The following is a 144179-nucleotide window of genomic DNA, read 5'->3' as shown; positions in this document are numbered from 1 at the left end:
ACAGCTCATTTAATAAGATAATGAAGATGTTCCTTTATTGATCCCCCTTGGGTAATGCACAGGTAACACAGCAGTACAGAGGGAAATAAGTAGCAAAGAATAAAATAACAATTTGAATAAAAGTTTACTAAAAACTATTTGAATAGAAAAATTAACATATTATATACAATAACTGTCCTTGTGTGTACGTGACGTGTGCAATAAATAATAAATGTAAAATAAATGTGACTGTGCAAATCTGCAATGTGCAGAGTTCCTGAGATAATAAATAACAGACTTTAAGTGACAGTGAAGTGCACGGTTGAATCCTTAATAAGTGGGGAAAGGAAGTGTTGGGAGCTGTGGTGGTATTGTTGTGTAGTCTGATCACAGATGGTATGAAAGAGCCCCCCGAGCACTTTGAGGCACGTGGTTGGATGAGACTGTGGCTGAACATGCTACTGAGTTGCCTCAGCTCTACGTAGAGAGGGTGATAGGGATTGTCCATTATAGCTTGCGGCTTTCCTCTCATCTTCCTCTCCGTCACTGCTTCCACATTGTCCAGTTTCATCCCCACCACAGAAATGGCTGTCCTCACCAGTTTGTTCAGCTTGATTGCACCACTGCTACCGATGGCACCTCCCCAGCACACCACTGCAAAGAATATGACACTGGCTACCACAGACTGGTAGAACATTCGTAGTAACATTGCGTGTGCACACATTGAAAGACCTGAGCCTCCTCAGAAAGAGCAGCCTGCCCTGGCCCTTCCTGTGGAGGGCCTCCATGTTCTCTGACCAGTCGTTTATTGTTCAGATGGACCTAGAGGAACCTATAGGTGTCCACCATCGCCACCTCCTCCTCATTTGTGGAACCTGCCACATCATCCTACACAGTTCTCAATTATGTCCCTGTATTGCTCCTCTTTATTGTCTGTGATACATCCAAAAATGGAGGAGCTGTAGGAGAACTTCTGCAAGTGGCATGTCCTCAGCTAGAATTCACCAAAATCCTTCTGTATGGGATGATTACTAGATTGAGCAAGAATACACGTTACATTGAACACATGTCACTGTTCTTGATTTAAAAATCATGTTCTACTTCTGGTAGCACCATTTCACCATGGACCTAATAGATCTAATCCACAACTGAATGCAACAAGTTGAGGCACATTATCTGTGAAAATATACAGTAGCACATGAACCAACCGGTTACCTGAACAGTATGTTTCCCTGCCTGTCATCTATTGTAGCCCCCAGGAATCCTTGTGTAACATTGATACATGTCTGTTATAAAACTTGTACAACACCTGTATTTTTCAGTTTCTTCTGTCTCCACCTCTGATTATAATAGCAGAACCCCGATTTGAATTCCACACTACGCTCCCGGACAGTTTGGAGGGTGTGTGCGTGAGTGCTTCTCCTGTTTCCCACTCTTGTCTGTTAATGAATACTGGTGGAATGAGAAGCTCTAATGGAATTACACTTTAATGATGTTTGCTGTTTTTACGATGGTAATTAATTAGATCAGTGTTATCTCCTTCTCCCAAAAATGTTTCCACATGAAAACCATAAGCAGTGAACAGTGTGGCCCCAGGCCCCCCAGCACATCATAAACAGCGGTAATGGCGTACTCCCTGGATGAACTCTCTCCCTAAATGAAGGCAGAGCAGACACAGAGTTTTCTCAACTGCTGGAGAGGTACACAGACCAATTATCGGATGTTTCCATATGCATTTTAATTTAAATTCTCTACTCAGACCTCCAGACTCAGTATGTTTATTGCATTCTAAAGCACCCTCTTGAGTTTGAGTACTGCACACAAATCTATATACAAATGAGATCATAGCAAGCTTTAACGTAACTTCATGTTGTACATTATCAACTACCAAAACATTGTATGAAAAACAGGTATTGATAGCAATAAAAAAGGAACTGATTGTCGTTTTAGTGGAGATTTGCAGTTAAAAAGAAAGACAGATGACAGGCAAATAGGATTTGTGAGGCTGGGCCTCAGGATAGAAATCATTCCATTCAACTTGACCAAAATTCTCAGTGACACATATTATTTCAGATTATTTTAATCAACAGGCCATGTCCTTGAAGCCTTTTTGACAGAAAATGCAACTTTCTTAAAATGATCATAACTACAGATTTTCAGAATTTTGTAAGTAAAAAAAAAAAATATCTAATATCTGTTACAGTAAGTTATCAAAAACAAAGCTGCTTAATCACAGATCACCATTTTGTTTTTAGCCTTGCCAGTGGCATGGCTCAAGAGATAGCCATATTTGTATTCGTTGGTACATCCAATTTGGTCCAGACTGAAATATTTCTGATGGGTGGATTGCCATTAAATTTTGTACGGACTGGTTCCCAAGGGGATAAACCCTGAGGATTTGAATCATTCCTGTCTTTCTCCAGGGGCCGAATTTTAGTTTGCCCATTACTATTGTTTATGATGAAGTGCCTGCAAAAATAATGACATTTCTATACTCAGCTGTATTTTGTGTTTGGTTCTAGTACACATTTTATCTGTTATCATCATATTAGCATGGTCTCTCTGAGCAGGTTAGGATGAGGACAGTATTTAGCTTCAAGTACTACAGTGCTTAAGTGCAGTCACACAGAATGGGTGTAGTCTCTGTTTGCCAATGTGAGAGTATAATATTTGAAAGTACAGTATGTTTATATAGCATACATGATCGACATCTTCCAGGGTTATGACCGTCACTGGTGTCAAGTTTATTGGATTTTGCGATACCATTATCACCATCATAAATGTTTTAACATATTAGGGTATTATGCTTCACTGTGGCTGTGATAGCAAACAGTGTAAGGGCTAAACACATACTCATATAATTGAAGTTACAATACCAAAGTACTGTTTTCCTCGTGACTGCAGACTTCGGTGACATTTTTTAATTAACCAATGCTATCTGGTCGGCTATTATTTGATGTGCACTTGTGAATATGTGCTTTACATGTAACTGTATGTCTTACCTGTGTGTAAAGCAAGCTGCCTTAGTTGTATTACATTGTTTATATCAAATCGTACTCCAAAACACATGTGGCATATGCCTCATTTTAAATTCCTATTTGAAGTCATAAACACACATATTGTTTTTAAATCATTTTGTTTCTTAAGATATGCTTCATACATTGGCAACAGAGAGAAAAGAGGTTGAATCATATTTCAATTGAGTATCACATTATATTTTTTTCATGCCATTATATAAAACCATTGCCACAAAAACAAAAACAACACAATGCATCACATTATGTTATTTTTGAAGCTTTGAAGTTTATGAACTTCCATTTGTTATGCAACCCTGTGTTGTAAAATGATGAATAAATTACCTTGTACCTTGTATTTCATAAGCTCATTATAGTATATTTGCATGTAATTTTTTACATTACTATGTGCAGAGTAATGGGAAACCTTAGCTACCAGGTAAATATAGTATTGAAAAGCCTTATTTCCCCAAATGATGTAAAGTTGAACTTACCTGTAGTGCCAGCTGAGGTGGCTCGGGCATCTGTACTGGATGCCCCATGGACGGCCTTCCTCTGGAGGTGTTCCTGGCATGTACCGCCGGGAGGAGACCCCGAGGAAGACCCAGGACACGCTGGAGTGACTATGTCACTAGGCTGGCCTGGGAACGCCTTGGGATCCTCCGGAAGAGCTGGAGGAAGTGTCCATGGAGAGGAAAGACTGGGTGTCCCTGCTCAGACAGCTGCCCCCACGACCCGGCCCTGGATAAGCAGAAGAAAATGGATGGATGGATGGATGGACTATTTTCAAACAGTCTGTAGATTGGTCATAGGGGTTAGGCTCTATGTCACCATGTATCCTTTAGTTACCGTCCTTTGGTTGTGATGGAGGGAGGCAGGGGCAGGACAGCTGTTACCACTCTCCAGGAGGTGCAAAGATGAGGTGAAGCATTCCTAGAGTGATCTGGTCCCCCTTTCAGAGAGATGGGCATGGATGAAAGTGTCATGCATCAGAGACTGGGAATGGGCAGAATATTTTCTAGGGGATAAACTACCTATGTACTCACTGTCTGTTTCAGAAAGATGGGAAGTCATGTAACTGTTATCTCTGTCTCTCAGTGAAGGTTCATGAGCTGACTTAATTTCCATGGTCTTGGGGTCAGTAATGAATGTTTCACATATTCTAAGTGGAGAGGAAGTTAACCATCCATACAGGGAGGAGTATGAAATGGAGTAACCAGAATCACATAGGCTGAAGGACAGGGGTGGGGACAGATGTTCTGACCTAAACCTTAACAACTCCTCCTTGTGTGACCAGAGATCTAATGCTGCTTATTGCAGGTCATCTAAAAAGCACATGGCTTTCTTATTAGCTACCTGAACTTCATGGAGGAGACTAGAACTATGTTCTACCTCCTGGTCCAGGGTTGCTTTGCTCTGAACAACAAGGTTGGTTTGCCTGTGGAAGATCAGAAGCAAATACCTTAACACTGGGCCTCTGGATTCCATCTGCACATTTCACCTGTCCTTAAGTTAGGACTCGTTATATCACTCACTGAAATTCAATCGGTCAATGACTTCTGGGCAGCCAGGTTTTTTACATTCTGTGCCAAGGAAGAAATAAACCGTTCTACACAGGGAATATCCATTGTTAAGGCAGTTGTCTAAACAACAATCAGTATGGTTGGCAAAGGTGTTGCTTTGACAGCCACTCTTTAGTATAGCTTGGGGAGTACTCAGCCTAACCAAACAGTGTGCTGGCCTACACTATATTGGGTAGGTTCCTGTGGAGGGGTAGCCACGGCACAATTTGGTGGCTATTGTGGGCATACGGATTGGGGCCAGTAAAGGTAAACACAGGTTTACAAGTGTAATTTTGCCTACCAAACTATCAACATGCTCTAACCGGAATGAAGGATAGTAACAGTCAGAGGACTGTCTCTTAAAATTGACTCATGCTGAAACGTGTGGTGGCAACAGCTAAGTACAAAGTATGGTGGATCTATCTCCAGCTCTTTTCTCACTCAGGCTGAAATCCAAGGCAGTAACATCCAGGTATAAAACGTCAATATTTTACAGGGCTGTTGGCACACTGTGATTAAATAGATGAGCACCTATATTATCACTAAAGCCTGACAGCTGTACTAGAATTCATTGAATATGGGTATTCATATGCTGAACATAATCGCTTATGATATCTTCAGAGCACTTTCAACTTAAAACAAGAGCAACAGCAAAGGTCTCAAAGTGGTGCAACTGATTGTAAGTACAAATCAACGTCACCTGCAGTAGACTAGTACGATTATGTGTAAAGACTTTTGGCTAAAGAGTTCAAGATGTGTATTCAAATTTTAGCACTGGCCAAATTATGCTTAAATTAACATTACACCATTATGAGTGATTGCCAACAGTACACTGCCTCACAAGTGGCACCATCTATACTATGGTTTTATGCAATATTACATGTGGGTTAAATTTAGCTATCAATAATTATCAGTTATTACCAGGGATAATTAATTAATTATGATAAATAATAACATCCTATTATAATTAGACCGCTCAGTAGCACCAATCTTGAAAAAGGGAAATCATAGCCAATTCAATAATTCAGTCTCATAAAAGGCACTAAGCTGTCAATTTGTAACTCTGGTGGATAATTGGTGGACTTAATAAATACAACCAAAATTACTGTACCTGCTAGTAATGGTCAAAGGATTTCATAGTCCTTGAGTCTCTTGTACAACATTAAATAGACAGCGTGCAGGTTCAAAGTCTTTTTTTAAGGCAACATGAAAACAAATGTACTATACAAGTGGCTCTCTCTTCGTCCCAAGTTTGTTAAGGGGAGACCACATCCACTTCTGTATGAAAACCTCAACAGAATATAACATCTACAGAAGCTTGGAAGATATCTAAATCGGTCTTAGTACTAATATAAGAAACCATATGGATAAAAATGACAAGGTCAGTGGCTTCAGTGTCAGAAGCAACTGCTGCGATGCCTTATCTACGAAAATAAGAACAAAAAATGCAAGTGGGTAGAAATACATTTGACTTGTTTGAATGGTTTGGTCATCAGATAGCACAAAATAAATGTGATAAAAGGATTGACATGGCAGCTTTCTTGGCACTGACACGGATAGTGACCGCAGCCATCCATACAGCATGAATATATATGCATACTGATTCATTCTCTCCTGTTTTCAATTTGCATTTACAATGCAGCCGTCACGTAGATGGTCACCCAGGAAAGTGAAATATCTGGCCCTCTTTCATGCAATTGACATTGTGAGCACCGCGCCAAGGCAAGTGGAAACAAACACTGCAAATGAGTCAGTCACATGGTAGGAACGACCTTGCTTTATGACTTAAGTGCTTCCCGCCTTCTCCTGTCTGATCTGCCACTTCCATCTATCAATCTAATGATGTGGCAAAAGGCCAGGTTAATCAGGCTCAATTACTTTTGCTCTCATTTGAGACTGACAGTGATGCACTATTGTCCCTGTTGCAGCTGGTGTAGGACTGGACAGCCTTCAGTGTCAGATATTAGGCAACTTAAATGTATTCAATTTTAATTATTTTATGGTTTCATTATATCTACAAAGAACTTCTTCTGCCCCAGCAAACAAACAACTAATGTACTGTTAGAACCCTCACATGGTTCTGACAATATAGCGGCCTGCATGTAGCCCAAAGCTTAAATGCAGCCTCCTTGGACTAACAAAACCTAATAAGCAAATAAGAAAAGTGCACCAACCCTAATATCCAGTAGGTGGTGCCTGATTGTGTGCCTGAAAACTCCCATCTTCCATTGTCTGAGAGCGCACCTGAACACATTGTCATTTGAGCCAAAACTGCCATAAAGGGCAACCAGCCTCTCTCATGTCCCTGCAGAAGGAGGATTTCCCCTCAGAAAACTCTGCTTTGCCTGTTTTCTATGCCCACGTCGACTCCGCTGTTTGAACAGCCACCGCAGGACACTGCAGCACCTTTAATGGTGAGGAAGTGACCTGGATCAAAGAAGACACGCACTACAAGTTGGGAATAATAAGTGTCCGGGCAGATATTAGAATAGGGTTGCCAACCGTCCCTTGAAAAACGGAATCGTCCCGTATTTAGAAACAAAGTTACGCGTCCCGTATTAAGCTTAAAAGGGACGCACTTTGTCCCGTATTTCCTTGAGAATCAAAATGGTCTTTAAAATGTCAATGGAATCAATGAATGACAGGGCGTTTTATATGAAAATATACGGTAATCTTACTGCCAGCCCTCTCCTGTTCTGTGACCAATGAGCCGACAGCACACTCACACACAAGAATAACAATGCAGAATCCGGCTCTTCTCATTGGCCGAGGTACTGTCGCTTGCAAGAAGATACCGGAAGACAAGAGACTGAGGCAACTGGCAAAACAATCCAGCATGGCTCACAACGACACAGGTTCACAGGACACTGCAGACGGTACGCCTTCCACCACGAGCAGTAACGGTACTCCCCCGAGATAAAAAGAAAAGGCTGCAAAAATACAGACTCGAATGAGAAAAAGAAAACGTGGCTGGAAAAAGTGTGGATAATGTCTGCTGGCACACGTTTTCTGTAGCCCATGGTGAACTGTTTGACGTGAAACAGCATGCATCTAGTGGTCTACACGTGAGGGACAACCAGGTGGACCCTTGACTGGTTTGTTGTCCACCAGGCAACACCAGAGGCAGCTATGGTATGTAGAAAAAATAAGAATGTTTTTTAAGTCCAATAAATGTCAGAATTTTGTGGCCAAAAAAATGTTTAGTGTAATAAACACATACAATTGATAGATGAATACATAAAATAGATAAATAATACATAAAAGTAATACATAGATGAATAACTGATAAAGAATACACACTATACTATATACATACATATATACAACCTTACACATGACAGTTCAAACAGTCCACAGATGGATGTGATGTGCATAATTTGTACTGCACAAGCAGTTGATATACTACACATGAACTATATATCAGTAAGAAAGTAACAACTTTCTATTGTTTTCTGTTATTTTATGCTGTTTTCAGTTAAGCAGGACAGTTCTGTTAAATAAATAAATATTTATTTTATTCTGTAAAGTTAAGCAGGACAGATTTCTGTTAAAAATATCTTTTATTTAGCACAAAAAAAATAATTGTTGAATAAAACATTTTTCTATGTATTCGTATCACTCAAAAACCTTATTTGGAAATCGTTTCACACACAAAAAGGGCCAAAAAGATAAAATTACCAAGCCGTCTGGGGGGGGGGGGGGTATATTAGAAGTTAGCATGTACTGTATGCTTCTAAGCTACATTGATTGTTAGTTTGTGGACTGCTGAGTCCTTTTTATTTGCTGTGAGTTTTACGCTCTACAACACTGTCTGTTGCCTCTTCACTTCTTTGTTCTCATCACCAGCTGATTCAAGCCTCTCCACTCTGTGGAGCTAAAGTGTTAGCCTGACCGCTGTGTGAGCATACAATAAGCTGCATTCAAGGATGAAGTGATTCGAGCCTGAGTTTGTTCACCAGCGGCTGAGGGACAGGAAGGCGAGTAATGTGTCTCCTCAGCTGTTTCTCCCTCTCTGCTACACCTTTAGTGTTAGTTAGTTCTTTGTCTCCCCCTCTCTCTCTCTCAACTAACACACATATACACATACACACATACATTCCAAGTTACACATACACATAATCTTATGTGTGACTTCTTGGAGACTTATGGTTAATGACCTAGCTATAACATTAAGATACGTGTGTCTGGTGTGTATTCAAAATAGCATGTGAGAGGACTGTGTTCCGTCATGGTTTGTTCAAGCCTTGCGCATGCTTGAACACTCTGTGATGTCATCTTCCAAGAGACTGTGACGGCCAACTTGGCTCGCCGCCATCTTTGCTCTCTCTCTTCAAGACCACCATCTTGGCTCTCTTTAGTTGTCTCTCTCTTTTTGTTGATTAAAGTATTATTGATTTGATCAGTTAGCTAATATTGATAAATTCTATTAGACTGTACAGAGCAGTTTTCTGTGATTATTTTGTGCATATGCTTTGTTGTAACTGCTGGTTTTGATGGTCAGTGCTCGGATTCATTTCCTTCACTGTTCCTTTAATTATTATGTTACAAATATTTACATTTAAAGTGAACTCTTTTGCGACTGTTTTTGGTCTGGTTATTGGGCTCAGATTCCAGCGTGGTGGTCCGTTTTAATGATTTGATTATTCATTTGTCTTAATCGAATTGTAATTTAATTGTTACTATTATAATGATTACATTCCAATAACCACACTCATGCCCTACCATCAATGCCAACAGTACCAACAAATATTTGAAAAGACTGTGTCCAGCTTTTGGAAGTAACTGTACCTGGCAAACACCACAATGCATTTCTTTTTTTTAAGGGAGCAGCTTATTCTTTTCATTATGCTTATAATTTATTTCTCAGCTATTCGTTAATCTAGTCTATGAAATGTAAGAAAAAAAGGGAAAATGCTGATCAGAATTTCCCGCAGACCAGAGTAAACCCAATTTGCATTTCTTGTCTGACCAAATGATGTTGAATTTACAATGATATCACAGAGAAAACAGCAAATCCTTGCATACAACAAACTGGAGCAGGGTGTTTTTGATTTATAATGACTTCAAAGGCAACTCCACTACACTCTTTCATTCGACCCTCTCACAAACTCCACCCCATGTATTGTTTGCCCTTGAAAATTTTAAGTCACTTATCCGAGATGACCCTGATAACATTATCATGGTTATAATCACTCACGATCAGCTGCACTTACGTACAGTACACATTACAACACTACGTCCAGTCAGTGCATGAAGTGTGACTGGCTGCAGTGAGGTGAAGAAAGACAGAATAAGACAGAAAGAGAAACGGTAAAGTGTTACAGACAACACAAGCAGCAGACATGTTTGGGGTTTTAAAAGAAAAAGAAAAAAGTTCTAGCAAAGCTGCCCATAGCATGTCATATCACAACAGCCTAACTTTCCTGAGTTGATTTTATGGTTTAAAAAAAAAAACCATAAGTATAGTATATATGTTTACAGTATAAACAATAATCTTAACACAAACAAATCAATTACATTTTTTTTCTTGTTTCCTGTGTCTGAAGTACAGTGTTAAAGATGTACTAACATCTGTTACCACCACAGGTGCTCCATGTGTTTTCTGTTTCAAGTTAGGCCTACAGCGCAATGCAATATTTATTGAATCTTATGCTCCCCTTGTCTCGCCTTCCTCAAGGACAGAGGCGGAGATGTTTTGATTTGCACAGGCAGGAAGGCAGGAGCTTCTCACTAATGATCTGGCCAGCTGCAAGGGGCCTCAGGGTGCTCTTTGCTTGCAGACTGTAGCAGCAAAACACAAATTAGGAGGGTCACCAGTTAACTAATGAGGCCATATTATCCAGGGACAATGGAAGGAGAACAAAAGAGAGACTAAGGATGAAGAGGTGAAGGTAGAAGATTTTTGCGTGTTGGGTGGTTTAGAAAATCAGAAGACTAGAAAAACCAAGGCAATCAATCAATCGTATTATCCCTTCTATATTAAAATCCATATGAAACACATCTTCCTCTTGTCTTTGTCAGTTCGTTCCTGTGTTTCCACCCTGTGTTTCTCACCCGTGTTAATTCCAGTGTCTTCTAGTGTCTCCCCGTGGTATGTTTTCAGTTTTTTATTCCTGGCTTTATGTTTCTGCCTAGCTCTTATGATTAAGGGTTTTAACTTTGCTTTTGATTTGTACTTTGTTCTTGGTTTATCGTTTTGCACATTTTCGTTTTCTTGTTTTGTTTTTTTTTATTCCACCTTTAGTTAATAAGCTCACCTTTTGTTTCTTAATCCTGCATCCCATGTGTTTCTGAATTTGGGTCCTCACCTTTTCACAAACAGAACGAACTGGCCAATAATGGACCAGGCAGACAAATTACTAGAGTTTGATCAGAATTTTTCAAATTTATGGTTTAAGGCTAAGCCATCAGCTCTAGCGGTCAGTTGGCTAGATTCCCGTCAGCTCCAGGGCCTGCTAGTCCCCAACTAAAGACTGTCAATGCGTTTGACAAGCCCCAGTGTCTCCTTTCTGGGGAACCCGCCTAACTCAAAAGGTGCCACTCAAGAAACTAAGGTTCCTAACCCAATTCAGACAACCCAGACAAGCCTCCGGAGGGTTTCCACTTTTGCCACCATCTTCCAGGTAGGCCTCTAGGGCGCTGAGCTAGCTGTAACTTTTACACAGAGTGAATGACAGGATGATACTACCCAAAGTTGCGCACACAGAGCTGTTCAGCTTTGCTGACGAGAAGATGCCAACTTTTGTTCAAAAAATTACATATAACTTCAGTAGTTAGGAATTCATATTGATATTTTAACATTCAACTGGATTATGCAAACTGTATGACCTCCTCCGCACTCCTGCTGGACAACACCTATGCATGTTACTCAAACATTACTTGATGTCATTAATCAATCAGCACACCTTGAATGTCAATATGACATCTTTGACCATTCTGTTGTTGCTTTTTTGCTCTCTTGCATGATAGATACTTTAGTGATGATTGGATTTTTTCAAAAACTTAACATGTTAATGATTTTCAACCAGATTATGTAAAATGTGAACATTTAATTCTGTCACTTGGCGCTCGGTGCGCTCTAACAGCACTACACTTATGGTCACCAATATATAAATCTTGAATTTTGTAAAATTACAATGTTGCCATTTGCAAACTACTATTAGCCAAGCTAACTGCTTCTAACAAGACAATGTCTCATTCTCAAGTATTTATAAACAAAAAAAAAACAAGGTGTACTTTGGTTTGGAGATCTTGGAAGGCATTTTGTTTCACTTTTAATGGAGTTAATGTAATGTGGGTTAGAAACATAGACATTTCCACAAGTGTTAGACAAGGCTACCCATAGAGTGGTGCTTTGTTCTAAGACATTAAAAATGCCAGTAAATACCCCACTCAGTAACAAAGTGTTTAAATGTAGGAAGGCAGTTGCTTACAGCTGGCTTAATGACACTACAGAGGTTGTCCATGACATTAAACGTCAACACGGCAAACACAGTGACTCATACTCACTAGTCCATCTTTACAGGTGGACTTTAGTTGAAAACTATTCTTTACTTTGCAACTAATTTTTTCAACTCATACACTGATCTGTGTGGACACAGTATAGTGTAGAAGGAAGTTTACTGTGGTGATGAAGTCATATGACCACGATGTATTTTGTTTTATGGTCTAATGTATTACTTTTAGTGATTGCATTTATCTTTCACATCAGAAGTCAAGTGGTGTTTGTTTAATTTCTAAAGATTATCTCTTATTTATTTCCTGCAATAATTAAAATCCAATTGAAATATCCCATTGCCTTTTTTCGAGAGAACAGGTTCGATGCTAACTAAGCCTTCAAAAAGAAGTCCTCCCTGTTGCTCTCTATTTATAATACAATCAATCTATCAAGAAAAAGGCAGCATTTATTATCCAGGAAATGTCCAAGAAGCTTAACTTAGCACTTCTCCAGGACATGTTAAATCTGCCATTGGGTGTACTCGTCATTTGATCCAGCTAAGTGATATGGGCCAGAGTGTGCTTGTCATCATATTATGAAGCAGGAGAAAAAGGCATGAAGAGGCCAAGAAAGACGCTACAATATTCCGGAAGTCAAATAATTCATCCAATCCAGCCTGAGCAATTTGTCTGTGTCAGAGTTTATGCAATGCTCCCAAACACTTTGCCTAGCCCCCAAACTTTCCTGTCACCCATCCTTGAAAGCCAAATCAATCAAGCTTTCCCATGCAGGAAAGTGGTGAAATAAAGAGACAATGAAGTGGAATGAGTAAAAGCAGGATTGATAGCATTAAGAGGATTTGGGACAGCTTGAGAGGAATTTTCTGGGCTGCAGTTTTTTCGGGGTGGAGTAGCACACTCCAGTCCACACTGCTGAATAGGAGGTATGCAGATAAAATAAATCAAAGCAATGTAATCATATATTCAGGCCCTGGGAAGCAGTCACTGGCACTGGTCTGATGGACGATTGCTGATCTTCATTCTTAGGAGCTAGAAAGACAAAGGTCCACTGCATAAGGTAATCGATCATTTTTCTCTCTGCACTCTGGGAGAGGCGGCGGCTCTGAAAAACAGATACGGATTGTTGAATGCTTTTTTTTTCTCACACTTGGGGTGAGGATTACTTCAACTGACTTGTTCAATCTTTTCATATGCAGACAGACAAATGTAAAATGGTTTTGTTGTCATAAAAAAGCTTTCACCTCGGAAATACTGTGTTATATCTCACTCAAAATCCAAACAAGTAATAAAGCTGCAATATTTGATTTGATTTGATCCTTGATCAGGTGAGCTTTTGTCCCTACAGCGCATGCTGATGCAAAAATCTCCACTCTTTCTGATAAACAGGCTGCCACTGGTTTATTAATTTTACATCAAAGCACAACCAGATGACATGAAATAGCAGCAAGTCTGTTAAAAGCATTCACCCCTGCTTCTGACAATGTCATGTTCTAAAGGAAAAGAAAAAGAAGACATACAAGTTGAAGGGCAAGCTCTATAAATTCAAAGTCACAAAGACCCATGGCAGATTAGAAAATCCGAGTGCTTTCTTGGCCAGCTTTGCCAATGGTCGTGGCAGTCCTCGAACACCATTTGATAGACTTGGACATCTGGACCAATGTCAAAGAGTACTTGGCAAGACAGATTCTTTACTGTCCAGAGGTGAGAAGGGACATTTCTGGCTGTTGTTCAGGCATTTCATTTCTCGTAGAAACACAAGCATCTGTTGTCGAGCTCATTTTTCACATCGGTAGAATGAGCTTCTACCGATTAGCACTTTATAGAGAGCTGGAGCCGTCGAAGCTCCATGGGGATGCAGGGATGCTCTGCCAAGATTTCGGCCAAGATTTTTTTCAGTAATGTTAATAATTACTTTGATGTTAATCAGACAGAAGAGAGAGAACACTGACTTTGAAGTAGAAGGTGGGTAGGAAATAGAATTGTTTCACATAATTTTCTCCACTTTGTGCACAATCTGGGTTTCTGACAAATCAAAGCACAGCCATCATCTGTCTCTTTCTCTACACTAATCGACTTTTATCTGCAGGACTTTTGCCTTTGATCTCGCACAGTTAGACTTCTCAAAATGAGTCTCTGACAAAATGGGTGAAGCATATGGTAACACTGTTGAATTCTGGGTAATTTAGCTCCTTTCACAGCGATCACTCTGCATGAGAATGAATCAGAACCAGAGTTCCTTTATTTGTCCTGCAAAGAGAGAAATGTCTTTGCCGCAGCAGCCAAAGGACAGCAATATTGCAATAAACAATAATAATAATAAAAAAATAAACTAACTAATAAAAAGGTAAGAAATAGAAATAGACAGTGTAAGTGTAAGCAGTGTAGCCGTATGTTGTTGTTAATAAATAAGTATGGGTATGAAAATTGTCCAGTAAGTGCAAAAAAAAAGACAAATGGGTTATGTGTTGAATTGTTATTGTATAGTATTGGGAGCAGTGCTGGTTGTACAGTCTGACAGCAGCAGGAAGGAAGGACCTGCAATACCTCTCCTTCACACACTTTGGGTGTATCAGTCTATCACTGAAGGAGCTGCCCAGTGCTGTGAGAGTGACCTGCAGGGGGTGGGACTGCTGCACCAGCAGCGATGACAGCTTATCCATCATCCTGCTCTCTCCCACCACCTGCATTGGGTCAAGAGAGCATCCCAGGATGGAGCTGCTCTTCTTGATAAGTTTACCAAGTCTCCTCCTGTCTGCTGCTGAGATGCTGCTGCTCCAGCAGACTACTCCATAGAAAATGGCTGATGCCACCACAGAGTCACAGAAAGGGGTCAGGAGTGCCCCCTGCACTCCAAGGACCTGAGCTTCCTCTGCAAATGGAGTCTGTTCTGACCTTTCTTGTATGTAGCTGTGTGTGATCAGTCCAGTCCAGTTTTTTGTGTATGTGAACTCTCATGTAGGGGAGACCAGGGACAGTTGTAACACTTTTTTGCAATTTTAGCAATACATCAAAAACCATTTACACTGGAATAAATGTTACATTATAAACTTCAATCTGTCAACTGCTGAAATAATGTATTTAAGTGGTTTTATGAAATATGTACAGACTGCAATTTTAATACAGTCTCTCCTCTGTTACAACTGTCCCAGTGTACAGGGACGGTTGTAACACATGTCAGGGACAGTTGTAACATGTCTAAAATATACACAATGAATCAATCATATAGTCAAAATGGAAAATAATATTTATCAGTCATGTTATTGTGCCTATAAATTCATGTTTTTAAGTAATGATTACCTTTTTTTTCATACGACATGACAAATAAGTGGTGAAGCCATCAAATTATAATGCAAGAAAATGATTTAATGGGTAGAACACCTAAAAAAAAGTGCACATTTTACTTGAATCGCTTAAATTACCTTAACTTGACAGCTTCGGAGTCATTGGAATGGTTATATGACTTTTTCTGGGGTGAATGGTGGCCGTCTCACTTCCCCCAGCGCAGTGGCGTCAAACTGATCCAGTTAAGGGCCACTGTGGCTGCAGGTTTTCATTCCAACCAAGCAAGAACACACCTGATCCAGCAAATCAACGGTGTAAAGACAATTCAGTTGATTGAATAAGTCGAATCAGATGTGTTCTTGCTTGGTTGGAATGAAAACCAGCAGCCACAGCTGCCCTTCACTGGATCAGTTTCTGTTAGCGGAAAAACCTGCCATGCAACTTTGGGCCGGCTAGAAAAAAGCAAAGAAATTGCCAAAACTGCATAGCTTCCCTTTAATACCAATATCTGCAACTCTATCCCTAACCTTGGCTAGTTTTTAAAATATAAATGAAACTTGGTTGGTGAGACTGGGACGGTTGTAACGTTACAACCGTCACAGTATCACCAACCATGTTTTCATCTCATGTGAGCGAGCTTGACTGCTAGTTTGACACTTATTAGCCATTTCTATTTTTAGCTTACAAGACATTGATTCCACTAATACTTGTTAAAATTCATAGACATTTGATCTTATAACAGCATCCGAAAAAGTACATCAGAAAGAAAAGTAATTTCTTTACCTCAAAAACAACCTTTTGTAGATAACGCCGTCAGGAAGTTTCAAATGTGGCTTCCTTTTAAGCAAGAATGGAGGGAAACTAACTGAACATGAGCACAGTGAGTGTCATCACTCTAGGTTGTTTCTGATTGGAGAAATTCAAGGTGTTACAACCGTCCCCTGTTACAACTGTCCCTGGTCTCCCCTACTTGTAAGATGTCACCATCTCAATGTCTGTTCACTGGATGTTCACCTGTGTGCAGGATTGTCTGTGCCAGCAGAAACCCACCACCGGCTCTTTGGTCTTCCCAGCATTGAGTTGAAGGTTGTTCCGCTGGCACCAGTCTACAGTCTAAGTTTTTAATAAGTTTTCTGTAGGCTCTGTAATACCCATCTCTGACGAGGCCGACAATAGCAGAGTCTTCAGAGAACTTTTGTAGGCGATGGGGTGATTTGTTGGAGAAGTCTGCAGTGTACAGTGTGGACAGGAGAGGGTCCAGGACTGTTCCCTGTGGGGCCCCTATACTGCAGACAGCTGTGTCCAACACATAGACCTGAGTCCTCACATACTGTGGCCGGTTGGTGAGGTAGTCGAGGTTCCAGGATGTGAGGTGTTTGTCTCCAAGCTCCAGCTTGTCCCCCAAAAGTGCAGGCTGTATGGTGGTGAAAGCATTGGAGAAATCAAAGAACATGATCCTCACAGTGCTTGCAGGCTTTCCCAGGTGAGACAGTGATCTTTCCAGGGGGAAGATGATGGCGTCGTCCACTCCGATGTCGGGTTGGTTGCAAACTGGAGTGGGTCCATAAAAGCACCAACCAGAGGGCAGAGATGAACGAGGACCAGTCGCTCTAGGGTCTTCTTTAGTTGTGAAGTGAGAGCAACTGGTCTGTAGCTGTTGAAGTCTTTTGGGTGAGGGATCTTTGGTACTGGTACCACGCAGGAGGTTTTCCACAGTAGTGGCACTTTTCCCAGCTCCAGGCTCATGTTGAAGAGGTACTCCACAATCCTGCACAGGACTTTGAGGAGCCTGGAGCTGATCCCATCTGACTCGTAGCTTTCTTCACCTTCACCTTCCTCATCTAATTTCTCACCTGGATAGTGGAGAGGGACAGATTGGAGCAGAGGGGCTTAGTGTTGGGTGGGGGTGGTGGGTGACTGCAAGCAGAAGCAGTGGAAAGGGAGGTAGAGGTGAGAATGGGGCAGTAAATGGGGGGATCAAAGAGGTGGGGGGCAGCGGGGGGAGATGACTGGGGAGGGGTAGTTTTCTGGTCAGAGCTACTGAAGAACAGGTTCAGGTCGTTTACCCAAGTCTGATCCCACAGCCTGGGAGTCTGGTTTCCTCTGCCCTGAGATGGTTTTAAGGCTTTTCCAGACTCCACTGATGTTGTTCTGCTGCAGCTGGTCCTCCATCTTCCTCCTGTAGCTGTTCCTCCCCTCTCTGATCTTCCTCAGCTCCTTCTGCACAGCCTTCAGCTCCTTGTTGTCTGCCCTCCTTTTCTCCTTAAGGAGAGTCTTTATGTCAGGATTTATCCAGGGTTTGGTGGGTACGATGTTATCCACACAGAAGTGTGTTTAGTCTGTTATGTAGCCTGTTAAACTGTCGATGTCCTCCCCATGAGAAATACACAGCTCTTCCCACACAGTTGAGTCGAAGCAGTCCTTCAGAGCCTCTTCAGACTCCTCAGTCCATGCTTTAACTGTGCGGGTTTCCACTGGCTGCCTGTTAATAAGGTGCTTGTAGACAGGCAGGAGATGCACCAGGTTGTGTTCAGATCCTCCCAGGGGAGGGAGGGGGGATGAGTTGTATGCCTCCTTGCTGTTGGCATACAATAAGTCCAGTGTTTTATTGTCTCTGGTGTGGCAGGAGACATACTGTGTGAATGTGGGCAGGGTGGAGGACAAAGAGCCATGATTGAAATCCCCAGAGATGAGGAAGAGGGCCTGTGGGTGCTGTGTCTGCAGTGAGCTTGTGACCGAGTGGAGAACGTCACAAGCTGCATCAGCGTTAGCAGAGGGGGGATATACACAGCGAATACAATCACATGTGCAAATTCCCTCGGGAGGTAGTACGGTCTCATGCTGACCAGTAAAAATTCAATGTCCATATTGCAGACTTGTTCTTTAACAGTGATGTGCCCAGAGTAACACCATCTGTCATTAACAAGCCCTGCCAGCCCTCCTCCTTTCCTCTTACCGCTCTCTGCCGTCCTGTCTGCATGCCACAGTTGAAAACCATCAAGATTAGCATCCGTGTCCGGGGTCAGCACCATTACCCACCTTCAGTGAGCACCATGATGCTGCACTCACGGTAGTCCCTCTGATGCCGGGTCAGCACCCTTAGCTCATCCATCTTGTTAGGGAGAGATCTTACATTCCCCATGATGACAAACGGAAGGACGGGTCTGTAGCATCTCCTCCTGCTACGGTGAGCAGCTCCGGAACGGCACCCGCGCCTCCTCCTCTTCAGCTTGTCATCGGGCCATTCGTTCAAAGTTCAATAAGTTGTAAATACATTGCTGAAAAAATTATCTATTTTACCTATGTACAATGTATAATTGAATTGTGCTCATAGGTGCTCAAATGGATTTAGGTCAGGGGAGCGCGAGGGCCAGTAAATGGCATCAATGCCTTCGTCATCCAGGGACTGCCTACTTACTTTGGCTACAAGAGGCCAGACATTGTCCTGAAGCAGGAAGAATCCAGGGCCTCCCCAAAATGATCACTGACCCACCACCAAACCATTAAAGCTGGATGTTACAGGCACCATAAAGTTCACCACAGCATCTCTAGACTCTTTCATGTCCGTCACATGTGCTCAGTGTGAACCTGCTCATCTGTGAAGAGAACAGGGACGCCAATCGAGCTGCACAGTGCTGGGCTGAGAGGATGTCGGGCCCTGATGACACCTTCATTGGGGTCTGTTCCTGACAGTTTGGTCAGAAACATTCACACCAAAAGCCTGCCGGAATTCATTTTGTAGGGCTCTGGCAGTGCTCCTCTTGTTTCTCCTCACACAAAGAAACAGACACCTGTCATGCTGCTGGGTTGATGCTGTTTTACGGCCATGTCAAGCTCTCCTTGTGTAATGGCCGGTCTCCTGGTATCTCCTTCATGATCTTGAGACTGTGCTGGGAGACACAGCAGACATTCTTGCGACTGCACATATGGATGTGCCATCCTGGAGGAGCTGGACTACCTGTGCAACATGATTGGGTACCGCCTCATGCTCCTAGTGGTGACAAAGATACTAGCAGAACACACAACTAGAGAAGAACCAGTCAGGAAGGATAAGGAGTGAGCAATTGTCTGTGGCCACCACATACAAAAACCATTCCCTTTTTGGAGGTTGTCTTGCTTTTGTCTCTCCATTGCACTTGTTGTCACTTTCATTTGCACCAAGGCAGGTGAAATTCATTCACAATCACTTGTGACTCTTGAATGAGGTTTGTTTACAATTTGTAAACAAGGCAATAAAGCTCTTCTTAGTGAAAGAGAGAAACTTGAATTCAGAGGGTGTACGGTTGTATTTCTCTGTTTGGGAAAGAAAAATAGATCCCTTTCTTGGCATTTCTTGGCTAGCTGGTTAGCATGCTAACTTCAGTAGACATCTTTGCAACACAATACTTAGACTTTAACACCATTTCATCATGTTCTTTTAATTTTTTTCAATGTTTCCAACTACAATTCTGGCTTTATCTCACAGACTGCCAGGCACTGATTAACAATACAAAGTCAAATAATCTTGGAGGTCCCCCAGCCCACCACACGTGCACATACACACACTGGTTATTCTACTATCTGTTGGGAACACCTGTAACCTAAATAGGAATTACACCAACAGTTGTGATCACAACCTGAAGAACATCTGTAGATATCTTCAACCGTACAGCATTTACATCACATGATTGCAACATGGGCCAGCAACAATATCAACTAATTAGCCCAAAGTGTGTAGTTCAGTAGTATATCTGAACACATAATCATCTGCCATTATAGTTCCATGATTGAGTTTATTCAATCAGAGACACACACAGACACACACACTATAGAAAAAAAAGAGAGAGATCTACAGCTACCGCTATTGCTGGTTAATTTAATGGATTTTATTTTATGAAAATAATGTTTTGTGTCTAAGTGACTAGAGTAATCTGTCCCCGCGAGTGAGGGAGTCAGACAGCTTCCAGGTTCCTGATGGCGATTATGTAATTATGTAATTTAGAGCAAAAGACTTAACTTTGACACTTCCCAGGATGTTTGGTGGGTTTTTATCTCAATCACAACCCATTATAACAGCATCCATATGATTATAAACCGTACATGTTTAGATTGCCAGGTAGACACCACAGGAAACACTTTGATTAAAACACACAGACATCATCATCACGACGCGTACCGTCACGCCTCTTTAGGATTGGCAGCGCCGGCTTTTCTGAGGGAATTACACAGCGGTTCGTCTTTACAGCGGAGCTGCTTGGCTCTGTATGAACAAACAACGGCAGAGAATTGGTGTACCACTGCTGTGGTGATAATGCAGCATCTCTGTGTGAAAAGGGCTACTGGTAGCTACAGCCCTGCTTCTGTATCTACAGTCATGGAGCATGAATCTTTAAAGCTGGTGCTTTAATTACAAAGCATGGCAGAGGGAGAAAGTGTCATAGTGTTCAGAAGTGAAAAGTATACATGAGTCCATTTACTTCAGTTCTATATGTATGTACAATTTTCACATAAGAAATCAGAGGTCAGCAAAAGGCGAGTAGAAGCAGCTAGGCAAAGAAATCCAAAAGAATAGCAGGACAAAATTAACACAGGCAGGCAAACAACAGCTGTTGCACTGCTGTGGCTGTGACAGGCAGATAATGTGAGAATGGAGGTGACTGGTTCTTTAATTATTTATTTGAATTTGTACACATAGCGCTTCCATGTATGAATTATTAAATAACAAAATATTTTTCAATGTCTGGTTTTACTTTTTAAACGGGGGAAAATATCATGCTGACTTATTCAATATGTTACTTTGAAGGAGTAAATGTCTACAGCAGTGAACACAGTATCGAAAATAATTCAGGAATAACAGTTATCTCTTTACATAATTAGTGAACTAGAATGGGAAAAAAAATGTATCATCTAAAAACAACATTAGAAATACTTTTATCCAAATCTTACTTTTTTTTTCTTTTCTGACTGAAAAAAAGAAATCTGACGACTATTTAATACTGCTGTTTAGTTAAACTATTCAAGTATAAATTATATCATGATTTTAAATAAAAGATACAAAGTAAGAAAGAATCTAAAGAAGTACAATGTGCCTTTTGGTGCTATAAAAGGATTTAGCCGTTATTGACATATTTGATGCATCTCCTCTTCCCTCCACCATTTTTAATTTATGATGACATATCTCAAAATACACACAAAAAACACTATATTAATAATCCACTGCAACTGTGGCCAATATCAAATGCTGTTATTGGTGCTTAAATGCATCAATAATAATAATAATAACTCAATATTTGCATAGATATATGCAATAGTATTCACAAAGGAGCCATTCTGCATAATGGTAAAGCTAAAGTTCAGTTCTTCCTCCACCACTGACTTCATATGACATTTACTACAAGTGTTCAGTCCAGGACATCAGAACACAGACCAGCAGCAGTCTTAATGTGTACCTTTTGATCATACAGGCTCTGGCTGCGTTTCTGGTTTTACAATAACAAAATGCAGCGCATAATTTAGTTAATTCTGCACCCCAACAAAGTAGAGATAATTAAATAAAGAGTTACATGTGTCGGGTCAGAGCAGGTCCCTGCTAGCTCTGTTTTCCATGCTCATCAGCCAGCCGCCGCATCATGCCATTTATTGCCACTGCCAATAAATACATGATGAAGATGGGATAGTCCAGGCCTGGAAAGAGAGGGCTCAGGACTCCAGGTACGGGTCATTCATCTCTGAGAAGATGCTCCTATACTGGCCTCTCTCCCTGGGCCATTAGAGTTTGAAGGATAGATGTGAGCAGCCGGGGAGGAGTCCATCCATCATGTCACCCACACAGCAGCATATTCCAACGCCAAAGGAGCTTGCTTCCTGAACCTAACCTAACCCCACACCACAAATATAATTACAGTCTGTTTCAGCCTCCTTACACTAAACTGACCCTAAGGACATCCTCATCTCCCAGTCAGCAGGGCGCAGAGCATTTTCACGGGTTCAATCCACAAGGACAAAAGAAGGGGAACGGAAGGCTTGAGAAATGTTCTGCATACAGTTGGCTGTATCCAATGACCATCTTCACTCTTTAAAAAGTTCTTTCAGATCAGTGGTTCCTTAGCTTCTCAGTCTGATGTAGAAGCTGGATGGTTCAATTGTGTATCCATTGCTTTAAGCTATACTTATTTAGTAAGTTCAAATAACTCGCTGTTGACTTTTGAGTTTACATAGGACGCAAACAGCAGTCTCCTGGCTGAAAGTCTTGTCAACCATCCAACTTGTCCTCCTACTTATGCAGAGTTGGTAGCTATTTTTACTACTTAGCCTGACTTCCTCCTTTGCTGTTGTTTCTTGTCTCCTGGAATTATTACAAGAAACAAGAAATGTAAATATAGGTTGTAATAAGCTGGTTTCATTATTGACCTTTAGGGTTGTTTTTCTGATGAGGACAGACTGATCTATATCAACCTTTCATCCAGTAAGTTCCCTTTTGCTCTCTATATTAGTCATTTACCTGCTACATTTTTGTTTGTTTGTTTAATATTTGTGTTAAAGAATATGGCACAAGTAAGACAAAACATTGTTCATTCAGCACTGAGAACACCAATTAAATTAGAGAATACTATTGTGTGTCAGAGCACTGTGTGTCTCAATGGCTCATAAAAATTGCCATACTTTTTTGGTTTAAGGGAATAACATCTAAGTGAATTGCATAATCAAAGAAAGAGGAAAAAGAAGAAGAAGAAGAGGAGGAAGACAGCGATTGAGGGCTGAAGCTGTGACAATTGTGCCATGGAGAAAATCATCCTAAACAATACTTTGAACTGTGTAAGTGTCAGATGAGCACAACTAGCACAAGTTGTGAATTGTACTGAGGCCAGCATCCCACCAGTTGTCCCCCAAGCTCAACCCAGGCTCACTCTCCCAGGCAGCATTGACTTTGATGGTTGGTGATAGTCATAGGTCATAGGTCAGGAGCTTGTTACAAACTTTGAGATGAGCGACTTTTGAAAGTAGTGTGAACTGAAAATCTGATCCTACAAATAACTCAGAGGTGAAGAGAGAACATTTGATTTAATTAAATGTCTAACTAGAAATTACTGAAAAAGGATGAGCAGGTGAGAGCTGAAATTTTTTGAAAGATCTGCAAAACTACAGCAAAGTTTGTACGCCTTTGTCATGCCACTGAAAAAACATTTCATCTGATAAGGCAGGTTGAAATAAGGGATTTCTCAATGAAGGAGTCAAGATAGCTCCTGAAATAAATTTAGAATGCCTTCTGAATTGTTACCAGATTGGTTTAGGAGAGTTTAGTAGAGCTGATAAGGACGATGAAACACTTAAATTCAGCTCCAACTTACGCAGGATTTACCTGCTGCTTTAAACTAACTCTTTCAGCTAGTTGTGTTTTACTTTTAGTTATTCTATGTATGAGTTTAGCCATTACTTTTGTTTTACCATTTACCAACATTCAGCTTCCAACAGGCTACTTTCCACTTTTCAATATTAACCATTTACATATTACTTTCCAACCTTTAATGTATTACCTTTCATAGGGGCCATCTATTACTACTAATATCTAATATCATATAGGCTACATTATGAGGCATTGGGGGACTTTATTGCATTTACCAACTAGGCCTATGTGTGACTGGCCGAACCTCCCCCCAGTGATGCTGGGTAACTTGTGCTGAGACGCCTAGCACATTTATTGTGGAAAGTGATGGAGTGAGTGTTTGTTATAGAAGTGAAAGCACATTGCCACAGCCACAGAAAAGTTCTGTTATGGTTAGTTAGGTAATGTTCCGCTTTAAAGTGTCTGGATAAACTCAGGTTGCACTGTTACTGAAAGGCTGTGCTGTGTTTGCAGTCAGAAGAGAAATAAAAAGTCCATGTTCATGAAATGTTTAATATGCGATGTCTTCCTGCATTCTTCACAGTTTTTTTTTTTAGTTTTTTTTTCCAGAATGTGAAAATCTAGACACTTGCTACAAGCCAGTCTAAAGTGAATTAAAATCAACTCTACCTATTACATTGTGGAGCCACAGGGCGAAGATGTACCAAAAGTGCGTTGGAGGATGCAGAGTCTTCTCACAACATGACATCATCTTACATTACCTTCATTTCTTTGCCCCTTTCAATGTTCAACCCAAGATGATGCAAATGTTACATTTAATAATATATTAGCAAAATATATTTCAGCTAATAATCCGTCAGTTCTAGCTAGCTATTTCAATCAATGTAAGTTTTACGTAATAACTTTATGTGTTTAACATTTTTTTTTCATGCTACAGTATGTTTGCATTTTTTTTATTTAAAGTCCAGAGACCAGAGTATGTCATGTTAATGTGCCAGATTTAGCCATACAGGCTAATGTTCAACTGCAGTCCCTGGCAAATTGATGGCATTTAAACATAAAAAAAAAAAAAAAAAAACACAACACAACACAACACATAAGCACAAACAAGCAAAAAAAAAAACACAACGACTACTCCAAACCATGACAGCTGTCCCTGGCAGGTTGATGGCATATGAAAACATAACACATACAAGAGCAATTTTTCCCGTAGCATATAGGCATTGATAAAATCCATAAGCATATAAACACAAACTGAGCACATCAGCATATAAACACATTAAGATACATAAGCATTTGAACACAGACAAAAGCGACAAACACAGTTTCACAGACAAACGGAAAGACAGCAGAAAGTGTAGAAATAAGCATGTGTACACAGGACATTAGTAAAGACAAAGACATAATCACATTATTATGATTATGACAGCATATTATATTTTTGGAGAAAGAGTTGATAGATGTGATATTCCTTAGTTCTGTGGGTATGGTATTTCAGGTATGAACTGGTCGAATGGAAAAGGCTGACTGTCAAAAATGTTTACAACGGTAATATGAAATGGAATTTTTATCCAGTGTTTTCAGGGCTTGTTTACAAAGTGTCTGTACTGATCGTAATGTTGTGTCCCTGTCTGTGTCCAGCTGGTTAGACAATAGCTCATGTGAGAGAGAATCACGGTATTGATGTATAACTTTGAAGCCTCTGTTCTTGAATTATTCCTGATGTGTCTGAAATTTGCCAAATGTAAATTTGATTTTTTTCTATTGAACTTGTGTTTTGAATGTGAATCTGTTATTATCCCAAAATATTTAAACCCGTGCACCACTGAGTCTTCTCCCTTCTACTTAACATCTGGGTTTTGATCTTTACTGGCAGACTTGGAGAGAGACAGTATTTCAGCACCACCTGTGATTTCCAACAGAATACTAGGAATGATGGAGATAACAGAACACAAGACACATACAAACACATGTCCTTCCTGTGTGTCAATAGGCTGTCACATCACTCAAAACGCATTAGAGCTATAGTAAACAACGTCATAGGGAGACTATTAAATTACTTGTCACATCAATTGCTTTTAATATGCAACGGTTGCTTTCAGGTGGACAGTATTAAGAAAGAGCATGAGAAAACAGCCTTTTAGTCGCTGAATCATTGTTTCTCTTCCTGTGACTGATTAATTGAGTGTGATTTGAAAGATAAAGTTTTAAAGATTAAGAAAGATTAAGACAACTATACTTTTAGTGCTGTGCTTGCTCAGGTTTTGCTCAATTAAGCTTGGTCTAACTATACAGCAATGATTGTTTTATGTAGAAATTCTGCTTTACAGTTGATCGGTAGAGAAATTGGTTGGTCATATCTAAGCTTTTTCAGGATGCGTTTTGGCCATTTTATAATGATAATGATAAACTATATTAATAAAGCACCTTTCAAAACCAGAATTACAAGGTGCCTTACAAGCAGACATTAAAATACACAAGGTCAACAGGCAGACAAAAGACAGGTATGCTAAGGTGTTAAAATAACCACAATAAAAACAAAAAAGTAAAATAAATAGATTTTTTTTTTTAAAACGGCATAAAGCTTCAGGCTGGTTTTGGTTTCAGCTATTTTGTCCTTATGTCTGACAGTCTCATTTGACTGTACATGTGTCTGTCTATAGTTTATGAGCACTGCCTAGTATAGACATTTTGATCATTATGAACAATATTGCTGGAGTTTAAAGACCCTGTATGTGTGAGGGAGGCCCGCAATGATACTAGAATGATAAGCCATGGATGCAGGGAGGGGCCCATAGAGAATGCCTATGTGCAGGGTTCAGGATTTGTGCTATCTAGTAATATATGGAGAGTTAATTAAAGAATTTGAATTGGCTATTGCTGGAAAAATCTGTCTATAAATAGTATAAAATATGTGTAAATCTTGACTTCAATTCAGTTACATTGTCTCTGAAATAGCTTGTGTGATATAAAAGTGTCATAATGCTCACCCACAACATGTAAATCACAATGTTTGAATTAAACAGTGTTTTCAACAGGGATCTAAACACACACTACATTCTCCATAAACACTGGAATTTATCATAGTCAATCACACATAGATGCCTGCAGACATGAGAGAGGAGGAGAAGCACATTCAGAGTTTTTGACATGTCTCTGTGAATAAGGGAATTAACTCTGTGCTCATAAATATGTTTGCTGCAGAAAGAATTACCCATCTTATTCTAGACAGACCATCTTTTCACAATCCCCCTTTCTCTATGCAAACAAGAGCAATTCATTTGAATAATTCTCACTAAACCTGTCTCATCCACTTGTTTCCCTTTGAGAGGCAATCACCCGTTGTCTGCTTGTAATTTATGACCACGTCAAATCTGCTGGGGTTTTACAGGGTAGCATTAGAGCACATTCTTGTTATTGTGAATCATTACGGTAAATAGGAAAAAATATGCTTTTTAATGGAAAAAGACAGGTGTATTCCAGGGTAGATCCTTGTTCTTATGTGTTTCTGAGACACTAAGCAGATGATTAATTATTTTGCACTTCTACTTAGTCATTATCCAAATTATGCAAATAGTTTATCACTGTGAAATGTTTTTAAAAAGCTTTTGAACATTCCAGCAGAGCCTCTCCAATGAATTAAGCATGAAGGATCAGGTGTGTTGTACCATGGCTCTCTGAACAACTTAATTATCAAGTTAGTGAGCTTACAGTGCTACCTGTGCTTAGCCTTGCAAAAATAATAAGGCCTATAACAATCACTTTTAACATGTTTGAGTGAGAGCGTGTTCTTTGTTTTAGTTTTAGTTATCTGCTCTCTCAGCTAGTGACTGGAGACAATTGTAAGTGCTCAACAATAATAGTCCCTTTTATCTCAGGGGAACATTTTCTTGCAGCTTTGTTTGTTTGTTTTTCTTTAACAGGTGCTCATTGAAAGCTTTCAGAAATAAATGTGATTTTCAGACATCTAGGTGAAGAACTCACCATTTATTTTTATTACTGAAAGAACTATTTCACCCTTAAAGAACAGATGCATGAGCTTTAGATCTTAACCAAGTCAACAATATCCAAACCTTAGTATGAATGGGTGGTGGAGGGAGTTGGCATAAACATATCAAAGAGATTTCATTGCTGACATGTAAAGTCCCTACAAAGGCCTTTTTTGGCAAAAAATGCCCTAAAAAATGTAGAATTCATTGTCATACCTCTTATGATGTTTTAAAAGCACACAATGTAAATTATCTGGTTTAAACATTGTTGGAAATTGTGGGATAATGGAAATACCAATTCAATATAATATAACAAGGTCTGATCATTTCTTACATATTATATCTTAAGTTCATAAGGCCATGCTGTCTTGCTTACAGACAGTTTGTCATACCACCTAGGAAGTGGGAAAATTGATTTCTGTATGATGATGACAATGATATTGTATGTGAAATGCTGTGCAGCTAAGATTTCATGGCAAATGCAAGTATAGTATTCCAATAAGTAAGGGTAATCATCCCTCCATCCATTATCAAGGGCTGTGTCTTGGTCGCAGCAGGCCGAGCAAGTTAGGGTGGTCCAGACGTTCTCTCTTAGCAAAGTGTTCCAGTTCCTTCTGGGGGATCCTAAAGCATCCCCAAGCAGGATGAGATATAGCATGTTGTGGGCCTACTACAGGGTCTCATGCCAAATCAAATCATCTGGCTCCTTTGACACGAAGGAGCAGCGATTCCACTACTAGCAGCCTCTGGATGTCGAAGCTCCTTTATCTCTAAGGCTGAGCCCGACTAACCTACAGAGGAAGCTCATTTCAGCTGCTAGTACGCACAGTCTCATTCAAGGGTCTGGTGAATGCCTGCAAAACTTCTGAGGCCTGTCGATTCACATTCCATTGGACCCTAACTCTTGAACGACACCCCAAGGTACTAGAATATTACTTGACCTAACACAACTCCTTCACTTGGTGCAGCAACTCAATCCCAGAGAGAGCAGTCCAACATTTTCTGGCAGGCAACCATGGCCTCGGACTTGCTGGTGCCAAAAAGGAAACTCTACCTCCAGCTCCGCCTTGAGATCCTGTCCGTGAATATCAAGATCTGTGACAACCCCGGTTAAGTCCAATTTGCAGGTTATATAAGGACAGGATGGGTAGCAACAAACTCGGTGCCCCATATTAAGTACCCTTAAAAAGGACTAAAAGTTGTGCTTGTAGATAATCATAATAATACATGGGAATGTTTTAATTGGTGTGTGTAAGTATGGTGACTGCTTTGTGTGACTGATTGTGTTGTTTGTACATGCATTTTTCTCCAATCTCTCTAGTAAAGTGAGATCTTGATCTAAGTGAGTTATTCTGGTTAGATTAAACTTATCTAACTGACTTAAGTCTCAAACCAATTTATGTTTGGTTGACAAAGACAAGGCCCCTATCAAATGAATAGGGAGAGAGCCAGAACTTCCCTTTCAGTGGTCACTGGGACATAAAATCTGCATGTAGGGGAGACTGGGGTAAGTTGAGCCAAAGGGAAAGTTGAGCCACCCCTTGTTGCTGGGAAACGGTAAAAAACATTGATCATGTGACCAAATATTTAGGAGGAAGGCATCATTTCATGGAGTCTGTGAAGGTAAGAACCACAATGGGTAAAGTGGTTAGACATTTATTTCCAAAAAAAACATTTTTCACTCTTGAAAGTGAATTTAGTCTATTGTAAATGTCATGAGAAATGTGTTAGACCAAATAGATAATCTTAAATTTGTTTTATACATCAATTTTGGTATCTATGAGCTACAACATGAGGTCATAAACCTAGCATAAAAGTGTACCATTTTAGCTGTGGGGACTAATAAAGTCAAAATGGTAGCTCTGGAGTAAGTTGAGCCATTTGGCCAGGGGTAAGTTGAGCCACCCAGCAGAGGTGGGAGATGGATGGATCGAGCGAGAGCTGGGGATAGATGGAATAAGAGGAAGATTGAGGGAGGAGTTTAATGAAGATGGAGAAGAGAGGATAGAAAGAGGAAGGAAGAAAGGATGATGAGAGGATGAGAGTTTCAGTTCAGATTGTTCAAATGTGTTACTAGTTTATAACTGACCTCACTGTCAGCAAGGCTCATCTTTCCCGCTACTATGCTCAACTTACCCCATACACGGGGTAAGTTATGCCACAAGACCACTTTATTTGGACATGCTATATTATCGAAACACTTATGTTTACACTCATTCTGTTTGTTTGAAAGGATGCACAACATCATGAAATATATGCAGATATATTAGTTAGTGACAAAACAAAGATTGACTTAATGTAGTGACCCTAAATATGAAAAATGGCTCATCTTACTCCATAGAGTCAAATCAATTAAAAAGGGGGGGAAAAAAGAAAGAAGGAAAACCAGCTTAAACAGCTTGGTGCCTTTGCCTGAAAACAGGTTTTTTTTCTACAGGTTATACTACTACTGTGCATGCTTGATCCAGACTGCTGTGACATGACTTTGTGAACTTTCTGATATTTACTTCTCTTGTAAAAATATAATATTAATGTTAAGTCTGAATGTTAATGTTAAATATCAAATGTAAATGTTACATGTTAAATCTAAATCTAAATCTTAAATCTAAATGCTGAATGTTAAATCCAAATGTCATTGGTAGAACTAAATATTTTGCTAATTTGCAAATTTACACTGCCTTTACACTACCAAAATAAAAGCTTACCGAGTGCTGTGGTGGCTCTACCGTGGTGGCAAGGGTGTAGGTTTGATTTTGATATTTGACATTGGACAACAACGTCAAATAAAACTACCTCAAATGAAGCTTGCCCAAATAGCTCAATTGGTAAATGGTCGTATCTTCACTGCAATGGACCAGGGAACTAATCTGATCTGTGGCCCTTTGCTCCATATCATACCCCCCTCTCTCATCCTGTCACTCTACAAGCTGTTCTATCTAATAAAAGGCAGAAAATAATTATAATTCTAAGAAGAAAAAAGAATAGTATCGTCCTCTTATGTTTTAATTTGCATAACATTTTTGTTTTTGATGTGTAGACTTTTAGGTGTTCAGTTACTTTGAAAATGAAACCTAAAGAAATGTTAAGTTACAACAACAAGAAATGGAAAGTTCCAACATATCTGTGGTTTGCAATAACATACATTGCTAACATTTATTCTGCTGATTTGGTTGAATTTAGTCATGCCATACTTGAGTGCTACACAAACACTTGGCACTTCAGTTTTGCATCTCAAAGGTCCAATTTGTAAGATAGTTGGTTATTGAGTCTAATTCCGATAACCGGCTCTCCTACAAATTGGATATTTGAATGAATTAAAAATAGGTATGCTGTCACTGTTTCTATTTAAATAACATATCATGTCTTAACTCTCAATGTAATGTGATGCTAATCAAGACCCAAATATTTCAAATAAACAAAATATGTCTACAGATGGGTTGGGCTCCCACTGAAAGTTATCAACCAAAATATTCATATGAAATATTCCTAAGGTCACAAGAGTCACAGCCTTCTGTGATTTGTGTACTCACACAGTCCTCTCTGACAGACATGGGGAGACCGAAACATATTTTTAGGGCAGACACTAAAAAAAATGCAACAGTGAGGCTGTCACAGAAGACAGGAGGTTAAAGTGTCACACAGGACTGGTGTTTCTTAAAGGAGAGCTCACTGAATGTGCTGGCTGCAGTGAGATTTTAGACATCAAGCATGAGTGTAAGCAGGAGGGTGTCAGCACCACTGTGTGGCCAAATCAGGAAATTACATAAAAAACAATTTGACAGTCAGACTACAGCTACAGTAGCATGTTATTTTATTTTTTAAGAAAACTAAGAAACCTGTTAATAAAACTAATTGTATTTTATCAAATATCAAATGTGTTAAGTCAAACACAGAAATGCAAACAAATTCAAACTTTGCATCATATTATAAAACATCTCTAAGCTGCACTGGAATGTATTTGAAATGGGGTTGAAATCAAAAAATAAATTAAAATTATGTTTATATATATATATATACATATATACATATATACACTTATTTCAGAGTCATTCCATATCAACTCACCTAGCCCATCCTAGTTCATGTTGTGGATTTTCTTGAAATGTTTATTGTAAAAAACTTTGTCCTCAGAGCTTATTTTCATCAACTACTCGCATGAATCCTTTGTGGTTTCTTCAACATTTAAGTCCGATTTCAACTCAGTCTAGTGAAAAAGTGATGAGCAATAGAATACTGACACACGGAATCACAAAAATCATTACATTTAGCTTAACAGGCCAAACTTTAAAAAGTCCTGAGAAAGTATTTGGGGTACAGCTTTAGGTTTTTGTAAGGTTGGACAAATTAAATAGAAGTTTCTTTACTAATTTTCTCTGACACATACTAGGACGGCCAAGGTGAGTTGGTATGGAATGACCCTGAGCCCTCAGACACTGAGAGTGACACCAATCCAACGAAAGGGTACTGGTAAAATATGAGTATGACGTTTGAATGACTCTTTAGATGGATATCAGCAGTGACACAGTGCATATAAAAGGAACACAATATGAGAAAGCTCTGCAGCCTGCTGGCTTATTTAACATATTAGAATTGATTTACGTGCATTTATATTTGGATACAATTTGTATCCTCTTCATCTTTTCTAATGTATTAACCCTGTACACTTGCTTTCTGTTTTTTGATTGATCTTGATGTCGATCTGTTGATCTTAACTCAAACAATTTTAACATTGCAGTTAACCTCCAGATCAGAAGCAATAACCCAACCAACATCAGAGTAAATATAAGTCCTTTAATTAGGTTATTCATAAATGAATTTATATTAGAATACAGTATGATTACATATATAAACACTGCCATGGCTATAATGTACATTATTAAAGATTTGTTCATGACAATAAAAACAATTACAAAAATCCTCAGAGCATGAGATGATCCAACAGGGTTAACCACTTATTCATATGTGTCAAGCAAGCGATTAGGCGTGTCGTGTCTTCAATATTGTGACTACTCATGATTACAAAGAATGTGGCCACTGATCTGAGTGCAGCTCTGCATTAAAAAGGAGCAGGTAAGTCCAGTGTCACATTTTTCAGTCATTGAACCATTATACTCAAGGTCCCACATGACAGCTTTCACTCTTTATTTTGCATTACGTTACCACTGGCTACAAAGTGATGTGAGTGCAACCAAAGCTATTGATAGGCTAATTCTAAAATGACGCACAATGTAATATAACAATACAATATTGAGAGCATGAGGAGACATGTATTGAACATAATAACCTAACAATTAATATGAAGGAATTAATTTGTTTTTTAGGCACCTTAAAGCAAAACACACCTGCCAACATGTTGGTACCCCTGCTGCCTGTGCTGCTCCCTACCTAACTGGAGAAGACGTCTGTCTGATATTGCCGTGTTGGCGTTATCTCTAAAATACGATAATTAATGTTTTGCCAGAACAATCATTTCAACTTGTAAAAAAGTGACAAACTCTTTGTTGCAAGCCATCATGGCTGAATATATATAAGTATAGGACTCTAGACCAGGGTTTCCTTTGTAACATTATTGTGCAGTTTACCTTTTCCATTCTTATTAAATTTCTGTTTCTGTTAGATTAGGTTTTGGAAGAAAAACATGAAATATTTGTTTAGGTTTAGGGGAACAAACACATTTGGTCAGGTTTGGGAAAAAACTTATTTGGTTAGGTTAAGGGGAAAAAAATGGTAGAGTGTACGGAATAAGAATACTAAAGTAGGTTAAGGCAACGAAAAAAGCTCTGGTAGGTGCAGCGGTAGCAAATATTTGGTTAGGTGTAGGGATCGAGAATACTTTGTTAGGTTTGGGGTACAAAAAAACTTGGGTGTGGGTTCAATTAGACTCTTTCACAATATTATGCACCTGGTTAAAATAAAAATTCTACCGTGTGCATATTTTTTAACATATTTTTTACAGAAGGCACAAATCTATGACATTACAAAAACATGATTGGTCAGTTGCTATGTTGGCAACGTCATGGGTGGATATCAGATTTTGTGGAGAAGACAGAGCCAGGTAAGCTGTCTAACTATACCAAAGAACATTTAAAAAAAAAAAAAAAGGATGCTGCTTGAAATATTTGCTAAAATGTTAGTGTTATGCTCTACTCACTTGTGTGAACAAATTCTGCATTTTCAACCACAGATTTCGTAATCTCACAAGTTTTAAAATTTTGTGTGCACGAGTTTTTTCCCCTTCATGGCACCTGTAGAATGCTGTTCAAATCTGACCATGCTCCTTTCTTTTAAGCTTCCTTGTAGCAGTTTTTATCAGTGGCAGAAGAGAATGTCCTTCAGTGGAAGGCGTGGACTTGACCTTAAAGAGAAATTGATTTAGTTTTGATGTAGATAAAACAGTTGTAGCTTGTATAATAAGGATGCAATTGTAGTGTGCTTTCATTTAGTGAGCTCCTCTAGATGTGGGGTCAAAAGACAGTCACCTACCTTTAAATAATGTTAAATCCCTTCTGGTCACTACATATGCCATGAATAGTAAGCTTAGATGTTTCACTCTCTCAGTCGACACAAAGCCAAACAGACTGAGCTTGCACGTAAACATGACTCATAAATAGCTCGGTAGCAAGTGGAAAAAATCTGTGCTATGCAAAGTTCAAGAAAAACTGGTTAATCAAGATGCACAGATAGCAGCTTTCTGTCTTTCTCCCAGTCAAGTACGCTCAAAGAGTTGGCTAGACAAGTACACAACCTGTCTAAAAGTGCAGTCCGTTGTCAAACAAAGCAAGCCCAGATGTGTTGCAACCAACTATCGCTATAGTTAAAGCTTCTTCACTCAAGTCAGTTCAAACATTTCAGTTCCTTCATTGGGCTGCAATGTATGGTATTTCAAATTACAATGTATTATTACTTCATAAAAAAACATCAATGAGTGTTCATGTTTAGATTCAGCTGATTCTGATTTTGTGTCACTGCAGGGAGAAAACATTTCTTTGTTCCTTTCTTCCATGTGTCCCAGCCTGGACTGTGTTAATAATGGCCAGCGTCGTCGTAGGAGGTCACATCCAGATCGAAGTAGTCCTCCAGCTTCCACTGCAGGGTTTCGAATGTGGGCCGATCCTGTTCATTCTCCTTCCAGCAGTCCATCATGATGTCATACATGACTTTGGGGCAGCTTGGGGGGCGTGGCATCCTGTAGCCCTGGGGAACCCTCTGAACCACTTGGTAGTTGGTCATGGCTGGAAGAATCATTCAAAAGACATTATACAAAAACTGAGTTTGCAACAGACAATAATTTGGCATTAAATGTTTACCCGGAAGGTTTTGAGACCTTTGATTACCAAAAAAGCACTTTTCATAAAACTCCTAATACATCACATCCATTTTTGTAAATTTCTATGTCAGAGAAACATTTATTCATAATTTATAACAAAGTTGATGAAAGGCTTACCTTGGTACGGCATCTGTCCAAATGTCATGATCTCATACAACAAAATTCCAAAGGACCAAACATCAGATTTGATACTGAACTTGTTGTCGTGGATGGCCTCTGGAGCAGTCCACTTCACTGGGAACTTAGTTCCTTCTTTGGCCTCATACACGTTTTCACTCTCTTTCTAGAAACAAAATGACGTACACCAGACAGACTTTAGTTTAAAGATTCAAACTTTTGCAACATGGCCAGACAAAACTGGCAAAGACTTTGTGGCTTGAATAATGGAGTATTTATTATGGTGTGTTAACACCAACCAAAGTGAATTCCATTGTAGGATATTTTTTTAATAGTCGTGTGACTCTTTATCCACCAAAAGCTCAGCCAGTGTGTCTGTGTTTTTGAATTCAGTTGAGCCTCTCACTAAACTCAGCAGTCACCAGATACTCTCATTCTCTCTCTTCTTTTTCCTCTCTCTGCTGTACATTCACAACATACAGTACATTTCCCCTCCAGCTACAGCCAGCAGACATTGAAGGACATAAACATCTGACAGTGGAGTTCAACTCTGTAGATTGCTGCTGCAGTCAGGTTAATAGATGACAGTGAAGATAATCCACTTTTAATTTCCAAAAGTTACAAAGTAATCTATTATACCATCCATAAACCGCTCCGAATCAGGAGTGAATATGATTGACTTTGGGTGATTATTCCTCTAGGTGTGGCTCTGCACCTGACTCGCTCTGCCCTTCCACACAACACTCAGCAAAGCTTCACAACACATACACTTCCAGTGGAAATTGATTATTTTTACCTTTCACAGAGTTGGCAAACCCATTGATTCATGACTATTGAATTTATATGTATATTTAAAACATTTTCTTTGCTTTATGTGGGAACTAACCATTAGGCTCTATAAAGTGTCACAACCTAGCTCTTAAAGCCATAATCAAATTGGAGACACAATGTTTTAGATGAAACCATGGAACAGGAATAACTAAGTTATGCACAAACAGAACAACAAATGATACAAAATGTGTGTCAGTGGTGTCAGTAGTATAGGGTCTGTGTTGGGGGTGAGAAGGGTGTGAGCATTGTCAAGTGCATAAAATGAACAAAAGAGAACAGAGGAGGAACTAACACTGCCACCTAACCAGATGGGTGCCTGCGGGAATGGAAAGACTTTTTTAGAATAGTTTACATTTATTACAATACTACTTTAAGTGTCAAACTCACCATGAAGACCCTGGCAAGGCCAAAGTCAGCCACCTTGCAGATGTTGTTCTCACCCACCAGGACATTCCTGGCTGCCAGGTCTCTGTGGATATAGTTCTGTAGCTCCAGGAAAGCCATTCCTGACGCCACCTGGGCAGCCATCTCAATCTGGTCGGAAATTCGCAGCGTGCTACCCTTATCCTCTGTCAACAAGGTAGAGAGGCATACCATTAGTCGCAGTCACACCATGTTTGAGGTATTATTAGTGGTGGAGAATGAAAGTTGATTAATGGTGTTCTCAAGAAGAACATTAATCAGCCTATCAATTTAATTTGAAAAATTGTATTTGTTTGTTTTTGCTGCTAACTCACTCCTCCAGCAAAGTGTACATTTGCTGCAACATTACTGTAATGTGATGGCTCAATGCTCTGTAGAAGAAAGTGTTTGTGTTATTATGTGGTGTTTGAATGCAAAGTTACACCACCACACTATTGGCATGCACACTTCATTTAAAAAACAATTTGCAGATCCATGTGCACAAAGATCATGTTCTCAACATTGTCTTATAAACATATACCTTTTTTTTTTTTTTAAATTAAAACAAAAAACCTTTCAGCTTTTGGCAAACTGTTGTCACGTAAGGGTCATTCAATGCCAACTTTCCTTGCATGTCCCTTATTTTTCCACTGGATTGGGTTTACATATGGCCTAAAGAAACTTGGCAACATGTATCCATTGAGATAGTTGTTGTTGAATGGTTACAGTAATCATAGTAAGTCATCTTACACCAGAACGAATAATCTGTCATTTTTCAAAAATCTTTAGTAGTGGTAGTAGTTTTCGCTTTCTTGGAACTAAATGTCGGTTCTGTGTAGTATTACAGCAGTTCTAACATGTTCAGAAGTTATCTGGACCTGAACAAACAAATGAGTTCAAGATGACTATAAATGAAACCAGTGAACCTATTCTCTTCCTCAACATGGTCTTTACCTGTCATGTCAGGCTTGGTGCCAACAGATAAACTGGGTAAACATTAGTGTGTGTCCTTGTCTTTAGACAACAGAACAGCATGAGCAAATTCTGGACTCTTTCAACAAGTAAACTAGCCAGGAAGCCAAACTGAATGTCTGAAAAATAAAACATTACTCGAGCCTCTTCTTTTTCAGCATTCTATCTTTTCACATAACGTATCCTTTATAAGTATTCCATCCAATCTGGAAAAAATACAAAAACTTTCAGAGGAACTCAAAAGGGAAGTGAACAGACCCTGGAAACTATGAGGAAATGTATGTATAAGAAATTGATTTATAAGCCTGTTCTGGAAAGTTGCAACCATTGGGAAGAAGCATTGGACTCTGATCCTGTCATAAAGTAGCAGTAGATCATAACAACATGTTCAGGTGAGGCTGTCTTACTCTGGAGATATTCCAGCAGGCTGCCATTTGTCATCAGCTCTGTGATGATGTAGATGGGCTCCTCCATGGTGCACACAGCGTACAGCTGGATCAGCTTGGCATGCCGGAGCCTCTTCATGATCTGAGCCTCTCTCAGGAAGTCCTCAGCGTCCATGGTACCTGCCAGAGGTGTTCAATGATGGTATATTAGGAGTGACTCTTTGACATGGCATTGTTTTGGAGTGATCAGTGATGTCTTTGGTGATACACAGTATGTAGTGTAATGTTTGTACACTGGCCCCTACACAGAGTTTCTGTTGATTCAAAATGTAAGATTCAAGATTAACTTAATTGTCATTATGTAAGAGCACGCTAGTTCTCCTATACATATTTGCAAGGTCCTGCCAGCCAGCCATTTGTGACTGAGGGGAGCAGTGGACCATTTTTGCGGACCTAATGTTAGGTCCTAATGTTAGGTCTTGCGCTGACACAGCACTGTGGAGACCTGTTTGTTTTGAGCCCAAAAGCACGAGAGATAACAGCTGACAAAATTTTAGCTTACAGCAGGGCAAAACACACAGAGTAGGACTGTGAGTTTCTACTCAGATGAACATGAAGTGTTAAACAGTGAACTGCAGTTTATTGTGACAGCACAGCAAGTTTACACTGAATAAATGTACCGAAGTACATTAACTGAGTACAGTTTGGAAGTACAAGTATTTCAAGTTCGGAGTTAGACACTTCATCAGTGTACATTGTATCAAACTTATGTCAGGAGTAGTGGCTTCAGGGTACAAAGACCTCAGTGCAAAGTCTGAGACAACTTAGACTGCGATACAGAATTCTTCCCAAATTCATATCTAATTTTTCTTTAATCTTTTTTTTTTTTTTTTTTTTTTACAGTTTAGAGATTCATTTTATTTTAGTTTTAAACAGATTTCTTCGTCCAGTGTGAAGAATGTATTGGTATCTAGCAGAACAGACTGGGCAGAAATGGAATATAATAGGAATGCATGATATGGATTTTCTTTCAGCCAATAAGATAACTGATAATTACTCGACTCTCATGACAGAGACTGATAAAGAAACCGAAAATAGAAAGTAACATTTTCAATATTTTTAAAATAAATTGCTATCCTTTAGTATATGCACACCTGAGTGTAAGGCTCTACACATTGTAGCAGTTCAGCGCTATGAGCACAACAACAGCATGTTTGTTGTTCCTCTTCTGTTTTAATTGGCTGCTCACAAAACATCTTTAAAGGAGTCATCACCTGGTTTTTTACATATCCAGTCCCTCTTGGATCGCTTTGGATCAATTCTTAAAACTTATTAGAAATTTTTTTTTTTTTTAGAAATCAAACAGAGAACTTGTTCTGACCCTTTTTCATACCGCGACTTTCTCACGCGAGATTATGCGCGAGGTTTTGACCGGTCCGGATGTGCATTGTATTAATATGTAATGAGGCGCGCGTTGATTGGCCGCAGGAAGGACAGAGCCGGAATGGGGGGCGAGCCTGCATGCACACAGACTCCAAAACATAAACAGCCCCCTGTCATGGCGCACACACTAAATGACAAACCTTACGGAATTCAGGCATTTATGTACGAGCCGGAGTCGGAATCCGAACGAGAGAGTGAAGAGGCAGAGACGGTGGAAGAGACACGTTTACAGCAGGATGTCGCTAAATGGTAAATTCTTTTTTTTTTCCTTCTTACTTTTCACACTCGTGTTTTACATGTAAGACCTGAGTTTTAATGCTGGCGGTGACGATGTATGGCGTGAAAATGACAGAGAAATAAGCAGATTCGGCGTGCTCACTCAGAAAGTCTGGCTGAGGACGGCTGTGAGCCGATGCTTAATATGCAAGTAACCTCCTGTGGTAACGTCACCACCGGAGCAGAGTCAAAATCTCGTGCTTTAGGAACGCGCGCTATTGTGCGCTATTCCTGTTCGGAAAAAGAGCCTAAGCGAAAAAAATAAGCCACTTTCAAACACCAGCTTTTCAGGCAAGTTTCAACAGAGGTCCAACACCAATATGCGTGATTTAACGAGAGAAATTGCGATTTCCGGGTGATGACTCCTTTAAAGGTGCAAACCACCACCTATTGTGTGTAGATGCTGCACAAAGCAATTTAGCTTTGTATTAGTGGCTACATTTATCAGATATAATTTCTGCCGATAACCGATAATATAGGTTTTCCATTATTGTACCATTAAACCTTTTAGATATGGTGGGTGACTGCCAGAAATGCACAGGATGGAGCGTGTGGCTGCTGTTTCCTAACAAGCAATGTGTATAGTTGTTGTTATTGGTAGATCATACTTATTTATCCTCACTGCTAATGGTACAAAGCCTAGAATATGTACAGTGTTTATCAGCAATACATTAGTTTGACTGAAAAGAAATGCCTACACATACAACGTTAAATAATAGCACACTACTGCCTCAATTTATGCCTCTCAGAGAGCTGCTGATAATGTAGCGTTAGCAATTTATTTCAATTATTTCCTCTGTTGCAGTAAGATGGCACATGGAGCAATAACTAACTTAGATATCTAGGGCTAGGAGTGTGCCAAAGATAGTCAAGGTAATGACTGAGCATGAAGAGTAAACTAAGGAGACATCTGCTCATCACAGAGTTAGCATTCTGTGAATATTTTTCACAGTGTTCAAACATTTCTTTGTATGATCCAAATTAATTTCTTGTCCCTAAGGGCTACTGGAGCTCCTGGAGCTTCTCCAACGTCTTTGGAAACTTCTAGCACCTCCAGGCTAGATGATGCTAAATACTCCAAATACTACTCACTTGATCTTTAAACTGATGCAAAAAAAAAAAAATGTTGTCAACATTTTAATGGGGATTTTACTTTGCCACTAACAACAAACAACTCTATGACAAAAAAGTAAGCGCTGTTTTAAACTTTATCTGCAACTGACACAAAAATTACAGATACCGACAATCGGAAAAATGCTGAATATCTAAACTGAAAATTGTCTAGAACGATAACAGATCCATCCTTATTTTTCTTCTCCATTGTTTCTGGTTTAACAACTTCAGTGAGAAAAGAAGGTGGCATTAGTGTACCAGGTTTTAGGGTCTTCACTGCGACTGCTGTGGTTTCATTCCACAGGCCCTCGAACACTTCTCCAAACTGACCAGCTCCCAGCTTCCTCAGCAGCTTGATGGATTTGCGGTCAATCTCCCATTGGTCCACAGTGTTGTATGACAGTCCATGAGTCTGTGGAGCCTCCATCTACACCAACAGGGAGAGTCACTATTTATAATGATATATTTGTCACTAATAGGACAATGGAACTTTATGCTTTATAGAAGTGTGAACCTACTGACTATAAAGAAGACAACAATGTGATGTAGAAAACAAACAGGATGTGTTCAGTTGCTAATCCTAATGCGTTCTACCTTTTTGCATGGTTCAACCAGACGCACACAGAGCCCATCGGCCTGTTTGGAGTAATGTTCCACCAACTCATTCAGTGTTTGAAAGGATCTTGTCCTTGACACGAAGTAGTGACCGTTGTCTTGTTTTCTCAGCTTGTAATGCTTCACCCTCCCATTGTCCAGCACTGAAAGAAAAGTCAGTAATCAGCGATTTACTCAGTAAAGAACTGTGTAAGTATGGTTTCCTCATCATCTTCTATGCCCAGCCTTAGACATTTCAAATGTATCCATTTCCATAGTTATAAAATAAAATGCATATTTGTATTATTCCTTTGACTTCTTGTTTTCATTATAAGAGTTATGATAGAAATATGTTTGTATTGAGATTATAAACTGTGGTTTAAAGCAGCATTGATCGACTTTTTGGGCATTTTGGTGCGACGCAAGGTAAACAAAACACGGCTTGCTCCACCGTGTTTCACTAGGTTCACAAGCTAGTTGCTAACTTTGGCTCAATCTCATGTCTAATTTTATCCCTTCTTTTTGAGTGCCCACTGGTCCCACTAGGACGGTGGTAGAAAACCCCCTTATTAAATGGGAAAAACCTTCAAGACCCTCATGCGACATCAGTAGCCATTAATTTCATTCCTGGTATTATCAGAATGACATTTGACATTTGTTTGATGATTTAAGTGCATTGCTTGTAATTCGTTCACAACTTAACGCTATCAATCAAGTCATTAAATAAAAAGAACACTGCTCCATAACTGAACCCCTACCAGTGCTACATAGACTAACATAAGCAACCCAAGTGCAGCTACTGCTGTACATAAGTTAAATTTTTGGTCATCACAGTGCAACAGTGCAAAGTGCAACAGATGCGTCAAAATGCTGGACTACCGAGACATAAGCAAACTAGTAGCTATAGTTAAATGCGTTTTATAAAGAAAAGGACCATAATACATTAAACAACAGAGTTCTTAGAACCCTCAGATTAAAGAGTGAATCTTAAAAACTTTGGTTCACACTTACTTCACCCTACCCTACAGCTCAGTGTGAATGCACACAACAGAGGGCTAGACTAGTGTACTGGGAGTGGGCCCTTGTCTGCTGCTTGGTTCTGGGCAGGTAGTCTCACAAAAGTCAGTTGGTTAATTGAATGGGTTTTAAATTACATGCCTGAAATAAGGTCTTTTTGTTAACACAAGCTTAGCACTGAATTAAAAAGTGTTTACACATCTTAACAAAGTAATTTGATAACAATTGGCTAAATGACATTACACAGGTTCTAACTTACAGATAACTTTTAGATTGATTAGTTCATAGTAAAGTGTGTATGGTATAGATTAGTAGGGATCTTAGCGGTGGTGACGTTGATGACCGCAATGTAGGTCATTCCTAGCCTAATGCCTCAGTATTCCTTATAGTCATGCCATGCATCTTTGATTCTCCTGATTCTATTCATGCAAACTATTTCCATTTAAAATCACACCAGCAAGATACAATCAACAAACAGACAAAACAATTAAGCTAACAAACTAGCATGCACAAAGTTTTGCAAACTAATGCATCATGTTGCCAATGACATTTCAAATCAAGTGATATAAAGTTTACAACAGTTTTACAAGCCATAAACTTGGAAAATGTGGAAGTTTATGTAGTTTTAAGCAGTTTGCTCTTCTAATAGGCTGTATTTCTACCTAAACACTTGACTATTTGACATGCTCAAAGTCAGTGTAAATAAGGAAATACAGAACTATAATGTTTTTTTTGTCACTGTTACTCTCAGGCAGAAGCATTTTAAGGTCATAATATTGCCAAATTTGGGGGGCATCATGCCTGTACCCCAAACGTTTCAACAACAGCTATGAATTCACTTTGACCTGGGGTTAGTGGCAAATGGTGAAATGAATATGTCATCATAAAGGGGTAAAGAATAACAATGGAAAGAATTTAGTCATAATGGAAAGATCTAAGCCAGAGTGAAAAGACTGATTAGAGGAGAGAGAGGGATAAAGTTATCTCACCGGTTTTATGGTAGTAGAAATCTTTATTTATCTAACTTGATGATCTTGAAACCATTCATCAGTAGATTTAATTGAGGGAACGAGTGACTCACTGAACAATGCAGGGGTGTTAGTGGAAATGTGTGTTTTGTGGCAGTGAACTATACAGGTAACAGCATGCTAAGTAGCTGGCTAGACTGACTTCATTTGATAAAATAATACTGATCAAGTGCAATAATACAATAGCAAAATACAAATATAATGTTAGTCTCACCACTTTTGTAATGTTATCAAGACCTTACAGCACCGAACAGGTTCTTTAATCATTTTTGGTTTTCTAATTATTCTGGTACATAAAACCACAATGTTCTCCATTTCTTTAGTTCTGCTATTAGCCGTAACTACCGACTGTAAAAAAGAGCTGGTTAGTAAACACTGGGATAATTACTATGTTTAAATGGCATTAATGTTTAATCAAGCTTATGCAGCTGACCTTTGATAAACAGTGGCCAAAAGCCAAGCCACAATTGTAGCAATTCTGAGATAATGGCAAATGCTAATTTATAGTCAAACAGTATCGCTAGTAGAGAAGAGTCAAAGTCAGGGAACTGACTCATCCAAAATGTAAAAAGAACATGTCATTTGTTCTACAAAAGTTACATAGCTGTAGTTTAATGATGAAAACATGGATGTCTGTCTGGATGTAAAGACTCTTACCTCAAACTCATTTCTTCAGCCATTACTTTATGATGTACAATTTCAAGCCTCAATTGGCACTGTGGCCTGGGGAGGACTTCAGAGCCATCGACATCACCCATATGTTTCTGAAGAGCCAGTGCGAAGTAGGTGGTGCTGACCATAGTCATCTTGGCAATGCCTGACTCTGCCTAAATCCTGCCTAATCAAAAATCGGGCAGCATATCAGGATCGAGGGGAGCCATATGAAACCTAGTTATTTAAAAAGGCCCAGCTAGCTGGAAGCTACCAAGCTAGCTATAGCAAACAAGCTAGTTGTGGTCATATGTAAAGAGAAGCAATTTCCTCCTGAGTTTGATTGCAGCTTAATTTGTGTTTATTTAAGTTATTGTTACTAGTTTTATAGCAGTTTATCCACCACAGACAGACACAATACCTTACTCTACGTTAGCTACAATATAGCACAGATGCTTGGAGTTGGCCTCAAGTGGACATTTGAGGTACTGCAGTTTTGGCACATCTGCATGCCAAACGCAGAACTGCTTTTGGCACACATTGCCGCTGCTGTAGTAATGCTGTGGTAGCAACTTTTCAATCACAAGCTAGCCATGGCCTAAGCCACACCGCCATTATTGTCTATTTTCCTTTATTTTGCCAATAATTCACAAAGAAACAAAAACAAAACAAAAAAAACCATCATGCTGTATTGAATGAGACTTGGAAACTAGTGATTGAGACCATAACACAACATTTATTTGTTAGAATTAATATGTTATTTACTCGTAAGCTTACATACAATCAGATCTTTTGGGAACCAACGAAGTCTACCACTGCTGGCCATTAGAAATAATGCAGGTTTAAAGCAGTTTTACATTGGCTTCAGACCCAGAAGGTCTTTCCATATTTTTATAGTCAGTGGTTGAAACTTGAACCTATTTTGAGATATCTCTAATACTACACATTTATTTTTCATTTAGAGTTTTATGGGAGGGAAACCCTATTCCGACACACTTCCAGTAAGTAAACTGAATCAGTTACATCCCTTTTGGTCAATCCTGACCATCATAACCCCTAAGTTTAGCAGCTGAATTTAACAAGCATACATTTTATGGCTTCTGAATTCAACTACTTGAAAAAAGATTTTCTTTTGTTTCCAAACTTATATAATTCCACTTGCCACTATTAATGTGTACTTCTCTTTCTAAATAAAGAAACAACCAAAAATACAATATTCACCTGAATCAGTGTTGTAGAGGAAAGCTTTTTCATATTATATTAAGTCGCCACTGTAAATTCTTAGCTTAGCTTACCTGAAAGGGAGAGCTCCCCTTTCTGACTTTCACAGTTTCTGATGAGGAAGGCACCATGCTGGTTCCCTCCTGCCAACAGCATCTTCTCTGCATCCAGCCTCTTAGTGTCAGGAAAATACCATCTGCAAATCAGAATTAAAGCAAAGGAAAGATGGATGAAATATTGTTGGTTTGGTCTTTTCATGACATTTACTTGACATTAACAAAAATACAGAACTAGGCCTTTACTATTTCAGTTTATATTAATCATATTGACAAATCAAATTACCATAAACTTACCATTAATTAACCGATACATGTTACTGTGATATTATTATTTTTCACAATAATGAGCAGTGTAAGGCATTACAACTACAAAATCAGTAATCATATAACACTTACTATATTAAGTTACACAGCATTACTGTGTTGCCAGAACATGTTTTGTATTTTTGTCCAAGGTAGACTGTCTTACAATGATGTGTCTGTGCAAAAAAAAAAAAAAAAAAAAAAAACACTGCTGGAAATGACTTCACAACAGAAGCTGGATTTGAGAGCAAAACACGGTCGTGGAGAGGCATTAAGTGGACGAGATCTAAGGTAGTTGATAGGTAAATTTCATTGTGGAAACATAATTTATGTTAAAATAGTATATCATAAATAGTGTGCAACTTTATTAGTGGGTTTACAATGTATTAGTATAGCTATTGTCCACAAAATATTTCTGAAGCTTCACAGCAAAGCAGATTTGCAGCATTCTCCCAAACAACTAAAGTAGATGAGGGCATAAAATGGGTCCCTACAGCTTGTACAGCATTAACCAAGTCCTTGAAAGCCCCTCAATCTCAAATTCATTAGAAAAGACATTATTTACAACCCTTTTTAGAAATCAAATATTCATTGTTGCTGCTAATCTCATTTGCACACACCTCGTCTGCAGTGGGTGATCAAGCTCAGCCTCATGTCAAGGGTGTAAAGAGCATCTTTTAAAAATCACTTTCTGATCTTGAATTCTCTGGATATTTAGATTAAGCCAGACAGAAGTCCCCATCTACTCAAATCATTTAGGAGAATGCCTGCAAAATGTTCTGTGGACTACAAAATTCTGCCTGACTTTTCATTGGCGTTGCGGTGAGTGGATAATGACTGTATTTCCATATTTGGGTGAACTTTTCTGTGTGCACAGTCACAGTTAAATAAACCAATGTATAGATATGGGCCACCTCTAGTCCCCCTTAGTGGGGTAATTTGGCCTTGATTAAACCTAGCTCTACATGTCAAAAATCTTTAACTGATTATAACTTTGGTCAAAGCTATCAGAGTTGAGGCAGCACACAATGAAGATGTGATGCACAGGAAATGGTCAGTGTTACACTTATAAGAACAGGTAAAAATAGATAGGTAAAAACCCTAATATCCATTAACAAAGCTAAATGCCCCCACCTTTAAAAATTAGAGTCCCACACTCTAATTTAGAGTGGCAACAATTTGTGCAACAAAGTAGTCTCACATCATGTCTAGCAGGTTTGTCATTTACTGAAACTATGACATAAGGGAATCAAGCTATTGTCATGTCCGGAGACTAAACAGGAAAAACCAGAGTACAGCTGTTTAGAAACTGGTTTCACTGAGATGTCACAACAAGTAGGTTATAAATAAATCTCAAGTTCTTGTTTTTTTTAACCATATTTTTAGTGAAAACAAAATCTGCATAGGTTACACATAGTCTAGTATGTGAACATGGCAAGGCCTTTCATGGTGTATTGTAGTGGCAATTCTGAAACTTTGCAAAACGAATTTCTAGCTATCCAGAATGATGTAGTCAAGTTAAACAGCAGCCTACAGGTGACTGTCCATGAAATGCCAGCAAAGGCATTTTAATGCACTTTTGATGTTCTTTTTGTTTTCAAGCCTTTCCTTCGTGGAAATTATTAACCTGTAAGCTTATATTTCCTGGTCACAGCCAATCATTAACTAGTTTAACTCAAGACCTGACTGCTGACATTCTTCAACACCAGTGGGAAACCTGCTGCCACAAGTTTCTCCCCTTGCATACAAATCAATATCATATTGGTGGTCTTCACAGGATTGTATAGGCATTGTTATTCGGCATTCTAGAAGTGTTAAAGGCTTCAGACAATATCATTAGAAACAAAATCACAGACGGGAATTTGAAAAGGGAATTGTTACTCGCTACATAAAAATGAGCAGGAATGATGGTCAAAGGTTACTTACGGTTCTGCATCAATACTCTCCACTGGTGCCACATAGTTGGCGGGGATATATCCCGTTTTGGAGGCTGAGACCCCGGTGAGGGCTTTCGCGAACCACCAGTCACCAGCACTCTTATCTAGAGCCTCTAAAGTATCCCCGGCGTTAAAGCTCAGGTCCTCCTCAGTGCGCGCCGAGTAGTCATACTGGGCGATGTAGTAGAGCCCGGCTTTCGGCCCCGGCTGCGTCGGTCCAGATCTTTTGGAAGTAAAGTCTGGCTCTGCGCTTTTAGCTCCGACATTTTCAATCACGGTGCCAGCTTTCTCCTCACGCCTCGTCTCATCCCCAGATTCGTTCGGCTTTTTAAAAAATGCCAGGAAAGTCTGCCAACACGATGAAAACCTCTGTTGGATCTCCATTATATAGTTGTCAATCACAGCAAATCATTCTGTGCCAGGAATACAGACGGAAATAGTGTGAGGAAATCCCCTCTCCTCGCTCAGGAGTCAGGATCCGCGTTCCACAAAGTCAAGAGTCATAATAACAATCCCGACTCACACACGCAGCAGTGGTCTTTGAACTCAGCACACACCTGGCTAACACCGCACAGCGAGGGAAGCGACTGACTGCAGCGTCGACGTGAAGTTTCCTCGTAGAGACTCTGTCGGGAGTCCACGGTCCATGTCCCCGCGTGCCAACGTTCTCCACCTTTTTTTTTTTTTTTTTTTTTTTTTTTTTTTTTTTTTTTTTTGAACATGGGGTACATATATTCAACTCAATTAGAGGATCCAAAGGCTTTGTGGAGAAGATATAGTGGATAAATAAAAATTCACAAAGAGGATCTTAAGGCTCTGTAGAGAGCTACAGTCCGGATGGCCTTTCTGTTCGTTAGTCCTGATAGTGCATCAAAGTATATCCTCATTTCATTTTTAAATTGGTGTATATTGGGTTTTCTTTCAGTCCATTTGCATTTATGTACATAAAATCGTCCAAGTGATATAAAAAGGTTTAACAAAAATACATGACTTTGGTCCATAACTTTTTCTCCAAAGTGAAAAATAACATCCCTTTTTTGCAGGCTGATCTTAATTCCACATAGCAATTCAAACATATTTTCAACATCAATCCAGAAGAACTTTACATAGATACAATCAAAAAATAAATGTACAATCGTTTCTGTCTCAGCTTTACAGAATACACAGGAATCAGAGAGATCAGGTCTGTATTTTTTGAGAAAATGGTTCGTTGGGTAAATTAGGTGTATCATTTTATAATGAACATCTTTCACCTTATTGTTGATCAAATATTTTTTATAGTAAGTCCATACCAATTTCCAATTAATTCCATCCAAAAGACCATTCCAATAACTTTTGGCACGAGAATTAATAGAGCATTGCAACATATGTCTAAACAATTTATTATTGCATTTTTTATCTTTAATATTGATGCCATTCAGCAGGATATCAGTCTTCCAAATTGGTTGTTCAGTAACCACAATGCTGCCTTGTAATAGTCTTAAGAAGCATGTTGGTATCGCATCAAACACTATACAATATTCTCGTGCCGGTATTGGAATACCAAAGGTCTTTAAAAATTCTGCGTATGAAAGTAATTGACCATTCTCATTGAGCAATTGTGATATGAACAGAATCTTGTTTTTTACCCAGTTATCAAAAAAGATTGATTTATTTTTATATCTGATGTTTTTATTGTTCCAAATTAAGTGTTTGTGGGGAGAGAAATTATGTTTGTATATAAGAAGCCAATATAAAAGCGCCTGCCTGTGAAAATTAGATAGCCGAATCGGGAGTTTATTTATGTCAAAGTCACATTTGAGAAGAAATTCTATACCACCTATAACGTTCTCCACCTGCTGAGGAATGGGGAGCGGCTCGTGACGTCACGTGCCCTCAGACTGCCATATTGGAGGACAGCACCTGTGAGCAGCTGAGCGAGGTTTGGAAGAACGAGTCATGATTTTCCCGGTCATACATTTATCAATGATTTACTATAGATATTGGTTTCTGCAAGACATATTATATTAGTAGTAGGACCGACAAAAATTAAAATGAGCTGGTGTGTCTGCTAAGTAAAAGTTATGGGAAGTAAGAAAAAACATCTCTCAAAGCTAGCTTGTATTATTATTATATTTATTATTATTATTATTATTATTATTATTATTATTCAACAAGGAAAATGTAACATAAAAAGGTACCTTTAACCATCTTATCACAGATTTTGGCATTATTCATGGAGTGACCGACTAGTTGGCTAGCCTACAGGTGAGTAGTCCCCTTCTCTCTTCAGACTAAGAGGAGAAACTTAATCACAAACAGATATTATTTTCTATTCGTTTTCAGTATAGTTCTGCCTGCTTAGTATAAGGGAAATACATGCCACATGTATCAGGGGTGCAGATCAGATGTCAGGATTTTTATTTTTTATTTTTTTTTGGGGGGGGGGGGGGAGACACAAAAGTGATTTATTTTTTTTGCCCATATGCAACTCATACCATGCAACCATAAATCACAACTTTGTAGAGGCTCATCATATCATTCAAAAAGTACTGCACAGGGAATCATTTATTGTGCTTACCTTCTTGTTTATGTGTCCTAAACAGCCAACAGCGCGTATCACTGTTATATAAGTAAATCATAATTTTAAGGGCCTCGGGCATATGTCTACTCCCTCCAACCGTCCCAGATCCCCAATTCTTCATCTCCCAGTGTATGGGACTACTTTATGCATGATTAATTGATATGGATGAATATCAAAATTAAAGCCCTAACCAAGTTGTGTAAACTACTGATCATGTTTTTACAATGCCAGTTATGCTGGTAAACAGTTGTAAAAAAAACAACAACAACAACACAGTTCTAAGAGCACAATATGCAAGAAACTACCCATCCATTTGCATTGTAGTGGAGGAGACCAGAGATGGAATGTGGAGTCAGAAATATATTTGTCAAACATTATTTGTTCCACCATTTCAATCATTTCTTTTTAGACGTGAATCTAAAATGTGAAGAATGTGAAGTCTGAAAATACATTTGTTCAATTTTGAATAATTTAGGGTATTTTTATTGGGGGGGACAATTCATGTTTTTCAGAAATTGGGGGGGTCTACCATGTATGACCATGTTCACCTGTGCATCTCTCATAGCAGGCTTCCACTCAATGTCGGACAACCCTGGTAAGACTTTATAGTGACTGTATGCATTTCAAAACCAGCATTGTGCTACATTCGAATTGTACACTTTGAATGTTCTGTTGTTTTGGTGCAATATTTGAGCTGGTCGGGGGTTGTAACAAATGGTTTCTCTAAAAGGTTTTGTGATCTCGTAGCCTTGCATATTTGAATGCGCTTTCCTAGTTTCATTTTACGCACATACAAGAGGTATTACGGTTTCGTTTCACACCCGGAAGCACTGCACGCTCCCGCACTCGCCTCTCTGCCGCCTTCTTCTGGCACACGGGAGTTTAACTTCTCCCTCCACATGGGTAACTTATGTTACTGTTAACCGTTCAGTTCTAACTGATTTCGGTGAAGGACGCCAGGCTCGGTGAATTCTTTTTACGGTGCGGTTAGTGAAGACTGAGCAGCGCGTGTGCAGACAGCAGTCCCATCCTCGCCGTCACACGGTGACATTGACATATCTGTAGTGTTGTGCTGCCGTACACAAGTTAATGTGTGGACAGTAAAACGGTCAGCTCCGGCGCGCTTTCCTTGCTGTTCCCCCTGGCTTCAGTCACAATGAGCGAATACTTCAGCCTGTCCGACAGTGATGTTATCGGCTTCGACCTGGACCACACGCTCTGCCGCTACCATCTGAAGGAGACCTCCAGGGTGAGTATGTGTAGCGCGTGCAGCTAGCTCCAATACATAATCATACGGTGGCCGTGACGCTTCGATCCGCAACACATCTGGATTAAAAATAGCACCGAGCCGTCGATACGCTCCACGATCCCTCGTCAATCGGGTCTCGTTTGTGTCATTAAATGCTGGTGAAAACGCCTAACAGAGTGGGTATTGCTGACATGAGAGATGTGTGCGAGATGATGCGATGCTCCTGATGCTGCAGTCACTTTGCGTGACTCACAGGTTGAACGTCGGCGGTGATCGTCATACATGTCTGTAAATGCTCTTCGAGGCCAAATGGCAACAACGTCTTCTCACATCCGAATGCATTTGTTTTATTAGGAGCAAGATTCACCGCAGCCTCACTGTATAGCTGGATTCTGTGACACTGGATCACAGCCGGCCCTGACCAATTTCATGCCCTAGGCAAGATTATTTTTTGGCTGGTGCCCCATCATGTTAAGCCACCAATAACGTTCATACACTCACAAAGACACCGCATTTCTTTATTTCAATTTTCTGCATTTTAGAAATAACACAGTATTAAAGAAACAATGGCTTGTAATGACATATAAATACAATATAAATGAGGTATTGCACAACAGTATTAAATCAAAGAAATCAGTACAGATTTCACAAAAAAACTGTATTACAGAAACCTCAGTGTGATATGCATGATGTGTATCTGTTGTGAGACCACTGGATTTACTGTAATGATGGTAGATCTTGGGTAGGTTTTAATGACTTGAGCCCTGCTGTGCTGACAGGGAAGGGACAGGAGCACTCGAGGTGGAGGTTTCAAGCAGGTGCCTGAGGATGTGCATGCGTGGGAAGAAAAATATTTCCAAAAGGGCTTCTGAACAGACAAAAGAAGTATATGTGACCACTGTGTGTTACATTATATTAATAAATAAAGTTGCTGATGGTGAAACCCAGCCAATAATAGCACCTAAGCCTCATTATAGCCAGTAGGGGAAGAGTTATTCAGATCCTTTTGATTAAGTAAAAGTACCTAAGTATCAGAAGCAAAATTTAGTTTAAGTATGTACTTTCCCTATGACTAGCAAATGATTATAAATGACATTATAAAATTATAAATATTGAAGCATCAGTGTGTAAAGAGCATTACACAGTTGTTGCTGCTTGAATAAGTACCTCTAAATTATGCTTTCTTAGTTACTCTCCACCACAGATTATAACCTTTATTTTCACCTCCATATTGAACGAAACATGTATTCAATGAACAATTGTAAGACTTTGAAGCTATTAATTACAAATGACGGTGGAGAGCATTTTAATTGACTAACGTATTACAAGCAGGCTAACATTGGCTAACTTAACTGAGATGTCAGTTAAAATGTATGTCTGATTTTCTTGAGGCAGACGGTGAATGGTTAGTGCACGTCAAAGTGTGTTTCTCGAAATGATTTTGTTGGTTATTCCCCAAATACCTGAATAGTCTTTTCAGCATGCTCAAATCGTCCAAGTAAGCTAGAAACACTGTGCTCAAGCAGTAACTATGTGCAGTTCATCATATCACCTCCTTCTTTCCCGTTTTTCCTCCTCTTCTTTTTCTTCCCTCGCACCAGAGGGATCTGGTCTGTTGTCACGTTTCAGTCACAGGTAACTCCAGTGTGTTGACAGCACTGGGCAAGTCTAATTAAGAGGAGGGTGATGTGCTGTTTGATTCTTTAGGAAAGTTAGAAAATAGGGTGTATTTAAGGGGTTACGTAGTTATGTTGTTGTGGACTTTTTTTGGCAAGTTTCATAAATAATAGTATTAACATAGTATTAGTAAAAAAAAAAAAAAAAGTAAAACTTGATAATTGGATGTTTCTCTTTCTTCCCTAATGTGTGCCACCCCTATGGATGGATATCATTTGCCTATACTGCCTATGCCAAGGGCTGTCCCTGCACTGAGTGACAAAAAAAAGATTGACTTTGAATCCCAGCAAGTCATTATGGCTCTGTCAGGCCTGGAGTTTATCTATTCTCTCTTGTCCCATGCATGTCACATGTATGTCTACTAATCCAGTCAGTACTTAGCCTTGGAAGGGGAACCCCGAAACAGTTGCCCTATAAACCGCTTTAAACCTTTCCCAATGTTGATGTGCACATGCAAATTATTTCTTTTACAAGCCAGTTTGTGTTTTGTGTTCAAGACCTAGATAGAAGATTTGATTACCTTTAATCTCAGCTCTATAAAACTCCTAACTGTTAGCTCAGTGTTAGCAATACGTTCTCAAAATGTTAAGGAAAAGTTCACTCCAAAATTTAAATTCAGTCAATATCTACTCACCCCCATTCTGATGGGAAATCGAGATAATCGAGTCCACAAAACATTTCGGGAGATTCAGCAAAACAGCGTTGCAGCATTCTCCTAAACAACTGAAGTAGATGTGGACCAGTTTTAAAACACACAAAAACAACTGGGGAAACAAATGTCTCCATTCAACTCATCAGGCGTAATCCAAGTCTCCAGAAGTCCCCAAATTGATTTGAAAAGACGTTATAAACAACCCTCGGTGATGGTCGAGCACATGCACCCACTCATGCACTTGGTCTGTGCTAACTCTTTCAGTCATGCAGATTTTAGCTTAAAAAAGGGTGTAGGCCTAAATGACATCTTTTCAAATCAATTTGACATCAGGGGTCTTCAAGAGGCTTGCATTATGCCGGCTGACCTGTAAGGAGCCATTTTATTTATTCATTTATTTTCCATCCCCAGCTACTTCGGTTGTTTAGGAGAATGCAACACTGTTATGCTGTGAAGATCTTTTCATTGACATGGCGGCGAGTAGATTATGACCGAATTTTCATTTTGTGTAAACTGTCTTCTTAATATGTAAATATTGTTACTGCTTGTTCTGCTGCCTCCAAATATCAAAATGTCACTAATCATTGCACCCCGGTGTTGTCTAACTGGAAGAAAAACCTTTATTCTTGGCTTTCAATGCCACATGGTATATGTCCTTTGCATTATGATTGTGCTTCTCATTGTAGTAAGTGATGCTACAATGACCTAATTTCCCCTCGGGGATAAATAAAGTTATCTATCTATCTATCTATCTATCTATCTATCTATCTATCTATCTATCTATCTATCTATCTATCTATCTATCTATCTATCATGTCTATTGTTTTGCAGCTGATCTATGAGAGCTTTGCAAGGTACTTGGTGGAGCATAAAGGCTATGACAAGGACCTACTGAACCTAACCCCCACTACTTGGGATTTCTGGTGAGTCAGCAGCAGCAGTTGCCCCAGGCTAGAGGTCAAATAAATACCTAATTATCCTGCAATGATACTAAGACTACATTCATCCAGTACTTATGATTTAAAACACAGCCTTGGAATCACAGTGTGCAAACCTGCACCTGACAAAAACAGTTACTGAAAGGACAATGAACACACTAAAAAACATAAACATTACACTGCAATCTCACTCTATCAGGGTCTGAAAGAAAGCAATCATTAATGAACTCTGTCTTAGTCATTTTACTATCCCTTTATGTTATATGTGTGTATATATATATATATATATATATATTTATATATATATATATATGTATTAGGGCCGGGACTCGATTAAAAAAATTAATCGAATTAATCAGAGGCTTTATAATTAATTAATCGAAATTAATCGCATTTTAATCGCATATGAAAATTTGACCTGAGAACAGTGAGAAGCAATTTTTTTCACATGGATTTTAGTATACCATTGATTAATGACTGAATACAGAAGCTTAGGCAAAAAAACATTGTTGTTGGTTTTTTTTCATAGTTTATAGTTGTATTTTTCGTTAAGGTTCTCTGGTCTTCTAGTTTCAGCTTTATAATTTATATTTGATATTTGAGTTAGTCTATTTAGTTATTGTATATAATTCAGCCTTTAATTGTATTTGTTTCTTACCTACCTCATTGTTTTTGGATTTTGATTTATGTCAAGTGGCTCTAACACTTTAATTTCCCTTTACTCTATCCAACTACCAGTGTCTCATATAACTGGCAGTTTCAAAAGTGGTATTTTTATTAGGCCCACTCTGTAGTAGTAGCTATATCTACATACATTTTGAGCTAATCATTTTGACTAATCACCATACTTTGGTTTTGTAGAAATTGCATTTTTGCTGTACCCTGTGCTGGTTAAAAATTACAAAAGTAATAATTCAGAGTAATGTTTCTCTGTTACTGTATTTGTTTATTATTCAGGTTTGTCTTTTGCTTCCCTCGGGATCAACTCGTCTCCGTCCTCCTCACCCTCTGCCATCTTTCCATCAAGTAACTTAACTCACTGAAGCTAACCTGTCTGTATTCCCGTGCAGCAGAGACGTTGTATGCAAGGATTAGTCCGTGGTGTCACCGTCATACGGAAGTGCTTCTGTCGGCTCCACATACACGGCCATGTGTGGCGGTGGCATCACCGACTTATCCTTTCATTTCAGACCGCAACAGAAAGCTCCGCTGCACTGAACTTCAGAGGTGTTCATAAAAATGTAGCTTGTGTGGACGCTACCGCGCTACTTGGTCAATAAAAGAGCGAAGCTACTGAAAAGCTATTTCATTCAGAAAGTAGCAACGCTACCACCACGCTACTGAGAAATGTAGTTAAACTAGTAACGCCGCTACTTGTAGCGACGTTTTAATTTTTTTTAACGCGTTATTTTTTGTGTAATTAATTAATCGTAATTAACGCGTTAAAGTCCCGGCCTATATGTGTATATATATATATATATATATATATATATATATATATATATGTATATATGTATATATGTGTATATATATATATATATGTATATATATATATGTATATATGTATATATATATATATATGTATATATGTATATATATATATATATATATATATATATATATATATATATATATATATATATATATATATATATATATATTAATCCTAATTCAATCCTAATTTAACTGGAACATAAGTCTTACTTTTTCAGACCCTGTAAAGTGCTGCACGTATCCAAGTGTGGATGCACTCATGTCCGCACACAGCTTAAATCACCTGGCAAAGTAAGATATAAGAAAAACTTGTTCATATAGCTCTGGAGTTGTTTGAAAGGCTTATTTATTTACTTAATTAGGAGCTAGGGTAGGTTACTAATTTTTCTTTTGTTTACAGTCTTTGCACTGAGCAAAAACAAAATAAAACATATCCCTAACTCATTTTATAGTCTGTCTCAACTGAACACACTGTCATACAATTGAGATATTCTGAATTTAACTGGATTTTGGTTCGGTGGCAAGTCAATGCGTTGCCAAAAATTTGGTTTTCTGATTTAAACATTTTGTGTCAGCTAAAATATGTGCATGTGTAATATTCTGTGTCCAGCTTTAAAGGGCTAGTGGTGGATCTGGAAGATGGAAACCTTGTGAAGCTGGCTGAAGATGGAACTGTGTTGCGGTATGCTGTTGCTGCATGAAATGTATTTGATCTGTGTCCCAAAACATGTCTTCCGTTCCATGTCATTGTTCACACAGACAGTTTATATTGGTATTATCAAAAAAAAATTGTTTTTCTTGCTTGATTAGAGCGACGCATGGAACCCATGACCTCAGCACAGAGGAAATCATCAAACATTATGGTCCAAAAAGGGAGTGGAAGCACTTCAACAGCCTCAATACCTCCTTCACAAGATCTGGTATAAAATATACATACATATATATATATATGTCTTTCATCTTTGTCACAGATGCTATTTTCTCTCATGTAGGCTAATGTGTATTATCTTGGATTCTTCTGGTCTTTGCAGCAAAATACTATTTCTATGACAACTACTTTGATCTACCTGGGGCTCTCCTCTGTGGAAGAGTTGTGGACATGTTGCATAAGGTAATATTTGATAAGGTATGGTATCATATTAGCGGTTGAGATTCTAACAGTCACATAGTAAAATGTAACTTTATGTTTTTGTGAATAGCGAGGAAATGAGGTGAATTCCGATTTTTGGAAAGACATGGTTGCTGCCATCGACCACAATTACAACACATCTGCATTCAAAGGTAGGCCTTTTTAATCCAAAGCAGAAGGCATTCTAGCTTATATCTTATTTTCAATCTTTTTGTCAAGGATCCATAATTTCAAAAAGAACAAAACGCACACGCAGTACACATACGATATTTTTCCTTTTCAAACTCGAACTTTTATTCTGTGTTTTGGTCAGAAAGTGGTACATAACTTAACATAATCAATGGGACATAGTTGTTTTGAAAAAGAAAATGCAGTTTGAATTTCTCATTCTGTGTTTTTCTGATCACAGTGCTTGTGAGAATGTGCAGATTCCTAATAACAGTACAACAGTTTTGTGTGTCTTTTGTATGTATATTACAGGAAAATGTTAAACAACAGACATTAATAAAAACAAACACAAATAAAAGACATGCTGTAAATGTTACAGGCAGTTGTAAAGCACCACTTAAAACATCTTCCAATATAGTTTCATGTTTCTTAAAATTGCAAAGGCACACACATGGTGAACTGGGGGGTTGGATAGGCTTGAACCATGAATTTTAAAATTGTGCGACATATTTTTCAGTCAAATAATTTGTTGGTAAATTGAAACCTTTATTGTTGTAAAGATTAGAATGAGGCAGTTAAACTTACAAAAAATACAACCATTCTTTATTTCATCTACAATCTCAATTTGGAGTTTTCATTAATTGATATATTTCTCTGAGTAGTTCAATGTTTTGTAAGGTTTTGAGGTTTATTTGGATTTGTGAAATCACGTTGAGGCAATCAAGAACCCAGAGAAAGAGCAGTGAACATTATCTGCTGCAAATATACCATTACTCTCCTCATCAGGAACCTGGACAAAGACTCTGTCACCAGCTTGCAGCATAAGAACAGTGCTGCCTGACATTTGATCCAGGAAGCCCTTGTTGTACTCATCATAGGTGAAAATAACTGGTTCCTCATTTCTGTAGAGAGCCACCAGTGCATTGGCTCCATTGACATGCATATGATAGCTGAAATAGTAGAGGCCTGGAATCTGGCAGGTAAACACACCAGTGTGTTCTTCGTAATGGTGCTCTCCATTGTACAGAACCTGGTTGAACCTGATAGGGGTTGCAGCTGGAGGGTAGGCTGTGGTCAGCACAGCACTGAAGGCTGACATGGGAGCCTTCATCATCTCATGAGACATCACAACCTCGTGGGACTTGATTGGCATACTCTTCTCATGGTGGTAAATCATCTCTCCTGGTGGGCCAGGTGGACCAGGAGGACCTGCTGCCCCTGGAAGACCATCTTGACCTCTGGCACCTGGAATTCCAGGAGGACCCTGAGGACCAGAAATTCCCTTAGCTGTCATGCCAGCTGGGCCAGGTGGGCCTGGAAGCCCTGGGTGGCCCTTAAATCCTTGGGGACCTGCTGGACCAGAGGGACCACTTGGTCCCATGGGTCCTGGCCTTCCACTCTCACCACTTTTTCCAGGTGCTCCTGGGGGGCCGGTGTGACCTTTTAATCCTGGGGCGCCGTTTGAACCTGGGAGTCCTGGGGGACCAGCATGGCCCTGTGAACCCTTCGGACCCTGAGCACCATTATGACCAGGTATTCCTGATGGACCTACTGCTCCAGGGGTACCTGGTTTTCCAGTGAAACCCTGAGCTCCCTGCTCACCTTTGGATCCCCTTGGGCCTGGTGCACCTACCATACCAATGTCACCTTTGGGTCCTTGTGGGCCTGCTTCACCCTGGAATCCTCTTGCACCCTGTGGACCAGCTGGTCCAATAGGACCAGGAGCACCTGGCTGACCAGTAAAACCGGTTGGGCCTGGCTCTCCTTTCTGACCAGTGGTTCCAGGAGTACCAGGGGATCCTCTACTACCTGGAATTCCAGGCTCACCTGTTTTGCCAACACCTGGCATGCCAGGAGAGCCTGGCTGACCAGCAGGGCCCTGTGGACCTTTAGCGCCCATAGGTCCAGGCATACCTGGGGTACCATTCTGGCCTGGTTTCCCTGGTGCTCCTGTGCCGGGAGCCCCTGTATGACCCTTTGGCCCTTGCGCACCCATTGACCCGGGACTACCATCTCTTCCTGGCATGCCAGACTTGCCTGGTTCTCCAGGATAGCCAGTGGCACCAGGTTTACCAACTCCAGGTTTGCCAGGCATACCAGATGGGCCCATTGGTCCAACTTGGCCTGGTGGTCCTTGAACCCCAGGAACTCCAATACCTCTCTCTCCTTTGGCGCCTGGAATACCAGGAACACCAGGATGTCCCTTCAAACCAGGTTCTCCTCTTGGTCCCATAGCTCCAGGTATGCCAGATGGTCCAGGTTTTCCAACAGAAGAATATCCAGCAGGTCCAGGTGATCCATTTGCACCAGGTGCACCTCTGGGACCCATTGGTCCAGTTGCGCCAGTTGCACCTCTCTCACCTGGGAGACCAGGGCTACCTGGTTTCCCAGGACCACCTGGGGTACCAGGTTTACCTGCTTGAGAGTAGCCAGGGGGGCCAGGGGGTCCTGGTGGGCCCTTTTGTCCAGGATGTCCTGTACCACTCTTTCCAGGAGGTCCAGGTGGTCCCATTGGTCCTGGCTGACCTGGCTCACCTGGAGGACCTGCAGGACCATCTTGGCCTCTAACAGCTAGGGATTACATAAATGAAGACACAGGTTTTAAGGTATTTTTTAGGTTATCCGAAGCACATATCACAGTGTGTGAGTTAAATGTTTATAGTTGCTATAAGTTAACTTTGTGTTTTACTGAACAATGGGGTTTAATTTAAAGAGTACTGCACAGTATTCCTCATGATATTGTAAATGGATGTAGAAAATATACATACAAGTATACAATTGATATAGACATAAACAGAGTATCCTTCGTTCTCCCTTAGGAAATGACAAATCAATTTGAAGCATCTTTTTCCATATTCTTGAACTCCTTGTGCCTTCTCCTGTGTCCTTGAATAACCCAAGTTTCGGTATTCTCTATAAGACCACAACCTAACTTAAAAGACTACTCCCTATGATTGTAGAGTGGGTTGTGGGGACAGCACTCTGTTTTCCCAGGATAGTCTTCACAGCACAACTGGTCTGAGGTGATGTTCTCACCAGGCTTATGTCTGGTGGCATTGGACCAACACACCAGTTCTGCTGCATTTCAGTTTCATTTGCTTGCACTATAGTGCACCCTTTAATTTCCTGCATTGGACATGGCCCTAAATGTATAGTTAGTGGTCTGCATGTTGTCAACATCCCCTCGTTGCTTTTGCTGCCACATATCATAGAGTTCTATGGATTAAATTAGTGCATACAAATGTACTAAACTGGTGTATAATGTCATATTATGTTAAAGGAGAAAATTCTACCCTATAAAGCGAACATATGGCAATGGATAGATTGTTTTTTCACTAAATGTATATTTAAATTTTGTTTTTTTAAATGCCTTTATTGATATTTAACATTAGATAGTTGATAGGATATGAGGGGTCAAAGTAATTAAAAACAACACTTATGCCAGCATCCAAGGATCTCAGTGCCTAGCCTTGGCCAGAAGTTAAATCTGATATGCATAGTGCAAATGTGACATTAACTGTGTCTATTTCTGTGTAGAGATGGATATATTTGATATTATATTTTCAAACCGACCTATATAAATCAGTAATGGTATTAAGAATAAAGGAATAGAGAAAACTAATATATAAAAGAATAAAAACTAAAAGAATACATGGCAACAAAAAACTCTGATCTACCAGTGCTTCAACGTTAAAAAGCAATGAGCAGCAGAGTTCAGAAATTATAGTAGTCTTTGAACTGGGATATGTAATAGCAATCTATGTGATAGCAATCTTTGATAAGAGTGCTATCACATTGCCTTCCATTGCACTCTGTAATTCTGGATCCATCATTGCCAAAAGAGAAGTATGACCTGTCAAAGAATCAAATCCACAAGTGTTGGCCTCTCTTTTCAAATACTTGTTTTTTGAGGAGAAAATGTTTTGACAGGGCTGTCATTTTCAAGCCACATGAAACCATGCCTGAAATCCCACAAGGGATATTTGTGCCAGAACTGGACTCTTTGGCTGCCAGAAACACCACAAAGTGGAGGTGATGATACTGGCCACAGTAGCTGACCCAGGACCGGAACCAAATGTGACGTGTTAACATTGCAAAGTAGTATTCTACGTATATTCTGTGTTTTACCTTTATTCATTTTATTTTTCCAATCTCAACTCGCCTTCAATGAACATCCTGTCAGCTACAGTCATTATCTGTAATTCTTTTCTTAATCATGGTCCCCTATCGTGAAAAATACAGACTTCATTATCTTAGCTACAGAGTTAAAATCCAGTAAATTGGGTTGTTTGATAAATTTACTGTTTGAACTCCTGAGATTCTTTCTGTGTCGTCCTTGTATTGTTTTCTATTTCATTCTAATCATGTGGTAGAATTTTAATCCCACATTGCAGTTTGCATGCCTGCTACGTGGTAACATCTGTTTTGGAGATTTGTCAAATTTGAGCTCCTGTAGACTTTCTCTTCTATTTTTATGTGGCGGCACACAGTCAAACCACATTAGAACCACTTCAAAAACAATTGTCAAACAAAAAATGTATTTGAATCATTGTTTAGTTAGGATATAAATAAAGTGTTTTACATCACTGCAGTGACATCACGACTGCTGCTGAGGGTTATTCTATGACACATGGAAAAGCTAACCCCACTTCATAGTTATATACAGCTATACACATTCACAGCAGTTCTGCCAGTTTGACCACAATCTTCTTCACTAAGCCAATGGATTGCGAGATTATGCACCTTGATGGCAGTTGATGCCGGAGGACTGTGTTTTGGCAGCTTTATTTATGGTTCTACCAATTGCGATTATGATTTGATTATCACTCATATCTGCAGTTGATTACCAAATGTGCATTTTTGTCAGGGGCTTTAAATGATGCAGTCATATTTTTCAGGATTCACAGATGATTATGATTTCTAGATTGGTATATGAAAGTTATGATCGTAATTTTATTTGACATTCCAGGAGCTGTGTGTCATATGACTTAGTTATATGACATTTTAGACTGTGAGTCTAGTTCACCAATGGCTTAACGTCAATGCATCTTTGGTGTGTGCTTGCTCCTTTCCATGTGTTCTAATTAAGAATCTGGAAGCATATGTCCAGTAAATTTCACAAGAAGTGCAACGTGGTGAGTCGTCTGGTGCTATTTTGCAGTTTAATTTGTCTAAATTTGTTTCAATTTTTCAACTAAAGCAGATGGCTTATGGAACTGATATATTATGATAGTATTTGGCTGAACAGCCTGCAGTGATTTAAACTTAACAATGGGCTTGTTTGTAGTTGAATTGAACAAATTGATGCATGAATCTTTGCCATTCCTAGTTATTTGCCCCAGATGGTTTTGAACCATCTGTATTTGAGTTAATGGCTGCTTATGCCCTTATCACTAGAATCGTCATGATTGTTTTTGTGACTCACCATGACTCTTGACAGGGTAGGGTGTCTTGCTCACTTTTGGCACATGGTAGTACCTCTCAGGGGTGGCCTCAGCCAAAGCGAGGAGGACAAGGAGCACACTTGTTACCCTCAGGTCCATCTTGTGAAGCTAAACCTGCAGAGACAGAATTAATTCATCAGAGGAAGCCTTGTTGCTGTCTTTTTCTCCAGTGACAATCAGCAACCAGAAGACCAAATAAGATAATCTCATGGCACCTGTGCTGTTGCACTTCACTTAGGCCTGAAAATGAAGTTTGGTGCATTAGCTAATCAAACAGTCAAAGTGAGGAGATGGCTGCAAATAAATGCCAGAAGCTATAATTTCTAAGTCAGCAAGGTAATACTCAAAAAAATGAAAATAAAAAATAAGTCAGTCAGTCAGTCACTCAGTTTTGGTCTCTTGAATGGAGCAACTGCTGTGCGAAAAGTATTCACCTGTAACACCTCTGACTGAGGATTAAAATAGAAAATAGAATATACAATTTAGAAAACGTGTTGCATATCCCCCCAAAGTGTTAAGACAATGAATGCAAGCCACTTCTCTCTCTACATCTTAATCTTTAAACTTAAAAACAGTCAAAGGCACAAAGTCCCTCCAGTTGTAAACCTAGTCAAAGCCGACATGGCTCATTACACTTGTAATGCCAGCAGCCATCAGTGCTCCACCAGCAGTCCTCCCATCAATGAGAGGCAGGATGCAGCAGGGAATCCTCTCTCAATATCCTTAAATCTGAAAACATGACATCTTACCGGGAAGGTTTACGCTCCAAGAAACAGTGGGTGGGGGGTTCGGGAGGCTGCTGTCCTGCTGCTGTACTGTAATATCCTTAGTCGTGGAGTCTGCCTGTCTGAGTGGCAGCTGCTGCTTCCCAGGGCACTGGGCTCAAGGTATTTATACCCAGAATGGCTTCAGCATCGTGGAGGATCTACCTCACGTGGAAGGCCCTCCCTGCTCTGATGTCATCTTTAATGATGGGTGCCATGTCCTCAGGAGGGCTGTCACTTCAGGGTGACGATCCTCCCTGTCTTCTCTCTCTTCATCTGGTTCTCTCTGTCAGTGTGGAGCAGCAGCGAGGGGATTCCTGTCAATTCCCACTTTGTGACTTTTTTATTAGATAGTTTCTTGAATGATCTTGTTTTGGTAATCTACATTTTTAGCATGTGGTATAGCAGCTCTTGAAGTTAACATCCTTATGAAGTGTGTTTGCATTTTCTGACAGATGACTCAGGATTGTAACAGTCTGCCCTGGTGCCCATTTTTAGCCTGGATTTGCATTAGTAACTGCACAAACACAGCTAAAAACATGAGGTTATTGACTAAGTCGCCAGTGACAGGATGTTTTTTCTGGAAAATTCAAGACTGTGTAAGCCTGACAATATTTACTCCAGTCTGAACCCCTGTACTGGTGAGACTGTGATACAGTATATGTACCAGAGAGCTATTTTCTGACAAGCTTCTTAACGAATGCTGGAAGGTTGGAGGCTTTTTGGGTTTGAAAGAGAGCAGATAATGTTCATTATTTTAGGTCTAAACTTACTACCACCTTGATTTATGTTCAGATTGAAATTTCACAAAATAAAGCCAATCATGTAGTCGGCAGGTGTATGTCTCTGTATTGTCTCTGTGATTTTTTTCAAACTGGTGTGTGGTGTGCCACAGTGATCCACAGTGCAGTTTTAAGACACCAGGAGGCAGGAGTGAGGTTTGGTTCGAAGTTCTACCTAATCATCCTCTGAGTCTGCAGCTGAGAGTCACTGAGTTGCAGTAGTAAAGAAACTTGGAATAAAGCTATAGTTGGACTGGAGGGCTTACAGTTGTTAATGTGTGCATTGATGTCATCCTCTCATCAAGGGGTTTTATATACTCAAATGAAAAGAGTAGCGCTAATGTAAAAGGCAATCTAGTATTGTGTTAAAATTTGACAGAAACATTACTCTGAGGAATTCAGAGATATAGGAGTTTATCACCTTTCACTAAAACATGTTGTATTAAAATAATGATTTTGATTGATTGTGATATTGTTAATTTAAAGTTTTTGTAGAAAGATATGTATCAATATCACAATGAAGTTGTTCTTATATTGCTGTACATGTACTGTGTATGTTTCATCTGAAATGGTAAAATAAGTACAAATAAATAAAATATGGACAGTGTTGGGGCAGTCACTCAAAAGAGATTAGACATTAGTTGTTACTTTTATAAAAATAAATCAATTTCTTTACTTATGTACTTTCTGTAGAATGTATTTTGTTTCACTACTTGTTAATTTACTTGCCACGTACTTACATTACATGACAACATCAGCAAGAATATAATGTTAAACCTTACACATGTCTACATATCAGCCCTATCATAATAAGGACATACACATAATCTTTAATGCTCTTTAATAACTAATAAAAATATTGTGTGCAGTAATGGCCTCAAAATAAAACTATATATGAAACATCATGACAGAGGGTTCCTGACAGCATAGGACAAACATTAATTGCCTCACTCGAGTAGCTTGCTCTCCAAACCATGACTTTAGAGTTGATCAGTCCATCTTATTTGACATGTTTATCACTAGAATAGTGGTTATCTCATGAAGAGTCTCTTAAATCATCTGATCCTCCTGGAGTCAGCACTGGCCAGGCTGAAGAGCATCTCTATGGTCGCACTGACAGCGTTGCTGTTGCTGGAAAATCAGGAAAGGTCAGGCATTCACTGCACATGTTTGATGATTTTTTTTCTGTCTACCCAATATGCCGAGATACATGATAGTTATTCTGCAAATGTTTTTATGTTATAATGGGTCAAAAGAAATCTATTTATATGATGAGACTACTGCTTCTAATGCAGATCAACATCTCAAATTGGATGACACTGTAGTGATCTACAGGGGAGAATTCCTCATCAAAGCAACAAAAGAAAGGCTAGGAGCAAGAGACATACAATAACTGTTTAACAAGAATGATATCAACAAAACAGAATAATAAATGAAAGCAACAAAGTTTGAAAGTATTCTTGAAAGCAAGTCTTGACGTCTGAATTTGTGGATCATATGTTTATCACATTGCAAGAAGGATTTAACCTTGTGTTTGTCACTAACCTCACATCACTAGTATGTAACAGTCCTGATTGGCCAAGCCACTGTATAATATATCTCTGGTTTTGCGAAAGCTTTTCCTTCCTTCTTCCATATCATTTAAACTGCCAGCGTCACAGTGGCCACAGCTGAGTGCTCAGAGAGCCATGGGCATCTTTGGTAAACTCTTTGAATGAAATGACAGAGTAGTGTGTGGGTGGAGTCGGTATTTAACAACTTTGTGAGATGCAGATATGCCACTGCATCTCACCATGAAAGTGGCTGTGACCGCAGAGAGCCAGGCTGCTTTTCAATTCATTTGGATTTTTTTTTAGTTTTGTTTTGGCGTGTCAGAATTAATGCCTCCCATTTAAATCAGTCCACTGTGAGGTTTAATGTAAAGGGCTACTTAGATTCTGGGTAAGCTCTGTGTGGAAAGAAATACTCAGTGCATGACATGTTATTGGGATGGGAGATGTACAGTATGGAATGCAGTAGCCTACAGATGGAGCTTGATATTGAGCTCTTCTCAGAGTTTTCAGACACTTGGCAAGGTGGGTGGTATTTCTGGGAAGGGTCTGCTGTAACCATTGTTTTGCCCCTCCAAACATCCTAACTTGCTGCTGCTGCACTCCAGACGTGACTTAATGCTCCTGCAGTGGCTTTATTTAACTCTGTAATTGAGAGGGATTGTCCCCCTATATACACAGCCTCTGTTTTACTCATTATCTTGAAACAATGTGCTTACGTCACATTTGTGTGTATTTTGTACACTGGTCATCTGTGGAGACGAAATCAAACATGATCTTTATTTTTCTGAACTGAGCTGTATTTTCAACTTGATTAATATTGATACTTTTGTTTTTCTTTTACTTAGGTTAGTATGGGATAGTTTACATTTACATTGAGGGCATTTAGCTGACACTTTTGTCCAAAGTGACTTACAGACAATAACAATAATACGATAACAAGACGCTGGCTCTACCCCTGAGCCACAGCTCCCTGATTTAATACCAGTGATCATTTGTTACCAAGATTTTGGAACAAACACCAAAACAATAATTTTGCAAAACCTCCCTTTACTACTTTCACACAGGGAAGAAAAATCCACTAAAGGTCCTGATGTACCAATATAACAACAAAGAGCGAGCTGCGATGAAGGTCAGCTGCTGCATTGCCTCACTTTTCCTGTTCCTCATTCAGAAAGCTGCACTTAAACACATGTCAAAGACTACAGCTGGCAGCCAACAAGCTTGTATATTTCGGCCTGTGTGAAATGAAATGCCCCTGTGCGGACATACAAACCACTGTTTGATTTAGCAGCATTTTTTGACACCATTCTCGCTAAGCTGCTTCTCATTAAGAATATGGAAGATTTAAAGTTGCAATTGGTTCTGGCGAAGAGGCAGGGGAGAAATGTAAGGAGAAACCACGCTAAATTTGGTGAAATCACGACTACTACAGCGACAGGCTGAAGGGGCTTTCCTCCCTTTTTCCGTCACTGTTTTCATGCACAGATCCTCTTACCTGAACACCCAATCAGAATGATATCACTCACTGACAAACCACAGACAATTCTACATTCTGAAATGGCCCAAAAGCCTCCGACAAGGGCTTTGTAGTTCCCATGATGGCCCTGAAAGATGCTAATCAGCCAACGGTTTTGCTTGTGTGTCGTTGCCTTTACTAATTACATCTGAAATCTTTCTTTAATGTAAATGTGTACAATCAGCATTCACTCCCACACCAAAAAGTCCTGCAGAAGTCATGGGTTGGTCGTGGAAATACAACACCCAGGTAGCTATGCTAATTTTTATGGTATGAAAGTAAGGACATTGTTAACATAGTTTTCCATTTGGTTAGGATCCCTTAAACCTGCTCTAATTTATTTTTGGCCACTCGGAAGCAATGTAGCAAGCTGTAAATACAAAACTGTAATACTGTTAGTGTAATATAACGTTGATATTGTTATGTTTTGACAAACAAGTGCTCAGTTTTGCTCTAGTCAATAAGGAGAAACAGTAGTATTAATTTGAGTTGCATTTGTGTTCATATGATGAATATACGTCCCATAACAAACAACAAAATACACTTGGGATAATGACCAATTTACTTCTGTCCTGTAAGCTCATTCAGGGACTACACAAAAAACACAGGGGAACAGTCTCAGCCAGCTCAGGTTATTAGTTAAACTCAAACACCTCTTAATCTCTAGAATAATTTATTACTCATGGTGTAAGGATGAACAGTCTCAACTGAAAAGGTTAGAACAGTTAACGTGCACATTGGTAAAAAGTCGTGTCCATTCCATAGCCGTGTCTGTGAGCTTGCTCTGATTCATGCATGAATTGTTTCTATGTGTGTCTTGATGACCACATGCCAATGCTTGTTTCTGGTTTGGATTTACAATACAGATTTTATTCTCTGTATTCTTTACACTTTGCTCTATATTTTTTGGTTGTTTGACTGTCTTGTCTCCATTTGGTCTGTGATATTTAAGGGCTATGGTGCCTGAGAGAAAAGAGGAAATAATTGCAGTCTGATGTACCTCCGCCAGCATGGAAGAGTGGAAAGCAGGAGTTAAAGATAGAGTGTTTAAGCTGGGAAGTGACGGTGGCTCAGATTTAAAGTTTTAATAAACCAAATGTGCCACTAAGAGGCACTTAGAGCTTTATGAATGGAAGGACTGAAGCTGGACCTCCTGGCTGAGTGTTAGCTGCAATTACAGAGACCTAAAGACAAAAATCATGGTTGGAGGCTAGCTGTAATTCAGAATAACAACCAAAAGCCTTCACTACTTCCCTCTGGATTTTCTTCTCTTTTTTTAATCTCAACAAAATCTTGCCCAAGTCATTATGGAATTATGGAAAGGCGGATCTCATGTCAAAGAGGAATTAAAGCCAGAGACGGTACATTTCTTGGTTACCAAATCAGATTGTACTCTCATTTTAGGATTTATTTTAGGAGCAGGTAATGGCTTACTGTAAAACCAACTATTTTAATCAAAGCTGAGTAAGTGCTATAATGACCTGTACTTTCTTTTTCTACTGCACCTTGCAGACCAGCTCCTAATCAGCAGCTTTTACAAGGATGGTGTTGCAATCTGTTTTTCCCAGCACCTGAGGAAGGAATACTTTTAACGCTATTACACAATTGCATATTTTAGTCCTCGAAACATATGGTATATTCCACATATATTCTATGTAGCCTGTGGTGAATAGAAAGGCAATGGGCAAATGTAAGTATGTATTCTAAATATTACTGTAGATTTAGTTATTTCCTGGAAAACATTAATTACTGTACCAAGACACAACTTGATGACTTCATTCACTGATTTGGATGAAACTAGATTATATTTTATGGATAAAATGTTTTCTGGTTATTCCTCATCTGGCTGCTCTGTATCAAATCTGGACAAATATCTTTACTTTGCAAAAGAAACTGCTAACTACAGCTAACCAACAGCCTACCAACAACACAGGAAACAGGGCAATATGCATCCTTAAAGAACAACAGAGTCCATATACAGTAGGTGATTCAAGAAGATTCCTGGTGGACAAAATACTAGTAGCTTTGTTACTAAAGTAACCACTAACTAACTGCCGCTACATGTTATACTGTTAGGGTGTTAGCTTGTTCAGCCATGTTGCTATGTTCATCCTATTTACTGACTCAGCCCCATGGTGCCCCTTAATTGCCTGTTATTAATGGAAACATGTAACTATGCTGAATTAAATGGCACTCCACAAGCTTTTTTTAATGGGAACTTTACAAAAGATTCCAAACTAAATAATATTTCAAATGTCAGAAATCTGAATTTACTATCAAGAAAACTGTTTAGTTAACATTATACTGTATATAGAGTTGTGAATGTGAACAAAGAAGGGATTTCTGACAGTCATGGTGTCGATGAACTTTTAATTAGGGTTGGATAGCTAACATTGCCTTTGTTAGCTTGCTGGCTAAAATGCTTTATCTACAAGAGCATATCAGTGATTACAAATACCTGCTCATCTTTATGTAGTTTTATTAATGCTGAGTGAATTCAATAAATGGATGTGGTGAGGAAAATGAAATGTTGTGGGGGTAAGGTAGAACAGAAAAAGGATTAAATGTATGCTGTGAGACCAACAAATTACTACATTTGGCAATTTCGGAGTCCCGCATGTAGTACATTTGCTAGTGTATTCAAAGATGATTTGCATATGTTTCCTATAATATTCTTGCAGTTTTGCCATGAGAAGTGAAATGCTTGTGAAACAGAAGTGTGGCTGACCGCTGCATCCTTTTGGCCTGCTCCAGGATTGGTAATAAATCTGTGTAACATTGTATTCTAGATGTATTATTATCTAGATTCTAGATCTCATTCCTTCCATAAACATTTGACATACACCTTTTACCATCTAATTCTTTCTACACAGAAAACTCTCATACACTCCTGTCGTGTCTGTTGCATCAGACATTTGTTGTTGTACAGTATGTCCCCCCTGTGATCCTTCATGTGGTCCTCCAGTGTCTCAGAGACGACTCAGTCCTGCCTATTGACAGAGACTGTGGAGGTGGAGTTAGTGGTGAAAAAAGGTGTTAAAGGCCAAACCCAATGTCTTAAAACAGCTCCGATGCCATTATGTTTATGTTTTTCTGAAAGTCTCACCAGTGTTTACCAAATTGCGGAGAGTTCAAAATAATTATGGTGCTAAAATCCCAAAATGGAGAGAACCGCTTCTGCAGACACCATAGGAAAACAGAATTAAAAATCCATTTGCATTTTTTTTTATCACCTCCACCAAGGAGTTTATGTTTTCAGTTCAGTTTGTCTTTCTTTTTGTCAACATGATTACAGAATATATACTGGCCCAATATTCATGAAAGTTGGTAGAAGGGTAGCATCTGCGACGCAAGAGACACCAATCTTTAGAGTCAATCCAAAGAACTGGGGCGGATACAAAAGTAATTTTTCACTCATTAACGTTGTGAGATAGGGTATTTGGCTTTGGGAGCTCCTCAGTGACAGACTCATGTTTAGCTACTTCACTAAGTAGCACAGTACACACCCAGTGAGCTAAGGAGCAAGTAAGAGTGCTGGCAGCAACGACTGAGAGGCAGCTGGGAATAACAGGCTGTAGAGCCAGAACATTCTCACATCTTACTGTTGAAATGTTTATTTTGACCATACCAGAGTTGTTGATTGTTGGAACAGTGGAAAGACTTACCAGTTTTGGTAGGTTTTATATTGTTTAGCACATTTACACAGATGAATACATACCCTAACTGGTACCATCTGTCCTATGGGGTAGCCAACAAATACAGTTGCTTAAACTTCATATAGAAAACAGTTGTCCAGTTGTGGAGCACTCAGGGACAGCTTTTTCATTAGATAACCGGTGCAATTATAACTTCACAAGGTTTGGCTATGAAAACGTAAATACACATGTATCATGCAACTAATTGACCCTTCCAAAGTCCTGCCCATTTTCCCTTCGTGGTCAAATAACAGATAAGCAAGCTTGGTACCCAGATGAACCTCAACTTTCCTGTTTCCTGTTAAACTTACATACGCTATGTGCTAAGTTTGTCTATATTGAAAAGAAAAACAAGTTAACATGGTTAAAAGATGTTGCTGTAACCATGTGGAAGGTGTTGTTTATCCGGTTCCCAATACCACAGACAACCTTGTTTATTAAACTTAACATTGTAAATATACAGTATCTCACAAAAGTGAGTACACCCCTCACATTTCTGCTAATATTTTATTATATCACAACACTGAAGAAATGACACTTTGACACAATGTAAAGTAGTCAGTGTACAGCTTGTATAACAGTGTAAATTTGCTGTCTCCTCAAAATAACTTAACACACAGTCATTAATTTCTAAACTGCTGGCAACAAAAATGAGTACACCCCTAAGTGTCAATATTTTGCGTGGCCACCATTATTTTCCAGCACTGCCTTAACCCTCTTGGGTATGGAGTTCACCAGAGCTTTACAGGTTGCTACTGGAATCCTCTTCCACTCCTCCATGACAACATCACGAAGCTGGTGGATGTTAGAGACCTTGCGCTCCTCCACCTTCCATTTGAGGTTGCCCCACAGATACTCAATAGGATTTAGGTCTGGAGACATGCTTGGCCAGTCCATCACCTTTACCCTCAGCTTCTTTAGCAAGGCAGTGGTTGTCTTGGAGGTGTATTTGGTAGGGATGGGTACCTTTCACATTTGAACCGATACGGTACCGATACTCGGTACCTGCGAATCGGTACCGGTATATATCGGTACCTGTTTTCGGTACTTTTTTGCGTATATGTGTGGTAATTAAAGTTATTTTGTATATAGAAAAAATAGTCAAAACTTCTGAATTTTGAATATTTGTTGAAGTGTCTATCCATGGTCACATTATGCTTGATTTTTGATGATCTAAGTACTAATAATAACAATCATGGCAACAAAAAATTAACAAAGTCTGCAAATCAAGATAAGAAACTGCAGCAGCAGTGAGCCTGGTTTCTTTTTTTCAGCAGAATAGAGATATACTCCATGAAAGAACATTATAACATATGATATTGTATAAAATAACATTTAATTATAATAAAAAAAAGAGTAAAGCTGCAGTGGGCTAATATTATAAATATGCACCATATATAGTTTTAATTATTATCATTATTATTATTATTATTATTATTATTATTATTATTATTATTATTATTAGTAGTAGTAGTAGTAGTAGTAGTAGTATTAGTAGTAGTAGTAGTAGTAGTAGTAGTAGTACTATTTTTCTGCATATTCTTGACTTTGACTGGGAGCATCTGTAACGTTGCAGTTTCTCTTCGGGCATCAATGAAGTATTTCTGATTCTGATTCATACATTATGAAGTCAGTTATTTAAACTTAAATTGAATTAAACAAGTTGACAGTATGGTAGAAATATGTCACATTTACATGTCAGGATCTGGTTATTATAGACACAGATTAAATATTTAACTGTCATGTATCATCACAGTAACAGTGTCACATACATTAGCAGCTATAAACACTTTATAATAAACATTATAAAAAAATACATATTGTGGTTTGGTGCGGTACTGTAGATTGAACATATAAGAAGTAGTTAATGTTTAGTCATCAGAGAACGTTACGTTGTTTTTGGTTCGTATATGTTTCCTGAATATATCCGTATGTGTGTGAATGTGTAAATGAGAGGCATTAACTTATGGTACTTTGTAGAAGTGCTTTATAAAGTTCACTTCACTGACTCGTATTAGTTCACGGGGCTGAGCTGCCTCCTCCAATGGCGGCGACGTTGACGTACAGTCCAGCGCTCAATGAGGCGTCTATGTATATATGTCTATGGTGCGACCCACAGCCAGGGAGTTTCAAAACCAGGAAACAGCTGATCACAGCAGTCAGTCCATCACTTCATCCGCGGACGTCAAGATGAGCAACTGGACAACCGCTGAGATCCAGGAGATGCTAGCGTCTCCTCGGTCTCTGTAGCTGTCTTCATTGTCTGCTTGTGTCGTAGCACCAAGCTACTACCGGTCGCTACTTTCAAATTAAAAGCCCCCCGCTAAGAATCCAGTTCTAAATTCCATTGGGGTGCAATGTAAAGCTCTTATTTTGAAGACAAATTTGTTGTCTTTCTGACAGAGAATGCAACGTTCAAACCATGTCCCGTCCATACCGTACTTCCGCTCTAACGGACGCCCGTGAAGGTGCGTTCAGGTACCGAAATGTGGTACCGACTGACTTCGCGTGAATCGATACTCGGTATTTCGGGGGGGAATTCGGTCGGTACCAATAAAAGTACCGAATTCGGTACCCATCCCTAGTATTTGGGGTCGTTATCATGTTGGAAAACTGCCCTGCGGCCCAGTTTCCGAAGGGGGGGAGGGATCATGCTCTGCTTCAGTATGTCACAGTACATGTTGGCATTCATGGTTTCCTCAATGAACTGTAGCTCCCCAGTGCCGGCAGCACTCATGCAGCCCCAGACCATGATGCTCCCACCACCATGCCTGACTGTATGCAAGACACACTTGTCTTTGTACTCCTCACCTGGTTGCCACCACGCACGTGGACATGGTTCCAGTAACCCATGTCCTTAGTCTGTGTGACTTCACTTTGCAGGCTTTCTTGTGCATCATCTTTAGAAGAGGCTTCCTTCTGGAACGACAGCCATGCAGACCAATTTGATACCGTGTGCGGCGTATGGTCTGAGCACTGACAGGCTGACCCCCCACCCCTTCAACCTCTGCAGCAATGATGGCAGCACTCATATGTCTATTTTCCAAAGACAACCTCTGGATGTGACGCTGAGCACCTGCACTCAACTTCTTTCTTCGTTTTGCCTGTACTGAGTGGAACCTGTCCTGTTAAACCCGTGTATGGTCTTGGCCAGTGCGCTGCAGCTCAGTTTCAGGGTGTTGGCAATCTTCTTATAGCCTAGGCCATCTTTATGTGGAGCAATAATTCTTTTTTCAGATCCTCAGAGAGTTCTTTGCCATGAGGTGCCATGTTGAACTTCCAGTGACCAGTATGAGAGAGTGTGAGAGCGATAACACCAAATTTAACACACCTGCTCCCCATTCACAACTGAGGCCTTGTAACACTAACGAGTCACATGACACCGACATTAGTTATTTTGAGGGGGCAGTTTAATTTACACTGTTATACAAGCTGTACACTGACTACTTTACATTGCAGCAAAGTGTAATTTCTTCAGTGTTGTCCCATGAAATGATATAATAAAATATTTACTAAATGTTAGGGGTGTACTCACTTTTTTGAGACACTGTATCTTTCCACTGCGTAACATAAAGCTTGTGGCCAGCTTCCTTAAGCTATGTTGCCTGATGCCCAGAAACCGTCTAATAGACACTGTGCCTCCTGGCTCAATGGGACCAGTGTTGCCATGTTACTGTCACTCTCGTCTGACACGGCAACAGTGACTAAGCAGGACAGGACAATTGTACTCGTATACTCAGATATTAAGGAGAAATGTTTAAACTTTGCTGAGATGATGAGGAACACATTCTTATTTTGCCAATGCTTTACTTGAATTACAGTGAATTAGACCAGTGGTTCTTAACCGGTGGGGCCCGCCCCCCTGGGGGGGCGCGGACACTCTCAAGGGGGGGCGCGAGTAGGTTACAGGATGGGAGGAAAAAATAAAAAATAAAAATCACGAAAATTCCCCCCATGTCGACATGCAAGTATTAAACACACAAACAAATCATCCTTCTGGCGATTTTTATGTCAAAAGCGTCTACCGACAAATCTATCTTTTACTGGTGTTATCACTCTGCAGTTACTGTGCTCGACGAGCAGCGGGTGCTGCCGTGAGTCCCTCCCCCGTCCAAAAGCGCTCACAGGCGGTCAGTCTCTCAGTACCTCGCGCAGCAGTCCAGCCTGCAGTCAGAGCAGAGAGGAGACACACAGCACTCCGCATCCAGGCTGCGCATGGCCGCCGCTGTCCCAGCCCTGGCGTACAGAGCGGGGTGTAAATGTACCTTATATTACCAAATAATAGCCGGGTTTCAATTAACCGCAGGGTCCCTTTAAACGCAGAGTGCAGGTGTATATTTTGATAAATAACCAAATAAATGCCGGGTCCAATTCATTTATTTTTTTTAAATCAATAAAGAAGACGTGACCACTGACACTGCACGTTTTTCTTCTTCGCCTTCTTCACATATTGTGCTTGCTTCCTGTCAGTCAGCATCACATTAATGATCGCCATAGCTCCGGTGCAGCAAAAAATAAAAAGTACGACTTGAAATTCAAACTTTCTGTCGTAAAATATGCAGAGGAAAACTCGGGAGTGCCGCTAGAAGTTTCTCTGTCGGCCCCAAGAGAGTGAGAGATGGGCGAAAAAATCAAACTGAGCTTCAGCGTCTGTCCGAGGAGGACAGCAGCAGGGCCAGGCTGCCTGCTGGAGGGAGGAAGAAGGCGAGCGAGGAGCCTGAGATAAACATGCGGGAATGAGTTATCAGCAAACGGGCACGCCACGAGAGAGTGTCCGCAAAATGATCAGGGCAAAATAAATGAGTGACAACAGAGATGAGGAGTTGGCTGAATCGTTTCCTCTGCTGCAACAACTTCACTTGCAGAAGGATGCCGGAGAATTCACAGAGAAGCTGGAGAAGTTTGTGACATTTTCATTCCGGACTGTGAGAGGAAGGAATTAAATGCCTGTCCCAAACAAATGCATGGTCTGTTCAGTGATTGATACAAATAAATGCCCCGACTATTATTTGGTATTTTACGGTATAATAACTCTCCTGGCCGGGGAGAGAGACATGCATCACAGTGCTCAGCTGCAGACACAGCAGAGAGTTGACGAGACGCGACTCATCATGACTGACAGGCATCAAGGCCACTCAGCGTCTCCTTACCGACCCGCCCCCAGATATTTCATTCACAAAAACAGGGCCTGTGGCAATTTTGGACAGCTGTTTTTGTTTTGATTTTCCTTCTTCCTTCATGGGCACCTGACGGCGCGCGCGCGTGTGTGTGTGTGTGTGTGTGTGTGGAAGGGGGGGGGGGCGGTGGTAGAGGAGGAGGGGGGCCCCAACTGCAATGAACCAGCTTTGGGGGGGCCCAGCTTGCAAAACGTTGAGAACCCCTGAATTAGACTATGTGGTCATATTGGTGGCCAAGCGATTAACAGTATGTATGATAACTTTTATTAAGAGCATGTTTATATTTTATATATATTTTGAGATATAATTATAATCTTACACTTACATTTAGGGTCCTTGATTCTGTCAAATAAATCTGAGTTGACAAACATTCACAGTTTACTCTGAGTTTATGGTAGAGCAGATGGATCATCAGCCCTGTACACAAACAATCCTAACTAAAAATCTGTTAAAAATAAATGTAAATTGACATCTATACTGTTTACAAGTATACAGTTCAGAAAGCTCATGGCAAAGTTGTACTGATTAAAGCATTAGTCAGCAGATTAGGAAGAATAAAGTTCAAAATTGACTTGAATTACATTTAGCTTTTTAAAAAAAAAAATCATCATCAAGTGAAATCAAAACATTGACAGCAAAAGTTCAGACAATTGTATACACTCTTCTTATGCGAGCCAAGCCTACCTAAAGAAAAGCAGGTGTAGCAGTTGACCTGAATATTTCCGTGCAACTTATCTGTGCATCCATGCAACATTGACATATGAACCAGGTTTGTGTTGTGCACTGTGTTCTTGAGTGTGTTCAGGCACAGAATACATTGTGATTGCATGGCCACAGACTAAAACAAGCAATCACAAGCCACTGCTGTGTGTGTCCTCAAATGGTACTATCATAAACCTCTTCTAAAAGAATTGCCAGTAAATGTTTGTTGGTTTTGTAGTGGAAGCATTTATCATGTCGGAAAGATAAGAAATGATCATTTAAAGCACAAACATTTAAATGAAAGCAGAATAAACAGACAGGGATATCTTGTTCTTTAACAGTTTCTCACAGTATCATTCACCATATTCAGGGTTAAGATATGAACTTCAAAACTTCTTATCCTTTTGTTGTTTAATGGCAGTTGGAAAACCGTTTTTAGACGCATTCCTGCCTCTTACTTACATACTTACTTATTTTGTGTGACATTCAGAGGTAATTTAAAAAAATATATATTTAAAAAAAAAAAATCACTCCCTTGGATGTTTTCCCCTTTAATCCTTTTGTAACTGGAAACATGATCAATATAATTTGGCTTTTTTGACAAGAATTTACATTAAGAAATTATTTAATTTCAAAGTGAAAACAGATTTCTACAAAGTAATGTCAGTTAATGATTGCATAAATATTCACACCCTTTATAGTGACTGACCTAATTCAACAGATGTCCAGCCAATTTGTGCTATTGGTCTCACAATTAGTGAAATGGTGATCACCTGAGTGCAATGAATTTGTCTCAGGTGATTCTATTATAAAGACACCTATGTATAGAAAGTCCGGTCACTGGTTGATAATTACGCCTGGCTACAATTACACCATGAAGACAAAGGAACACTCCAAGCAACTCTGTCAAAAGGTTGTTAAAAAGTTTAAGTCAGGGGATGGATACAAAAACATTTCCAAGTCACTCACTACGTTTACGTGCACAGCTTAGTCGGATTACAGCAACAGTTCAACTATGCTACTCAATCAGACAACTGCAATTGTAATACATGCCGGGGAAAAAATCGAATTATTGGCCGAACCATGTCATACTCCGGTACGATAGGTGGCGCTTTACCCATTTCAACTAATGGTAACAGAGCTGCCTCCGGCTGACCTCTTTACGTCATCAGCAACAACAAACTGCCTCGGCATTCGAGAAAGATGGCGTACGAAGAGCGAGAAGAAGCTACATCTTTGTACATTTCGTATATGGTATACATGATAACTGCACAAACTAGATGCACAATGGTGCTCTTGCTCGCGGTTATTTCAGAAGAAAGACACCGCCGCCGCTGCCGTCCTTCTACTCCCAGCTCACGGCCTACGGGAGTAATGCCACTATAATTCAAATAATCTAGGTGTTGTAATTGGACTATGAGAATACCGATCCGGTCAGACTATGGGAGGAAATGGGAGGAATATTGCACGTGTGTAAATCCGCCTAGAACAGGCTGAGCAAACTGATTGACCATGCAAGAAAAAAGACTAGTGAGGGAGACCATAAGGAAACCTATGACTTTAGGTCAGCAGCTGAGATGGGAGAGACTTTGCATACAACAACTTTTGCCTCGGTTGTTCACCAGTCAAAGCTTTATGGGAGAGTGGACAAGAGAAAGCAACTGTTCAAGAAAGCTCATTAAATCTCCGCTAGAGTTGCCAAAGGCATGTGGGAGACTCCAAGATCAAGTGGAAGAAGATTCTTTGGTCTGATGAGAACAAAATGGAGTGGAAGGGGGTGAATAGTTATGCAGTCAGTTATTTTACATTATATATTTTTTATTGATTACTTACTTGAAAGCTAAATTATATTGACCATGATTCCTTTTATAAAAGCAATAAAAGAGGAAAACATCCAAGGGGGTTTATACTTGTTATAGGCACTGTATCCTTTATATGACTGCAGGCTCCGAACCGTGACGTCCATACCATGATGTTGACAACGTTCATTGTGAAGCAACCTGATGGACGATGATATTCTTGTTACTTGCTGTTGCTATGCACTACGTCTAATTGTCTCACTGAGCTGAGAAAACTGCCTCCCGTCACCACCGACATACATCCCTGTGTCGGGTTAAAAGGCTCTCCAACACATGTCTGTAACTTGATTCAGACACCTTAATCAAAGATGGTCCACTACCTACGCTGTGGAAGCTAAGCAGATAAAGCACATATAACAATGACACGTTTGAGAGAAACAGTGGCCTCAGTGGCCCAAAGAAAAGACAAAAACAATGTAACCAATAGGGCTGTCAAAATTGCTCCAAAATGACGTTCGAATATTCGCTCTAAAAAAAACATATAGGTTCAAACCATTCGAATATCTATATTTGTGCATTATGTCAATAACAGGAGGACAAACTATTACAATGAGACATAACTACTCGTATAGGTATTTTTGGTAGGGCTGCAGCTATCGAATATTTTTAGAATCGAGTATTCTACTGATTATCCCATCAATTAATCGAGTAATCTAATAAAAATGATTTTGCATTATTAAATAATACCAAATAATGCATAACGAAAATGACAGGCCTGTTAAAAAGACCAAGCTATTGGCTTTCATTCCTGAAAAACACATACAGGTATTTATTTCAACTATTCCTAACAGCGGGAGTAAAGGTGTGTGTTTGTTTATGTGTGCACCCGTGCGTGAGGGAGAGTGAGAGACGAGATGAGTGTGTGTGTGTGTGTGTGTGGGTGGAAAGAGGTTATTTGGTGTGTACTCTCTTGCAGTTAAACACAAATTAGTTTCCACATCTTAACATGATATCTAGTCATACCGACATCAGGCTACAGCCTCTACAAATACCATACGCTCTAATTTGCGATGGAAGGCTAAGTTAAATTAGCTAACATCAGTGTTTACGTTAGCTTGTGTTGGCGACGCTTGGTGAGCTGGTGTTAACAGCTGGATGCTTTCGGTTCAGATGTTGAATCATTGTTGACGTGCTGTTGTGGTACAACAGTTCTGCTTCGTTGCACTTTGTTTTCTTCTTTTTTAAGTGGGAAATGATCTCAAAATTTGGACATTCTCTGTCTTTTACAGACTGCTTCTTGGCTTTCCTCCATCGCGCTAACTCAATTCTGAAGATAGTGGTGTGTGTCCGCAATAACAGTCCGTGCGGAAAAATGATCCTCGAAAATTTTTCGAGTTACTCAAGTAATCGTTGCAGCTCTAATTTTCGGGATACGGTTCCTCTGTTACAATTCTTGACAAAACTTTCTGAAACGGGCTTCAGAAAGTTTTGCCATTAACAATACTGATCGGCCTCCGCAAGTTTCTTCGTGCACGCCTTTTGTCATGCTGCAGACAAAGACCTTGTGGCGGGCGGTAAAAAATATGAGTTGAGACGTGGCTGTTTAGTTGGAGTTCCACACATCATGGCATGCTCATTTGGGTGCACATTTTCGAGATGTGCCCTCATGTTGCTAGTGGTGGAATGGTAAGCTAACTGTAGCTTACACAGCTTGCATACAACTTTATCTCAAGGCTTCGCATTTTTGCCTCTAAGTATTTCCAAACGGGGCTTTTTAGGTTGCTTGGAATCCAAACCACTCTCTCTGCTGCCGGGTTGGGCTCTGAACTTTCTACCATATAGTTTTTCTCTCTGCCATCTGCATCTGCCACGGTTTTTGTTGCCTTTCACTTTCAGCAGTGAGTGACACTTGCAAGTGCGACTATTGGGACCTGTCCCTGACCCGTCACGCAGTGCACACACTCGCAAAGCAGCCACTGATGTGTTTTTTTTTCCACAGTCGAATGTTAATTTTCACAATCGAATCTCAGTTTTTTTTTAATATTCAAATATATATTCAAATTCAGAATATTCATTGACAGCCCTAGTAACCAAGCATCTTGGGCTCTCCTAACTGGCAGTTCTAATAAGAAAAAAATAAATGGGACATAGAGTCATAATGTGCATTGTACAACAACAAATTAATTTTCATTTTTTCTCTCCCACATGTCACAAACAACAACAACACCAGCGTTATGGCATCTCTGAGGGGACACACTACTTTTATCTGCTCTCTGTTGGGACACCTTATAAATTGTAATATTACGATCATAAAGGGCTCAATGGTCAAACATGATTTTTTATCTATCTTCTTTTTATCAACTTTCATGCATATAACCACAGCTGCTGCAGTTGTGTTCCTAATGTGCTGACTGTCTTGCAAAGGGGGATGAAGAAGCATCATCAGATAAAATCTGGGCTTGGCAGGATTACCGTGTGAAAGTCCTTCCTCACCTGAATCAAGGTTCCAAGGGTCATGTGGACATTTATCTGACAGTTTGTAATGCCCACTGATTTGACACATTTATGATTTCCGGCTGTATAAATAAAACTGACCTGACATGTATTAGTGCAGCAAAGATTTCTTTTTTTATATATAGGACTGAACCTTTCATAGCCATATAAAGTCTCGCTTGAACCTTATGGTATTGTGAAACCAGTGCTTATAAGCGCTGGTGGCCTGTGTCCTAACTACACTGGAATCTTTGTGGATTTTCTTCGCCAGGCTTCTCCTCTTGCTCAGGTCTGTTGTTGTTTTTGTCGGTCTAGATTTTATTTTAGGTGTTGGGCTGGGAAGGATCCCCAAGAACCATTCTTAGTATGGTGGGAAGAATGTGTAAGGAAGCTCAGTAGCCCTTTGCTCTTTTTTCCCCTCCAATCCAAAGAAAACCCAGCATCCCTCAGTGGAAATGAATAAGGAGCAAGTCACGAACAGCATTTATCTCACGAGTAGTATAAATATCTCTTGTTTGATTTTTACCACAGCTGATGAATAGATACTACAAATGGACATGCAGTTGGGTGTAGTAAAAGCTATTAAATCCATTAAGGTGGCTGAAATTAGCCTTAATATATACTCGGAGGGTAAATGTGCAAAACTTGCTGAGTAGTGTTTGTCTTGTTATTCAAGACCTGCATCACAAAAAAGGCAACATCTAAATCCTTTTTATCAGAGCTGTTGTGAACTATTTAAAATCCTTCCACACTACCTATGTAGCTTTTGGCAGCAGTCAAACTATAAAAAAAAAAAAAAAGTGAGGCTGTGAAAGAATGATAGAAAGCTCAGGCACTGCAGTCCTTTAGCTGGGCTGTGACATGTAAACACAGTCTGAAAGTTCCTGCGTTTCCCAAAATGGGGGCTTCCAAAAGTTACTGCTGGACAGCTTTATGGCCTTGAGAATTGATGCTGTTGACACCAACACTTAATTTGCATGGAACTGTGCCTAAATTCTCTTCTGTGTGCTGCACTTTTGTGGAAAAACTGTGGAAATGGAACAGAGATCAAACAGGCAAGGCTCGGTTGATTAAGAAAAAAGGCAACAGAAAAAAGTTTGCACTTACTATTCAGGCTCTGGAACTTAGACAAAAGCTAAAGACTAAGGCTTTAGAATGCTTAAGATGAACTAGCTTCTATGAGGTGACGTCTCACCTCGTCTAAGGGTAAGGGTATACCAATCCTGAATTGCTACCTTTAAAGGCAGGGTGAAAAGCTTGTCATTATAGCTTTCTCCTGATTCTGATCTTTTTCCAAGAAAACTCTGTGTGTCACATCTGGGTAGGCTCAATGCAGCTGATTTTATAGATGCAGATATAGACTCATCAAACAGTTACTCTTCAAAGGCATTCACAATTTTGTACAAGGTTTTGGTTGACTTGAAAAGTGACTGAAGTAGTGATGTGAAGAATAAGGAAGTTAACTGAAAGTTAAAAGTTAAAATCCTGGCTTAGATTTTAACCTCCATACGCCCTGTGGGCAGGTATAGGCACACTCCATTTTAAAGATGGGGTTGGTGAGATTGTAGAAAATAGCAAGAGCGAGCTAAGTATCCACCCGAAGTAGTTCCACTTCCCCTCTTCAGGCCTCCCTCCAGAGCCACCCCTTTCCCCTACATAAATGCACACCACCTGACTATACTGACACTGATTGCCTTGCAGCTCTCACTGGCCAGCTGATGTGGTAGTGGCTATTGTCTACGCTCTCTTTGCTATTTTAATTTAATGAATATATAGATCAACATCTCTGTTAAATACCACAGTGTTGTTAATTATCAGGGGTTGTGTACTGTGAGTGCAGCAGGATTGGCTGGTTAGAGACCCGCAACAGCATGGAAACTGTATTTTTTTTTTCGTCAAGGTTCATCTTTTTGTCAGAGCATTTCATTACACATATACAAATATGAAAAAATGTTTCTGGTATAACTTACTAACTAACCAACCCTAGCCAGTTCCACAAGCATCTATAAAAAGTAAATATCACTGTGGTTTGTGGATTCGTCCACTAAGGTGAATTAAATCAGCACAAAGCTTTCAGGTAGAGTCACATTTTATGAAATTCACATTGCTGAAAAATGGCAAGCTATCTTAAAAGTGCTGACTTTTGAGATGAAGTGCAAAATGGGGGAAGCCATTATTTTGGCTGTCATATTAGCTGTGTTGCAGAAATCTGGTTTTGTACTGAAACTGGCTAACATCCACTTAGAATAGCATCTTTTAGGTTTTTCAGTTATCTGACCGGTTAATGCTCATTGCATTATTACAACTAAAGTAATTTGTTTTATTTGGACTTGCATACATTGTAATGCTGTCAGTCTTCCCTTGTAATTAAGACAAACAATGTGCAATAACCCATATATTTTCAACTGTAGCAATATTTATTACTCTGTATATATGAATATGTTCTAGTAGGATGGACATTTCTTCTTATTATTATTATCATTATTATTGTTATTGTTGTTATTTTTTTGCATATTCTTGACTGATTCTAATTTATTCTATTTGAATTTCATTCCCTATTATTTTAAATAAGGTACCTAAACACTCCATACAAAGGTGTATGAATTGCCAGTACCACTACCAGCATGTGGGTGTTAAATGTTCTGAGCATTCCAACAACACCAATAAACATTAAAGTGATTGCGATCCACTGGTATCCCCCATGATGAGGAGGGTGGAATCACTCTCTGATATTGTAACATTAGACTGTAATGTTAGCACATTGAAGTTTGTGACTCAGATAACTTTATTTTTCATCTGATGTGACAAAAGCATCTCATTTTGTTTGTGTTTGGACCAGAAACATTATACCAGCGACAGAAAAGCCCATTCGTTGGAGCAGATTGGCTAGACACTGAATGTTGCTTGTTAATGTTGTCTTTATCACCTTACAAGTATGGTAGTATGTTAGCTTAAAAGTCTACCCTGTGTTAACATAGCATTGCGTTAGCTACCTAACTAACGTTAACTAAATCTAATTTTAACCTTTGTGTGTTGTGTGTTCTTTGGGTGTTTAAAAATTTTTTTTATCTTGCTGCACAAGATTAGTTCCCTACGGAAGCACATTGCATTCACTGGATAAAAAAAAAATAGACACCTTATCTCGTAATTGTGAGAACAGATCTCGTAATTATGAGATTAGGAAAGGTGCGTCCGTTGACTGTGATCAAGCCGGCCGTGGTTCGCGTCAAATCAGCCGCACAGCTTTTTTCTAGTGCGCGAATCTAATAACATTTACAGTAATCGTACTGAAGCCGCTCTGAAGAGCTGCTGGTAGTGACTGTGTGGGTCAGACTGCAGTCTGACAGTCAGATCCATGAAGCATACGAGGATAAGGATTTTGACAGAGGATTACCTAAATAGTACACAGTAGAAGTACTTCATCATAGTTACACAATATTCTAGGGAGCACTTAGTTCAGCACTATATGAATCTTGGTCTACTTATGGAAAATACGTTTTTTTAATAACACATAAAAGTTGGGCGAAATATCCTTATTCTTTTTCTCTGTTAAGGATTTTGACACAGGATTACTCGAAAAGTACACAGTAAAAGTACTTCATATTATGCATGCAAGTAGTCTAGGAAGTGCTAAGTCCAACAGTTTATGAATCTTGAACTACTTATGGAAATAATGTTTTTTGTTGTTGTTGTTTTTTCTCATGTCGTCCTTTACTTTGAAATCCGGATACCTTTGTGATACCTTCAGTTTATTACCGGGAGTATTTACTGTAAAAGTATGATCTCATAATTACAAGATCTTTTCTCATAATTACGAGATCCGGATCTCGTAATTAAGAGGTCCTTTCACATAATTGTGAGAAAAGATCTCATAATTACGAGAAAGGATCTCATAATTTCGAGATCCGGATCTCATAATTACGAGATCTTTTCTCGTAATTATGAGATCTTTTTTCATAATTACAAGATAAGGAGTCAAAAAAAATGTTTATCAAGTGAATGCAATGCGCTTCCGTAGTTCCCTTAGCTCACTACCTTAATTTTTCTGTTCAAATACAACACTACAGATATGAGCCCAAGGCAGAGCAAGATTCACTCATGTTAGCCCACACATTTATATAAAAAAAAATACATATTAGAAAAGTAATTTTCATACTAGCCAGCAGAATATTATGCGTGTGATGTTACGCTTCAAGGCTAAACCTGTTTTGAGAGAACATGTTGGTTTGTGACGAGGACATAATGTATTTATTGTCAGTCTTTAGTTAATGTGAAGATAATTGAACTAACACCTATACAGGAATCAGGAGAAGTAGCAGAACTCCATTACTACCACCATTACTGCAATGGTGGTTCTGCACAATATCATTGCATTCATGAAAGATTTAACTCAGTCCCCTGTATCATACAGGGGGCTGCCTGCTGAAATGTAATGGCCACTGGTAAGGTGACCTGAATCACCTCTCCACTAGACTATAATTAATGAGAGTACCTTAAAGTCACATTCACTGAAAGACTAAGTAGCTTCTACTTAATCAGTAGTAAAATTAATTTCACCCCGAACAACTAGATTTGGTATTGCATGACATCAAACATATATTAGTGTTGCATTTGCAATATGCACGTGTGATTCAGCTGTTAGGTGTAAGCCAGTGAATGTCTCCGAGCATAGGTGGAGCAACTAAGGAAAAATAACGGCTAATTTTCTCAGTATACTAGGGGAGAGCCTTGCTGAAGGGACATGTGCACTGGTTTTTATGGTAATCCAGCAAATCCAAAATAAGATGGCTTTAAAGTCAGCACTTTCATTTCAAACATGGTATTAAGCTGCAAAAATACCAAAATGCTCTCATCAAATCCACCACGTCTCCGACCACTCATTCACCTCAGCGTCCACTGCTATACTGACTGCTGAATGTGTGTAGCTCCACATGTAGTGAACTGTCTGATAGCTTACTGCTTTTTGGTTGCAACAAGGCTCCTTTAACCATAAAGCTGTGGTCTGATGTTTGATTCTCCTCCTACTCCACAAAATCCCTTTGCAGTTTTGTACCTATTTCCCCAAATCCCTGTCTTAAAGGCAGCACACTTTTCTCAAGACACCTTATCAACGAGCAGTCTGCATTTTATATATATCATGACTCAATGTTGTTACTTTACATGTGGCACTAGTGTGTTGACATAGCAACTGTGTCCATGTTTTTACAGCTTCATAAAGAGTTAAGTAAGACGATGAAGTCATCCATGCCACAAGCCCTTCGGCTTAAATTAGTGTGGAAAGTGGCAAGTTGAGTTAATTTGATTTCTTTGTTTGCATTTAAATGTGCCCACACCAGTGGCTTTGAAATAAGAAAAACATTGACTTCTTGAGGTACGAATGATTGCCATGTGTTATATGCTATATATACTATATGTGCAGTGTTTAGAATGTCCTTGTGGTGGTGGGCAGCACGCTGTTTGACAGCACGCGGTTCGACATCGCAGTGTGTGATATGGAACATATGACGGGAGAGTTCATAGTGAACTAGTCAAACAAAGGTTTACGAATAACTCTTTTTGGCCTATGAGGTGCTGGCTTTGTTCAGTTTTTTTTTTTTTGTTGATCCTACCGCCATGATAGGACGGAGGTTAAGGTTCACAGTCCTTGTACTGTAGAGGTTATTTTTGAATAACCTCTACAGTAAATAAATTTTTGAGTAAAGTGATACATTTGTGTGTTATATTTGAACTGAACATTATATTTACTTTAAACATGAATTGTAAACTTTATGGCAAAAACCTGAAGCTGTTTAAAATCAGATTCATTCTGCCAATGAAAACAAACACCTTAAAAACATAACTTATATTGTTTCAGTATTAAACAGTCCAGACACTTTTCCTGCTCAGCAAAATATTGGGTTAGGTATTTGGACGACACCTGGGTCAAAATCAGAGCAAGGGAACAGGAAGCCTTCACATAACACATTAATGCTGTGGACAATAACATCGTGTTCACACAGGAAGATGTCAGAGGAGATAGTCTGCCCTTCTTGGACTGCACAGTACGCATTGAAGAAGAAAGAAGCCTCAACAATGAGGTGAACAGAAAACCTACACACACAGATCAGTACTTGCTGTTCGACTCTCATCATCCATGGGAGCACAAGCGGGGGAACCTTCAACCATCGCCTGAGACCGTGCCCACTAAGTCAGAAGGGAAGGAGAAGTTACAGAAGCACATCAGGGGAACACTTAAAACCTGTGGCTACCCAAATTGGACCTTTGTCAAAACTGCTAAAAGATCCAGAGCAGACAGAGATGATGAAACGAGAAAAGGTTACATTGTCATTCCCTATGTTGCAGGAACATCTGAGAAACTCAGGAGGATCATTAATAAACAGACATCATACACCGATCAGGCATAACATCATGACCACCTGCCTAATGTTGTGTTGGTCCCCCTTTTACTGCCAAAACAGCCCTGACCCGAAGAGGCATGGACTCCACTAGAGCCCTGAAAGTGTGCTCTGGTATCTGGCACCGAGATGTTAGCAGCAGATCCTTTAAGTCCTGTAAGTTGCCAGATGAGGCCTCCATGGATGGGACTTGTTTGTCCAGCAAATCTCACAGATGCTCCGTTGGATTGAGATCTGGGAAAATTGGAGGCCAAGTCAACACCTCAAACTCGTTGCTGTGCTCCTCAAACCATTCCTGAACCATTTTTGCTTTGTAGCATGGCGCATTATCCTGATGAAAGAGACCACAGCCATCAGGGAATATTAATCAAAGTAACATCCACATGGATGGCATGAGGCACACAAATATTCTTGAAACGATGCCAAGGAAAACAAAAGGAGGAAAAAAGATCGTTTTCATACGTATAGATGAGCCCTGAAAGTAAGAGCTCACACATGTCGTTAACGACTACAAGAACAGGCCTTGTCCACACATACCAAAACGATCTTTTTTTCCTCCGTCTTCCTCAAGAATAAGAATATTCAAGAATATTTGCGTCCACAAGGAGCCAATGAAGACGACTCAATATGGTGTAGTTCATATTCCAGGCCTATAGGTGGCGCTTGAAATTAACCAAAGACGGAGAGGAAGAGACGGAGCATGCACATTAAGCTTGTGCTGACTCACACTCAACTACAAGGCGAGTAAGTTGCAAGAAAGGCTCAATATCTTCTGCAGCACGAAAAACAAGCATGTAGTCCACCTTTGTTGTTGTTGTTGTTATGAGACGTCGTGGGGTTCAGAGGTCGAAGGCAAGAGGTCGAGGGGTGGGGCGATGGCATCATCATTTCGGAAAGTATGCGGATTCGCTGTCCACTCGAGAACAGGAGGGCAGCGTTTTCAGATTTTTTCACCCTGAGACCCGTTTTCACAAAAGTGCGTTTTCAGGCGCTGCGTTTTGAGGATTCGTGTGGACGGTCGGCCAAAACGATGCTATACATGTGCGTCTGCATCTGCAAAAGAGCGTTCTTGTGTGGAAGGCCTCTAAAAGTCTGCCAACTCCTCTCCAGTTAGTTAGAACTGAAGAAGGTTTATGGATGAGAGGTGAAACGTCTTTAAGGAACTGCAACGAGTCCAGTTGCCCACGATACAGCACCTAGAAATACCGTAACCTGGATGACTGAGAACCTTCATCAACAATGTATTCTCGATGTTTGTTACTGAATGGAAAATTTAACTGAACTGTCCCTTTTCTATAATTCTGATGAATCAACTTAAAGCTTCTTAGACAAGTGAGACGTGTAAAACAAAGTAGTGCAACTTGATATCTGTCTGGCTTTGCCTGCAATTCATCACTTTGATGACGGTTGAGACATGATGGAGCTAAATGTTTTTCTGTTTACAATATGCTCAAAATGTGCTCTATATGTGTGTTCAGGAAAGGAAATATTTACCTCCGTCATTCCTCTCTCTGCCTTCTGTCTCTGAGGACAGGGCAATATATAAACACCACAAATCCACAAGTGAGATTTAAATGGCAGTAGTCTTCTGTTAGGATCAGTGGCAACCTATTTTCATGTATCAAATTTGAGTCCCTCTCTGACAATTGTCTACATATGCTCCATGATGTCACAGTTCAGGGTGGGGATGTATACACTGTTCTGTCTGACTTGCTAAATGATGTCTTAGCAACGCCTTTGCTTTGATCTGGCCCATGTTTGCTTCCAGATAAGATCAATTTCTGTTTTGCATGCAACAATAACAGTTGGAGCACATTCGGACAAACACCAATTATACAATAAACAATACACATAAACTGGTCTGCCAGGTTTTATCAGGTGCCCTCTGGAGGATGGATGGTGTGGGGGAAAAATATTTTTCTACCTGGTCACTCTGTCTCCATACAATAGGAGGTGATACGTATCTTGTACGTTAAAGTCTGGATAAGGATAGTGATGATTGCTCTATGAACAATCTTCTCATGGTCTCTGCAACCTAGGTACTCAAGGCTATGGTAGATGTGTCTACAGAACAGATGTCTGATGAACCAAGCCAAGGCAAAGCTAACTGTTTGCGTAAACCTCTTAAGGAGTCTTTCGATTGATCTATGTTCACAGATTAAGTGTCTCTGACCTGTTTTACCTCTTAGGCCTCTGGCTAGAGGGGAGAGACTCTGCATCACCCTCTTGCTATGTTGTTTAACAGATAACCATAGAAACACTGCTTCCTGTAAGATATAATTTGGGCATTTTGGAAGACTTATTAGGATTATCATGGCAACACTGTGCAGACAGACGTGATGTTATGTTGCCTCTCCAAAATGTTGTTTCTCTTAATGTAAACCATTGGTGTCTCTGAGTCTTCTTCATCTCTCCTGAACAGTCAAGCGAGCTGAAATTCCACAACAGATGGTATGCTTAATGATATGCAAGAATAATAAATTATATAGTTGGATGTTAGCAATTGATTGTAGAATTCAGTCCTCAGGAGTCAATAACATTATAATTTACAGCACTTGAAATAATTAATTTTGCCTTTTTGCCAAATCAAACTTTGCAGCTATGATTTGCATTTACATTGTAAGTGTTACCAAGCCGGTTACATCTAGTGACTGCAGCCAACAACCCCCCACCCCCCAACAGGCATGTGTTGCGAGGCTCAACTCATGTAGATAGACTTTTTAATTAATCTCCATGCTTTCAGTAGTTTTGTTACTTCTAACTGAATCGCTATGCTTTGAAGTTTAGTTTTTCTCCTGCATTCTTGCTTGTACTTGTGACTTTTTGACTGTCAAATTGTGTTGATTTCCCTGTAAGGGAGTCATGAAAACAGCCATCGACACGTCTACGACTAAACTCTGCAGAAACTTTTTGAGTCTGTTGAAAGCTGGTAACAACAAAGACCTTATTCAATGTGCTTATTTTCTGAGTAGACAATAGTTGCAGTCAGTTTAATTAGCCTTTAATAGCCTGCCTCACTGTTTTTGTGGTTTTGAACAACACAATAAATTTGTGGAGTAGCTGCCATGTTGAACTAGGTCATGGCAACATAAAAAACTGTCACTGTAAGGGTGCACATAAATTCAGGCCAACAAGAGCAAGTAAGTAAGTGAATATTCTCAAAAAAAATCAAAGCATTGGCTTGTGGCCCCTGATCCAGATTGTTCTTGTCTTTTTTTTCTTTCTCCACTTTTGAATGGGCAAAGACAAAATAGACAAAACAAATTCATTACCTCTGCCAAGGAGGTTATGTTTTTGTCCATATCCATTTTTTGGTGGGTTTGTCAGCAGGATTACACAAACATTACTGAGCAGATTTCCACTAAACTTGGATGGAGGATGAGTGATGGCCAAGATTAGACCTCATTAACTTGTGCTTCAGATTCAGATAAAGGGACTGATCCAGGATCCAATATGTTTTTCTCACCTTCTTTAACATTGCACGATAGGGCGTTTTTTGACATTTACTACTTATTTCTCAGACGACGAAGGAAACAAACAGGCACATTTAGAAAATATGTTTAAAAATCTATTATTCGTCCACAATATAATGAAGATCATGATTCCATCTGCATTGTTTTGTTGCCCTAGTAGCTGGCTGGTACAGATCTGATGACCTTACATTATGGTTAAGCAGTTGTGATATTGGATTTGGCTTGATTGAATTAAAGGGAACTGTTGTGCTTTGGTGGAGGTATGTGCTCCACTGAGTACCATCAGTGAGATCAGTTAATCGCTTGCAGAGAGTTCAACTTTGATTTCAGCATACTATCTTGTCTTCAGAGGCAACTTCAGAGGGAACGGACAGTTAAATATTAGTATTGCATCAACTCTGTATAGACTAGTGGTGTCCTAAATTTGATTCTAGATTTCAAACCAATGGAAATAAGCTTTCAGTTTCAATCTTAGAATCAAAATGTTCCCATTTTTTCCCTCCACCCTTACTTACTTGCATGCGCGAAAAAAACAAACAAAACAGCACTTCAAAGATGACACAGCTTGCTAACTACATTTTCTATCCTTTTCTTATGTTTAAAGAAGAATTTGAACACATAAATAACTGTTGTTGAGGCATAAATCCATTTACCATTTATAGAAAAATACATTGAATCTGGGATTTTTTCAGAAATCTGACACACCCTTATATTGACAGATACTCAGTATTAAAGGATTCAGATCAGAATTGAGACAATAATATTGTTTCTAATTTATGTTTGGTTTGGACATATGAGCTGAGGGTGCAGTATGAGAGCTTTGTCAAAATTGTATACAGCTGCTACAATATAGCAAAGGCTTAAAAAGCTGTTTATGTTTGCTGTCACAGATCACCATTTTCAATACCGTCACTAAGGCTCTCCAGGGTAATTGTAAGTCACTCCACGAGTGAGAGCACTCCCTCGACCTTCATCCTATTCTGCAGGATTACACTTTGTCACACAAAGACACGTGGTCATGGTCACCATAAGAGGGCTATAAACTGTACATCTGGACTTGATATGGTGCGTTTGTTGGGATATTTTGAAGTGGGTATCAGAAAGTCATTTCTCCCTGAATTCTCTTGACCTACACAACTCAGAATAAGTATATATGAAAAGGGCTAAATAAATAAGGCAGTAGTTTAAATAAAACTTCTAAATGATGAAAGTTATAACAGTTAAGTCTATATTGTGTAATGTATTGGATAAAATTAGATTATTTGATTGGTACGGAGGTGAGATTACATGCTAATGAGGCTACATACAAGGCTTCACTAAAATAAACAACACAGCACTGTCGGGACGTAGAAATATGAAATTCCTGGCTTCCTGCATTGTCTCCTAAGAGTCTTGAATGAAGATGACTCCCAGCATGCCTTTTGTGGCCCAATTGTAAGCTATTGTTTATAGAGATTGCACCTTGAGATGGGAGGATCATTCATCACTGAAATGCCATAAAGCCCCTATGATTAAAAGGAACCTGGCCTGACTTGCTCAGGATTTTTACACATTTTGCTCTCTCTGCATTCTTCATAGTTTTTCATTGAATCAGCAAGATTCAGTCAAGGTGGATACACATAAATACATTTAAGCTAAAGGGTGATTTAACTTCTGTATTAAACTCTTGTTTAAATTTGCTGTGAAACTTTTGAATCAGTGATTGTTCTTTGTGTTTTGGATGTTTTTCTAACTTTTTAAGGTGCAGAAGTGAATATTCAATGTTATGTAAGGCTTTATATTCAAAGATATGATCCTCCTGAGATCAAACCTTGATGTATGAATCCTCACAGATTTCTTAAGATAGCTCCAGCTAAATATAGCTCTGGTTTGTTGTAATGACAGATTGCAGTATCCCTCACGTTTGAGTAACTGTGCAACTGGCGTCACTGTCCCCCACAGTGATCTGCACATGGGTGTCTAAAAACCACCATCCCCTTCTTTTCTCAGCTGCCATTGTTCTATGTGTCGCCTCTTCTCTCTGCTTCAGTAGCATTTCTTCACATGGTGGGAAACCTTTGGAATAAGAAATTATTTTTTGAAAACCATGCTTAAAGTCACTTATCAAGAGTCCCAATCACATATCATGATAGGACTCCAAACACTTTACAACAGTACAACCAGACTGATTGAGTTGCTTTGGTGAATGATGGCTCAATCCCATTTCCTATTTTTACTTTTACCCCTTGTTTTTGAATGCTCTCTGTCCCCTCAAGAACAGAGTTACAAGGTGTAGTTGTTGAAATTGCCCCCTGTGAAATGGGACAACCCTTCAAGAATCTATTACTTCACCAATAGTTGCTGATGGCATTTACGTTAACAGACTCTTCAGGTCATTTACAATATGCTGTCTTTATCTGTGGTAATTTATGTTTTGTTACTGTGGCAATCCTGGTATTACCACAATGCCATTTGCCATATGAGATAAAAGCACAAATGCTCGCATTTTAGTGACAACTTCACGTTATCAGTCAAGTCATCAAATAAAAAAGAACACTGTTCCATTACTCCACTAGCAGTGCTTTATAGGCTATCATTAGTAACTCGTACTCCTAACTTCACTGCTGGAATAAAGTTAAACTTCTGGCATCATATCAAAATGATTATTAGCCATCACAAACATATATCAATGCAAAAATGCTACCTAATCTTTAAGTCCCGAGTAGGAAACGGGCACAGTGTGTGCAGGCAGGCAGGTAAATAGACAAACAGGTGGCCTGTCTAATGTTTTCAAATGGGCTGAATAAAAAGATTGGATGGGCTTGTTAGAGGCTTGTGAGAACATTTGATTTATTGAATGCTGTCAGGATGTTAAGAAACTTTGTACAAATATAACTTATAATGCCTCTTGAATAACTTACTTACTATCTTTAAATAGAGAAATACATTGACATATTGTTTATTACACATTTAGAACATAAATGTAATACATTGTACATATTCTGATATCATAGGGTGACATTTTTACATAAACTTGGAACTGTCCTGTCGCCTGTGGCCAAGGGTTTATTTTTATTTTTATTGCATTTTTGGTTATCATTTCCAGATTCTTCTCCTCTGTCACAGACCAAAGGCATAAAAAAAAAAAAAAAATGTGTGCACCATGAGGGACATGATGCAGCAATTTGCGGTCAGTCTGCTAAAAATGGAAAGTCCACAGACAAAATGACCCGGCCAGTGTTTTCCACGTGGTTCCAACAGGTGCCGGAAAACACTGTTTGTCTGGAAGCTTTTTGAAGAGAAAATACTTGAGATTATAGCTTCCCTTTAGAGGTCCTCTCCATGTGCCTTTCATATACACTGAGCTTGATGCTCAAAACGGATAATGAGAAAATAGGTAAATGTATCTTCCATGGGTGTTTTGATAGCCTCTGTCTTCCCTGCTCATTAACTGGGCGATAAAAATAAATAAACTTCTAGATTTTGTCCACTCATCAGAGTTGGTATGGCTGTTTGTGAAACGCTCCTGTGCTTGGCTCTAATTTACACTGCAACAGTTGATTTGTGTATCCTGTCAGGTCTCTTTGATGTGTGAGAGAGACTAAGCTGCTGCCGGCCGCGGTTCTTCCTCTGGCACTGGGCAGCTTGCCAGCTGTCCAGGCCCGGCGCCCGGCCTGCATGGCACGATGCCCAGCCACTGGCCTACAGGCCCTCAGGGCTCTTCAGTCCTACATTCACAGCCAAAGCAAAAGCGGAAGCAAAATTTACTTGACCACACACACACTGTATGCCCTGGTGATGGCCCGCGCAGAGTATAAATATGCTCCTCTCTCCGGGACTAGATATTCATGATATTTACCTGTTCCTTTCTACTGCTGACCTAATGCTAGACAGAGGGCTAAAGAAGAATAAACAGCATTTATGTAAACTGGAAGATGTCATACTGAGGCCATGTCAAAGCTGGAGTTACCCAAACTAAAAGAAATGACACAAGTTCAACACGAGTAAAACATGGTTCACAGTCAGTTTGCTGTCACAAGCAAGAAAATCCTAGTGGACTCATCTTTCATAGATGTTGGACAATTATGCAGGAAGGAATTAATTATACAGAGCAGGCCAGACCCTAGCATCAACAGACTAGAGATTCCTCCCTAAGGAGTCACTGGATCCAGAAAATCTGAATTGAGGCCATCGAGAGCAAAAGTCCTGACTTCCTGTCTATTGCTGTTTCTCTAGATTCTGTAACTCAGTACAAGCAGTCATTGGGGGTTTCATACATGAATCTTATTCCTGCAGTTTTCAATCTGCATTAGTATGTGCAGTTACACGACATGTACTGAAAGCAAATGCCACTCTTTGTGGATAGAGTACAATTTAATTTTTATTAAAGTATTAGTATTATAGGCTATCTAAGGAAGATCACGTTCAACATCTCCTGACAGACTCTAATTTGGACCTCCTGGCTTTGAGCAAAACCTGGTTGAACAGTAATACTCCAACAACTATGATAAATGTTCTTGGGTATTCTTGTTATAGTAAAGACAGTCAATCCAGAAAAGAGGGGGAGTCAGGATTTATATTAGAGGAACCCTTTAATGCTCCTAAATTACTCTATATATGGGTAATCTTGAATGTCGAATCTTAGATATTATCCTTTCATCTAAGCACCTTTCACCTCCTCCTTGCAGTGTGTCCTTTTATCATGGACATAATGATCAGAAATCATTAAGAAATAAGATGATGGTAATGTTGTGGGAGCATTATTTTTGGACCTGAAAAAGGCCTTTGATGCTGGAAATCATGAGTTACCTTTAAATAAACTCATAAAGCATTTTTTTCCCAACAAGCCCTGAGCTGGTTCAAATCATACCTGGAATCTCATGAGCAATGCATTGAAATTAATAATTCAGTATCATCACTTCAAAATTGGAATTTGCACGCACAAGGCTTCATTAATGGACTGCTGCTATTTTGCCTATACATTAACGAGCTACTGGACAGCTATAAAGACAGACACTGCAGAGTTATTGAATCGGCAATTGGTCGGTGTCTCACACAAGATAACCTCTTAACTCTGCAAAACCTATTTCCATGTGCTTTTGTATAAGGCTAAATATGTGACGATTTTACAATGATTATTGATCAGTAGAAAGCAGAGGAAGTAAATGAGCTAAAATATCTAGGTGCTGTCTTGTACTCCCAATTAAAATTTGGACCACATCACAGGAAAGTGACCAAGACCATTTTGATGAAGGTTCTCATTCATCCAGTTTATGGTAATTCTAAGTGATGTATTGCAGGCAACAGGACTTGTTCAGTTCTAACTAGCCTAACTGGAGGGGAGTTGAAGACTTTTAAACTCTGTGTGGGAGTGTCCCTACAGAGTCGCTAAGGACAGGTGTGAGCTCTGAGTTTCAGAGACCCAACCGCCCTTCATGTGGGTTGCTAAGTCTGGGTGAGCCCAGGTATGAATGGTTGTTAAGCTGTCTTGGGAGGGAACTCCTGTTTAAAGATGATTGTTCTAGTTTGACATAGATGGATTCCTTTACTCCTCTTTCAAACCATCAGTCTTCTCTGACCAAGATGTTCACATTGTTGTCCTGAAAGGAAGGATTTCCTCCTTCAGATGTAAGTGGACAGCAGAGTCTTGACCTGAGGAGTTGGCCCTCCTGTGTTGTGCCATTCCTTTATGGAGAGGTTGTTTTGTCTCCCCAAAAGACCATCAAGAGTAATCTGAATTGCTTTTTTACATATAAAACTGTGTTTACCAATTAAGGCTGTCGTACAATTTATGCACACCATGATTAAATCACACTTTGTGGAGCCAGGCCACCCGATAAACAATGAAAATTATAGGTGTCATTACACAAACAAGTCCTGAAAATACAGAATCAGAAGCCAATGAAATGGCAACATTGCAAAATTCAACAACATGCTCTGTCTTTTTTACTGTTAGCTTTTAAGTATCTGTGTGGCTGCTTGTCTATGGCTGCTTAATTGTTAGTTTTTATGTTTATTTTAGAGTGTTGTATCATGTTACCGTAGTTTCGTTTTCGGGCAAGCTAATTTTCAGTGGGCTGCAGGGGCACTTTTACGCTAGCATCAAAATCACTATTTATAAAACACTTAGAAGGCTCGACACAACATGAAACTTTGCTTGTAGTATCACCAGGGTCTCTACACATGAACACGAGCATTGAGAACATTGTTTGTGTACACAGAGTTTACTAAAAAGAAGGTTTTTGGACAACTCACGTTAGCAGTAGCACCTCCGGCGTGCCGCCGTCATGATAGGTAGGAGGTCCACCATTACTCTCCTGCCTGTTAGGTAGCACTCAGGGATCGACACTTCTTGTCTGCCTTGACAGCGGCACGCCGGAGATCCAGCTCCAATGGTGAGTAGTTCAAAATACTCTCTTTTTAGTAAACTCTGCGTGCACAAACAATATTCTCAATGCTCGTGTTCATGTGTAGAGACCCTGGTGATACTACGAGCAAAGTTTCATGTTGTGTCGAGCCTTCTTACTGTTTTAAAAATAGCGATTTTGATGCAAGCGTAAAAGTGCCCCTGCACTCCACTGAAAATTAGCTTGCCTGAAAATGAAACTATTGCAAATCTTAAAAGTGCCTCTTCCGTCGTAATTATGCATTTACACAAAGGTTTCACTCATATGCCTCGCTTGCTTTTTGGCGAGAGTTTCACTTTAACAATGAGATAGCTGTACTTTTCCTGGCCCTTGTTTCAGCTGTGTTCATGGGTGGCATATTTTAGATCTGATCTCTTTAGCATCAAACTTAACAAAAAGGATGGAAGTGAGATCAGTTGTTGTTTATCCTTTCACACACATAAGCACGACATGGGATTTTGCTAACACCCCCCTCCACTGACCTCCCTGGCTGCGAGTAATGAGGCAAGAAGGGCGCTCTGCTGCAAGCTCCCAGAGGAGGACCTGGCGCACAAACTGAGGGTCAAATGTTGATGTGCCAAACTGCTGTTTTTGTTTGACTGAAAGTGAAATGGTCTGTGGGTACAATTAAAACTTCTGAAGAGTATTTTGAAAGTCAGAACCAGATGTTTACATCTGGGACATTTTCAAAGGTGTGAATTTTGGGTTCTCCATATTGGGATCTCAGCTTTTGCTTGTTTGTGTTTGCCGTCATCTTCTGGTTAGGGTTAGGGTTACCCTCTCCTGCCTTCTCAGAACCTAAAAGCTTTTTCCTTTTGCAAGCTATTCCGTTGTTTCACCACAGGAGGGCAGCATGGCCAAATGTTTCTAACTCTCAGTGCAGGACTTTCAGCAACTGTTTGAATCAATCATCCACATTTGAAGTGCAAACACAAGAACCGATATGTCTTTTTTTTGTCGCAAATTCTAAAATGAAATAGGGCATGCCTGAAGTTTGAAGTTTCTCTTGTGGATTTGAAGGCATTGTGCTCAGCTCCAGAAAGTAGAAAACGCATAGTGTGCAATGATTAATTGATTTAAATTAACTGCCAACTATCTCTTAATTTCAACAAATTCCCTGATTCCAGCTTATTAAATATGAATATTTTCTGGTTTCTCCCCTACTCTATGATAGTAAACTGAAGTTCTTTGGGTTGTGGACAAACCAAGACATCTGAGGACATCATTTTGCGCTTTGAGAAACCCTGATCGCGATTTTTCACCACTTCTGACATTTTATAAACCTAACAACAAATCTCAATTAATCGAGAAAATAAAGACAGATTAATTGTCTGTGAAAATAATTATTAGTTGCAGCCCCCCAATGCTTTAACAACTCGGGCCTTTTAATTTACTTTAGTATCAATAAGTCACGACAACAACTGAAACTTAAAGTGAATTTCTTGCCAAAAAGCAACCGAGGCTTTATTTGTGATTGAATACGGCGAAACTTTTAATATTTACCATAGTTTCGTTTTCGGGCAAGCTAATTTTCAATGGAGTGCATGGGGCACTGGCACGCTAGCATCAATATCGCTATTTTTAAAACACTAAGAAGGCTCGACACAACATGAAACTTTGCTCGTAGTATCACCAGGGTCTCTACACATGAACAAGAGCATTGAGAACATTGTTTGTGTACACAGAGTTTACTAAAAAGAAGGTTTTTTAAAACCACTTAAGGAACACCGTTCCAACATAGGGACACCCTTCACTAAACGAACACCCTTCGGTAAAACGAATAGTTTTTTTTGCTAATCGTTTTAAGCATCAGATCTTAACAGTATATACTCACTGTTGGAAAGCTGAGACTGTCGTGATTTTTTTAAGCCCAAAAAAGTTATTTCCAGACCATTTAATAGCCTTCTAAACTCACCATGACACAACATTAGAAAGAGCCCTCTACCGCAAGAAGCAAGAATGCCTACATACCTTCGGAGTGTTCCCTTTTTCCACAGCTACAACATCATGCCACAATTTTTTTTCATAGTTCGCCAAGAGTCCATAGAATGGGAATATCCATGTCATTTTACCCAAAATTAGCTACAAGTGTCGAACAAGCAAGAAACCCCAGCTTAGCTTACATTTGAGACCAAGATTATGTTTCTAGGTAAAGGGGTTCTCAAGTTATAAGCCTTTGAATCTCAGTAGGCGCTCTTGGAAAAAAAGGACCCAAGCAAAATGCACAGACATGCCTTTAGAAAAAAAATTGTGAAAAATCAATTTTTTGGTCTTTTGACTTCAAATTTTGAGTGTAGCAAGTGGAGACCTGTGGCTATGGCCTCATTGTGTCTGCTGTGTCCATAGACATACCTGAACCCTTATATCTTAGTCAGTTTATTGACATTTGAATTGGACGAAAACCAAAACCTGTGTTTTTAACCTCTGTAACTGTCACACTTACATTTCTAGAAAAAACTTGAGGGTGTTACCTTTCCAATGGTACCAAGCACATCCCCTAGCCTCAAACTATGTGGGAGCTGTCATGCTTTTATTTTCGGTATGTCATTTTGGAAAAAGAACCTTAAAATGGGGGCGTTCATTAAGTGGTTTTTAACTACTCACAGTTGGAGCTGGATCTCCGGCCGTCATGGCAGACAAAAAGTGTCGATCCCCGAGTGCGACCTAACAGGCAGGAGAGTCGCACTCAGGGATCGACACTTTTTGTCTGTCATGACGGCGGCGCGCCGGAGGTGCTACTGCTAATGTGAGTTGTCCAAAAACCTTCTTTTTAGTAAACTCTGCGTACACAAACAATGTTCTCAATGCTTGTGTTCATGTTTAGAGACCCTGGTGATAATACTAGCAAAGTTTCATGTTGTGTCGAGCCTTCTTAGTGTTTTAAAAATATCGATTTTGATGCTAGCATAAAAGTGCCCCTGCACCCCATTGAAAATTAGCTTGCCCGAAAACGAAACTACGGTAAATCTTAAAAGTGCCTCTTTCGTCGTAAATGCATTTACACGAAGGTTTGACTCATATTCAATCACAAATAAAGCCTCGGCTGCTTTTTGGCGAGAGTTTCACTTCAAAGTACAGTAGAGGTGACATAAGTTACGATCCCACGAATGGACGAACACCAAAAAATCTCAAACTGAATAGAATTCTTTTCTAGGCTCAACTCTCCCTCAAGATCCAAATCTATCATGTCAAAAAGTTTCAGTTTAAAGTTTCCCCACGTGACGTTTGGGCTCAGTGGTTAATCTCAGCTCTTCAAATGACTGACAAACTCTGAGTAACATTTGTTTCTTCGAGTAGATTAACTAAGCCTCTCTGTATTGGGATGTCCCTGTACGTAACTGTATGAATAGTGACATTTTCCAAAAATACTGCTAAATCTGAAGTGTTGGCCAAATGTGGTGCATCAAATATCATGTTCAGTGAGTTTTGGCCTTCACTGTGTTGTTCTCAGATCTGTATTCTCGCTTTGCCACAAAAATGCAACTCAGTAGAGCTTTTTGCTGTTCACACTCATAGGCAACCATCAGAACTGTGTTTTGTGCCAGGCAAAAAACCCCACTAAAACATAAAGTGGAAACAGAGTCTCTGAATGTGTTGGCCCCCCCAATTACGCAGCCTGTTTGAGACAGGACTGTTACATTATTGTCTGCCTTGCCGTTCCCTATAGAAGGTACAAAGGTAGAGTGGGGGTTTCTGAGAATCATAGGTCTAGAGTTCTATTCTGTGATGAACTGGGATCATGTAACACAGATCATAGTAATGCCATATTTAGCTCTGTACAGTATGCTGACAGGATGTACTGAAGGGCAGCTCGGGGTTTCAAAGTGAGGAGAGCCTGATGATGGTGCCTCAGAAGTTAGGAACATGACCCTGTGCTCCTCTTTTTCCTCTGTGAATACAAATGTAGAAGATTAAGCACAAAAGAACCCCCCCCCCCCCCCCGACTCAATCTATAAATGTTTCGTTTTTTGTTGAAAGGAAAATATACATACTTTGATGACTGACTGCTTAAAAGAAATGTTGAGTCATTGTTTAGTCTGTTGAGTTTTGTGGGGTTCTTTGGAGAAGCCAATCCATTGTTATGGGGTTTCTTTTTCACCGGTCGTAAGACTCATCTTAAGTTCCGAAATGTGCATTTTTTAAAGATATCAGAATGTTTGCTGTTTTTCATCATTTTTAACCATGTCTCACTGTGTTGATTTTGTGTTCTAATGTGTCCCCTGTTACAGATGCAAAGGTTGTCTTTATTTGACAAATACATGTAATGTAAATGTAACTTATTACTGTGTGAAGCAAACTTATAATTATTTCAAAATAAATCCCTCATTTGGTGTTTTGATGATAGTGGTGTAGAGTGTTATAACACATATGTACAGAATCTTCTGTAGTACATCAGAGTTGAGATCCCATGACTCCAAAGACCATAGTATCTAACTGACATACATGTTACAGAGCATGATAGTCCCATATTGTGTCTTTGAGATCAGTTTCTAATTGTATGTGTCTTTGTACAGAGGATGCAGGGACGTACTTCCCCAGTGTGAAGAGGGACCCAAACCGCTACCTGCAGCCCTGCTCTGACTCCGTCAAGACCTGGCTGCGCAGCATGAAGAGCGCTGGGAAGGTCCTCCTCCTCATCACCAGCTCCCACAGTGACTACTGCAGGCTTATCTGTGAACACATCCTGGGGTAAGACTGCCCACACAGCACTGCACTGCTCCTTAACAAGACCAGGACCTGGTCTACAAAGCTTACCATCCCCCAAAGGATTTATAACCCAAATGTCCCTGCTCAGTCCAAGCTAGCAGTTTTTGGTTTTCCCTCAACTCACAACATTCCTTCCTGCTCTCACATGCCATTACTCATTCCTTAAACCAATACTGGCTCACATGGCTGCCTTGAGTTAACATCATCATCACATACTGTACATATGCTACACTTATATACCACTGACTTGCCATAAGCATGGGGTGAATATATACTTGAACGAAATTTTCAGTTGTGAAATCTTTTCCTTTAATACTATGCTTGCTATGGAGAATGCCCTTTTCTGTTTTTCTTTTTCACTTAAAATGCCCTTCTAAAGTCTCTAACCCAATTGGAGTCCCACATAAAAATGCTAACATATACGTACACACATAGTTATTCAGTATTCACATACATACTAAAAACCATATTGCAATCAAGTAATCATGTAACATTAGCACTCAATACTTTATTTATAGTGCAGCAAAAGAGCTTATTGTCTTTGCAAGCTTGCTGTAGTTTAACACTGGCTTTGTGCATTACTAACCATCCTCTGTTTGCACTGCACTTATTTTTGCAGTCTAAGCCCTGTTATACACTCGATCAAGCAGCAAGAGAGCTTTGAAAAAACACAATGTTCTTGTTGCTGCTGGGCTTTTTCTCACATAAGCCCTACTTGTTCTCTGTAAGGTGTTGTTATCTTACACAGCTCTTGCTGGTTAGGTGGTCTTTTTTTTCCCTTTCATACTCAGAGATTGTTGTTTGTGGTCCAGCAGAGGCAAAAAGCAGGTCAGGGTAGAACTGTTTTGCTCTGGATGCCAGCATGAGGCCTCTGTGGCCCAGAGCTCGCCCCACCCCACCCCAACCCCTCTCGCCATTTCCTGTGAAGCAGCACGCAGCCCGGTCATTCCTGTTGTTCCTCACCCCTTTCCACTGCTTCCCTGCTGTATCACTGGCTCCCCCCAACCCCTCCTGTGTCTTTGACCTCCAGAACCACAGCATGTGTCACCTCCCAAGGAGAGCAGCCAGAGCCCTAGCTGCGTGCCAATGTGTGCGTTCAAAATTGGGTTCAGGTCAATACTTTACAAGGTCAGGGGATGCTGATTTATGTTGTGATAGCTATTAGAGGAAGTTAGGCCAGCTTCATCTTACCAGAGGTTTTATTTGGAGAACTTTGCCTTTGACTGTTCCTGCTTTTCTGCTGGTCTGTTTGAGTACCTCCCCCTTTCTTTATGGAGACACTTTGAATTAAGGCAGCACAGGACCAACAAGATCGTGTCAGCACTTCAGTGTTGAGAAAGCACTTTGTTGTGAAAGACAGCTCTCGTGCGTCACTACTCAGTAGCTCTTTTTCCAGAGAAAACCATCACTGGCCTCCAAGGCTCTTTAGTGGAGTTGCACCGGCTGGAGGCCAGTGACAGTCAGCTGTCAGAAGTAGCACAACAAAGCCAGAGTTGTCCAACAGGACGTACTGGCCGAAACCCAACAAGCTGTCCAGAGAGGCTGCTGTTACTTTTTGGCATGGCTAACTGCATAGTTTATTAATTTATTAGTTGGTGTTAGGTCCTCTGATGTGTTGAACTTCTATTCTGGCCTAAATAAAGTGATAACAGTCCAGACAGAGCCATGGATCTCCTCCGACGGTGTACAATTATCGTCAACAGCAGTTACAATTGGCTCAGTAAGACTGATGATTCAAGATATGGGTTAACACATTTTTAGTAGTCAAAATACCTTTTAATCTATAGTATAATTATGTCGCAAATATTGTCTTGGATCTATGTATATCCAAAGATCTAACTAGTAAAGTCCTTTCAAACTGTCCTTTTAATACATGAATCATTTAAATTGACTTTTGACTTTACAAACAACTCAGTTTCAGCATATGTGAGCTTCAGTTGTGACTCATCATTACTCCACTTCAAGATATCTTGTGTATGTGTAATATCTTCTTAATTTTATTGCAACAAGGATCTCCATCTCGATGTGAATAAGGGTGTTGTGGTTCATAGTTGGTTCCTTAACACTGAAGCACCAAGAGCTGTTTGGGCTTCAAGCTTAACGTTAGCTTAGCAAGGTTCCAGCATCGGCAAGAGAGCAGCAGAGATGAAGAATAACAGGAAATGGCATTTGGATAAGCAACTGGGATTTTTGCCCCAAGCATTGAAACACCAGGGATGTAAAGCACTGACCATGCAACAATAATGTTTCTAGTTTGAGTTCAGTTTCTGGTAGTCTGACTTTATTGAATGGGCAAAATATAAACTATGGCAAGAGTTTTGGTTTAAAACATTCCAACGATGGACGAACATTAACAGCAAAATGTAAAGTAAACAATGTTGAAAGATATATACACACTGTGAGTTATCTACTTTGTCTAATAAGTCAACAAAATAAGCTTGCAAAATGTCAAGAAAGACATTTTTTATAAGGGCTGTCAAGTAATACAGCTTTTTTTTTTTTTAATCTAATTAATTACATGCTTTGTAACGTTTTCAGTGACATAAGGTCAAGGGGTGCCAGTTTTTGCTTTTTAATTAATCAAAGTTAACGCATTATTTTGAAACCCCTTGTTCTTACCCGTATTTTCCTCACTAATGCAATCCTATGCTTGCTGAAATCTGTCTTTAACCAAACTAAGAGGAGCTTAATTGCCTCATTAACAAATGAGCTCTACATGCTGTTTTGGGCTGCTGCTAGATAGCTTTACAGCAGTTATCTACAGCCAAAGATAGCTCCAGCAAAGATTATTATTGAGCAGCAGTGATTATGCTGCTCCGTTTGGTTTGGGAGATACCATTGAACTTTGGCCATATTCAACAAATTATACCTTGAACTGCACAAAAATATACTTTGACTGTGCTGCCTGTTATAACTGTAGTCTCTTTTTCACAATTGAACTTTTTTTATATATATATAGAAATTGCTGTTAAATATGTAACTCTATGGACAACATGAAACTATTTAGATGATTACTTTTTTGTTTTGATACGAGTTATTCTAAAGTTTTATTGTCATACAAGTTCTAACATAATAACTGAGCACAGATGAATCAGTCTCTTTTAGGTATATTGAGTAAGTATGGAAGGCTGTTCTATCATATGATAAATATATATATATGCATCATGTTTGGTTTTCATGCTTATAAGTTCCATGTGAGAGCTCCTTCCTGTTTCATAACACTGCTGTCTGCTTTTCACCTTATATGGAAGGTTCTATAGATGTTCTTCTAACATAATGTATATATACAGTGCTGTTGGCCTCCTTGGAGCAACCATCCAGCCCTCAACATGCTCACCATCAGTTCAGAACTGTAGCTATGTGGGAGGGTGTTCTGCCCTCTCAAAGTGTTTACTTTATCAGTCTAAGTATTCCCTCCACAGCACCGTAGGTGTACACTGTTTATTGCTCCGTGTTTTCCATCATCTGTACAGATTGTTTAGCTTCACTGAGCAGGGTTTGTGTTTGTTTAACCCACTGTATTGGATGCTGTCCATGCATTTTGCTTCACATACTTGCCAGAGGCCTATCCCAGAGGCTTATGTTGTTTCTCTGGCTGCTAAAGGAAGGATTTCGAAGATCTGTTTGATGTCATCATCACGAATGCCCTGAAGCCTGGTTTCTTCTCCTTGGTGCCCCAGCAGAGGCCCTTTAGGACCCTTGGTGAGTACTGGCCCACTGCTCTCATGCTCCATAGTTCTTTATCTGCCATGCGCTAAATCATTCAGTCTTTCAAATGTCACACATGTTTAGAGCTTTGAGCAGCTTAGAACTTTCAAGATATATTTTGACAGTTTATTTCCAAGAAGGATTATTTAAATTTCCGCGAAAACTTTCTTTGTGTGATATATAAACAATTAAAATGTGTTATTTTACTCTCATCATTGAATGTTTTTCAAAATATGTAATTGTACATTTAATGGTTTTATTTCTTAGGTACATATTCGTACCATGTTGATGAAGGTTTTATATCTTTGTGTGATACCTGTTAATTATTTGCAAGCCAGCTATAGGATTTTGCAAGGGCCCATACATTAAATAGTAGACCCATTTGCAGTAACTACTAAATTGTTTTTGATATATTGTATATCATAGGGAACAATAGGACAGTCCAGCTGTAAACTCTTTCCACTAACAATTTAAAATTTAGATTTCAAACATCTGTTAGTTGTGTCAGTAAGATTTTTTATTAGCCGCCAGCATTCCATTGGCTCAGATCCTTGTGATCAGCAGTTCTCATAAGTCCAGTTACCCTCCTGGGCTGTCTTCCATCTTTTATTATCCCAGGAATCTGATCCTGGTTGCTCATGTTGAAGGTGTGTGCTGGCAGGGGCAGCTTGCTGGAATGCTTCTCTCATCTGGATTGTCTTCCTGCCAGCAATAACACTGGGGATGCATTATGTGTGAAGATGGGATGATCCACTCTCTGAAATATTTTTTTCTCCCTCCCCCTCACTCTTCCTGAGTTTTGCCACGTTGGCAGAAAAAGCATCAGAATTTGCTCTTCCTCTGGCCTCCACACATACTGACCATTTCTGTTAAAGTTGGAAACATCATGTGTTATATTGTATTTAAAATGTTTCTTTTTTATTTATTAGCTAATAAAGTTTAGTTGTAAGAATTTGATAATGAGAGTTTATCACAATAAGAAGACGATTAAACTATGTCCAAGCATTTGCACGGATAAATAGCAGTATACAGTCAATTATCAGCTAATACATTAGTAAGGAGTCCTACAGTCCAAAGACATGATAGGTCACATGACACATTTGTTAGCTCAGTGATACACTGGGAACCTGTCCAAGTGTAGCCTGCCTCAGGGGTAGTGCATGCTGGGATAGACCTGCAGACTTACCTGTGGAAAAGTAAACAAATGTATAAATGAAAATGGCACTTTGAATGTCACCCAGGTGTTGAGGCTCTCATTGCCAGATTTGGTTTGGTTCACCAAGAATGGTGAACATAGGCTTTCCACAATACATTTAACACAGGACTCAGTGTTTCCCTGGAGCAATCTTTACAACTCCATAAGGTTCTAATATAAAGGACATGTTGTTCACTGCTCCACTCAGTAGGACAAACTTTAGACACACTTTAGCAAACCTGTCCAATCTGTTAATTGAAACCTTTGGCTCAGCTATTAGCCAGACAGGCTAACATTATGCGAGCAAGTTCCAAAGTCAATAACTTTGCATTTTGTTGACAACAGTAAATATAATGTGATGTTATGCTTCTTCTAGTAGCTTACAGGAGAAAATGATACACTAAGAACTACATTCTGTGTTAAGATGCTCTATTCTTTTTTAATGTATTTATTGCTAACATTGAGGTGTCTACTAGCTAGCTGATGCCAATGCCACTCATGTTAGTCATATAGATACAAGCCCTTTTCCGCAATGAAGGCCTTTACGCCGCTTTCTTTGTTCACACTGAACCGTAAAGCTGCTCCAGTGTGTCATTTCATACAGCATGCCGAACATGTGTAACCAAAAGAGGCGTGACAGTACACATCACAACATAGAGACATGCATTTTCTAAATGTGTTACTACCGATTTAACATAATGTCCTTGGTGTCCACCCGGTTTCCATCTGTAAATGTACCTAAAAATGTATCTATGTTGTTTATTTTTATAATCGCATAGATGCAGTTATAATGTGTTGTGATTGAGATCCTGACCCACTATGCGTCGTGGAAAGTGACAAAGACACGTGTTAATGGCATAATCACCATCAGCAAATGGCAGACACTGTTTGACTGTCTCACTTGGGAGGGAAGCTGTTTTCTGGGGGAAAGTTCACTGAAGTCTCAGTCAGGAGGGCTTACTGTCGCAGTGATTTTTTTCAAGACAGTAACTACATCAACACAACAGTGGAAGCAGACAAACACATGGTGAGTTAAAGTTTTTGGCCAGGCCAGACACTGTTTTTAGGGTACAAATGTGACGACAAGTCTGTACAACAGACAGGATGACAGACGCTTCTCCATGGATAACTGCAGTATTTTTTTCCTCATATAAGTTGTTTGGTCCTGTAACATCGTTATAAGTGTTAATTAATACAAATGTGGAACAACGTTAAACTCGCCTTGGGCATGTCTTTTTTGGTAAGCCTAAGGCTAAAATATAGCTGTGCAAACCCTTGAAGACTGTGTCTGTAATCAGCAAATAACAAGTCAGAGACAGGTGTTCCAAAAATCACTTCCTAAACTCAGGCTGCATGAGATATTGCACATCAGCATCATCTTTTATTTCAGGAAAAATGCCACAGACTGTCATCAAAGCTGCTGCTCATCTGGGCTGCACAGTTGGCACTTCTTTGACCTCCAGACCACATACCACTCATTCCTCCGTTTCTCAAGTCCAGTGTCCTTACAGCTGTTACCACAAGTGTGTGTGTGTGTGTGTGAGCATGTGTGCGTGCACATCAACATGTGCAGGTGCTCATCCCTGCTCTTTCTCTCCCTCTCTCTCTCTCCTGTCATAATATTTATAGCATATTTGACCTCAGTTTGAACCTGCGGTGACCCTTTATAGCACCATGGTTTTGTCAGTGAGAGTGACTTTCTTTAACCTGCTGCTATTAAATAACAGTCAGTCAAATTAAAAACCACCATAAGTCCAGAAGACTACGTGGGTGCTCTAATGATCCTAGATAACAGCATAACTACATTTCAAACACTAATCATAGGTCAATTAACTATGCTTCACAACTCTAAATATAATCAAACGCCATTAAATAGGAAGCCTTGGTGGTGACCAAGATTGAACTACACATTTTTGCAAGTGATACTTCAGTACTCACATCCACAATTCTGCTTACAGTTTCCATGGTAATTACAGTAGTTACATGTGCAATTGCATTACATATGTCACTGTATCTGTATCATATTTCTTGTCTTATCTTAGGTTCTTTGACTTGCCCTTTGAAGTAAGTTATAGTTAAAGCTGAAACCAGCACCACACACCGGACTGTCCCAATCCAGATATTAAAGAATGTCTGCTGACATGTCTGTTCCAGCCTCATGAATCACTCTTTTTTGGTTGCCAGTGTTTCCTGCAAGATTTTGTAAGACCATGGGTGATGGAGGGCCCAGGGTCCACCCATGCTCCCCAGAAGAAAATCTTGCACAATTTAAAAGTTAAATGCATCAATCTGGGGCACTTTGAGAGAATATTAAGAGGCTCTATCATAAATAACATGAACATAAATTAGAAATTATAGAAAATATAAGATCATCAAAAAAAAAGTGACTAGTCCCGTCATCAAAATTCACTATACAATGTTAACACACGCCTATAGGCTATAGTCAATAGACAGTATCACTCCACTGCTTTCAGTCTTGTATTAGTTTGCCTTGACTCATTCATCATCGTTTTGTTTTGAAATGATGTATGTTTGTGAGCTCTCCATCTTATCGCTACATTGTCTGGTCTGTCTGGTTGAGGTTGCTGCTGGAAAACGTGAGTTTCATTTCATGAACACGCAAATGCATGTGTGTACATGTGCGACACAAACATCAAACATGATGAATCATGTGAGTTGTACTTTGGTCTCACAGTTGTCAGGCACAGAAGATGATGCTGGAGATGGCTGACAAATAAAACAAAGTCCTGCTCGCAGCACAGGACAGGGCTGTATTGGTTTGATGCCATTAAACAGGTCTTTCACTTATCAATTAAAAGACACACTTCAACCTACAAGGCAGAGTTAAGACTAAGCAACAGTAACAGGTAGCAGGTCGTGTCTTCAGAAAATTGTGAGGAAAAAAATACCAAATATATATGTGAATAAGTGGCTGTCATCCTGTCTGTCCTATCAAGTCCTAGTCACACTTCGCTCGAAAAACAGCATCTGTCCCGGCAGCAGAGCCAGGTTGCTCCTGCAGTTGAATGGACGTTATTATGTGACGTGATTTAGAGCAAAATACTTTAACTCACCAGGTCTTTGTCACTTTCCAGGATGCATCGTGGGTCAAGAGACCACTTGTACCATGATAATCTGATCAGATTATCAGCGAAAAATGTGCCTATACGAATTTTGTCATCATTTCATTGACAGAATATTGGAGTATCAAAACAGCCTGATAGTTGTCTGTGTCGACAAATAATACATTTCTAGTTGTTTTCTATAGAGATCATGAGAATCCACAGCTCAGATCTCTGTATAGAGATTCGAGAATTTAAGAAGGCCATATAGAGCCATAGTTCTGCACAGCCTTAAGTGCATTCAATCTTGACTGTATAACTCCGGTCTGGAGCTGTAATAAGTCATATTAAGTGCCCTGCCATGGAAGAGAAAACATTTTTTAATGTTAGTGCAAGTCACCCTGCAGGAAAAAGCAGCTTCTCTGTTTGCTCTTGATGAGGGATAGTATCAACACAACCCTAATGGCTGTCATTCAGCAATGAACTGGAGAATTTACACTAAACTGTTGTACATGTCATCCATCTTTAGAATGTATGCATCACTTGTGACTTTGTCTGTGCTTTATAGTATTGCTACTTTAAGTCATGAGTATAATTTTTATTAAATTATCAAAAATGATAAACAGAAATCATTTAGTTTAAAGCTGCACTTCTTGCTTTCATAGCAACAATAATTGAAATTATATGTAATGTAAATATGGTCAGTTGTAGTGACTAGCCAAACCCCCAGCTCTATAGAGCTTATTTCTAGCATCTTTCAGATCATTGTTCAACTGCCCACAGCTTTACTGCTTTGTTCAAACTCACAACCTGCATCAACCTCTTTTTGATTCACAGCACACAGCTGTTTTCAGCTATGAGTGCAACCTCACTTAGCTGTTTGAATTTGTATAGACAGCCCTCTGTTCAGGCTCCAGCTTAGTTTTCATTTCCACAAAAGAGAGCTCTTCTAAAACAGCCTCCTGAGAGTACATTTTAAAATGCCTTCTTGGTGACTTGGTGTGTATGACAAGACCAATTTTCCAAAAGAACAGAAACCGTCTTAGTAAGGGTTTGGCACAGTGGAATTAGAAAGACAACAAGTCCCACCGACTTTTTCTCTGCTCGTTCACTTTACATATCAGTATAGACGTATACAGCAGAGCTTTTGTCATTAACCTGGATTTGTGTTGATTCTGACCACAGAGAGCAAGAAGAGACTGAACTGCGCAGTTAGGAGAGTAACTTGCTGTATAGCTGTATAACTTTCTGTTGTCACTATTGTGTTCAGTCAATGCTAAATAGTAGCCGTTGATTTGCGAATCTCTTTGTGAACGCATTGTTTCTTTATTGTACATATAAATAAGTGGTTAGGGTAAGGAAAAGATCAATGTATGGGTTACAAATATCACTTTTTGTGACCTCTTTCTCAAGTCTTGCAGTTTTGATTTTTAGCTAAGTTAAACATTTTTTATCCACAGGCAGGCCTTGAAATCTGGTCCAGACATTTAAGGTTTGCAAAGGAGACCTTCGGGCCCTAACTGCATCGCATTCCTTTCTGAGTGCCAGTCTCTTCTTCTTAATAGTTCCCAGTGTCTGAGACAGCAGGTGGCCACCCAGAGAAAAGGTGCAGCACCACGTGTCTTTTTTCCAAGCGTCTAACCTTTTTTGTGGGTCCACTCCTAGTGCTTCAAGTTTAAAAATCTCTCAACTTTTCTGAAAGGCGCTAGTGACATCGCCATCACCCTTATCTTTTTCCTGGCGTAGGCAATAGTATTCAACATGTTATTTTCTCCTCCATATCATGTCAAGCAACTACATCCTCCTGTCCTGATCTCAAATAAAAAACAAACAGACAGCAAACTGCAAAGAGGCAGTGTCATATTGTCAAGATATTGTTGTCATAGAGACAAGATGCACATGCAGCATTTTTTTATCTCGGCACACAAGTGCTTGACTTCAGTGCTCCTGCCCAACCAAAGAACGGCATGTGGACACAGGCCCTTACTGATGTTGGTAATCAACTGACTTTTCATCTTTCGCCACCAGCAACTCACATTTTCACTTTGGCCAATATTTTGGTTTATGTTGAAATACCTGCAAAACTAATGACGTTGTTATCAGCCTCGGCTGCACTCTGTGTTTAGTGCTAATTATCAAGGCTGGTAACAGCTTTCAGATCTGCGACAAAAGCAGGTGGGGTTAGGAAGCCATGCAATGAGCTACAGCCAATGAGAGCGGACACAAGCAATACTATTTTACTGATAGAGTGTTGAGAATGAGTCACAGCCTGAGGAAAGAAGCTGCTCTATAGTCTGATGGTACGGCAGCTGATACTGCTGTTTTGTTTGTTTTTTTTGTTAGATGGCAGCAGGGTCTGTTATCTGATATCACTGTTGCTTGGTAGATGGTATCAGTGTTCAACTGGGTGGTTTGATCGCCTCATAAGGTTGTAGAGCCTTTTGTGTGTGTGTGTGTGTGTGTGTCTCCAACGAGAACAACTTGTGTGTTAAATCCATAAACAAAAACACCACAAGAAACTTGAATCCTATCATTAGTTGGACTTTTCTTGAATCATTCTACTGCACTACTATTTCCTATGAGAAAACATAGAACTTGTAGCCAACAAGGGAAAATCCTCAGTCATTATTCATGAGTTTAGGAAGGTAGTGTTTCTCATGGCTGAATGCATGGCTACGGCATTTTTGGAGGGTAAAATTAGGTTTTGGAAGTGTTCCTGGCTGACATGTGATGCATAATGGAGTTGTACTGAGACAAGACCAGTCACCAGCATTCTTACCTGCTTTCACCCACAGCCTGGTTTCCCAGGTGGTAGCTGCTGGAATAGACAATTCATCAAGAACAGCCTAGTGGCCTTTTTTCATATATATGAATTTTGCTTGAAATGAGCAGTTCAAATGTTTGTTAACCTGACAACCTCTTTGGAGCCCTAGGTAGGAACCTCTGAATTAGTAGGATCATTGGAAGCAGTCTTAGTCCACATAATTTACTCTGCCTTTGCTCTTCTGTTTCCTTATTGCCTTCTGGTGTGTGCTGTGGTGAGGTTGAGCTGACGAGGCTTGGCGCTGGATGACTCGAGGCTTTGTGGTCATGTAACAGGTTGCTGTTTGGTCAAACTGTGGTGTCTGATTCTCTCTCCTCTCATTCAGTCAGTGACGTGGAGGAGAGCGAGGGGCTGCCATCGCTGGACAAACCTGGCTGGTACTCCCAGGGAAACTGGCCTCACCTCCATGAGCTGCTCAAGACCATGACAGGAAAACCAGAGCCCAAGGTCAGCCAGCCACCTTGTACTGTCTGTTCTTGGTGCAAGCAGTCAGACCTCTGGCTGAAAAACATCCCAGGCTCACTCTGATGTTGACTCCAACTTTTTTTGGCAGAGGCTGAAAGAGATGAGGGTTTCATGATAAATCAGCTCAGGGAGATTCACACTGGTGTGATGGAGAGGAGGAACGTGGCCCTTGGCATGACGTTTGGACAGGGCTGCCGTGTGCCAGCATGCTGGGCAGCCGCTGATAAAATGTGCTGCCAGATACCCTCATATTTCATACTGTGCATACAATGCAGCCCATTCTTAAGGACACGCTCTACATAAATCAAAGACCTCTTTTTACCTCTCAGACATGAGAACCTTGCTTGATAAAAGCCAGATTTGCATTCTTCTTAGTTCTACATAACCTTGTTTATGTTTACATGCCACAGTACTTCTGGACTGGGAAAAAGTAATCCAAAAAAATGAAATGCAACACTGGTGCCCCGATTAGGGTTTTTAGGGCCAATCACCAAATGCTGGAGGCAGTATTGGCCGATAACTGTCACCAATCAAAATCTTGTTTCTTACTTTATTATCATCTATGGGCCAGAAAGATAAAGAATATTCATATGTTTTGCAAGCAAGTGATAGTGTCTATGGTGAGAGCATGTGCAGAAGTGCTCTGTTGAAGTTGGTGCTTGATTAACTTTGTAGATATTTAGTCTAGAGTTATGCAGCACGCTTTGGCATTTAAGTGGCGCAAAGAGAAACTGTCTTGCATGTTTATCTGATCAGCCAGTATAGAGTCCAACAGTCAAACTATTGAGAATGACATAACAGTCACCATTAATGATTGGTGGTTGATCTGTCAGAGCATCCTTACTTTTAGCAACGTGTGTTCTGTTTTATCATTTATGCAATCGTTCTTATTAGTTATGATCAAATGTTCTGTTACCGATTTCATTACTGATCTGGGTAAGCAACACAAACTGTCAGACAGTGTGGGTAGAACTGAAACAGATAAACAAGAAATAAGGACCAACATCATTTAAATTTAAAACACTCTTCAAACTGGTTCTTGGTTTATTAATGTAGCCTGTCAGCAGGCAAACAGGTCAATTTTCAGTCTTACTATGAATATGTTGTCAAGATTCAAGATGTTTATTGTCACTCCTGTTGTATAGGTACACTCATGTGAAAATATTGTGCTTGGAGACTCCACTACAGAAATAGAATTGTTATACAAGCCTGATCCAATATCAAAGTCCTTAGCCTTGCATCACTCTAAATTTTAAAACCAACCATAACTGCTTAACTATAGTTTAAGCTCACCTGATCCAGGATCAATGTCAAACCGTACGTACTCAAAGATACCAGCCATCTTAATTACACATGTTTTTTTTTCTGTTGTTTGCTTACTGTTGAGGGAACTAAGAGCAAGAGAGTCCAAAACTTTGAAAGCTGAAATATTAGCTGTGTTGTGCCATCTAACTTACCATGATCTTCCTCAGAAAAGGTGCAGCATTGTTAGCAGTCAGGAGAGGAGGCAGAGCATATTTGTTCTGGTTCATCACTGGGCAGTTAACAAGCCAGTTAGCCTTGTGTGCAGGCTACTGCTGGCTTGTTACCAGCAACCTGGCATGTCTTTCTTTTGTCTTTCTTTCTGCTGTCACCGCTAAGTAATTCATTCAATATTATTAACAGTAACTCATCTCCGACATTTCAAATCATTGTAGAGCTTGTAGGTATTATAGTCCACAGTGCGAAGAAAAGAAGGAAACATAACACTTATAAACCCTAATTGTTCAGGTCAGGCAGAGTTGAGGCAGCCCAGACTCAAGTCCACCCAGCAGTACCCGTTATCACACATCCCTCGCTCCTCCACCCCTCCTCCCGACCCTCTGCTCAATGCCCCCTCTGTTTCCAAGCCACGTGGAGAAAGCTCTTCTGGAATTCAATGTCAACCTGCACTTCTAGCTGCTTTAAACACTTCTCTGGGGTGACCTGAGGCACTTTGTGTTTTCACTTCTCTCCACTTTCACCTGACAGGACTTAATGCAGGTGAGCTGAATAGAGGCATTCAGGGAAGATTACAATTCCCTCTTGGAACAGAGCTAAACAGGATGTGGTCAGGTGGAGCTGATGGGATATGATCATAGACATTCAGGCCCCAAAAGGGTACATTTTATTCTGTGAACATTCTAAGGTGTATGTGCTGTTTTATAAATGAGTAACAGAGGAGTTAGGATTCAGGGCTATGACAGTTGATGACTGAATTGTGATATTCCTTTTGCATGCCAATGAAGAGGCATGTATGGCTTTGTTTAACAGGTAGATGATTTCTTACTACCTTGGGAGCCCAGGATCACACTGAGTCATACCCTTTTTAAAAACAACAAACAAAAGAAAACCCTGTATGATCCAATTCTGTTTCCATAATGTTTCAGGACTTATAGAAGTGTAACATTCAGATCTGAATGAGACTAAATGACAGTTAAATGACAATGATGTTAAGGCAGCATTCAGCCCAAATTCATTGTTGTGTCTAAACACCACAGAGTGGTGCAGCATGTAGTGTCAGTCCAGTATGTGGGAGATGTTGGGAACCCCTCTGATCAGTTTGCTGAAAGGCAAAGCTGCCATGTTGTTATGCTTTTGTCCACACTGATGGATAAGAAATAAAAGTAAACAACTGAGATACGAGGCATATCATTATGGTGTGTTTTAAACTGGGGCACAAGACCAAACCGAGTGATCAAAAGCGAAATCGCTCCACAAAGAAGAGTCAGATGAGTTCCCTCTGTAGCATTCAGCCATGTTAAGAAGCACGCCTGCTGCTGACCACTTCTGCTCTGCTGGTCCTACAGTGATTGTCGACTTCCACAGATAACAAAAAAAGGTGTTTTAAACCAGCACACTGAGTGAATTACACATTACCTTTACACTCCACTATGGTTTGATCGCCAGCAATGTGATTGGCCACAGCAACGTGACGTTGGGTTGCGTTTCTCCAACTTGTGTGTCCAAGTTACATGCCTGGTCAATATACTGTACAAACACAAATGGCTGAAAGTGGTGTTTATCTGAAAAAAGCACCAGTAATGTTCTACTTTAGAAACCTGCTCATGTGCAATCCTTTGAGCTTGAAGATCTTCTACTGGACAGATGAACATCTGCTCTCTGATCTGTCGCTCTCCCATGTTCACAGCCTCTACTCTGCCTCCTCTCTGACGGGATGATGTGCTTCTCTCTGGTGTGTACATGTCATCAGAGTCAATGATGCTCTCATCATGGAAGCTCTAACATGCAAAACATTGCATCATTATGAGTCAAATACAATATTCACTTTGGTCTGTGAGTCACTGAGGGTAACAGAACAAACATGTAGCAGGCCCACCACTAATCTATGTGTTTTAGCTTTGTCCTATCTAACGTAACCATAGCCAGCTGCTGCTAGCTAACCAACAATAAGTTACAACATCAGTATCATTTTTCAAAACAATTTCTGAATGCTAACAAAGCTAGCTAGACAGCTATCAATACAAGCAATGGCTATGTTTGTTGTTTGCGTTCAATATGATGATATTAGGTGTTAACTTACAGGTGACTGAGACATGAGGTAGCAACTTGTTGTGAGATGTGATGAAAACAATGCGCCAATACACTCACTATTTGGCAGTCATCAGACTGGGGGGGAGTGGCTTTGGAGAGAGACCTCAGTGCAGGGGGCGGGGTTTGCTGGCTGGATACTTTAAAAATCTAGTCTGGAAGGTTTTTCCATTTTGCCAATGCCAGCTTTAATTCTAAAGTACATCAAATTTAGAAATCTAAAGAGGTATAATGACTCTTATCAAGGATATTTAATAGTATCAAGAAAAATCTATAAAGGGACAAATTGACATTGAGCAGAAATAAAATTGACTAGCTCCGTCAGTAGTAATTAAAGATTAAGAACACATAAACATAGATTATGTGTAGCATGTCAGCTAACACACTGAACTGAAATTGATGCTGACCCACTCTGTAAATGTCAATGCATACCACTCTTTGTGTTGGTCTGTCCTACCATCTGGCTGTTCAGCAAAGGTTTGACAACTTGACACTACACCAAAATAAGCTGTGCTGTAGAAATCAAGTCATGTTCAGGGTTAGGCATAACAGGTATCTAAAGGCTGCATTTACAAATAGTGAACAGTGTCATCAGCATCTGCCCAGCTGATTAAACTGTAGCCTGCAGTCTGATTCCATTCATGGGGCTTTCCCTCGTGCAGAGCTCAGTCTTGTTCAGGCTAGTGTGACTGTATTCATCCACAATGAATCTCTTCTATAATATGTTGCCTCCATGCTGGAATCCTTGGCCTCTGTAAATATTTATCATAGTTATCCCATGACTCTGGCTGCAGCACTGCTGAGAAATAAGAGGTGCAGGGTACGACCACCAGCTGGGGGCAGTTCTGGGAAAGTCTGGTGGAAATGTGATTCCTGCAGCTCCCCCTCCCCACAGGCCTGGCCCGCAGCACCCCGATTAGCCCATCTGTTTGTTTACATGTGGAGGGCTGGCCTGAGACACAGCACAACCCTGTGAGGGGGAGGGATGAGACACAGCTACTGAAATGCCTTACATCCTCTTTATAGCCTTCTTACTCCTGTAGAGAGGTCGATTTATTAAGACATTCACACACATAAATAGGCATGTGTGTCTTCCCTGTTTGTGTTGCCCAGTTTAAATTTTTCCCTATTACCATGTTCAATTCTAAAGATTTCTGATGATGATGATAAAGAACATGATTTTTACTCGATGGCTCTCCCAGGTAGGTACATTTTACTCACATTACTGAGGCCAAATGAAAGGTTCAGGTCTTCAGATTTCATTGAGTTTGGATATTGGCTTGGGTTGGGGGAAAAAAAGACAAAAATGTTTCAATTTTAGCCAATACTATATCATGAACAGATTAATTATATAGTCTGCCATTGTGTTTTTAATGGATTAATTACAGTGAAAACAGTTATTCCCCTCTTTGCTGGGGACCTCCCTGTAACAGGTCTTGCAGGTCAGACTAGGTATGGGTGGGTTGGGAGGCACAGAAGTCAGTAAGCAGACTCTTGTTTTAAGGACTTATAACCTAGACAATTACTAACTAAAATCACCAGTCTCGTTGATGGGTTATGCTAGTAAAGAACCCTCTGGGAGTTTTATTACCTTACTGTACAGAAATAGATGGTAACAAGTGGTTATTGTCAGTGTCAGGGTTAGGGTTAAGAATAGTGTGAAGAAAGAGCATCAGAAAATCTTAAATTGACGAGAAAAAACTCATGTCAAAATTTAAACGTTCAAAGGATTTGCCAATAAACTGTAAAACTCTTCTTTGGTATGGAGTGGTGACACTCACTTTGTAGCTAATTTTACTGTAAAGCCCTCTCCCTGTGTTCAGAGCGCCAGCAGAGTTCTGTTTCTTGTCATTTTAATCTTCTGCATTCTCCACTCCTCACTCTATTTCCTCTGCCACTGGGAAAGGAATAGAAATAAGCAGTCGTGGAAATAGGTTTCAAAGCTTTGAGCAACGTGCACCTGCACTTCAGTTTTGGAATGTGCTTCAGTAAATCCTGCCCCAGCCTGCTATTTTTCCAGACGTAGAGGACAAAAGAGATGTGATGGTCAAAGAGGCTGTGATGACTTTTGCAGACTTGTCATGTCTGGTCTTGTTCACCCTGGGGGGCAGTAACACATGCCATTTTACCTTGACTCTTGCTAAAAGAAGAATTCGGCTTAAGTGTTTGAAGTTCGTCACCTTCTCTTTTGCTAACCCTGCAGGTGGTGTACTTTGGAGATAGCATGAGGTCGGACATGTTCCCTGCAAGTACCTTTGGGAAGTGGGAGACAGTGATGATCGTGGAGGAAATGGAGGGGGAGGGGGTCCCGAAGAGCGACGCCGCAATGTCCAATGAGGCCCAAGTAGAGCCGTTGGAGAAAAAGGGAAAGTTTGAGGTAAGTTCACTGAAGCAGCTGTTTCCATTTAGCAGCAGTTCCTCCACGCTAACCTCTAGCCTTCAATCTGCAGCCCCCACCCCCAACTCTGTGAGCTTCTTCCTCTGGCCACCATGGCGTGCCACCATATTCCCTTTGTGTTAGCTGATGCGTCCCTATAAGGTTCTTTTGAATCATTGTTTTCTTGTGTATTGGCTCCCTTAAAGGTGTGGTTTTTAAAAATGTACAGAATAAGAAGACAGCTCCAAAAGTATAGGGGACAACATTACTGCTACATGCTGCTCCTGCTGTAGCCATCTTCGGCTGAAACGACTAGTTGCCATTAGCAAGTAGCTCAGTTAGCCATGCGGCATATTGGCCTTGTTAGTTGACACAGTCTGCCTGCATCACAAGCTTTGATGACAGGCGGACTGACCTTGGAATTCATACTGAATTTATCAGGAATTCAAAAACAACAGCTCATGTTTAAGTAAAGCTCTGTGGGTGGTATAGAGGTGCCAGGGTAAAGTTCAGAGGATGAGGTCTTGAGTTGACAATAAAAGTGAAGTCTGATAGCACAATTTAACAAAGCTGGCTTAAAGAGGAAATAAGCCCATGTAAGCTGACAGGGAAGAGCTCACACAAGTCTGTGGGGGGTGCACTGTGTATTTTTGGAGATAATAAATGATCACATTTCCAAATATGTCACCCCAACTATGAACTCTTATCTGTCTCTATCTGCTTTTTCATTTCCTGAGGGACTATGGTGAGATTGTTCAGGCTAATCTGTTATTCCTGGACCAGATAATGTTCAGTAACAAAACAAGTTAACAGACAGTTGCAGCAATGTACTCGTTAGCTACCAACAAACAGTCATTCTTGGGCACTCATACCAAGCCATACCACTTCTAGTAACAATGTGAATGAACTAACAGATGTCATCACATTCTGTATAATATTTTGTGAACATAACTATGATCAAACTATTTTTTTTTTATAATAACTCATTTGTTTGGCAAATGTAATCCATCTCCAATGAGAATTTCTAGAGTTGCTGTAAAACTTACAGCAAATTACAGAGTTAATGCTGTAATTTGGCTTTTGAAATAAGTTAGTACTGTAGGCAGTTATGCAGCTGTGCTAATGCTGCAGCTTTCATTAGAGCAGATAAACAGAGTGATTAATCCATTCCTCACCCCTTTGCCTTTGTGTTATGGTTATTGAACCTGTGGGTTAGGTGGTTTCGTCAGCTTACAAGAAAATAATCAGGGTTTCTGGCGGGTGGGCAGTGAGTGGCAAAGCAGCGTTACCTGCAGTCACTCCACTGCCGAAGAGTGCCAGGAGGATGTCCTTGTGTTTTGGAGAGATGGCTGTTAAACAGATCCTCTCCTCTCTATGGTGGCTCAAGCAGTGCTGTGCATTCCAGCAAATAGTGCATCCAGTGAGAGTGTTTTAAGCTCAGCTAGCCATGTGCTCTAAGCTCTTTTGGAACTGTGGAGACTCTTCTTTTTGTGCACAGTGCAGCCAAACACCAGGCTAAAACACTTGTGAGTAGAAGACACCTATGATGATAGGAGGAAAGCATAATTCTTCTTTTGTGTGAGAAAAAGACAGGCAAAGTTAGTGTTCAAAATTCTTCTTCTTTCACTGCCACTCAACAATAAATACTAATACAATTCATGTGTTTGTTTGATTCACTCGATTTATTTAGCCAAGATTTTCCCACTCCTGTGAGTGGGGGAAAAAGGAAAAAGAGAAAAGAGAGAGAGTGTCTGTACTGGAATCTTCCGCCCCCAGTCGTGGGATAAACTCCTCAGAGAGCACAACGGCATAGAGTTTTGCTCTTTGTCTTATTCTCAGTCTTAATAATTGTGCTAATATGATGCATAAAGTTTTTCGCAGGTCACACTAGGTATGGGTGGGTAATTAATGCGGGTTAGGCGGCTCAGATGTGCTCTCCTACCCTGACCAGCGTATCACTGGTGAGGATCTCTCTAAGTAGTAAGTACAACACTGGCCCTGCTACAACACGTTGAGATACCCAAATTCTTAAATCCTACTCAGAGCCAGACAGTGGACAGAGAGTTGGGTGCAAAGGGAAACTTCTGGAGGAACAAACACAACGGATCCTTCTCAACATTACAAAATACGTAACAAAGGTCTCGTTATTTTCAGACATTTCAGTGCAGAAATCTTACATATTATATCTTTAACGATGATTTAATAATCACTGTTTGGGGGAGAGGTTAATTAATTTGGCGGGTGCAGTTTTAGTGCTGTATTAAAGAGGAGTTATCTTAAAAGTAAGTTTGTTCAATTAGTTCTATTTAGATAAGCACAGAGGATCATTTGTAACAGGTGGTTTAGCATTAGTGAAATGGGTAATCAAATCCTGTTTAATAATATTTCTGTGTGAGTTTAACACAGACGTTGTTGATCCAAAAAATGAAAGAAGGTCAAAATATGCTTGTATCTGCTCCTGATTGCCATCTTACAGATCAGCTCCTTTGAATGGAGCCGGATGTGAACATTACTGACACTGTTGCAATCACGATGTATATGAGAAAGATGACTTCCTTTTCCTTCGGCTTGTCATATTTTCATTTATCAGCATTATCTAAACCACCCAATCTGACAGCAGTGACAAGGCAGCAGTCTAATTCCCATGCATGCACTTCATACTGCAGACGAGGGATTGTAGGTGGTAGGCAGACAAATAAGCAGTAAACTGTGATGAGTTTCAACCCTGTCATCTGTGTTGAATTAGCTGAGAGTTCTGCATCAGCACGCAGAAGTGTATTAATACCCCATCTTTATAGATACCTCAGGCAATCCTGTTTTGTTCGGTTTTTTTTTTTGGTTCCTTCAGAATGTATTGGGTACAATTCTCCATGAAAACAGATATTTGTATCTTCTCTCTGAGTAGTTCATGCTCACATTAGCTAATATGATACATTCGCAAAGCACAGATGTTTCAGTTTGGTTTGGGAGATGTCTGTCTTGCCACACCACATCCTGTTGTCACAACGATCGCTGCTCATCACACGTTTCTGCGCTTAAAACATACTGATGTGCTAAGAGCGATTATGAGTAACACAGTGGGGAATTTCTGAGAAATAATGATTCAAGCTGCAGTCACAGTAACCCTCAAAGTAGCTTTGGTTAAAGCCAGTTTAAAGTCTTGCTATGCTCCCCATGATCTGGGTAGAATTTCCTTCTCCTCTGATCAGGTCTGTACATGTTTGAAAATGAAACTTAACACAGTTACATAGTTTTGTTTCTTCTGTCTCAACAGGATCAGGGCATGAAGGCCCCCTCTGACGCGTCCAATCAGTGGGGCTCCTACTTTGTGGACGTACATAAAAGTGGAGGCGGGGACGAGGAGAGCCAGAAACTGACCTGGTGCTGCCATTGCATTCATAAATACAGCACCATGGCCATCCCTAGTGTGGAGCACATAGCAGGTATGTGGAAGGAGACAAAACGGTGCAGACAGTGTTGGAGTACAGGGTTAAAACACAGTGTGGCTGACACAGATAAATAACAATTGAGTCAAGTCCTATTCACCATTCAGGTTCTATCTTTTCAACAGCTGTTCTCAATCACAAAATAATTCCAATCACTTAGATTTAAAAGCAAGGTTCACCCTATTCGTGCCAGGGACGTAGCCAGGATGCAGAAATGCATAATTCCCCAAGCACAGCCCATCAAAGAAATGTTGAACTGGCCGTCAACCAAAATTGAAAATTATAAATGTATACATATATGTAAATAAACCATATAAAGTAATCCACATCTTTGGAGGCTCCGTGTTCCTGAAACTCATTTGAAAAGATTGTATTTACAATCTTTCTTTGAGCCAAAATCTTCACTGTAGCTGACAGAGATAATGACTACATTTGTATTCTTGGGTGAACTGTTCCTTTAAAGTACCATTTTTATTTTACATACCACAACATTTTTAAGCAGCTTCTAGTGAAACCAAACACTTCATGCAAATATAACAAATCAAAAGTATGTGTGTAATATGGGAGTTTGAAATATAAGCTACTGTGAAGTTTCAATGTGAACCATCTATGCAGGACGGTTTGACTTTCATTGCCAGTAACTTGACGAAGAAATAAAGCAAAAGCAACTTGAGTGACAGCTGAAAAACAGTTGTTACTTGACTGTACTGATGGAAAGACATACTTTACAAATACACAAGTACATATATATTATCAATTTTGAGGAAAGGTTGAATTGCATTATCAAAAAACTGCATCAAAAGCAGGGTAAACCAGGAGCGACTCATAAAAGATGACAGCATCTTACTAATAGACTAAAACTGGAAATGGGAAGTAACGGTTTTACTCTCACATCGGCCTGTTGTTTTCTCTGCAGTTCAGTAGATGAAGGAACAAATCTGTTACATCGTCTTTCTTCAGCTTATAAACATGGTGACAAAAGCAGAACAGTTTCTAAACCCAAGCAATGTGAATGTGTTCCAGTGTATTCCTGTAAGTGCATCCATATGTCCCCCAAAACATGACCAAGAGTCACAATCATGATGTAGAAACAGGAACAAACAATCTGGTGTTAAGATTTTAGTGGTTAAAAAAATCCTTTCCACATCAAAAACCTTCTCACCATCATTTCAACACAGAAACATTCACAAGAATCAAGTCAGAAACGGAACCAGATGCAGATGTGCAGCCAAATTTAGAATAAGCTCCAACCACTGCTGCTGCTGCAGAGCAGTTCTTCAGAAAGTGGTACCAATGTCCTATAACGATGAGCTTAAGTCTGTTTTTGCACTGATCATTTGTTTGACTGCTTCAGCACGGTACAGAGCAGTCAAACAAACTGGACTTTGGGGGTCAAATGTGCTTGGGCTCGGTACGGTTTGCCTAGTGTGAGTGTGAGTCGGTCTGAGGCAGTAAAGTCTTCATATCTGTTCTGAAGAGCACACTCACAGGTGGGCAACAAACACTGCTATTATAACCTCCTTCTGGCTGCATCTCACTGCCCCCAGATTTCTTTTCAAGAGCTCTTTTCCATGTCTTTGTAGTACTGACATGATCTACTCTGTGCAAACTTTCCTCGAAGAAATTCATGGTGTCGAACTCAATTGTCAACAGAAAGTTGATTGTGTGAGGAATGAGAAAATAGAACTTGCTAATTGCTGCTTAAAGTGAGCACTGATTGTCAGATTGTATTTTGGAAAGCTGCAGAAATGGGATGACAGTCCCTCAAGCAGTGCTTTTAAAGCATACAGAGGTCTTCATTCAAGGGGCTTAGTTTCTCAGTCTGGGCTCGGCAAAAGTTTTATTGCTGAACTACTTCCAGTTTTGGGACTGCAATCCTAGTGTGAACGCAGTCAAAGTTATGAGATACTTTGAGACCCCTTTTTCATTTTCTTTTATTATCAACGTATTGAAGATGAAACATTTCAGGCTCCATTTCCTCATTTTTGGAAGGTTTGGTTTGGCAGACCTGTTGTAACATTAAGGAGAAAAGAATATGAGTAATCAGCTACTCAGACATTTCAGACACTTTCTTGTCAATTACGTATAATAGTTCAGATAGTTGCATAGCAGGTTGCTATTCAAAATGTAGAAATACTATCAGGTCACTGAGAGAATTTCAAGGAGTAATGCTTTGCAACTTCAAGTGTACAGGATGTCCATGTTCATCAATCAGGTTTCTACACCCAGAAAATCCAACTGGATTGAATCTAACGGGGTTGTCAGGGTGGAGAGCCTCTACACAGTGCAATCCAGGACACTGTAGCGAGCTGCGTTTGATCTACTTCAAAGTCATAGTCATACTTTTTATTCAAACCCACACATCTGTAGCTTCTTGACACTGCAAGCTCTCTATAAAAAAGTACTACCTTTGCTTCCTGGATCCGCCCATCCTGAAAGCTGCATCTAGCCATTTTTCTCTGTCTCTATGAAACTAACTGGTAGTCACTTTTTCGTCCCACTCGTGTCAGCAGGGCTGTCATTTATTGATGTTTTCTCTTTGGAGGCAAAATGATCAAACAGAGGCAAGTCCAACGATTTCTGGCCTGAGTGATTTACTACCTGCTGTTTAGAACAAAGTGTGCCTTTCCACTGAATCATGAATTATTATTCTAGAACATGTGTTACTTTTCAGCAGCAGTGGTGAATTAAACATACAGGAGGTCTGTGCGTGTAGTGGATAACTTGCAATTGACATTTCTGTTTGATTTGACTCTTTCTAGATCTCCCTCTGGATTACAAGTTCCTCAGGTTTTCTCCTGACAAGCCCTGCACCACCGGCTACTACCCAAGGCCGCCAGATTCTTTGCTAAAGAGGTGCGAGAGTTTGTTGTAAAAAAAAAAAAAAAGAAGAATCTTAAAAAAAAGAAAAAGTTGAAAAAAAATCCTCCCTTACCCCTCTGCCTCAGGAGAGGAATGTGCCTCCATTTTTGCCTGTAGTTTCCCACCTGACCCCGCCACCATCTGTGGAGCACAGGAAGCATACACTCCTCACCCATCCAGAGAAACCATGTGAATGTAAACCACAGTATCTCTCTGTAATAATGCCTACATTTGAACGTTGTTTCGTGGTTTATTGTAGTGTACATGTGGAAATATGACATAACAAGTGCGTGTGTGTGTGCGTGTGTGTGTGTATGCATACAGTAATAATAGGAAATGTAGTGTTTTTATTGTTTCATGTGTCATTTCCATGGTAACTCTGACTTCTTCTAACTTTTCCAAAGTAAACTGAACAGTTCTACCGTCCCCTTATCCCTGAGGTGATTAGCCACAAGAACGTATCCACGGTAAGCAGTACCCAGATGGTTACAGCGGGGTTTCTGCGGGTGTCAGATCAGTTTGGTGCAGTTCCATGAGATTTTAAAGATTTCATTGCCGTGCACAAATGGGAGATGTCCTGGTAAAATATTATTTGCATTTACTGAGCATTAAAGCTATTCATGGAAACGACTGATACCAAGAGCATTGATATATGATGACCTGGGAATGAGACTCAACACGTGCTTTCTCTAGAATTGCTTCCACCACCTTCAATACAATTCAAAGTGTGCTTTGAGAGTATGAGATTTAAATATGTCGTACTTGTGGTGATTTTATTGGTAAAAACACAGTTATTACTGGATAGCAGAAACCCTGGGTCTGTTTGTCCCCAAAACTCTTTTGAATCATTGTGTCAGTATTGCTGTTCAACACAGCTATTGTGATTTCTTTCTTTTTAGATATAGTTTTACTGTATGCATTTTAGTAACGTTAACATGAGGTTAAAGGTCTAATGTGATTTTCGTAGAGGCTGTTAATCTTCAGGTCATTGTTGCTGAAGAACTGGCACAATGCTGTCCTTTGTGTTGGCTGTTCTAAAAACACAACTTTGGGAAACAGTAATAATAATAATAATAATAATAATAATGATAATAATAATTCATGATGAAGACTATGCTAGGTGTTCTCTGTATAATTTTTGGTGCAACAGTGACATGTGCTTTTTGAGTGATTGTGTAAAAATGTGGACTACTTGTGCTTCATTCATATGCAGTACCAGATTGAGATATGCTTTAGCCGACTTCTGAATGGTTATTTTGTCGGTGTGCATAGACAAATTGTGGATTTGTTTGTTGCTGTCAAGTCACAGAAGATTGAATTCTCGTTCATCTCTGGTGTTCAGCCTTGCATAGAACTAAGACCAGACTACAGTCAAAGTGTTTTATCTTGATAGCTAGCAACATGACATTTGAGATGCTACACGGTCACCTCATTCACGTCAGACTCAAACAAAGGTTAGCCAACAAGCATTTAGTTTGAAAAAATACAAAGAAAGACAGCTAACTCCTTTACCTTTGTCCATCAGTTTTTCCTGTCAAAACCAAAAGCCCATGTCCCACATCTGTTCAGCACAGTTAGCTAGTTACTACATTTTTTGTTAGCTAAGGGAACAGCAATGGCCTTGTTCGTTAAGGGGCAGACGCAGGATACAAATATAAATGCCTTTCATTGGAGTACGAGGTAGATAGCTTGCACTTACACACCTTGAATTCCAGTTTGAGAGAAATCATGACATACCTAATGTTAATTTTATTCCATGTCAGCTACAGTTTGAATTTCAACTCAGATGCATCAGCCATACAGTGTAAGGTCACTGTACCTAGCTGTTCTATTTTTAAGTTTTGCATAAACGAGATTACAACATGTAAATTAAACTAGTTTCAAGTTTTTGGGAAGTTTTGATAGAGCAGGACTAGTTTCTTGGCTAGCTGCTAGCTAGTTTGCTAGCGAGTATATTTCAGTCCTTGTGTAATGCTGGGCGAAACAAGCCGGATCTGTCTCGATGCTATCCACACAAAGATGATACTGGTTTCAATCTTCTGAACTGACTCTGAGGAAGTCATCAACTAAATTTCCCAAATGTTAAAGTGTTCCTTTAAGATGACCACCATCTCACAAATGAAGTGAGAATATTAAGACAATAAGCAGCATATAACTTGCTGCTATTAGCATGTATGTGAGATTGGTCATCATAAGTGAATTTTTTCTTGTACTGTGTGTGCAAGTGTTTTATGCATACAGCTGTTGTGATTGTACTTTTCTTTTTTCATCTGACCTGGAAAATTTGACATGCACATTTGCCTTATGTTGGATTCATTTGTGGTCTTAAGTTCTTAAAAACACAGGGACAGATTAATTCTGTGTTACAGTGTTCAAGTAATGTCAATTAAATAAAACGTTGTACAATTTTCTTATATATGACTTTCTCTTTTTTCATTTTCTTGGCAAGTCTTGAACTGTACACCTGTACACACACTGAGTAACACAGGTCAGTTGCAACGGTTGAAATGGGAGCTAATTTGTGTCAAAGTCAAAATGTATTTTATTCAAAGTAAAAATTTTACTTTGTATTTTATTCAAAGTAAAAAAAATAAAATAAAAACATATAAAAACACACACACACACATATGTATATACATATATATATATATATATATATATATATATATATATATATATATATATATATTTGTGAGGTGAAAATGCTCTTCAAATGTGTAGGATTCCTACTTATTAATTAGTTACATAACCTTAAACTTGGGCTCCTAGTAGTAAGGAAGCCCTGAGACGTAAGTGAATAAATCACTTATAAAGGCTATCCTGGCAAAACATTTTCCCCTGTGATCTTAATCCCATGACCTAAGGAGAAACAATTATTTAGATCAGACTATGAACAAGGATCACCAGATTGTTTTCTGTCCTCACTGCCTCACGGCTTCCATATGGAACCATTTTTGCATTTTCACAAAACAATACATGCTTTGTTAAGTTTCAGTTTCAGTTTCAGTTTTGGCCCTGCCAAAGGAAAAGGTGTGTGCACCCATGCTCTAGAAAGCCCATTAAGTTGAACCAGCACCTCTCTAAAACAGATTCAACAGATGAGACTGCAGCAGTTTAGAGTATATAAATCAAGCCTAAGATTGCACAGTGGTCACTGTGGCCATATTAAATAAACCTACATAGCATTGCAGTTATACAGCAATAAAATGCCCTAAAATCTATTTTATTTTGCATATATATATATATATATATATATATATATATATATATATATATATATATTTATTTATATATATATATATAAATATAAAAAATAAATAAAAAGATTTTTGAAAGAGAAATTTAAAAAAAATCATAATCAACATTATCTATAAGCATATGCGTATACACACACACACACACATCTAGGTATGCCAAATATTATTGCTGGGGAATTATGAAGCACCCGCAGACATCAACAAGTGAAGTGAGGTGATGTGAGTGTAGGTGTTGTATGGAGCAGCCTGCAGACAGTAGAGCCGGTGTGTCCGCTCAGCGTCAGTGTGGCCCGGTGTGTTCAGGCCCCGCTGGACGGGAGGAGGGCCGCATTAGTTCATTAGTTCTCCTTTAAGCCTCTCTCTCTCTCTCTCTCCCTCCCTCTCGTTCTCTCCCTCCGCCGCTGCCCCTCCTCGTCCCGCAGCATGACGCTCCCTCCGCTCTCACACATTCTTTCCCTCCGCTCTCTGACTCCGCTCCGTCCGTAGAACAAACTTTTCAACCCTATTGATACTCTTTCTAGAACCATCTGCTGTGTTGGGAAGAAATGTCGGTTGTGACGAAGGCAGTGCGGATTTGTGAGCGTCGCTTCTGACAGGTAACGTAACGGCTTTTTCCTTCGCTGCTCCCGACTGTTCTGGTGGTGGGCAGGAACAAGGCGCCTTCTGTGCGCACATTCGGATCATCAATAACATCGATGACCGATCGTACTGTCAGAATTCACCTTAAAGTATGGTTGAGAGGAATGTCTACCTCTGAAACAGACGCCGTCTTATAATGTGACAATCAGATAACAGCTGAAAGACTGAGAAAAAACAAAAGTTAGCGAAAATTAGAAAAAAGTTAATGTTCCAAATTCCGAGTGAGCAGAAGAGACATCAGTGTGTGAGGAGGGAGGAAACCGTAATATTAAGCTCTGCTGTTAGCGCACACTGTGGGCTGACACACAGGAGTCAGTCTGTTGACTATTAGCAGTATTTAAATGGCACATATACATTTGTGTGTTAGTATTTTTACAGGGACAGTATAATTGTATCTAGTTGTGTTTTTCACAGAATAGTACAGAACCCTGACCAGCAGCCAGAGGCCTGCTGCATCTGATCACTGTGGCTGAGTAACACAGACTTCAGATCTGTACAGTGAACATGAAGGACCCTCAGCTCATGTCCTGGATTTCTTGAGCGAGTTTGGGTCTTTTAACAAGAGGCATGTTTTTCCGTTACAAACATACACACCTCAGGTATCCCCCTGCCTGACTCAGCTGTAGAGAACAGGATTAACAATGAATTAGGGTCGGGTGTTGATCATGAATCCTTTACAACACCTACCAAAGAATTAGTAAACAAACAAAACTTTTGATATCTGTCAGGTTGACACCCTACAGGCTCTACAGATACATGTTCAGGTTTATCACTTCATTGTTGCCGTTGTGGAGACACCTTTAAACTCACACATTTACACCTTCATTTGAAGAAGTTGTCATGTTCCATTAATCTATTAGTTCTTCCAGTTGATTACAAACATGGGTTGAGTTTGGAGGAGTTGGTATTTCTCCTGCTACCATCTGGTTGTAAGTGAGTAAAAGTGCATCACAGTGACGCTATTGCAGATTTTAAAAGGTGCCATGAGGTTTCTTCAAAATCTCTCAGACCTACAAAAGTATCATCCATTGAGTTTTATATGAATATATGTCTAAAATCTGCTAATATGACAGCTTTCATTTTCAATTATCATTATCGCCATCAACCCAGTATTGGTCCAGCTCTAGTTCAATGTGGTGAAATAGTCTGAGGGAAGTGCATTTTTACAGTCTTACTCTGGTTTACAGGAGTTCTCTGTGGATATAGAGCCTTGGCTGCTGATGCAGGGCCAGATCGTGTGTGATACATTAGTCCAGAGTCGTCTTGATGTCTTCGCCAACATTTTCATGTTCACCACAGAGGACTGTGACTCCTCAACAGGTCAAAAGTCATGCTCATGTCCCCCAGTCTTGTTCTCATTCTATCATCTTACATTATTAAGTAAAGTGCCATATGAATAAAGTTCATTGTTAATATGAACGTCAAAACCTGAGCTTTCCTTGTTTGTCACACACAACAGAAAAAACACCAGAGGACAGCTCAGTGCGTTAGAAGGGACTCCAGTCTAGACGCTGTTTAAATCACTACCAAAGGCTTTTCCACCAGGCCTGTGCCAAGAGCTCCACTAAGGTCATGGAATTTACTCTCATGTTCAGAGCAGAGCCGGACGGCCAACTCCTGCTGTTCTGTGGAGTACAGCAGTTTGGTTTAGAGGTTGCTTCGCTTGACCGGAGTAATGTTACTGCAGTAATGGGCCATAAATGACCTCCAGGCCTGCTCGTCTGGCCATCTGGGTGTGCGTGGCTAGACTCGTCTGACACCAGCAACTCAGAAATGAATCTTGGCGAGCGAATGTTAGTTAACACGGCGTGCAAAGGTGCAGTACAACCTTCTGGTGTGGCTGTTGGTATCACTTATCAGACAGAACTGTGCCGTTCAACAATGCCCCACAACAGTATGGAAAGCCTGCATCATCAGGACTACAGCTGTATCTAATTATTCAAGGAATGCAGGGCTTTTGTAAGAAAAGGCTGTGCAGAATATGGGCTGGCTTTCTCAAATCCTTTTCTTCCCTCCATTTCTCCCTCTCAGCTGAGCTCCTTCGGCTATGTCACAGTCCCCTCTTTGATGAGACCATGAGAACCCACACCCGCGGGGCCCCCACAGTCTTCTTCTTAAGTCTGCTGTGGCCCCTGCTCTCTTCGGTGGTGGTGGTGGCAGCGGCGGTGGAAGTGGACCCCGGCAGAGGAATCCCCTTCATGGGAGGCAACTACAATGGTCATCCCATGCTGTACTTCAGTCGGGGGGATGTGGAGGAGATGCAGTATGCAGCCACGGGGACTCACCGGGACATGGCGAGGAGGATCCGCGAGGCCGGTGAAACCATGCTGGAGCACCCTGAGGAGTACCTGCCCCCCTGGAGCCCCGCAGAGTTCAGCGCCCGCTGGAACGAGGTGTATGGAAACAACCTGGGTGTGCTGTCCATGTTCTGCCTGCTGTACCCACACAGGGCCGGGGCTGTCGACCTCGCCAAGGACTATATGGAGAGAATGGCAGCTCAGCCTAGTTGGTACATTTTCTATCTTTTTATTACTACATCTATTTTGACACTATGAGATTTGAAGGTCAGTAAAATTCAGTAATTTTCTACTAAAGGCCGACCGATTAATGGGGTTGGCCTCTTAATCTCTCTCTCCCTCCTAATCTGAAGTAAACAACTTGACACAGACAGGTAACTGCTGTACGTTAACGTTAGATATGCTGCAGCCATACATGAGCAACATGCTGACGACTAATGTCACGTTTTTCAGTGTAGACTAAGAGAGACCAGCAGTTACATCAGAGATATTTTTTTTCATATAGAAATGCTCCACTCCATGACATACCTTCCACGCTTTACTCTGGTGATAGGGTTAGAAAATATGAAAACTTTAGAAAATAACGTCAACTCTTCGTGGCCCCGGGGTAACATTACACGTTGGAACAGCTGATTTTACCGGAGGCTGACGAGTGTGGCATCAAGTAATATCTAGTCTCACATAGCCAGACCTCTCTCATCTGACCCGTTTACACTTGATCTAGTCTTGAATATATAACACAGCACCATCACCTTGTCCATGATGGGGACAGTGCACTGAAGGCAGCCAGGCGGGCAGGAACAGAAACCATATTAACCTTACGTTACTTCATACTGTACTTACCAATGTAGCCTTCTCTCTTTAGAATAATCAAACCAAATAACCAATAACCTACCCTGGAAATATGCACAGATGTTAATGGTTTGTAAGAGTGGCATTTAACAATGTAAGGAGACGCTCAACAAAAGTAATCCTGGCCAGTTCAGCCACAGAACAGCTCATCATACATTGTAAATAGAAAAGATTCCAACGATGTAATCCGCTAAATCACATGCTTCGAGATCTTGTGGGCTGATACGAACAGACAGCTGCTACTAGCTTTTCAACTCAAATGAAATACTGTGTTCTGCATCTCTAAAGTTACTCAACTATTTGACTAACGTTTCACAGTAACTTCTCACCGAGAGGATGGGAGGGACTACGGGGACAGAGAGAGAGAGAGAGAGAGAGAGAGAGAGGGCCCTAATGATCAGTTCAACACTTCTGATCAAGTTAATACTAAGGATTGTTCAATTTCGAGATCCCAGATTGATTTGAAAAGACCGTATTTACCCGCCTGCGACTTGGATTAGATTAGACAAGCTGTATGGAGCCGTTTTATGTTTAGTTACAATTTTTTTCAGTTGTTTTTGTACAAGTTCTCGTCTACCTCAGTTGTTTAAGGGAATGCTGAAACTCTGTTTTGTTGTGAGGCTCCAGAAATTTTGTGGACTACAAATTTTCCCCCGACTTTCCATCAGTATGGGAGGTGCGACTTATAGAGAAGATGCTTTTTTTGTGAACTGTTCCTTTAAGGCAATAGTCTGCTAATAGTGAAAAAAAATCCACATATAAAAGTTTTAGGATTGGATATCTCATTTAAAAAAAAAACCTAAATAGAAATAACTTCAGAGTTTAAAGACGTTGTGCATCACCAAGGTATTAATGTTAAATCCTTAAGTCCTCCTTTCTAGGCTCTCGAGGAGTGTTCTCATTGTTCTCTGTGGGTGGAGCTCTGGTAAAAATGCGTCGTAGTCTGATAAGTCAGTGGTCCAGGAAATATGTTTAGCAGCTGTTTGCTGCCCTTCCCCCCGATGAAAGGAAATGAAATGTTCACATGTGAGCTTAACAGCCCTCCACAGTGGCCTGCACTGAGGCTGAAGCTCAGGGTCTAGGTGATCACACAGGAAGTGACTCCGCTCTGCCCTCATTTTCAGAAATGCCTGGGTTTTACAGGTGTGCATGATACAGATGTTTTTTCAGCTGATCCAGATAACCGCGGCTGATACTGATGGGACAAAAGATAAGATGTAGTGAGCAAAGATGGATGAGTCAGTATTCTGTAGGTCTAATAAGATTTGTATATACTTCCCCTCCTGTCTGACTCCTTGTGGACATGCGCCTCAGATTGTCCTGTTGTCTTCTTCTTCTTCTTCTTCTTCTTCTTCTCCTCCATCCCCTGTGTCAGTGTGTAGAGGCTACAGTCAATAAATCTATCAAAGCACTTTGGCTTGGACATTATTAGCTCGATAAAGCTCTAGTAAGGCGGATTGCTGTTGATAAAAATTTCGTAAAAAAAAAATCAGACCAATAATTTCTCAAATGGATTGTTTTTTGGGACATTTTTCAACAAATGAATGTTGCATGAATGCGTAGAGTATTGGTTTATATTGGTTTCTAACTGTAGCCTACTTCCTCTTTGTAAGCTTGTGTTGGTCTACTCTAATAACTCAGTCCTGGATATTTGTACAGCTTAGTAAACATGAACTGTATATAAGACTGCAGATTACACAACAACAATCACTTTACCTGAGAAACAGTGCCAAACAGTCTTTGGTGCTGATGGATTAATTGTGTTGACCGTTGAAAACCCCCACCACACTCCTCTCATCTTTGAAGAATGTCACTAAAACCACATCTTTCTGGGGGGTTTGCTTGCTTTTGTCTCTGTGCAGTGTACAGCAGTAATAGATCATTAATAACAAATTTCCTAAGCTACGAACACGGCTCGAGTTCTGGAGAAGCTCATATAATTCTTGTTTTAGTGATCGTTCTTGGTGTGGAACACCCCTTTATAATATTCCCTGAAACACTACGGTATCGTAGATTTTAATCACAGTTATATACGAATTAAACCATGGGATGCTGTTGGATCCTTTTGAAACATCCTGACCACATGTCATACTGTCAGGAGCACGGTCATAAAGCCAGCTGAATCCATCCATTCAGAGTCGGCCATGGCTGAACATCGTGCAGGCGTCAGCCATCGATGGTGCGTCCTCATTTCCCTAACAATCTGATTAAGTTCAATGAACATTAGTTCTGCCTGGCAAATGCAAAGTGACTGAGAAGTGGATCAGAGCCATTCATGATTTCACAAGTCATTGCCCTTCAACAGCTTGTATTTTAAAGACCAAAGGAAATGATGCTCAGAGAATGGCTGTACCCGACGCTGGGTTCCACGGTAACTCTCTGCCCTCATGTTCTCTCATGACCAGCACTGTATCATGTAGTGTTAGGTAATGTTAGCAGACTTGATCAAACAGTCGTGACATGATGAAACAGGGCTATCATTTCCCCATCCTCCATTCATCATTTAAAGCAAAATGCTGTTCATCATTTAAGGAAAGTGGCCTTAAGGATGGAAGTACCAAAACATAACTGACAAAGACTGAAGTGACGGGAAAGCTTGTGAATGAATCAAAGTGATGAAATGTGTTTGATTTGAAAAACGGTAATAAACTGTGAGTTGATTTGATAAAACTTGGTGACATTCTATTTAAAAGAGTTGCTCTGATAATCATCTGGGCTGTGTTAATGTTTACCATTCATCATGCTCAACACCCAACTGACATTTATCGTTTACAACGTGCAGTTTGTGGTACCTCAGCCCAAAAACCAAATCCCAGCCACTCAGTAAACCACTCGATGCTCATCCTCTCTGTATACACTCTGCCCCTGTGATGGACTTGCAGTGCAGTTTCTGTGTTTGTAGGATCAATTCTTTCACTTTTCCCTCTTGATTGTCTGCTGCTATTTCAAGAAAGCTTACAAACATCCCAGACCTGCAGGTTTAGAGCCGAAAGCTTGTCAAAATTGGAAAAAATTGCAATAATAAATGCCAAGTGGGTGGATTTATCACATAAGTAGACAGTTTATCACTTTGTTTTGTGTACATCTAATTACTTTCATCATTCATGTGTCTACATTTTCATCACTTTCATTTTTGCCAATTATGTTTTGTTACTTCCAGCCTTGAGGCCACTTTCCTTAAAATATAACCAGCATTTTTGTGTTGTGAATGATGAATGAAAGATGGAGGAAATTAGGCTCAGTCCTGTTTTTTACCCTGTACTGAATGTTGCAGTACCCAATAATGCTTTTTCATTGCCTTCATTTTTTACACAATACTGTAGGATTAAATGCAGCTATCCGCTGACCACATACATCCTTTGTAGTGCGATGTTGCATCCTTTGTTCTTTTCCAGTACCATCAGCCTTTTTAATTTCGGCATCAAATAGAAATTCTGCCACTGTATTCTCCTGTCTAAAAGTAGTATGAGAGAAACAGAATATAAAGACTGAATTGGTCCACTTCTACACAAGTGTTACTTTGCTTACAGTATGAACAACTAACTGGTCATCTAACAGATTCTTTGTTCCTCTGTTAGACTGAATGTAACAGCAGCAGATGAGTGTGTTAATCTTTAAGTGAATCACAATTTTACACTTTTTTTGGACTGAACTCTGGGGACTTTTTGCTCTCTCTTACAGGTAATCCCACCCCCCCCTTTCTCCATCTTCCATGTGGAGGGAGTACGGGGGGGGGGGGGGGGGGGTCAAGCAGCTTAATCCCTCTCATTTTGTTGCATGGCTGCTGTGTTGCCTCCAGCCATTGAACAGGAGAAAGGGGATTTTCCAGCAGCTAATTTCTAGAGGGTTTAGTCTGTGTGGTATTAGTGTAATTTCAGGACATTTTTCACCATATCAGTATGTGAGCCACAGTGCAGAAATGTGAAGCCACTGAGCATGTGTTTTCACATCTAAAGAACACACGGCAAGTTTTCTCCTTGGCCACACTTTTATTGTGGTCACTGAACCTCAGAGGGTTTGTGCAGAGTGGCTCCAGGAACCAGTCAGCTGCAGTATTCATGACCTTCAATTATGTCCCCGACAATTCCAGGAACCTTGTTCTGATGGAGCACTTCTGCTGTTCTGCTGTGCATACTGGTGCCTGAGTCTTCTTTTTACACACCGGGTGACAACATACAGTAGTGAGATGCATTGTGCTTTGGCATCGTTCAATGTACAGCCAACAGTGACTCAGAATACATTTCATTGCAGCCTTCCTTTTTGCAATATGGGCAAACTACAACATAAAGAAGCGTCGTAATCCATCTGGTGCTCATTTGCAGGACCAGACAGGAAGAGATTTTCAAATAAACCTCAACTGCCACTTTACATGTGGAAACCATGTATTACCAACATCAAGTAGATGAATCTGTCGACATATTTTAGAATGATTTCATTTTAGTCAGTCGGCTTGGAATCTGTTCTATAGTATTACAAAATACCCCTCCTTCCCTCCCCACCCATCCATGTATCGTTGACTGACTGAGTTGATGGAGCAGCTTGGACTTTCAGGAGCTAAAGTTTATAGAGAGCTGAAGTGAAACCAAACCAGACATCAGAAAGTACCCTCATTTAAAATCACAATGGCATTTGGAAGATTACACAAATTACAAGAGTTAGCCATGTAACACAACCATCTTCTATCATTTGTTTTTGTTCATACTATTTGTCGAGTATGAAGACTGTCATGGAGAAATTAAAAAAATGATAAGACATTTTGAAATATTAACTTGTGCTGTTGAATTGATATAACATGAAGTGAAATGGCAGTGATTAAGTGTTTGAAGGACGTCTAAGAAAAAAACAAAGTTTTTAAAACAGGTCATTTTTAATTTGTTCTTACTTTGTTGAAATACACAGGCCTACATCTGTCATCGCTGTCTTCTTCTGTTCATCCCCCACAGCATTTTTATTAATTAGATACTAATCATAAGAATTATTCCATTTATTTCTCCATAAGCGGATCTCTAAAATCTCTAAAATAATTTAGTTCATATCCCAATAGAATCCATTCAAGAAATCAGTCACTATTTCAGATCATGGACAATTTCAGTAAGCAAACAATGTAATATATTTGATTATTTAATATTTCTGTTTTTAGCAGCTTTTAATGACACCATTTCCCATGAGCCTCAGACTGTTGCAAGTTAAAAACTGTCAAGTAGTGAGCTAGTCGAATTGACAGGGTTGTCTGAATCTCAGCCAAGAAGTTATGAAGAGCAGGGGTGGATATTGTAGTTCTGGGCTGCATGAATTGAAGTTTTTTGAATGCTAAACAAATGAATCGTTGCTTAAGATCATCAAGATTTCAATCTGTGTGTATATGTCAGCATTGAGGGAACTAGTGGTGTCATCACCACATCTGCAGCTTGTTTCTCTTTCATTAAAGTGAGCAGAATATTTACAGAACACCTCTCACTTTTCTACAACACAGACACTTCGCCCTCCTTGAATTCAAAGACATCAGCATTCTTAGCGCCTGTAAATCAGCAAAGAATTTGCACACACTACACTTTTAATGTCTCCTTGTAAGTTGAAGTTTATTGGCAAGCAATGGTGTGGCTGTAATTGTGGTGTAAAAGGCTACTTAACATATTTATTTTGCTTTCAAAGTGAACTAATGTTTTATAGCTGTGTTAAAGATAATTAAAAGGCAAAGAAAAAGGCTTCTTGTTCATGACAAGCCAGTTGCCAGGACTTAATTCAAAGAGTGAAAATGTCCTGCCTGCTTACCATTGAATGTTAGTTTCCATGTACCCCACATATGTTTGATTCCTTGCCTTAAACTTTGTGTTGCTGTTTGAATTGCAGGTTGGTTAAAGATGCACCCTGGGATGAAGTCCCTTTGGCACACTCTTTAGTTGGGTTTGCCACCGCATATGACTTCCTGTACGAGTACTTGAACAAGGGCCAGCAGGAGCGTTTCATCCAGGTGATCGGCAATGCGTCACGCCTCATGTATGAGAAGTCCTACGTCCGAGGCTGGGGGTTCCAGTACCTGCACAACCACCAGCCCACCAACTGTGTTGCTCTGCTCACAGGAAGCCTGGTTTACATGACCCAAGGTTAGTGAATAAGGCCTCAAGTCTTAGTAATGTGTTCGTGTTTTTGGCCTTGTGGCGATGAAGAGAATGTTGGTCAATATTTATGTCCAGCACTTTGGTCAAGAGCAAGACACCTCTACAGCCTGTGATTGTCATGTTGTCAGGCCTCGGCAAAATGAGGACTCAGATGCAGACAGAGAACAGTAAATGAAGGCTTTTATTCTGAAATTCCCAGTATCGACTTCCAATAGAGTGATAACCCAACAGACTATAAACACTGAAGTCGTCTGCACAGACGAGGGACTAATGAATGAAACAAACCTGGCACAAGGCACAAAACAATAAACAGAAAATCGCTCCCGAGGGAGGAAAACACAAAAGGCAATATCTACACTGATCTGAAAAAGTATAATAATCTATGAAATGTTATACAAAAGAAAATCGCTCACAATGAGGAAAAAGCAAAAGGCTATAAACAGAACTACGCTACACAGAGCTAAGAAAACTACAAATCAAAACGCTCCAGAAGGAGGAAAACCCAAAGGCACTATGAAATTAAACTAGCTTCTCAAAAGAACAAGCTGACCAAAAACTTTAGCAAATCAAAATCACTCTTCATCAGAAAACATACAAAGAAAAACAGAAATTCAAGCAAGGCAATACTTTACTATGACTGTAGCAAGGCTGTGATACGGGGCTGGAGGTATACGACAGGATGAACAAAATACTCCGGCAACAAGACAGGGGAAGACAAAGACTATATACACATGAGGAGGGATGACACAGGTGGACACAATCAGGGAATCAGGGGAGACGCCAGACCGGTGACACAGGAGGAAGGGCAAGTGATCTGAAACGAGAGGAGAGTTACTTTTCAAAATAAAACGTGAATTTCACAAGACAAAAAACCCAAGACAGGACATCCCTCACCGCGGTGTGACACATGTCAGTTGATAAGATATTCGTGGTGGCCAGAGGGTGTTTACTCATGATGCATTACTCGCATGCACTGAATTCTTTGTGACTGTTGTCAGGATGAAGTTCCTTTAAGCTGCAATATCCTGCACTACATAATGTATATAGTATGTAGCAGCAGAGAAAGGCCATCAGAAGTTGAAAAACCTGCAATACAGCTCGCTCTGCTCCGGGTTTGGATTTGATTTTTGGTACAAAAGATCCAGTCCTGATGTGAACGAGGTGGCAGCTGGCCGACAGACAACCAACATAGTCACAGTGGTTTTATTTGAGGGTTTTTTTTGGTAGAAGGCAACAACAGACACAACGCTCTGAACACCCTGGAGAGTTATAGCCTGACCTATTTTTGCTTTGTTTCATTTTGTGTTGATCCAAGGGAAAGTGAGTTTCCTCCGGCGCAAGGTTGCCTTGGCAAGAGATTGTGCTCAGGCACTGCTTGGTTGCTTTGTTTATGACAGATTGTGTTTGTTTAAAGCGTGCTTTACAGCTGGCCTCATGCAAGATAATAGTCCATACCTCACTGGGGTGAGAAAATGGCCTCTTGAAAGGCTGCGAGCACATGATGTATTTGCAATGATAAAAAAAGCCACTCTGGTTTTAGCTGCAGCCTCTCTCAGGTGTCACGTGTTATACTGTGCAAAAGCCAGACTGCATTCCATTTTCATATATGCATCATTCATGTCCTGTGCGAAGGGATAACATTCAAATATTAGTCCATCAAGGTGGCAGTGATCAATGGAAAGTTTCCAATAAGCACAGCCAGAAATGAAGAATAAACACTGTCTTCTTCATTTAACATCTGACACAAACATGAAGCTCAGTGCTTACATTTTCAGCAAAGTAGTAGTTCATCTTTCATTACTTTGTGCCCAATAATAACATGCTCTGAAAGGGAACAATTCATGTGCCACTCACTGGAATAAGAAATATGCATACTATCTATATGTTTGGCTCTTGGGTCATTCTGACAGACACGGTTTAGATAGCCAGATAAGAAGGCAGCAGCAGCTTAGAGAAGTGAATTCCAGATACATGCGTTTGCTTGTCGGTGCCTTCAGGCTAAGTGTTTGATTGGGCAGAACTGTGCATAGTTCATCTATAGTGAACATCTGTCATCTCCCCTGTCCGTCACATATCCCTCCCACTGGCCACACACACTATGATGTCTGCCAGAGTGACACCTGACTTACCAGGAATGTCAGTGTCACTGCTGTGGGCTCAGGTGCTTGTCATGAAACAGCTGGCCATCCCATTTAGAACATTGGAAAGTACTGATGCTGTAAGTCCCACATTCCACATCTGTAATTGAATTTAAGAGTAAGAATATATCTTAATAAAAAGTGAAACAAAAAGTGAAGCTCCCATTTGGTCATGCAGCGCTACGTATAGCAGCACCAGTAGTTTAGCAACCCTTCCATCGGCATTGAAGCATTGCCACTTCAAAAATGATGTAATTATGCTTCCAGTAGCAAGCTATGTTTACTAAGTTGATGCATAGCATGAGTAAACGCTCTACATTTTTGTCAAACTCATACATCTTTCAGTTAAATCCTTGATTTAATAAGCCATTTAAAGGACCTATTTATAATTCCCCGCCACCGGCTTTAAACGAATAAGTGGCAGTATTTCCTCCTATTCTCAGTGTTTAGGTGATTTTTCATTTGTTTCTCTGCAAATTCATTGTTGCAAGTGTTTAAAATGATAAAAACTGATATAATTACTACGATGTATGTTTATATTTACCTACATATTCGCCAATCCTCAGTTGCATTGTTGCTTTTTTTTTTTTTGCTACACAGTAAATACTAAATAAAATGTTTGGAGGTAAACATTGACACTAAATCAAAGACAGCTCATACTATTGGTGGAACAATCACAGGTCTGTGTAAGCAGGCATACTCAGCTACCCTTGTAACCCACATTTGAGTAAAGCTGGCACAAAAGCCTTCCCAGCAGGTTGGAATGTTTCATTCACTTATTGTCAACACAAAAAAAAAATGTCATTCATTGCTTTGTTGTTTGGTGCAGGAAAAATGAAGGTAAATTACTGCAACAGTCACAAACATAAATATATAATAAAAAATTCACAATAAAAACATTAGGGAATAGTATAACAAATATTATAGCAATTATGGATGTAGTAGACTCACAAAGTTTTGTGAAAACCTCCCCAACATGGGATGTGCAAAAGGAGAAAAACACAGTCCTCTGAGCTGCAGGGTGATGGTGCTCTAATGATTAAGACAGGCTCAGTTCCCAACTCTAACAGCATGGGGAAAAGATGAGCCTAAGGCCTCAGCCTGCAAGCCATTAGGCAAACGCAACTAGCCAGCTGGTCTGGTATGTGTTCTTTTTGACGTGGCTCTACATGATGATTCTCCTATTGTTTCTCTTTTTTGTTGCGTGTTTGGTATTAAAGTGATTGCGTTGTTGTAATCTAATTGTATGTTCAGCACTGTGTTACCTCATCCCTTGGGTTTTGATGACATTGGTCTTTTCTTTGTTCCTTCATGGTGACAGAATGGTTCTTTTTTGTTGATAACAAGCAGCTGCTACAACTGGAAACATAACATGTATAATATAATCATTATCAATGTGCCTGATGTATCCCAGCAAAAATCTACATTATTAAAAAAAAAGATCTTATAAACCAACTGTACACTACTTGTCAAACAGCAGAAAAGGTTAGCAACACCTAGTGAGGCCAAACATCTATAATATATATATATAGAGGAAAAAGTAGGCAACTGTTTGCTAGTAGCAATAGCCTACTGTTGAGTACCTACAGCTACACTGTTACTCAACTGCTGAGTGCTGACAAGCAGAATAGTTTGATTTAGTTATGAGTATTAATGAATGCATTTATTCTTAATGTGAAACATGTTAGTGTGTTAAGCAACTTTTTCTATGTGCTTTGTAGTGTAGTTTCATTATTAGAATGAAGGTATAGCTTAAAATTAATAAAGCAGTTTGTAGCTTCACTAGCTAGTGTTATAGTTTCCAATTAGCTTCTTTCAAACTGCTGTCTTCTAGTGTTGACCAGAAACAGAGAATAAAATGCCATATTTTGTCATTGAGATTTGCTCATCAGTTTGCATGTGGCCAACAAATTACATATTTAGATATATTTTTAATGTATATATTTATATAAATAAATACAGCTGTAAATGATTTAACTTACTTGGCCAGCTTGTTTAGCATCTCTCAGGCTTTGGTAGTCAAAGCTTTATTTCAGTCATATAAAAGTTCATAAAATGTTTCTACTTTTGAGGAAAATGACTGAAGAGTCTCAAGGCCTGTACTGCTCTGACATGTATTGGACTGACTGAGTGCTGGTGAAGCTCTGTTTGTGTAAATATGGTCTTTGTGTGTGCTGACAGTTCCTGTTTGATGGTAAATACCTGCTCTGTGTAGGCCAGTGGTCCCCCAAGCCCAAACCAAACACTGTTAGGGACCGCTCCAGTGGGTGGACTCTGTAAGCTGGGCGGGTGCTGGCCAGTTACCACTGATGGTCCCAGGATTCCTCAAAGAACTGTGGCTGTAGTGTTTATGTGGTCACGTGTTCACATAGTAAACTCTATGTGTGTGATCCAGTGTGTGTGTGTTAGAGAGAGTGTATGGTGCAGTGTGCCATAGTGGTGTCATGCTTTCCGTAGTTATGGCTAAATGCTGTGAGTGGAAGGTTTCTTAAGGTAACAGACTGAGGGGCCGTTGCTTGCTGTGATGTTGTTTTTCATTCATTCCATTTGTGACATTACAAATGCACAAAAAAGGAATACAGGTATATTCTGTTATCTGCCTTCACTAATCCTCACAATTGCAATCGCACAAAGCGGTCACACAAAGCTGGATATTCTCTTGATAATTCAACACGGGTTTTCCACATATAGCTAAGAGCATGTTCACATAAAAGGGGAAGTGTTTGCAGAATATTACCAATCTCAAACATGGACAGGTCTACTGCCAGCAGAGTGAAATATGTCATTAAACAGGGGCAAACTAATTATTAGACAAAAAGAGGATGACATTCAAACACATAATCCCACATAATCACAGTGTTGAACGCATAAAGGCTTTTAATATAACTGGCCCATCATAAGGCCACAAGTAGACCCGACTGTAATTACATTTGTGTATTCCATTAAAATAAGATGTTGCTCAGAAATATTCTGACAGTGTGTATGACATGTTTAGCATTATTATTTCAACTGCAACACAAATGACCTGCTTCATAGCACAGGCCTACTGCTCCCCCATTTTGTACAAAACAGAAACAAGAAAAACTGTGTGTTGTATACAACTTTCTCTCTGCAAGTTTCCTGATTTTCATATTGTCGCTGGCAAAAATGGCAAAAATGTGTTTCTCCTCTCCAGCATGGACATTTTCTGTGGCTTGAACAGAGTAAATGACTATTAAATGTCAGGCGTAACATACTGAGAGTTTGTCCACCTTGTAAATTAGTTTTGCTGTCATAATTAGGGTAATCTAATAATCTAATATGATAGCCATGTATCACTATACATGAT

General features: G+C 39.9%; 4 protein-coding genes across 5 annotated transcripts in view; 2 read left to right on the top strand and 2 right to left on the bottom strand.

Moving 5' to 3' along the window:
* Nucleotides 1-32378: 32378 nt before the first annotated feature.
* On the bottom strand, nucleotides 32379-49196 carry frk (fyn-related Src family tyrosine kinase). The gene is made up of 9 exons (XM_030404550.1): nucleotides 49120-49196; nucleotides 47274-47957; nucleotides 45060-45181; nucleotides 41069-41232; nucleotides 40733-40901; nucleotides 37664-37822; nucleotides 36270-36451; nucleotides 35052-35217; nucleotides 32379-34839 (listed from the first exon to the last, which is right to left on the bottom strand). The coding sequence occupies exons 2-9, from the start codon at nucleotides 47666-47668 to the stop codon at nucleotides 34631-34633; spliced, it is 1566 nt and encodes a 521-aa protein (XP_030260410.1). The 5' UTR covers nucleotides 47669-47957; nucleotides 49120-49196; the 3' UTR covers nucleotides 32379-34630.
* Nucleotides 49197-50658: 1462 nt separating this feature from the next.
* nt5dc1 (5'-nucleotidase domain containing 1) lies at nucleotides 50659-127965 on the top strand. Its single transcript, XM_030404551.1, has 12 exons — nucleotides 50659-51096; nucleotides 54257-54348; nucleotides 56468-56539; nucleotides 56668-56777; nucleotides 56889-56968; nucleotides 57057-57138; nucleotides 101848-102022; nucleotides 105645-105742; nucleotides 113155-113276; nucleotides 119068-119241; nucleotides 122516-122684; nucleotides 125450-127965. Exons 1-12 carry the CDS (start codon nucleotides 51004-51006, stop codon nucleotides 125560-125562), a joined length of 1380 nt encoding a protein of 459 aa, XP_030260411.1. The 5' UTR covers nucleotides 50659-51003; the 3' UTR covers nucleotides 125563-127965.
* Nucleotides 57254-63471, bottom strand: col10a1b (collagen, type X, alpha 1b). The gene is made up of 3 exons (XM_030404549.1): nucleotides 63348-63471; nucleotides 62580-62712; nucleotides 57254-59725 (listed from the first exon to the last, which is right to left on the bottom strand). The coding sequence occupies exons 2-3, from the start codon at nucleotides 62695-62697 to the stop codon at nucleotides 57861-57863; spliced, it is 1983 nt and encodes a 660-aa protein (XP_030260409.1). The 5' UTR covers nucleotides 62698-62712; nucleotides 63348-63471; the 3' UTR covers nucleotides 57254-57860.
* Nucleotides 127966-129204: 1239 nt separating the features above from the next.
* dse (dermatan sulfate epimerase) overlaps nucleotides 129205-144179 on the top strand; it is a 24885-nt gene continuing 9910 nt past the window's right edge. Inside the window, exons 1-3 of one of the 2 annotated variants that reach the window (XM_030404546.1) lie at nucleotides 129205-129402; nucleotides 131477-131954; nucleotides 138445-138698. In XM_030404546.1, coding sequence (XP_030260406.1) covers nucleotides 131521-131954; nucleotides 138445-138698 — 688 coding nt within the window. In that variant the 5' untranslated portion in view covers nucleotides 129205-129402; nucleotides 131477-131520. Of the gene's footprint in view, nucleotides 129403-131476; nucleotides 131955-138444; nucleotides 138699-144179 lie in introns of those variants that run through there. The other variant, XM_030404547.1, reaches the window with a different exon arrangement.

This window comes from Sparus aurata, chromosome 22 (genome assembly GCF_900880675.1).
Source record: "Sparus aurata chromosome 22, fSpaAur1.1, whole genome shotgun sequence".
NCBI classification, from domain to species: domain Eukaryota; kingdom Metazoa; phylum Chordata; class Actinopteri; order Spariformes; family Sparidae; genus Sparus; species Sparus aurata.
Note: the sequence above shows the minus strand (reverse complement) of the source record. Positions and strands in the feature narration are given on the sequence as shown.

What these genes read in the sequence shown, in the direction of transcription:
- nt5dc1 (XM_030404551.1), top strand. Translation starts at nt 51,004, where the DNA reads ATGAGCGAATACTTCAGCCTGTCCGACAGTGATGTTATCGGCTTCGAC. An exon ending in TTGTGGACATGTTGCATAAG is followed by an intron (nt 56,969 to 57,056) that starts GTAATATTTGAT and finishes TTTTGTGAATAG; the next exon opens with CGAGGAAATGAGGTGAATTC. An exon ending in ATCTGTGAACACATCCTGGG is followed by an intron (nt 102,023 to 105,644) that starts GTAAGACTGCCC and finishes TGGCTGCTAAAG; the next exon opens with GAAGGATTTCGAAGATCTGT.
- col10a1b (XM_030404549.1), bottom strand. Translation starts at nt 62,697, where the DNA reads ATGGACCTGAGGGTAACAAGTGTGCTCCTTGTCCTCCTCGCTTTGGCT. An exon ending in CTACCCTGTCAAGAGTCATG is followed by an intron (nt 59,726 to 62,579) that starts GTGAGTCACAAA and finishes TGTAATCCCTAG; the next exon opens with CTGTTAGAGGCCAAGATGGT.
- frk (XM_030404550.1), bottom strand. Translation starts at nt 47,668, where the DNA reads ATGGAGATCCAACAGAGGTTTTCATCGTGTTGGCAGACTTTCCTGGCA. An exon ending in AGTGAAGACCCTAAAACCTG is followed by an intron (nt 37,823 to 40,732) that starts GTACACTAATGC and finishes CACCTCTGGCAG; the next exon opens with GTACCATGGACGCTGAGGAC. An exon ending in TGGACAGATGCCGTACCAAG is followed by an intron (nt 34,840 to 35,051) that starts GTAAGCCTTTCA and finishes TGATTCTTCCAG; the next exon opens with CCATGACCAACTACCAAGTG.